This window comes from Xiphophorus couchianus, chromosome 19 (assembly GCF_001444195.1).
Source record: "Xiphophorus couchianus chromosome 19, X_couchianus-1.0, whole genome shotgun sequence".
In the NCBI taxonomy this organism is placed as follows: domain Eukaryota; kingdom Metazoa; phylum Chordata; class Actinopteri; order Cyprinodontiformes; family Poeciliidae; genus Xiphophorus; species Xiphophorus couchianus.
This window is the reverse complement of record NC_040246.1, coordinates 21,793,547-21,937,725: the sequence shown is the minus strand read 5'-3', so window position 1 is coordinate 21,937,725 and position 144,179 is coordinate 21,793,547. Positions and strand designations below refer to the sequence as shown.

The following is a 144,179-nucleotide window of genomic DNA, read 5'->3' as shown; positions in this document are numbered from 1 at the left end:
TCGACAGATGTAAACCTTAGCTGAGCCCAGAGGAAGAACAATGATTTTGTTGGTTAAAACCTTCTGCGGTAGTACAGTTATCCAATGTAATAAAAACTAATTATTTAAATCTGAATCTCCAAATTGAGTTTGAAAAAGAAAAATCCCAATAAGAAGTTAAATGCAGAAAGCTCTGATTGACAAAAATATCTTATTTTTACTATCTCTGTTAGAATAAGACGAGGAATGGCTGACTGGATATGTGTGATTAGTTCAAAGGAGAAACTTCTCTAATGACAGCCCAATTACTGCTAATTGGTTATAAAGATTTTTACAGGAAGCATGTGTTTTCATTTAACCAAGGGTTTTTTCAGAGAAGGTCTTACTTATTTAGGCACAAGAACAATATCATAAGAGTCTCTGACTTAATGTAAACATTTGATCAATTTGATAAATGGCCCTGAACAAAATATGCATTAAAAGCAAATTTCTAGAAAAAATGGAATGATTACAATGTTTGCACACATGCAAATGGAAAACAGTCGTAACGCTTCAGCGTCGTGGAAAATCCAAACATCTTTTCACAATTTTGCTGTTTTGGAACCAAGACTTTGTTTGCAATTATTTAGATGGAAATCTTCTTGTTTTTTTAAGTCAACAGATTGAAATGTGACACAGCTGGGGGGTTTTTTTCCAGTGTATCTCATAGAGATCAACAAGCTCAAGCAGTAATTTTCTGGCTGTTACCAGGATCACACAGCAGATGCCCCGGCCGGAGAGGACCGGTGTAAACTCGGCGGAGCTGTGTTCCCCTCCCGGTTCCTCTTCATCGCCGCTGCAGCAGCACCTCAGCATCTGAGGCCGGCCAGTGCAGAGGAACGGAGCCTTCATGGCTTCCAGAGGCGTGAGCAGCCAGCTGTAGCGCTGTTTGGGATGCTGATTGGAAGTGAGTGTTGAGCGCTCAGGACAATTATGGAATCATTACTGCCGCCACACCGCAGGCATAATATGAACACCGTGCCATTTGTCAAGCAGCCGCAGCTTTCTAATCAAGCTCGCATGTGTTTGCGTGTTACTTTTAGCGTGATGGAGAATACACGCACATGTGCCTGAGCCTGATAGCCTTGGCATGTTGGCAGAGGAGGTGGAATGTTTCTCAGTATGTGTGTGCACATGTTTGTTAGAGGCTGGAGGATGAGTCAAAGCCCTGCCCAGTGTTTTCTGCATGTTTATTTGCCTACATTTGTGATGGCATCCAGAGCACAGCACTTGGATAAGAGTGTGTGTTTGTGTTTGTGTGTGTGTGCATTATTTGAGAGCAAGGAATGCCCTGCCTGTGTGCAACTGTCTAAACATGTCCCTGTCAGCTGTCTCTGTGCTCCCTTCATGGAAAAATAACTGAACATGAGTTATTTGTTATTTTCACCACACCCAGCAGGATCAGCTCATATTGGTGCTGAGGAGGGGGGAAGGCTAGAGGAGGGGGGGCAAGAGGATGACCTCTGTGACCTCTTTCAGCCTGTAAGGTCTACCAGCTAATCCTCCTCTGAGATGATTATAAGAAAGAAGTATGTTGATTGGAGGATAGGGACAAAATGCCACACTTTCCTTGACTTTCTCTTTATCAATATTGAGAACTGATTAGGATCAATACAACCAGTGATGTGAGGCTCACGAACAATCTGCTCCTTTTGAATGGCTCTGTACTCTGGAGCCGTTCTTTGTTTTTTACAACTCCGCTTGCTTCTAATGCTCTGCACACACTGCAGTAGCTCTTATTATTCTATTTAATTAAAAAATACATTTATTTAATTGGCGAATAAATAAAGTAGAAGGAAGGGCTGAATGTTTGAGCACAGAGTGCATTCTCATCGCTCACCGTTTGTTTTTGTCACGCGCCGCGATGCGTTCCCTGATTTCTACGTGTTGTTGCTCTTTGGTTAATGTTTATAGTTTAGTGTTGTTTACTGTTACTGCGTTGCCTTAGCTGTTATATTTAATTGTGCAGAAGAAAATCTTTGTTTCTGCCAAAGCAACTCCAGCAACTCTACTTTTTTCCTCTACAGTTTTACTTTTTCCTTTCATTTTGTGTTTGTGGAAAGGTATATTAGTAATATGACTAATATCTTAGTCATATTGGAAATAAGATATTATTAATACAAACAACACTTGTTGAAAAAACTACATGGGTATTTGACATTTACATATTGAAATAGCATATTTTTTGAAGAATATGAACTTTGTTTTTTTTGTAAGAACATACTGTGGGTATTTACTTAAGATGATGAATCAACATTTTGTGAACTTCGCCCACAAAAACAACTAAAAGAACTATACTACTGTGCAGTTTCAACATTTCTTTATCATTTCCATAGTTTAAGACTAAAGTGGTTAAAGATTAGGGTGATGGCCAGGAGGCTTTCCAGTCTTTAAGATAATAAATCATCAAAATGCAAGAAGAAACATGCCAAAGCTCTAATTGGAAACTCCTTGACTAAATTTTAAATCTAAATCTGTCTGAATTTTCTTGGTTCTACATGGTCAAGAAATGGTTTGTTTATGGGTTCAAAATGGAAGTAGGGTTCAGCGATACAAGCAGGCCATTGTTTCCAGACAGAGGTGTGTTCAGCGCTCCAGTGCAGGTGGTCTGAAACACGTTTATCTGCTTTAGTTTGGTGGTCTGTACATGATAGGACCACCCACTGACCTGACCTGACTCCCGTCACGCAGCAGAGCTACTTTCACGTCTCCTGGTTAAAAATAAACTCCTTGTTTGACGTTGGGATGATTGATCAGTAGATATCAGAGCCCAGTGTGTGAGAGAGTTTTCTCTGCAGTAAGCAGTTTATGTTGATCTGTTTTGAACCTGGTTGTGTCCTCAGGTCAGTGCTTTGTGCAGTGACTCATGTAAATCACAGAAAGTCTCTCTTCATGGGAAACGACCAATCACTACAAGGCAGCAGTGCGCAGGATAATGAAGGTGTAAGGAGACATTGATTTGAGTTTTTGTAGTTCTGGTTGTTTGCCATCAATCATGACCATGAGTTAAAGTGAACCCACTATGAAACAGTTTCATTCCCACTCTGATTGTATTTTGATTGTATCTTGTATTTTTCTATTTTTGTCATTATCCTTTGGTGTTTGGGTTTTCTTTTGTATTTAGATCATTTTCTTCCTGATATTTGATACATCTAAACTTATTCTGCTACTGTCATGTTCTGAGTTTTTCTGTGTATTTATTTATTGTTTTCTGTGTCCTTGAGTCTCTTCGTTGTCCTGTCCTCCCCTTGATTGTTCCCAGGTGTGTCTCGTTTCTGTGATTATTCCCTGTGTATTTAACCCCACCTGTGTTCCTTGTTCCTCGTCGGGTCCTTGTCAGTTCTGCGTTGTTGTCGTCGCACCAGTTTGTCTTTATGTCCCTCGTTTATCCTGTTGCTACCAACGTTGAGCCCAGGCTTCCGCTCAGTCGTGCTGCCAGGTTTTGTGGACTTTGATTTTGGACTGTTACTTTCTGGATTATCACCATTAAACCATCATCTTCTCATTTCAACCCGAGTCTCAAGCGTCTGCCTCACCACCTCATCCACCAATTCTTGACAGTTACGTTTCTGTTACAGTTACGTTCATTATTGTTACAATGTCCTTCATCAACCCATTATTAGTTCATTCCTTCATGCTTAGTTTCTTATTTTAGTTGTTTTTTGTGTTCAGTTCTTTGTACATTTGGATCGATTTTATTTTTTTTCTATTTGTTAGTCTTTTTCCCTTGGTTTGTACTTCCTTTTTGAGTTATAGTTCAGCTATCTCTGTGTTAATTAGTATTTTCCTCAGTTTCCCTGCTTTCCTCCTGCCACAGCTGCACCACATCTGTTCTGTAGTTTATCCATTTCCCACCCCAGCCTCAGCTCTTAAGCTCCTCATTGTCGGTTGCTCCTTGCCAGACTCTTTGCTAATCTTGCGACAGTTTTATGACATCAATGGATATTATCTACTAATAGAAGTGAAACTTTTTGTCATGTTGCATTAGAGGGAACTTTGCCAAACAGGAATGAAAACTAAATTAAATGAAAATCAAATGTAATTAAATGTTTTCAGATGATAACATATAATCAAGTTAAACTATACGAGTGATTTTAATGCTCAATATGATTTCATCACTCAGATTGGATTTAATCCCAGATGTGAATAACCATGCTTATTTCTATCTGAATCATCAAATGCTTGATAACACCAGGTCTCTGTTCTTTCCTTCAGTACTTAAACTCAAAGTTATGCAGAAATGGCACATGCCCTTGAGTAATCCCTGTTTGACATCGCTAACCAAGATCTCTGCAGACAAAAACAAGCCATTACTGTATGTCAAAAGAGTTCAAAGATACATCCCCATTGAAACTGGAGAGGGGACTGCAGGATCTGACAGCCATCTGCACCGATAAGGCAGCAAAAAGCATGAAGCATTCAGAGAAAAGAAGAAGTTTCTTCTTAGTGTCAGCTCTGATGAATATATGTAAGATCCACTTCTCTTGGTGTGTTCAAGAACTATGAAGAAAGTGGGAAAATAATGGAAAGTAGATGGGAGGAGCAAAGGAGAGACTAAAGTAAAAAAAGAGAGATTGTTCTTCAGTGGGAAAAGCTGGCAAGGAGTTCACAGTGGGTAAACATTTTCATCGCAAAGCCTGTGGAGCGATTGATACCCTGGACAAATCAAACTGTTTCACAGTTTGCCTGCATAAAACACAAATACCATCAGCTTCAAAAACCCTGGTCTTCCCTGGAGCATGTGGGCCGGGCTCTGCTCCTCTGGGTTTACAGAATCGGTCTGCGAATCGATCAGAAAAACATCATTTCAAAGGATTCCAAAAACCATGAGGTCTTTCTCTCTCTCAGACATTAAGAAAACAGACTTCAGCGTAGACAGCCCTGCAGACACTTGTGGCTGTGGAGTCCCCAAAGGCTCAGATGGTCTCGTCTTTTTACTATCAAAACTAGCAACAAAAACAGTGCAACAGTCTATTTCTATCAGAAAAAGGCAGAGACTAAAGGAAACAGAGTGAAAATGATGCAGAACTTCATCAGAGAGAGACAATGATTGGACAATAGATGAGAAAGAAAGAAGGTTTTTGACTCTGAATACAGACGATGGATAACATGTGTGCATCGGTTCTGCTGACCAAGCCTGCAGCAGCACACTGCTGCGAAGCTGCAACATGTGTTTAGGCTATCAGAGCCATTAAAGTCCCATTACATAGTGCAACAACAGGGATCATAAGTCTTTCAGAGATTCTTTGAACTATTTATCATGTAAATTTGCTGTGGAAGATGCATTTACATGTGTATAAAGACACACAATGACTTAATCTCTGTTTTTATTGAATGTGCAGTGCAGAACTATTAACAATAACTTCGAAATGCTTCACTTGGAGGGACAAAGTGAATTACCTTTCTCCAAACCACGGATATCTCACATTCTCACGAAAAGAAGGAGGTCATTTGTTGCTCATATCTTTGGCAAACCGGTGAAGTCAGTAGTTCAGCGCTGTATTCCTTACAGTGGAGACAAATGGTGCGCTGACCTGTGGGGAAGGGATGCAAACTCTCAGCACAGCTGCAAACTGAGGCCAAGGGCCTGTGCTGACCGTGGGATCAAAGGTCAGCGAAGATGTGACTCGATCCCACACAATCAATGCACACGAGGTCCTAGCCTTTGGCTCTAAACGGAGCAGAGCGACTGGAAAACATGGTGAAGCGAAAACCTCCAAGAGACAGGAAGCCACGTGAGAATAGAAAATGTGTTTTACAGAATCTAAGCAAGAATGTGTGAATAAAGAAAAAATAAAGAGGAAATAAACAACAGGTTCAATAATTAATTCAACTCTGAATTTTGTTTGAAGGGGCAGTATCATGTAAAATAGACTTTTCAGAGTTTTGCATCATGTGATAATGTTATAATTTTATTCCCTCATGAAAAACAAACCTGGAGTGTTGCTTTGATTCTTTCATGCATGTTTGAGAAATCCTTTAATCTCCATGGCAACCAGTCAGCTGAGCAAAACAGCTGGATGGATCTGGCCCTGTCTAAGGACGGTGCATACTCCTCCACTCAGCTCCTTCAGACTAGCCAGCAGCAATTAGCAAACACCTGGTGGAATTGCACAGCTGCTAAGTTCATTATATGATCTACTTCTCAGAGCAACGCTGGTAAAACGTTGTTAAAGCCTTAATAGAGGAGCCATGTTGGAATGACTTCCTGAAGGTGGAGCTTCAAAAAGAGCAGGGGCTTCTTAAAGAGACAGAGGCCTGATTTCAAAGCATTAAATTACAAAGTTAAATTTCTTTTAAGTCATGCTGGATACATGGCATTTTTATATGAAGGTAATATGGCTATTTGATTATGCTATAAAATGACACAATGTGCTGGGAACATAGAAAATACTGGCCCTTTAAGATGACAGAACCAGGAGCCACGCTTTGACTATCCTTTAGATAGAGGCGAGACAGGAAGACATTTCTTCTGTTGAAGACATAAAATATATACAAAATCAATTAAAATATAGAAGTAAGACAACAATGAAGTAATATAAATACAAAAACGTTTCAAACATAATAAGCCTTATTATAAAAGTAAGTTTTAAGTAATGATTTAAAAGAAGGCAATCTTTAATATAAGAGCAGATTTAGAACAACTGTGATACATTCATGCAAAAATAAGAAACATTCACAAGCACCAAAGTCTAATAATTAAATTACTGCATGCAAAATGGAGCATTTTCTAGGTTTTCCCAGTAATCAGTACTTCCTGTGCTCTTTCCTAGCAGGCATCAGACAAGGCAACTCTCTCCACTGAGGCCAAATGCAGCTAGCTAACTAAACAGATAATGAGCAATTTTTTGGTATGGAACGTGGACTGCAGAGCGATTTAATTACAGCCTCTGGACACAAAGGCCTGTAAATAACCCAGTCATTTCACTAATGTCTTCATTAGATTCCCGTTCCATCAGCTGGATACAAAAACATTTTGGTTCTGCTTCAACTCTGATATAAATTCATCAGACTGAACCAATCACAGGAATACTTTTCGCAGTAAAAATCAAACTGTAAATTTGGACTGCGGCTGTAAATGTTCCACAATGAACGACGGATCAGCAAACACAAAAGCCTTTGCATTGGTCCATTTTAACACCTAATAAAGCGGTGACATATTTCTTCTATGCATTAATACTCGCATGTCCTTCAAAATGGTAAAGACTAAACATGTTGAAATGATTAATTTGCTTGGTCACTTTCCTGCTTCGCTCTGGTTTTTTACTGCAAGTTCCAGAGAGCAGCATTGTTTGGCATCGCTTCAGCCTGATGGTTTTTATCTCACAGCAGGGAATGAACTCAGAATTACCTGTTGCCCATAGCTTCCTTCCTCACAAAACAAACACACACCACTGTAAAGCCTGGCTGTAAACCGCCAGTGAAACAGCATGCTAAATATCCCACCTCTGAAGGGGCAATTTGCTAAAGCTTGTAATTCACTTAAGAAAGAACTTATAAACAACTTTATTTTTTTTCACAAGTTGCAACCTTTTAATGCGGAGGCATTCAAACTTGATCAGAATTAAAATTTGTTCTTTTGGGAGGCATGCAGAGTGGAGGTCAAAAGGTTAAGCTTCAGGTATATGTGAGTCAGGGGTGTATACGGCTCTGCTTCTTATTCCTGTCTGCCTTAATGGAATCTATAGGGGGCTTGTGTTAAACACAGCAGGGTACGTTTAGGAGTGGGAGAATGAGTGCCTGGAGTTCCACTTTAGGCTTCATATAATGACTAACAAGCCCAGCCCCCCCTTCATCTACAGACCCAACATGCCACCTCCTTCATTCCCGCTCCTCTTCTGCAGGCTGCACCCCGAAAACCCCCTCACTCAGGTTCAGTGTATGAGAAACTTCTCTTTCTGCTCTGCAGTTGAGTGCAGCGTTGCCAGATTGGAGGAGTTTCCACCCAACGGTGCGAATTTTTAACACGTTTGGGAGGGGGGGACAGCGTTGGGTGCGGTTTTCACATTTGAGCTGCTTCTCGCAGTTTTCAGGAAAATTCTTCAGTAAAGCTCAAAACTTTTAATAAAACGCTGTGCTATCAAACTTATTTGTTAATTTAGTTTGAAATCTATACAATCTGTTGAACGTGACATCATCAATGTTTAGTCATTGGTTATTTAAAATTGTAAAATACAAATCCCAGGGCAACGCCATAATTTAAAGAGACGTAACGCCACAAAAAACTCAAATCTCGTTGTATTCAGAGCAGGTTGTAATAGTTTTGGGCTTTTCATTATAATTTAGTTTTATTTTGTTGTGACTTTGTCTAATTCAGTTAGTTTTGATTAATCGTGCTAGTTTTTATTAGTTATTATTTGCTAAATATTGTTTAGTTTGAGTTTAGTTACTATTAGTTATAGTAATAGTTTTAGTTTTTTCACACTTTGGTTAATTTTTAGGTGCAGAAATCAAAAATATAAAAGTATTGTGATTATATTTACATCGATTGGGTTATAAATAGGTTACAGAAAATGTCATTTTCAAAAGATTTATTTAATAATTGTTGAACGACCAACTGATTGCTGTTTTCTAACAACTTTTGCTGTTGCCATGTTGTGGACTAACTTAACTCAGCCAGGAGGAAAATGGATAATTCATAATTCATTGACCATAAACAGATTGTGTGGGGAAAGATAAATCCGTTTCACATCAGTTTGACAGACTAAAACCTAGATTTATAAACATGAAAACAACGGATATTATATAAATAATTTGAAATGTTTTAGTTTTATAAACACTATATAGTTTTTCCCCTGTAATTATTTTATTTATCTCAGTTAAAGAAAATTTTTTTCTCAATTTCAGTTTTCATTTCATTAGTTTTATTTAACTGTAATAACTTTGGTTCAAAGAGTCCAGTCCCTTACAGACCCAATGTGATCTGGTTCTGGTCAGAATAAAGGACAACTGAAAACGTTGTTAGTTCTCCTAAGTCTGAATGCAGTCGATGACGTACGGGACACAACATGCACGACTTTATCTGGCGTATCAACATGAATTTCATGAGAGGTTGAGATGTGGGCTGGTTTGTCAGCTGGACGGGTTTTATGTTGTTTTTGGGCTGGAAACTGTCAGTCAAACCTGGCAACCCTGGCTGAGCGCTTCCCTCACTCCGGCTGGGAGAGAAGCGGGTCGTTTTCAGAAGTCCAGCTGATCTCCCGCTGTTTTATGGGAAGTATTGTGATCTCACAGGCTCTCCCAGGGGGACCAGCGTTTACGAGGGGCCGATATCGCTGCTGATCTGATCTTCTTCTCTTTCACGGCCCCTCTCGGGTTTTCATCAAAACTTTTTTTGCCCCTCGCCACATGAAGCCCTGGCAGAAATGTGAGTCTGCGTCCATGAAACGGACATCATACGTGAAGGCCGAGACGTTGATTGGAAAGTGGATAGTTGAGAGAGCTTCTTGTGAACTCAACTACATGAAAGGAGAGAAACTCTTAATCTCCACCAACTCTTACTTCAAACAGCTCAACCAATATTTAAAAGCCATTCCTGTCCAACACACATAGCTATTATGGTTATTTTAGTTAGCAGAATAAATCATAAATGTGCCCTTGGTGAGCTTCAGTCATTTTAAAGGAGAATTATATGATCTAAGGTTTGATTTTATTTCATTTAGCAGCTAAAGAACTACTGATCTCTGTTCACAGAAGCTTTTTATTATCAGAAATAATCAGCATAATGTGAAACTTCCTTCAGAATGTCAAATTTCTATATCAAATATTAATGTAAAGCAGAGTTTATAAGACCATGTGAAGTCTGTGGCTGAAACTTTATGAAGGCAGCAGTCTTTTTTCTGCCACTGACTGATCGTTTTACTGTTATTATCTACATCTCCTCCGAAGTGGGAAGATTTGTTTCATAATTAGACCAACAGAATGCCTGAAAACTGAAATTTCCTGCCCTTTTTGTTTATTACTGAACTAAAATGCTAAATGTCACTGTAGCCATTAAACCGATTCATAGAGTAATAAAATGTCAATAAAGTCTTTACAGTATCTGAGATAAAATCACATACTGTTCATGTCTAAAATAAAAGTTTAACAGAGTCAGCTTAATACGGTGCTCAGGCTTTTTTAAAAAAGCTTTTTTTCTCAGTATAAGATGAGAAATTTGTTATCAGAATAGTTAGCATGTACAATGTTGAGCTCCTGCAAAGCAAGAGGACGTTTAACATCTGATTGGTTGATCTGAAAGCACAAACAATTTAAACCAATCACCTTTAACTTTACCAAACGTCATAATGAATTATTTCTTACTGAAGCATTACATATAAAAGTCAGTGGGGAACCAATCAGATATCAGGGGTGACTTAATAAGCCAAATTAGTCGCGTTTCCATCAACGTTTTTTAAAAAATGCACATTAGAAAGAGTTGATGGAAATGGTAAAACTCAAAATAAATGTCTTCCTTTTTCCAGAAAGGTTTTGCACTTTCCTAAAGTGATTTTTAGCTTCTCCAAAACAGAGTTAATGTGGTAAAAAGGAAACAAAAACACATCTGCTGAATAAGTTCGGATGTGATGAACTTTCCCAGTTCAGCCCTCCGGCTCGGAGCAGAGGACTCATTCTTCTGAGGCTAGTTTGCAATTTCTACTTCCTGTTTATTACAGCCGTCCGTAGCACCAACATTTGACAAATTCATGCTTTGCTGAACGTGGCTGTTTCACCTCAAAGCAGTAAACAGAAACAAGCTTAACTTTTTGTTTCTTTTTGTGCAACATTTTAAATGTTTGCTCAAAATTTGCATGACATTTGCATGGAACCAGTTAGCGACAGTTTCATGTTGGAAGTAACACACAACCTATGAAGTAAAAATAAAAAATATTTAATATAATCATCCTGAATCATATTTGTCTTTGACATTTGGTGAAATACTGTGTAGTATGCTCGACTGCCTTAGCTCTTACTCGACCAGATGAAATTACTTCATGTAATTTTTAATAATAAATTAAGAGAATGAAGATCACATGTGGGGTTCCTCAAGGCTCAATTCTCAGGCCAGTTTTTATTGTTTTTGTTTTTACATCAACATGCTCCCCTTAACTCAGATTGTTGGAAAAACTAGTCAAACCACAGTTGTGGTAGCTTTTATTTATGTGTCACATGACCAGAACAGCCATTTGCTCATGATGCGAGAAATCAGCCTCTACTAGTGTTAACATTATTATTAAATCAACCAACAACCAGTGTGAAAATATGAGCAGAACAAAGTGTTTTCTATCAAAACTTGACAGGAAAAACACCGGTTGCATGATTTTATTTCAATGTAGAAGTTAAACTGTGATTATAGATCTCATTCATATCATGGCTGTCCTTAAATTCATTTGTTTTAATGTGATCTGTCAATTTTACCAGTTCTATGAATGACCTTGCATATAAACAGTGTCTTACAAATGAACGTGTCTCTAATATTTTATTTAATGAACAATTTGTTTAAGATAGTCTCTATGGAATCTGATTTTTTACTTAATTTGCTGTTTGACATCATGAATGAGTGAAACAACACTTGCTTGCTGTGTTGTGTTTCAATATCCTTCTGGATAACAGCAGAATGCACAAGTTATTGTAAACTGATAGGGAGGGCTTAGGTGGGGAAATCCCACTGGCACGGCGAGCATTTACTGGTAAACCAAAACACAATGCCAATAATCTCTGTGTCATTAGGAGTGATTTTCCCCCACTCAACCTAATGTGATGACAGAGATAAAACCATGTTGGTCTAACTGTACATGGGAGACAGAGAGAGGCCATTATCTGGACTAATGATGGGAGCACTGACATGAAGCGACTTACAAAGGTATGTTGGAATGACAACATGGTAGCAGCAGAGTGATTAGCCTTCTAACAGGAAGAGGAGTTCTGCCACCGAATGTCCGCTGAGAACTTTAATGCTTTCCAAAGTTGAATTTTAGAGTCAGTAGCAAAGCTGCCAACAGAGGAACGCTTGACAACACTAAGGTTTCACCCTTGCTTGATTTTCTTGTAGGCTAATTTAATGGCGTCAGATAAATCATCATGAAATCCCAGCACAACGTGCAGAGAAAGAGCTCTTGGACAGCACTTTCACAAAGATAGCTTTTAGCACAGCAATCAGTGCTCAGCGACATGAAGGGGTGCCGTTCGGGTCATGCATTCATTTTAGAAACAAGAGGAAAGTTGTCACATGCACCAGAGAGAGAAGCCTGCTGCTGTAATTACAGATAACCCTGCTATCGGCGGAGAGAGCGAGACTCCTGCTGCTGTTGCAGGAGTTTCTGCAGGAGTGTCTCCAGCCTTTTCTCCAGCCTTGTTAAACATGTTTGTCGAGGTTTTGACAAGTTTCTGTTAAAAACAGACAGACACAGCTGGGAGACTCTGGGGTTTGTTTGGTTTGTTTAAGCAGATTAATAGCTTCCTGCAATATTCACTTTGTTCAGTGGTTTCTATTTGTATTCAACCTCTGAGTCAATATTTTGTAGAGCCATATTTTCCTGCAGCTACAATAGTTTTGGGATAGGAAGTTGTGTCACTACTTTTGAGGTCTTGTGACAGATTCTCAATTGGATTTAGGTCTAGACTTTGACTAGGCCAAGGGTGTCCAAACTTGAAAGAAGAAAAAGAAAAGAACAGAAATCAGGCTAATAAAGTGATCAGATTTTGGGGGGATTTTTTTGTAAAGAAATGTTAATCTTTGTAGATCTAAAACTTTAAAAGGATTTTGCACATTTTGCTGTTAGAAACTCATCTAATTTCACATTTTTTAGGCTCAATTAGACAAATTTATTCTCAGTAATCAGAACAGGATTTGGGTCACTTTCTTTCTAAATGCTTGTTTTATTTAGCCAAGTTTAATAAATTACATAAAAGCAGCAAAGTCGGTTTTTCAGTAAAATTCTCTGGATAAACATTATTCTACATATTCAGGATATATACAGTATATATATATATATATATATATATATATATATATATATATATATATATACCAGTTTGAGTATAAAAGAATGAATCTCAGAAGTGAAGGAGAGTTTGGATAAGAGATGAAACAAGTGAAGAAGTCCAGCTTTACTGAAACACTCATGGCTGTCGTTATCTGGAAGACTGACAGCTTCCCCACAGCATGATGCTGCCACCATCTTGTTTCACTGTGAGGATGGGGAATGTGCAGTGTTAGTTTTCCACTATTTTCAACTAAAAAAAGAGAAAACATGAATTCGACGTGTTTCCATCTACAGGGTTAGAGAAAATCAATCAGGCTAACCAATCATAATTTCATCAGATGTTGATGCAAAGCTTGGCTCTGATAAACAAAATGGAGAGGATGCAAACCAGCATAAACCTCAGGAAACCGAGGAGAGACCTGGAAACCTGGACGGTTCATGCCTCTGGTAAGGCACAGTCAAAACTTATTCAGCAAATATGTTTCCATCTTTCCTTTAGCTCATTAACTCTCTATAAGAAAAGTTCAAAAACTCAAGTCAAAAATAATAATTTAAGAAGTTACTGTCGGGGTGTGGTGTGAATTTAGCTTCTTGCATCACTGCTTTTATTCATGCTATACATCAAAATGTATGAACATGAAAACATGGCCATCACTTTGCTTGCAACCTGAAAACATTTTTGTCAGATCTCAGCAGATCACCTTCTAATGTTTGCTACGTTTCCTACACAGCTTCTGCCAAACTGCAGACCGGACGTCTTATGGTTTCTTCCAACAACGGCTTTTTCTTGTTACTCTCCTATAAAGAGCAGATTTACGCAGTGCTAGCTAATAGGTGTCCTATTCACAGAGTTTTACAGCTGAGCTGTAGATCTCTGCAGCTCCTTTCAGAGTTACAGCTGAACACTTGGCTGCTCCTCTGATTAATGCTCTCCTTGCCCAGCTTGTCAGTTCAGGTGGACGTTCATGTCTGCAGTTGGTCCGTCCTCTCTTCATGTTCAGATGATAGACTGGGCCGAGCTCAACGACTGGGACGTGGTTCCAGAAACTAACCCTGCTTTATAATTCTTCACAGATTTCTCTCCTTGGTCTTCATGGTGCTGATTGTCCTCTAACAAACCGCTGGACCAAAACCAGCTGCACTGTGATGACTTATGCTCCTGTTTTCATGGGGTTTTATTTAGGTTGTATCCCAACAAACAGGGCTGCAGAACTGCTTTTTTCTTCACAGGACCACAGTTTTAATTGTAAAAACCATGAAAACATCTCCTTTTAATATCCAAAATTTTGCAGGTGTAACACGTGAAAAAGACGCAGAGGAGTGACCAGTAACCTCATCATCTGGGAGGAGGTTACTGGTTTCTCAGTCACAAGCTGGAGGCAGTGTGCATTTAAAGTCAACATGTCAGAACAAACATCTGAAGACATGAGGCTTCTGCTCGCTGCATGCCGCTGTTGTGCTGCATGTGAAAGTGTAGCGTAATAAAACCGGAATGAGCCACTGCCACCCCACGGAGCTGCAGTCGCTTAATGTTTCATAAACGTCATTTGGAGGTAATTCAGTAAGCCCCCTCATGAAAAAGAGATGAAATACAGATTGCCACTGGGTATATTAACACCTGTCACATCAAGCCAATATCACATTGCATTGTTGTAGTTATGGGGCTTTCTATTATTTTGTCAACTCCCAAAACGTCACCTCGCCCTCTCAGTCTGTAATTACCTCATCAAATAAGGGATAAAAAACCCAAAAAACTAAAATGGGATTTGTGGAAGAGAATAAAAATTTCAAAAACGGAGAAACCTATCATCACATCAAACATATGTGAGACGTGTGACGGTTAGAAGTTAGGGCAGCGAAGCCTCGGGGGCATACAATCAATATTACATTTTCCATCGCCACCTTCATAGCTATTGTAAATGGCTTGTGTCAAAAATAATAACAGGTTGTATCAGGAACCTTGGGTTTGCAATTTGGCTCTTTGTGCTTGGAGGCCCCATTTCTGCTCTGCACCACTTGGTGTTAATGGCGCCTCAGTGGCAGAAAGTGTTGGCACCACACCTCCCTTCTCTTAGTTTTTCCTCCTAATTTCTTCACACATGACAGTTGCATGAAATGTGCAGAGAATGTGCACATGTAAAAGCAAATTCTTACTGCTAAAGATAATTAGCCCTTTGTGCAGGCTTCAGCTCTCAGCCGGTGGAATGGTATTATTAGCAGGGCGTGAGAGATTAAATCTAGTCTCACTTCTGTTGTCATAGCACTCAAAGCAGCAATAAGCAAGATGATATGCAGTAATATGCAAACTGGAGGGACAAACTCCTCTTCACTGGAATCAGAGCTACTTCTGCTCAGAGAGGGGTACTTAACTAAATTCCTCTTTTTTTTTAAAGATGGCTTGATTGCTTTTTTTTTCCATCCAGCTATTTTCTCGTGTTTTGATCATTCACTTTCAGTCCACACGGACGAACGTCTAGAAAATCTGCTCAAGTCTCAAAAATCCCAAATCGATGTTTTCCTCCTGCAACCAGCAGACGTTTGTGTACGGAAGATTTTCAGATTATTTCTTTTTACTTAATCAAGCTTTAAATTTAGATGGTTTAAAATACAAAAACTATTCCAGCGGTCCTTTTCTATTCACTACTTCAGTAATTACTTACTGAAGTGAAACCTCAAGCTTAACATTGGGATGTTAATGATAGATGTGATTTACCAATTCATTGCTACAGTGATTTAGTCATTTAGACAGTTTAAAATCTGGCTTTTCTGCCCAAAGCCTTTCTGTTGATAATGTGACAAAATCAGCAGCAGAGTTAGCAAAACTCAACAATATGAGTGAAAAGTTTCACAAAGAATCACTTCCTGAAGAGTAAACCGAACAGGAAGGTGTCATGATAATTTGACCTTGTTGTCTGTTTTACATGTTGTTGTAACCCATGTTGTGTCATCGCTATATGGTGAGCATCAACACAGCTAAAGTTAGCCTCTGACATTAGCTTCTGTTGGTGTACCACTTTAGTTAGCACTACGTTAGGTAAGCATCACCGCCACCGACTGAACTGTAAACAAATGCATAAAAATAAATAAATAAAAATACATTTTGATGCTATTATACATCTTCCACTGTTTCAAAAAATCAAATACAGTCTGATATTCTCTGCTTCCTGAGTTTTTCTGCAATAAATCAACAACGTCCAATTTCATTTTCATATTACCAAGGTTCTTAATTAACTAGCTGCTTGTGTTACTTATGAGTAAGGACTCTACCTGTAGGGGAATAATGAAAACACGGACACGATGTCACTGCTTTCGTCTCCAGTGTTGTAATGGTAATATTTCAAAACAGTTTCAGACATTACACTGTCACATACTGAGTAAACATTACACACATTCTGGTTATGCCAACACAGTGAAACAAACCGAGCACACACAGGACGCAGCTAACCAGGAAGCTAAGGTGAGTATAGTAGCTCTTAGACTAGTTATCACAGTCACCACAACGCTTCCTGTTCATTAAACAAACATAATCAATAACTTTAACGTCACACCTTATGAGTAAAAACTCTACCTGTAGGGGAATAATGAAAACACGGACACGATGCGTCGCGTTCACCTACATCCGATCAGACAAAACCAATCGAAACTCGAACAATTAACAAACTCTCAAAACTTAAAATCTAAAAGGTTGAACTTTTCAAGAATTATAAACAAACATAGCCGGAAAAGTAACATTAAAGAAAAATACATTGTTATTAAACTTCATTAAACTTAGGCTACCTTTTACTCTATCTGTCTGTAGCACTGAACTTGAAAGACCAAATTAATCGATCGCAGATTACTAGATCTTGTTTTCCCTTTTAGTTGTCTAAAATAGTTTTATCACCACTACAGTTGCACTTGATTTATTTAGGAGTGTTAGAGTAAAAAGGGCTGATTTTGCTCAGATTATTTTTTATTATTTAAAGCAGTTAGGCACTAACTGATCAAATCCACATAAACACACTGAGGTTTGTTGTGTACAGTAAAATATATATATATAAGAAATCCCAGGATATTAATACTTTTGCAAGCACCACTAGTTTCAGTAAAGATGCCAATATAGTTATATCAACTATAAGCAAAGATCCTGCAACTAATCATCCTAGATCAGCCTGGTGGCTGACTTTTTCTTTTTTTAGCTTCCTGCAGACGCTCTTTCATTCTCGTGTCTCTGTCTGTTCGGGGCTTTAAACCTGATTTCTCTTTATCTGAGGAGGAATCTGCAGGAAGTCAGAGTCCCTGCTTGTCTCAGCTAATTGTGCTTGTGTTTGTGCGTGCTCATGTCTGTGTGTTGTGAAGAAGGAGGCGAGTTGAGCGTGTGCCAGCTGCCGCAGGATGCAGCAGAGCACGTCAGGACAAGAGAGGCAGATACACCAACAAAACCGACAGACACAACAGCAGCATCTCACAGAAACAACCAGAGCGCTCACACAAACTGGCTGCAACACAGAGGGCAGAGGTGACATTTAACCCTGCTGTCATATGTGACAACACTGCGTGTGCTGTAAACATCTTGTCAAACGGGCATGAATAAAATTCTATAACATACAGATGTTAAGGAAACATTTGTGAAGCAATGTCCAGTTTCTCCTTTGGGCTTTTTAATATCAAGCAGAAATGTTCAGACCTGCTCCAGCTGGAGGTTCGCTCCGTCGTTTTGCAATATGAGATACGGCTCCAAAGGTCGGCTGAAGGAGATGACCTTCCCTAAATGAAAGCTGGCCCTTTATTTGCAAGCCTCAGAGAGTGTTGTCTACGGAAGTGAGAGTGGGTGGTCTGCTGCTCGGTTTATACACCTCTCTCTCCACAAACAGCTCAAATTTACATCTTTTTAATGGCCGCTGTGTCCACTGGCTATTGTAAATCAAGAGAGGAGTTTTAACCTCAAGGACTCAGTGGGGGGTTAGCGCTGAGGGCAGTGGCTGCTGCAGCTCAGTCTGTAAAACACCCTGGAGAGCAAAATGCTTCAGATTTCTAAAGGTCACCCATTGAATTTTGAGTCATTTTAGGCTTAGGTTAAGTCTCAGTCTCAGTCTTTAAAATAGAGCGAAGGCAAACAAATAATGTCGGCTTCCATCCATCTTCCATACCTGCTTAATCCCTGTCTGCTCAGAGAGGCTGTTGCTTTCCTCCAGCAGCCAGTGGGTGAAAGGTGGGTTTGCTTTAAAACAGACAGGTAGCCAGTCCATCACTGGACAGGCGACTATCCACATCCACACCTGATTATCCTACAGAGAGCCTGGGCATGCCACAGGAAGAGCATGGAAACTCCACTCTGAAAGACCCTGGTTAGGAATAAAAAGATCTGTTTACCCACAAAGACAATCCTTGTAAATATAAAATTTATAAATCTATTCTTCTCTGCTTTTGGTCAAACTGACACACTGAGACTGTATTGTTTTTCTGCATCTCAGTAGCTGCATCCCTTTACTAATGAGCACAAAATGTTAATATCCTGCTAATATTAAAAAATTGTGCCTTTCCTACTAAATAAGAAAAAAACATTAAAATCACAAAAACATCATCTTCTTCATATTTTCCACCAGCAGTAACATCTGCTTGCTGATCACATGACTCTTGTGTTTCCATCGCAGTTTTGCGAAATACATGAATTTTGATGCAGCTGAAAAACCACCTTCTGCAAAAACGTTTTATGAAAAAATCACAAGTTCTTTTTGAATTTTTGAGTTTCCATTAAGCAAATTTATTTTTGTAATTTCAGTTTGCGCATTTACATGATGAGCAGAAACGCAGCTAGTGCTAATCTGCTATGCTGGTTCTCATCTCACTGGGAAGACTGGGTCCACTGTACAGATGTAATTTGGTAGTTATGAAATTATGACAAAACAAAGATGAGATGTGGAGTAAAGGCTCCTCTCTCTGGTCACAGAAAAATAAACAGCTGACAGCAGAAACATATTCAAGTCGGTTGTAATGATTCTTCTTACATCAATATTGTTGACTTTTAGCCCATTGTTCTATGCAGAATTGCTCTAGTTTAGCCACATCCCAGGGTTTTCAAGTCCAACCTCAAGTGGATTTCAGTATTTACTTTGAGTAGACCAATCCCAAACCTTCCCTTTGCTTTTGTAGCCATTCAGGTCTGGACTTGCTGCTTGCTTTGGATTATTGTTCTGCTTCGTGACCCAAATGTGTTGAGTTTAGAGTCACGAATTGATGGCCTGACATTCTTCTTCAGGAGTTCCTGAGAGCACAAATTCATGGTTTCATTGGTTACAGTAAACACTCTGAGTCCTGAAGCAGCAAGGCAGCCCAGACCATGTTTGACGGTAGATGTGATGCTCTTTTTCTGTTTGCTCTGTGTCAGATTTAAGCTGGATCGTTTCTGATGTGGTGCTGGAGTAATTCGCGGAAGCAGAACACGTCTGCAGTTGTTCACCACTGTTCCATGGATAATGGTTCCCACAGCCTTAGAAACGGCTTTGTAACCTTTCCAGAGTTTCAGGTATTTTGTTTCACATCTGTTCTAGAATTTCTGTAGATTGGGGCATAACTTTGTACTTTTTGACAGCTCATTAAATAAAGTCTCACTGTTGGGTTTCTATATTGTGCATAAAATACTCTCTCCCTACAGGGGGCAAGTGGAACCAGAGGTCACTGAGCCTCCTGTTGATGCCGCCAACGCTGCCGTCATGTTGGGCATTTATACAAAGCAGAATTTATTGACAAAAATAAAAAATCAGCAAAAGAGTAAATTGCTGAGAGAGTTCTTTTGGGTTGTTTACCCTGGATTTTTAGTAGTTTATTCTCATTTGATTGACCGAAATGATCCATTCCTGACCTACTGCTAAATGTATCTGTCAGAAGCAAAGTTTTATTGAATATTTTAAAGGCAAATTTAGATAACATTACAATCTGATGAAAGAGTAAAGGTACAGCAGTAACAGCAAAAATAAAGCTGACTTTACACTGTGAAATGATGGAGGTCGTGATTGAAAACCATTTTTTAAAGCGGCAGTTTTTATCCGTCACTGCTTCATCAGTGTTGATGAGGTTATTTCCAAACCTATTTCCATAGAGTGAGAAACATGGGCTTGACCTTATGCAACCGTATAAAACATTGTTTCCACCCCAGCCTCATAATTCTCCATCCACATGTAATGCGGCTGCAGTGAGGTTATCGATTATGTTCCTGCAAATATGGTGAGGTAAGGTACGGCACTTAGGAACCGCTGCACAAATCCATCCTAAATCACAAAAATGGAGAAGGGCTAGCTATTGGCAGGACTGTCGCTCCTTGGAAGGGTGAGTACTTGTGCATTCACTCAGTGTTTAATCAATGGATAAAACTGTCTATCCATTCAAGTATTGATGTTTCCTATGACAACTGCTTATCCACGTGGAGCAGGGAGACACCAGAGGCCTTTCAATCATCCACCGGCCTGAGGAGGACAGAGGAGAGCCGGTGAGGTGACACTGGATTCTCACTGCATGCTCAGTTATGCCGCTGCCACAATGCGAGGTAAATCAGAGGAGTCAATCACTGTACACACACACACACACACACACACACACACACAGGGTGTGAGAGCACGGCTTGGTCATTCCCTTTTAGTGGCAGTTAATCAATATTGCTCCACTCCTTCTGATCTGCAGCCTCTGACCAACAACAATAACTAACAATGGAATGATTGCAGCCACCATAATGGATCCCATTCTTATGACGCCGGCCAGAGGAGGAGGGCTTGCACTGAGGGCCTCCGCTGTCTGAAACACTCGTCTGCATGTGAACACAAACAGGTACAGTAAGGACTCGATACTCCATCATCATGCAGAATGTCCGCTCACCTTATTAATGTCATGTTTCGACGTGTATCGACTTCGCTGCAGAGCTGATCAATCTGTGGTCGGGAAATACAGTCAGGCAGAGTTGATTTCTAAAGTACATGAGTGAGGAACCAATGTTTACGTCGGCTGAGATAGAGTTTACTACCGAGCTGTACCTGCTGAACCTGTTTGGTAACACCATGTTTAGAGTATTTTTTGAGGTGAAAAAGTAAAACAAAGTAGTGTATAACTGTACATTAGCTGAACATTGATCTAAAAACTTTTCTAACTGCCTATTTTAAAAGTTCAAACACCAAATTTACCTTAATATCCGTTAATATGAACATCTTGCTACGGCCACAGGAGTTAGCATCCATGGCTCATCCTGTTTTCGAGGCTATAGCCAATCAGCAGCAGCAAATCAGAATGGTGTTTCTGGATTGGATGGTTTGCGAATGCCAGCCAATAGACTGTCAAGTAGCATTACGGTAAGTACTTTAGCTTTCCAAACTGCCCTTTTTTCAGAATATTTCAGATATGCTCTATGAAAAAAAAAATCACAGAAAAGGTTCAATTTTTCACAGAAAAGTTCATGAACAGCTGAATCCACAAATACTGAACTGTTAATAATAATCCAGTTTATTTCAGCTGTTTTCAAAAGTCCTCAGTCTGTTACCCCTAAATAAAAACCACAGCTTGTTCTGTAACAGGATTCAAACCCAGGACCTTCTTGCTGCTACCAACTATTTTCTAATTATCTCATGAATATAAATCCTTTATGCTTCTGTCGTTTAGCTGCTAACATGATGATGAAATCCTGTAACCATTCCACCAGCGTCACTTAACATTTTATGAGTAATATTGCTGCTTAATCTCTGTGATGCTGTGAAAGATCTCTGAGAGGATGGCAACATAATGAAGGCACACATCTTCTCACTCAGCATCTCCGATATTAATATTTTCGTCCTGTAATAACTAAAAGCCATTTCATTACTCATTAATCAGCATCTGAAGCTTTTCAGTACACACAGAAATATGATCCTATGATTTCACAGGAGGAGCAACGTCTAATGTGGCAACAGCTGGCAGGGTAATGAAATGCCTCGATCATGTTGTCTGTCAAGGTACCTTTCATGAGCGGCAAAGCAGCAGAATGGGCAAAATGATGAAGTGGCCTAATTCCAAGCTGTGGGATACAGACGTTGCATCAATGCAGTGTGTCTTCCAGGCCTCTGTGACAATCAATACTTAAAACAACAGCAGGAAAATATGTGGAATCAGCACCTTTGGAATAAAATGGCCTCAAAATTGATTTGCAGAAGGTTCATTCAAGCATTCAAAGGGATTTAAATTGTGCACAACGTCGCCAGTCTTATTACTCATCAAATTCATATCAACCTGTGGGGTGGGAGGTTCAGGGTATATTAAAGTGAATAAGTGGTAAATAAGACAAGTCAGCGTAAAACAGAACATTCTGAACTAGTCAAAGCATTTACTCTGATTTATGCCTGTGGTCATCTGTGTGAGAATTTGTTTGTGTTGGTGCATACGTGTTTGCGTTTTCTATGTGTGTTTAAATCAATGGTCATCCCCCTGATGCATGATGGCCTCATAAATCATTGTTTGTTGATCACTTGTCAGGAGGCAGGGGCCTTATGGCGTTCTCCTAATTATTCCAGCTCACAGCCCCGGCGGATGAATAAGGACGGGAATGCCAAAGCAAATCAAAGCAGCGCACTTCGCAGAAATACGGCCGTAAAGGTAGTTCTGGTTTGAACGTGGGAGGCTGGAGGGGGGATGGATGCGAGTTTCAGCCCACTGGAGGAGGAATGGGGCCCGAGTGTTTCTGCTTGGGTTAGGGTGCAGCAAGTTGAATTCTGGGATTCACTGAAGTGAGAAATCCACAGTATAAGATATCAGTCACGCAATTTCAATGTCGTAGGGAACCCTGTCACGGCAGGAACAAACCGCTTCCCTGATTGGCTGAGCAAAGAAGCAAATAAATCTATTCCTGTGACATTTACCCATCTCTTTAAAACTATTATGAACAGTTGTAATAACCCGGTTCTTCTCTCTGCAGCCTCTGTAACCCTGGGCTGTTTTTCCGAGTTAAAAGGAAACATGCCAAGGCATCAGTTTTTAAGCAAGGAAGTGTGCAATGACAAATCCTGTCAAATGGTTGGGCTAAGTGGTCAGAGTGTAGTATTGGCTTTCAGTGTCATTATCTTTCCAGCAGTAAGCACGTTTCTGTCACCACTGACCAAATTGCTTTAAAGGTCCAGCAATTACACGGCTGAGTCTGACGCTTCAAAGCTGAGCAGAGTGTGTCTACAGTAAGTCGTAACAGGATTATTAGAGATGTTATGTGAAGGCAACTTCCATCTTACTCTGATATTTGGAGAGGAATTACTGCATTTTTCTGTGTCAGCCAACTGATCCACAGGTTAATTAGTGGATTACACTTTATAATTACCAAATCTGTAACACAGAGTTGAAACATTCATTTAAGAACAGGTTATTTTCTACTGTGCTATTTTTCTTTAAGATTTTGTGTCTCTGCAGCCATGGAGAGTAAAGCTATGTTAGCTTGAGGCTTTAACAGGGTTTTAGCATGATTGGGTCCAGCTGAGCACTCAGGGTCAATGCAGTCTCTGCTTTTTCATGATGTGTTCAGCATGATGTGTGTTTTGAAAATAAATGAGCAGAAATCTTTTGATCTTATCACTTTGGTGCAGAGTTTGAGCGGACCATCTCTGTTGATGCTCCTGGTGTTGAAAAATCAATTTTTGCCAGCAGTTGGGAGCAAATGTTTACTCATATACTGATTTTATTTTTAACATATGCAGTGCATAAAGTATTCATATACAACATTTCTCTGACATTAAATCTTTGAGTTTCGGTGATGCAAAATATGCTGTGATTACTTTTATTCACACATAGAGCTATATTAACAGCATGAGAGCTTTAATATAGATGCAGAAACATCAATAATATTTTATATAACTAATATTTATATTTATCTTGTATTCCCCCCTCATAGTTTACATACAGAAAAAGGACAAACAGAAAAAGGAGAGGAGGCAATGACAAAACAAGGAGGGCTTGTATAAGGAAAAGACAAAACAAAATATCTACTTTTCTTGACAAAAAGCATGTTTAGGGGAAATGAAAAAGAAAATATACATATTTCTTGACGGAAACTCATGTGTAAGGACAAGGAAAAACTAAATATATATTTATACTTTTATTTCTTATTATGTCAGTTTTGGTCCTCCATACTGCTGCATTTGTTGATACTTAAAAGAAATGTGATCAATAACTGCATGTTATTTACACACATTAATCTTCTCTTTATCATAAACTTCTCAAAATGTTGCCCAGTGGAGAAACTTTCCAGAACTCCCAGTATAAGTGGCTGACACCAGTAAACTAAAACTGGGGGTTTTGACTATTGCTTTAACTTTGGAGTCAGAACTTGGAACCGTGTATGACACCACCTGCAGTTTAAATAAAAAACCCTGTGGGAAATGTTAATTTATATGCTTAGTCACCATGCTAACTACTATTAGCCATACAAGCTAGTTATTAGCTAATTTTAAGCACTTTTGCAACATGTTCCTGTTTGTGATACTTTTAATGAGATGCAAGCCATCAGGACAGCTAATAAACTGGTTTAATTGCAGGTTATCTGAGCTTATGCTGGGAAGCCATGATGAATTTTCCACTTGGTATGAGGTAGAGATCAGAACTTACAACTTGAGAATTTTGAGCTGTGAGTAAAAAACCAACACAAAGCTTCAGGCTTGAGCTAGTTATGCAGGATAAGAAAGAAAGAAAAGGATTAAAAAAAAAACTTTCTGTGTCTTTAGCCTTTGAGTTCTCAGTTTTATGTCACAATAAACTGATAAACAGCAGTTCCTGTTTTACTACTTTTTTGAATGCCCGCTAGTGTTGTGATGCCAGGAACACTCAGTATTTTATCTGGTGATACTTGTTATAAAGGTTTAAATCTAAACCAGTGTGTATCAAAGCAGTATTCATGTGAAGGAATGGCCCAGTCAAAGCCCAGAATCAAATCCAGTTTAGAATCTGTGGAAAGACTGGACAATTAAAATCTGCTTTAAATTACAAGACCTGAAAATGAACATCTGGTTGGTGCATGTAGAGACCAGAGGTGGTCCCAAAAATTATACAAGGTAAGAATAGAACTACTTTATGTTTTTACGTAAATAAAAGTACAAAGTAGCCGTTCAAGACATGACTCGAGTAAGAATAGAAACATATTTGGTAAAAATACAACTCAGGAACTGAGTAACTGATCAAAACATCAATCATTTAATATTTGAAAATGACATCATCATATGGACCAAAATATAAAGTCATGTGGAAACTTGACTCAGTGCCTGCAGAAGCTTTGGGAAGTCTTCGTGCTCGTTGCAGAGCTGCAGCCTCTCCTCAGAGGAGATGTTGATTTTGTTGATCACCTCAGCCTCCAACAGAGATCTGCTGTTCCTGAACACACTGACGGTTCTTCCCAGAAACCAGACGAGGCTCTGTATCCCGTTGTTGCTGCTGTAGCACCACAGCTTCCTGGGTGACCTACATTTCTCTCCAACAACATATTTCTTAATGTCCCTTTGTAAATCATATCACCAGAGAATGTTGATTCATTTTGTCATCCGGCAGACGTAGCCATACTGCTGCAAAGCCAAAGCAATTTCCCAAACTCAGCGTCACAGCAGGGCATGCTCTCCAACGCAGCTGCTGCTACTTTCCATGCATGGTTCTGTATGTAAACATGCAGCAAGATGCTGTCATCCAGCAGTCTAGGTCAGAGGTTTTATGTGACTCCACATGCAGAAAATGTATAAATTAACAATCTGAGTTCCATTTCTGTCATTCTGGAATCGTTCTGACACGTAATAAGCCACCATAACACTACGCACAGCTTTACTCAGACATATTTCACAAAGGTGATCACCAAAATGCTATAGACAATGGATGGATGGATGAAATAGAAATATCTTTTTTGTCCTTCAGAGGGAAATTAAAGATGGATAGATGGTGCTTGTTTCATCTCACCAAGTTGGTGCACAACCTCACACAGACGCACACTCGGCCCCGCCCCTCTTATTCAATCGCTGCAAGAAAGGGGAGGAGCCTAAAAACAAACCCTAAATCACAAACATGACAATTAGAGCGCATCCTTTAACCTGCATCCTTAAAGAAAACATATCTATGAATGTATGGATTAACAGTATGTGAATACATAATCCTTTAAATTGGCATTAAATTCATTCAGTGAGAGCAGCACCTTCAGTTTCGTTTGCAGTTGATTAAAAAAAGACAAACACTAATGTCCCTGTTAAGACATTGGTAGCATGATTTGTAAAGTCCAGCATCATAGAGATCCATTTTGTTCATGAGAAGTTGGCACAAAGCAAACAAAACCACAATAATGGAAAGGCAAAATGAAAATCTCACAATACATTTACATGGATTAAAGCCTGGTTTATGTATATTAATAAAACCAGGGTAAACATATGACATACAGTGCACTGGATGATTAGCATATTTAGAAATATAGCAAATTTGTTCTAGTTATGAACTGCTTATGCACTTTAATGAATGCTGTTGACCAATTTGCCTTCCTGGTGTTTAACAAGAGCAGTGAAAATAATTAGGGTTTGTGGTTGTCGAGGGCTTGCCGAGGTTCTGGAGCGCCGGCCTCTCAGATCCTTACAGTAACACTGAAAGTTGTTTCGGCTCCTCTGATTGGACAGCGCCGGTAAAACCTACATGCAGTTAATGGACTTTTTGGCAGGAGTTGTCATGTTATAGAGGCAATCCTGGGAGAACATTAATGTGTCCGAGTGTCTCCTCTGCTAATCACTGAGGTTAAGCATCCAACTGAAAATTGTTTGATGTTTCCATTTCAGAGCAATATGTATTACTTTACCAGAAAGTCCAAATTATTTCAAAGAATGAAGCTGCAAATGCCATCCATCATGGTCTGGACTAAAAGTTTTCTAAAACTACTGACACAGAAAACACTGCATACAGTTTGGATTCAGGTGGTTGTGCAAGTTGTAATCATGATTTACAACATATGAATCTCAGTTACAGTGAATAATGATTCCTTGTGCCTCTTTGAATAAGTATGACATGAATAACTCAGTAACTGAAACATGGGTTACCTTCTGGAACTGTACAGCTCTAAAAACCCCATCAGTTCAGGACCAAGTTTCATGTTTTCAGAATCTCAGGTCAGGTAAATGTAAAAATCAACATTAGAACATTTTCTTCCTGCTATCCAAGAGGCCTAACTATAATAAAAAGCATAATCTACTAGAACATTTGTGGTGAAGAAACCTGTCAGGAAGAGCTGAGTCGGCAAATATTGACACTCCTCAAAATGGCTGCTGTTGAAGACTGAATCAAATCTGCTTTAAGGGTAAAATAGAAACACGTCTATAAAGCGTTAATAGAATTGTAACATTAAAAAAAGGTAAAGTTTTAAATAACATTTAAACTCTTCTGCAGGTAGAAGGTCTGCCTTTAACCAAGTTCAAAAAGTCACTCTAAAGTTTAGCTTCTCTGCACCAGAGAGAAAACTGACCTTTGACCTGACATTTAGGAAGACCAAACTCTGAACCCTGGTGAGCTTAGTAAGAATGAAACTGCAGATTTCATTTGTAGTTTCATTTCAAGAGGACATATGCATTGTTTTATCTTCTTGTTTCATAAATCTTATTTTAAAAATATATATTAGAAATTTTTTATTATCATAAATGGTAAGAATTTGTAGATTCATAAACAGCAGAATGATGATCAGATCAAGTTGCTGCAGCTTTTCTAGTTTTAATGTTTTTCATTCTTCAGTTGAAAATGTGAATTTTAACAAGGGTGTGTTCATTTTTCTAAAATGAACACACATTTTTCCAGCAGGTCAGTGGTTGAGTCCGTCCTAAAGAGGCTGCATGGAGGAGGCAACGATAGCAATCACTGCAGTCTCAGGCCCAGTAGTAAGCAAGCCATGCTTCCTGTTTGGCTCCCTGGAGGATTCTGTGTGCTAATTATTTACCGAAGCCACAAAAAGGATCAAATGGGACCCAGGATGGAATAAAGAGGGGGCACCCTGATAGGGCACGCTGGGTTACATGGGTTACCAGGCAAGAGGGGGAGGCGAGCAGAACAGGCAGGAAACTTGAGGTGTATAATGGTGGAAGTAAAGTGGAGGAGTGTAGTTCACTGGTGAGTCAGGAAAGGTGGGGCCACTGGAGGACACGGCGGTATTAGATTTCAGATGCATATGAATGACCAACTGCTGGCTTTGCTCTAGCTTTAGGGGGAAATTGCATTGGCTATCCTTCAGCTGCAGTGTAGAATCTGGATGACTGCTTGTCTTAATCCCCGGGTGGGGAGGCAGGGGGTCATGAATGTCTGTTGTTTGTATCATTAAAGTGAAGAGTTCCAGGAGACTGGGCTACCTTTCTTTCTGTCTTTTTTTGTGGGGGTTGGTTTCAAAGCTCCCGGCGTGCGCCATAATTAGAAACATTACCCTCATGTGACTGGCTTCAGATCTGCAAGGAGTTAAAATGATGTTCAGTTTCTTTAAAGTGGATTTGCTTCATTGACCTAAGAACAACTAAAAGGTACATACAGTGGAGGCAGGCCAAACAAAAACACAACTCTGAGCTTGAAATAGGTGGGGGAGGGGCAGGCTGCTGCTTTAAAACTGTGGGTTTGAAATACAAGCAGACTCCAGGGAAAAAAACCACTGAACCGAGACATCCCTCAGTTTTAAGAGCACAAAAACACATGAAAACCAACTAGTAAAGCTGCATGCAGAACCTTATCACAATCCATGGATTTTAATGTGATTCTAACAGGCAGGATGTGCAGCTTCTGGTATTTTGAATGATCAAAAATCCTAAAAGTGTTGAGTGTGTTTGTGTTCAGAGAGAAAACACTTTGTAGGAAATCTCGTTAAAATTGCTGAATTTTTGTCGGATTGAATGAGAGCTTTCCTTTTTATGTCATGCCACTGATTCTCATTTGGACATGGACTAGGCCATTTACCTCTGCAGTCACACTGAGATAGCAGAGTTCCAGTGAACAGAGTTGGAAAAGTCAGGATTTCAACATGGCAACAATGTTCATAATTCCTCTTTCAAACATTGATTTAAGCCTCGACAGTTTGTGACAGACATTGACCTCCAGTGTTACAGGCAGGAAGTAAAGAGGTCTGGTCATGTGACCTTTCACACTACATACATGAAATTGATATTGCTTAGAGTAGACAATCTATTATTTGATTTAAAAACTTCAATTAACTGCTAAAAGTCAAAACTATTCTTTTAGAGCTTCCAGAAGTTAGAAAAAATGTCTGGTAACAATTGTTGCCAGTGGGATTAAACAGGTTAATTTCTGAAAGCAAACAGCACTTTTAATTTGTTCAGTTTCAGTTTAGATTAAATCTTACATGTGTATTTTGTAAACTAAGTTTCCACCACAGATTGTTGATGCAATAAGCGGCCATATTGCAAGTCAGGGGAGTCAGAGTTCGTCCCACTTTCTGAGTGGGAAATGCACCTTTGTGGGCATTTAAGGTGAAGTTCTGACTCCAAATGGAACGCACCACAACAATATGCCTTAACATTGTAGCTCTGGCTGTTTGTTTAGGCTGGTTGCCCTGTGCGAAGGTGAACCTCCAAACTTCTGTCAGGTCTTCTGTAACCTCTAAAAGGTTTTTTTTTTCCAACAGCTCCCAGAGTTCAGCTCCAGTCACTTAGATAAGAAAAATCAAAAATTTCAACAATCAAATCAGAGGAAATCCACAAGGATCAGGAGACATACTGGGGGTAACAATAGGACCTGACTTAACTGAGACATTTGAGCTGCAGAGATGATTACTCAACAAGGAGCAGGTGGTTGGTTAGAAACTGGGTGCAGCTGTGAGGGAAGCAAAGTAAGTGAAGCTGAACTGAGAGAAAGGAGGGAAATTCAGAGAAACAGAAAGCAGATTATAAATCCCAAAACAAAGCAAAACACAAACACCAAGCAATAAAAAATACATTTTTATGGCTTTCTTCAAACAACATTTTTATTTTTGCCACTCTTCCAAAACGGCCTCATGCGGTTGTCTTGCCAACAGATTCCTCCACTTGAGCTGTGGATCGCTGCAGCTCCTCCAGATCTCCATCTTAGAAATGCTCTCCTGGCTCAGGATGATTAACATCTTGGCGAGTTTTTGGTTGGTCTATTTTTGCCCCATGACCAGATGATGGATTGAACAGAGGGCTGTGGGATTTTGAAGCTTTGGCTGTTGTTTTACAACTTAACTCTGCTTTAAACTTCTCCACAGTGTTCACACAGCAGGTAAATGTCATCCAAATTTGACTTTTTCATCGCAGTCTCAACGACCCAATTCCAATCGTTTTCCTCCGATCTGTTCCACTTCCACGTATGGAAGTAATTTGGATGTGTATGTTTCCAGTGTTTCCTGACTGGTCCTGAAGACACACTGCCCTGAATGTTTTCCATGTTTCTCTGCTTCAGCCACACGAGTTCAATTGATGGCTGATTAACAGGCGTTTACTGAAAGGCAGCCATCTGAATCTTAAGTCAGGGAATCATCTCAAACATGCAGGGCAGTGTGCCTGCAGGACCAGGGTTGTATATTCCATAGTTTTCAAACGTCTGCAGTCTGAACAGTTATGTCACATTTTATTGAACTTTTACATCATTGACGTGAAACATGCGTCATAATTCTGCACCAGAAAAAGGCAGATGTGGTAAATCAAGACATTAACAAAGGCTGAATATTATAATTATGAACTTATGAACTGTCTGTGTCATCCTCTCATCTCTGACTGCTCTACTGAAACTGTCAGTCCTACACACACAAAAAATTGGAATTTAGCAAAGAATCAGATTTGAGCATCAGGGCCTGCTGTGTGAACGTAGCCTTCGTCTTCATGATGCTGGTTGTTCTTTAAAGGATCAGACACAGAACAGCTGCATTTACTCTGAGCTTAAATTACACTCAGTCAGCCTCCACATGCTAACTGGTTGCACTGGGTTTTGTTTAAGGACATCCATTTCAAGAGGCTGACTGCAAGTGGAAATCACACTATACTTTTCTTCTGTTTGTTTGTTGAAAATGCGTTAAAATACTTTGAAATTTATGGTTCTAAGCTGAATAAATGTGAAAATGTTCAGTTATTCTGACTTTTTTTTTGCGCTATAATGCAATTTTAGAACCTTGCGGTACTTTTTCAACACACTGTTTGGGAGTTTCATGTGTTTTTTATTTTTATAGTGTACACATTGTGATTTAATTGGGATGTAAGCAGTTTTTGACCCTTCACTTACATAAAATAAGTTCCTGCTGCTGTAAAGCTTTAAGTTAAATATGGAGTTCAGAATCCCAATTAAATCCAAACAAGGTAATGTAAATCCTAAACTGCAATCAGGCAAACCGGCTTATGTGATTCCACTCTAAACAGAGCTTGATGTCCTGACAAGTTGGCTTAAATTACACTGAAAAGGGAAAAGGCCCCTTTCATTTCCTCCCACTCCCGGAGCGGAGCCAGCAGTGGCTCGCAGAGGACACAGCGAAGGCCCCAGCAGCACAACGTCACAAACCCGACTCAGCCTGAAGCAACTCAAACATGCAGAGTTTAGTTCAGAAAGAGAAGCAACCGAGTTTTTGACTTCAGCGCCAGATAAAGTGCATGAGTGATGATCGACCTCCAGCAGCTCCTCACAAAAAAATAAGTGACCTTCTCCCGATGAGATCTTCCCTCGTGTCAGAAGGGATTCTGCTGGGAGTGATTGAACTGTTTGTTTCCGTGTCGACGGGACAATGGCGCTGCCTGCTTCAGCTGCGCCCGGCGACCTGCTGGGTGTCCTTTCAGCTCCTCCAAACTCTTCTCAGCTCCCTGTTGCTGTCTGTGAAAAAATGGAAGAAAGATCTGGAAACAGCAAACCATGCATCACAGCTACAGGCTTCTCATCCATTACCGCAGAACAGAACTCGGGTTTTACACGCGGGGTGCTTCTCTTTGTGTTTATTGCGCTTTTCTCCCCTCTTCATTTGCTCTCAGTCATTACCTTCATGCATGTGTGTGTGTCTGCCGTGGTGCTAAAACACCATGAGGGAATTAGGGCTTTTGCCACCCCCACCTCTCATAAATGTGAAGGGATAGTAAATATCAGGCAGCAGATGGGGCTGATGCTCCCCCCTCCGCTGGAGGAGAGGGCAGAGCAAATGGAGAGCCATCATGAGCAGCAGGAGTCGCCCCGGGCCAAGACGGGGGAGCAGAGGACACGGGGACCGGACTGCTGCTCCGCCAGACAATTTTAGAGACAAATTCTCCCTATCAGCAAGGGAACCGCACCCCATTAGGAAGCAGCGCCCATAAGGTCATTCTATCACAGATTTCATACACAGGCATGCCGGTTATGAACAGTGACTTTTCCGATGTAGATTTACGAGACAATAAATAACAATGATGGTCTGTGTAGTTTTTGTTTGGAAAAAATGCTGGTTTCACACTGGAACTAAAACCACCTGTTATATTTTACTGATTTAAATTGAAACAAAATACATTTTTCTTATTATATTCAGAAAACCTTCATATTATGTCTGACCAAAAAAAAAAGTGTGATGCAGGAATGTGATATAAAGTTTGTATGTTCTGTACAGTATCTGGGCTCCTTGTGCATGAATGCAGCGTGGCCTGGAGATCAGCCTGTGTTTCTGCCTTCAACTCGTCTTCATTGTTGGTTCTGGAATCTCTCATCTTCCTCCTGACAGCAGCCTACAGATTATTTGTGGTACATCAGCCAAACTCAAGGCCCGCGGGCCAAATCTGAGCCACCATAGCTATTTCTGTGGTCCTTTAGAGCTTCAAAATAACAGTTGTGTGCTTAAATATAATTCTTTCTGTCAAATCAAAGCCTTTTTTATTTGTATATTGCAAATATTATTTCACTTTTAGAAAGTTATAATATTTTAACGGTTTCTTTTTAGTACCTTTGGAGACATTGATGATCTCAGTGTGGCCCGGATGGAAAGCGTGTTTCACGCCCCTGCTTTATGACGTTCAGGTCAGGCCAGTTTGCTGGTGTTACCATGGTGACTAAGGCAGGTGGGCCAGTATCAATTTCAGCTTAAAAAAGAAACCAGCATCTTCATGAAGCTTGTAAAAGCATGGAGTGCTCTGAAATGTCCTGGTAGACAGCTGCTCTGCCTTTGGTTGTGATAAAACCCGGTGGACCAGAACCAGCATGACGTGACTCCTCAAATCACCGCCGACTGTGGAAAAGTCACACTGGACCCGAAGAAGCGACTTCTCATTTCTAGAAGAAAAGTTAGTTTTCTGAAAAGAGGATTTTGGACTACTGAGTAGCAGTCCAGTTCTTTTTTCTCTTTAACCGAGGAAAAAGTCTTTGTGTGACATTATCTCCAGTTCAGGAGCGGCCTAATTAAAGGAACGCTTCCCAGATGTTTATGTCGATGTCCTGGATAGATCTGTGTGTGTTGACTCCAGCTGTTTGCTTAAAGTGAACTCTGCTTCTGTTCGAAAGCATGTGAACGCCAGGCAGACCGGAGACTGTTCAAAAGGCAGGAAGTGGGTCACAGCACAAGGCATTCTGGGTACTGCTAAAATCTGAAGCCTCTCCATTTTTGTTTTCATTTCATAAAGAAGGAAGTTGCACTCAGTTTCCTTAAGTGTTTCTTGGTGCAGCGCCCCCACAGGTGAGGAGGGGAACAGGTTGCTCAAATGGTTTGGATAGTTTGTGAAAGAGCTGAAATGTAACAAATGTTGCAAATTTGATCCCCAACTGAACCGAGTCTACCAGACTATCAGAAAACAGAAATAAAGGCTTAAAATGTAATTTGGAGATTAAATTATGTCTTACTTTAATTAAAGTGGTGGGAAAAAAAACAACTTTTAATGATTTAGTTTATTGAGATGCACAGCAAGCTTCTGATAGTCATAACTGATTACATAAATGTTGCTCTCTCATCAATTAACAATCTGTAAACAGGTTTAAATTTATGCAAGCTGCTTCGTTGTTGTTGTTATGAAACCACAAGCATGGAGAATATATGCCAGTATTCCCACAGCAGTATTAGGCTGTCTCCCACTGGGACAGGAGGAACACATGTGGATCAACGATGACACAACACGGGATCTTACTGCGCAGCGGCATGAGCTGAGCGGTGATGTAATGCATCCACGCTGCCTGGATGAGAGGCAGAGAGCACAGGAAATCATAACAGGCCTTATTATTACTGGATTTAGCATCTAGTCTGAGATAAGGCCCAGTCACAGTGGGGGGTGGGAGGGTGCCTCCACAGCCATGCAGAGCGGTTCTTTGTATAGACGTCTCGTCCAACATTTGACTGCAACATCCAAGCTTGTATGAATGATTTAAGCGTTCAAGAGATTGGAAATGACTCTTTTTGTCCTCTGCAGTAACCCCCAGCTGCTGAGTCTCACGGCTTGGTGACTCACTCTCAGACCTCCGACGGATCTGCATTTACATTTATTTTTTTCAGGCGGAAATGGAGGCAAATTTCAACGGGTCACTAATTTCATTTCAATGTGTACCGGTGACATTAGCCCAGAGCCAATATTTCAGAGAAGCACAAAATCAATCCACAGATCCAGCTGGGAATAGTCCTGGAACCCATTAGCAACTTTGACCAATAGGTCAGGTAAAGTAATAGCTAGATAAATGTTTTATTACAGATTTGCAAACTGACTTAATGTGGAGGCTACTACCTGTGCAGCCACGCATGGCCAGCATGTACCATTGGACTGTGTGTCTGCTCTGTGTGAGGCGGGATCCGCTCCTGCTGGCCTCATGAGACCCTGAAGACGTAACCGACGGAAACCATTGGCCCTGCTGCTAATTATATTCTGCATGACATCATAAATGATGGGGATGTCTTATGGATGTTGTTGAGAGAAATCACAGGCATATGAGATCAGCAAAATCTCTTCACTTATGATATAAACAATATGAATCTAATTTGATGATAATGTTTTGCTTCAGTTAAACTTGTAGCATTAATGTTTTTAGTTTCCTCAGAACTACTTCTTTCACTTATTAAGCAGGAATCGATTTGGTGAGGAATAAAAAGAAAACGACTTGAAATTAATTTAAACTTTGAGCAATTTCTTGCTATTTAAATTGACTAAAGACAAGCAAGAGCAGAGAACCATTTCTGACCTCGACCCTACTAAATGAAATTGATCTAGTCAGAAAACCCACATGGATCTTTGAAAAAAATATACTTTATCTAATTTTATAAATACTATTACAGAAAGTTAAATTTTTTATGATTACAAAAGAAACTAATTTTATGTTTTATATCAAAATAGGGTAAACGAACATATTTTCTTGGAAAATGAAGGGAAATGCTAATAGTTTTAGTACTAAAAATTATAAAAGACTGAAGAAAGAAAACAATTCTTCACATCTTTTGATCTATTCTTTAACTATATTTTATGATAACAACAAACGGCTAAATCTAGACTTTTTCATGAGCTTATATTTAAAAACAAAGCAGTTTTTGCTATTTTTATCCAGAATTATTTTTAAAAAGAGTTACTGTGGGAGGACTAAAAAGCAGCAGATTGCAAAACCTTGTCTAAAAAGTGAGCATCACTGACTCAAAATTAAGAATGAGTGGATTTAGATCTCTTAATTTTTTAAGCAATACCTAAACATCCATTATTTTACATTTTAACCGTCAGTAACCAGCTTCCCTTCCCCCTGAGCTGCATTCAGACATTTCCTGGTCTGATGTGCGAGCTGCTGTGTGCTGAGTGCTTTAAGAGTGGAGGGCTGGTTTTCTGAATGAAAGCCAGACAGACTGAGAGCTCCCTCACGCTGAGAGCAGCAGCTCCTGTTTCCAGCTCTGTTTCCAAGGGGACCACCACGGCAACCAATCAGAGCTCTCACCACTTACTAGCGGGTAATTCAAGTTCTTAAAGAAGCCTGGTCTGTTTTTAGGCTAAGTGAAAGAAAGAAAAGAGCAGAGAACACCTCAACACTTCAGTTCAAAACATTTTTTTTTGCTTTTTTCTCCTTTTTATTAAATGTGAATTCACATGTTAGTTTGAGCCCATCCATTTAAGATTTCCGCCTACATACAAAAACAGGCATAATTCTGTCGTCACATCCATTTCAAAACCGCAACAAATAACACATCTGTGTACATATATTCACAAACTGAAAGGACAGTGGATGGTGGTAGGTACTTATTTATTAAAAAGATGAGTCAAAGAGAGATTCACACTTGGAATGTGAAGTAACTTCTGCCCAGAACTTCCAACAAAATGTCTCGGCATATAATTAAGCCATATTCCAAAAAACTCGTAATCAAACAAACTTCATATGTAAGACTCACATAAAAAATAAACAATATCTGCTTTTTTTTAAGTGCAAGAAATAAAAAATACAGGTTTGTGGTTCATGTCTTTAAAAAAAGAAGGCAGTCTTCAGTTTTTAAAATAAAGTTTCATTTCATGAAACAGGACTATGGAATGTTCTTTTTTTGCTTGCTTGGTAAAATAAAGCCAGGCCACCACTGAATCAGACTTTGCCTCCTTTTTTCTGTGGAACTTTTATTTCCCCTAATTTGCAACCAAGTGTGAGTTTTTTTGCTGTCAGTTCTGCCCCATTATGAGATCCGAATAACATTCAAATTGATATATGTGTTTTATTAGCATGCATCACACCACCAGGCCACATTACAGTTGTTTTGTATCAGTTCCAGCTGATTCTGTTTATTTCCCTGCCCAGAGAGGCTTCAGCATCATAACCCAAGATGATGTCGACAGTGCACGAGTCTGTTTTTCCATCACTTGCTACAATTGTTGATGGTCTGTATCTCAAGAGTATATATTGCACAAAAAAATGAGAAAGGGGGGGGAAAAAAACAGTATGTGCCATAAAAAATACCAAAAAGAAATCCAGTTTCACACCTGCGATCGGGACCCATCCACATATCACGAGTATGATATACATAAACTCCTAACTTTACTATATTACAGTACATATACAATCTTGAAACTAGTTCCAGCTCTGAGGTATGTGTTCCCCATGATGCCATTGTATCGTCTACAAATACTCAACAAATCTGCTCTACAACTGTACAAAACCTAGTTTAAAATCACAAGGCATTTTTGATGCAAGTCTTCTGTTTAACTTAATCCTTAAAACCAGGACTCACCTTGCATGCGTAAAAACAAAGGATAAAGGGAAGAAGTGCCTGAAACTCACTGAAAGCACAGTAAGAACATTCCCTTTTCAACTGTACAAAAATATGCCTGAAAATATCTTTTTCTTTTAAAAAGATGAGGTCTGTTATGTATCAAAATGTTTCCTCCGCACCTGCATACTCTGCAGAGGTTTTAGGCTGCTTGATTTTTCCAAACCAGGAGGTAAAAGGAATCAGTTACAAAAAGGAAAAACCGAACCAAAAAATCAAAAAATAATAACAAAACCATTTTTGCGGCATTTAGAAATTACACAAACCGTTGAAAAGTAGCATCCTGAACAATCTTCAGTTCACAGATTTGCTTTGAGACAGTCCACAGTCCGAGTTCAGCTCCCTGCAGTTTGTTTTTGTTTGCCTTGAAGAGGATAAGATGCATAGAAGTTCTTCCCTTTGTGGTCTGGTTAAGCTGAGCAGTAAATGCAGACCTATGAGGGAAAAAAATCCAGAAAACCCTGTCATGCTGTCAGATAAAAAAATGTCTGCAGACCTTGCCGTTTTTTTCTCCTCTCTTTTTTTTCTGCTACCAGCTTCAGAAGCATCTCATTCCTCAAACCTCACCTCTGATCACGGTCCTGCTCTTCCTCCTACTACTCCTCCTCCTCCTCCTCCCTCTCCTAGAAAACCCACAAGAGGCAGGGCTAGGGACAATCTGACCAGGACATATAATTTCATATCTTCCTTCTCTGTTATTACTAGAGGAACAGTTTCTGTGTTTTTCTTCAGTATGTGAAGACTAAGTCGGAAAAGTTCGCCTCCAGCCAGTCCCCTGCGATCATCTCGCTCAGTTCTGGCGTGCAGTAGTCTGGGAATTCAAAGTGGGAGCCCAGGCTGCCCTCACTGAACGAGTCCAGGTCCTTATCCACCAGAGACAGGGACAAGTTTCCTGAACTGGGGTTGCCCAGCTCGGAGCCCGCGGCGCTCGGAGCGAAATTCAAACTAAAGTCAAACAGCAGGTCGTCCGCGTCCTCCCCGGACGAGGAGCCGCTGCTGCTGCTGCTGCTGGAGGAGGAGGAGGTGGACACAGACCTGGAGGATGCTGGTGAGACGGAGGCAGCGTGCAGCGCGCCCTGCTTGGAAATGCTCTTGATGTTGTAAAACAGTCTGTTGTGGCTCCTCACCTCTTCGTACATGCTCGCCCCCTCCGACTCCGCCGAAGAGCTGAGAGTCGGGCTCGCCGGAACTTTGGCGACGCCGTACGGCCTCAGGCGCTCCTCCTCTCCCGCCTTAAAGCCCATCCGGTAGTCCTCTTCATACTCGTCATCGTCGTCCTCATCGGTGAGCTCACTTTTCACAGTCTTTGCAACTTTTATGCTGGGAAACACGCAGTCCTCCGCGTAGCCGTGAGCGGTCTTGGAGCCGCTCTTGGTCTTGATCTTGGAGCACTTCTTGCTGGGGGTCTTGGCGATCTTGCCGCACTTCTCCGGTGACGGCGCCGAGGGTTTGGAGCTGTCCAGCTTTGGTTTTTTCTTGGGTCTGTACTTGTAGTCGGGGTAGTCGGCCATGTGTTTGAGCCGCAGCCGCTCGGCCTCTCTGATGAACGGGATCTTCTCGCTGTCCTTCAGCATCTTCCACCGCTTGCCCAGGCGCTTGGAGATCTCCGCGTTGTGCATGTCCGGGGACTGCTCCATGATCTTCCTCCGCTCGATCTTGGACCAGACCATGAAGGCGTTCATGGGTCTCTTGATGTGCCCGGTGGCCGTCTTGCACCAGTCCGGGTTGATTGCCACGGGGCTGCATGCCATAAACTCGCTCTCCTCCGAGTCGGTGGCCTCCCTGGACATGCTGCCATCCGTCTCGCCGTGGTCCGTGTGCTGCACCATTGTCCACAGTTCGGAGTCACTTTGCAGTCTCTAACAGCTCCTCACCGCCAGGACGGCTCAGCTTTCTCTGGTTCATCCACGTCCTCTGCTTAACGTGTCTCAAGCTCTGCACTCTTTTTCCAGAGTTACAAACTGCCTTCTTAACTAGTTATCAGCTTTTTCATGTCCCCTGCGTCACAGGCCAGTCATCCAATCCCGCTCCTTCCACTCCGCCCAGCAGACTCGAAGACTCCGGTTAACCCCTTCGGCTCCTGCCTCCTCTGCTCTGTGGAGGCAGGAGGCTCTGAGTGGAGGTGGGGATTTGTGCTACATAGTGTCTGGGGCAACACGCCGGGCGAGACAAGCATATTAAACACCCAGTCAACGCCGCGCGCTCCGCACAGCGGCTTTACGCACCGGAGCGCGCACAAGCCTGACTTCTGTTTTTTAATATTTTTCCTCATATAATATCAGGAGGTTGTTTTTATGATGACAAATTATGTTTTCCGCGTGAATTGTGGGAAAATATTGACTTATTGTCCTTTCCCCTCCTCCCTCAGGTTGAAAACTGAAGGTGGCGCTTGGACACTGTACCAGGCGCCTGCTGCGTCGGTGCGTCTGCTTGTCTGCTAACCAGCGTTATATTTTTACAGCTGGAAACAGCTTCATATCGACGCTGTGGTGTCATTACCGCCTCATGCATTTTACTCATGCATTAATGAGCAGCTCCGCATTCTGAATCTTCACAGAAACTGATATAAAAAACTAAAAAGGAGTGGGATTTTTTCAGATTCATTTTAAAATACAAAATGTAAAAGTATTTTCTTATTCAAAATATTAAAAACTTAAAATCACTGACCTTCTCTGACCCCCTCCGCCAACGGCTCCCAGTGACGTCACTTCGTTATGTGCATATTTTCACACTTGGGTCATCAAAATACAGTAAAAAGCCAAATAAAAAACAAACATATATTTATTTTACTTTCTTATTAACATTAAAACCATTCAGTTGGCATACAGGCTGCTTTGAAAAACAACTCATTCATATCCAGAAACATGTAATCTTATCATTTCAGTCATAACGACAGATTTTTAATTAAACTATTTAATTTTACTTTAGTTGCTGAATGTATCAAGTCATTGACTTTGCAGCAATTTCTCCTCCAGAGCAAGCATGTGGTGACAGTGGAAGGGAAAATGAATGAGTTGAACTTTAAATCAGGTTTTTATAGTAACAGAAACATGAATCAAAACGGCAAATCAAAATAAAAATCAATTTTTTTCTCATTCTGACACTACCCACAATTTAATGTCTACTGTAGTGATAAGGCTCCACATATTCATAAACTGATAAAGTCATAAACTCATTGTCTTTCTTTTAATTCTGGGTCAATTTGATCATTTGTACCTTCACATTCCTATTTGATCATTTTCTGCCCACATTTTACCCCTTTAAAGAAAGTATTTCTTCCCCATGCACTTAAACCAACGTATTTTACTGTGGTTGAGTGTTTTCATCAATTATTGAGATATAACATAAGGCATGACCCTGATCAAACCAGGATAACAGAGCAGAGTCCTGCTGCTGTGTGTTATTTACTGGAGTCACAAAGCATCATTTGCCAAAAGCAGAATATGATTAAAATATGGAAAATTACTTTAAGTTGTCATTTGTTAAAAGTGATATGAAATGTCCAGCTTTAGTCAGCTGCGTTACTAATAATAATAAGTTTGGACCAAAATGAGCGAAACGACTAAGCTGGAACATGACGAAATGGAGGAAGAAGCAGAATTCTGGGTTTTTTGATGTAATATAACATTTTTAAAGTCTTTATTACAAACATAATGTCTTGCAGTCACCATGGTTGCAGAGTTAGGTGTTTATTAAAGGACATGAAAAAGGGTCAGATTGTTTTTGCATCTTTGGAGTTGATTCTACGTTTAATGTTTCAAATGCTAATATAGTCAACATAAATGTAGATTTCTACTTATTTTTTATTTCAATTTAATATTTAACAATTGAAAACAAAATCCAAAATATGTTGTTTTTTTGTTTGTTTGTTTTTTTAAGGGTCATTAAATCACCCAAACGTGTGCTAACCATGAGGCCTGGTGGTGCCACATATATTCATTTTTTTATTATCCGGGTTCCTGAGGATTTTCTCCTGTTTGTTTTCATGCCTTCATTTGAATGAAGAAAGTAGGTCAGTAGCACATTCTGCTTACTTCCTGTTTACAGTGAGAGAACACCTGCAGCATCTCCTGGAATAACACGTCTCATAAAACAGATCACCTCATCCAAATGGGTGATTTGTGTGAACTAATTGAGGCAATGGATGAATACCAAAATCACAAGATAAACAAGCTGTTATTTTTTTATTTATTTTCTTTACAATCTGAACGTTTTCTCGTGTGGAACGTAGAGCAGCGGCGCTCATTCAGATGGCAACGTTTGCCTGTGCAGCCGCTATCTGTGCCTGTACTGGCAGGAGGAGATGGAAGGAACCCTGCTGAGTCTGCTGTGTCAAGAGGCAGTGTAGCATCGAGCTGCCGTCTCCTCCATCCCCTCCACACGCCTCCCCCGTGGCTCTGGGTGGGAGCCAGCAGTGCTATTGGAGGCTTGGGCGATAAGGCGTCCTGCTTTTTTCTCTCTGCTTCGTCCCCTAGAGGGCAATCACTTACCCTTTTGAAACCCTCCCCCCACCAAGCCGCCGTATTCTCCCCCAGCTGGGGCTTAAGAAGTGCCTCAACTGATACAGACCAAGCTCAGAAAGCAGAGACAGAATAGCAGGGAGAGAGAGAGGAAGAAAAAAAAAGAAAAGAAACACGGGGCTAAAGGAGGCATGGCTCAGGAAAGTGGTTCAGATTAAGAGAGAGAGACATTTTTGGGTATAAACAGGGGCTTATTCCTCTACATCCCTGGAACATATAGAGACAAACCTCTGACTCACCCACCCAGACAGAGACAGAGCTGAAATGCTTTATCATGGCCACCCTGTGCTGATTAAACTTTATCAGATGTTTGCTCTCAGGAGGTTCCTTCATGCAAATACAAATCACAGTATTTTCTGAGCTGATGGATGCATCAGAGCAGCTGTCCCGTTCCTTCTCCAGATGAACTAATGATCCCGTTTGGACTGGATGCAGTCTGGGTAAAAACACAGCATTTTAGAATAGAATTATTTTATTTTTTTTCTCCCACAGTGGGGAAATTCAGGTGTCACAAGGTAATTGTGATCATGCATATTCATACAAAGGTACAAATTAAGAAGAAACTGTACAGAAGAAGCAAATTTACAACATAGGAAAGAATGAAACTGTGCTGTTATTAAAAGTAGCATACTCATATTAAAAGAAATGTGCAACTGATGAGGATCTTTAAAAAAACAAAAATGTACAATATGTAATATGTAGAAGAAACATCTCACTGTTTACAAGAAGTGAAAAAACAGCAGCAGGAATGTTATCTGAAATGAGAAAAAGTCTAAATAACAGCAGATTAATAAAGATTTGTTGAGTTTGTTTGGGGCAGAAGGTTGTAAAGTCTAACAACAAGGACCTGCAATAATTCTCCTCTGAGCACCGATGAGAGACACTGATCAACAGACACATTGTTTCATCTCTAGGTTATTTTGTTATCCCTATAAAAGGATGTAGCAAAACCCAGATTGAGTTATCAACTATTCTACAGATTATTATTCTATAGATTATTATTCTATAGATTATTCTGATGATTAATCAGATAAAAAAATTGGCACATTTAGCAACTTTTTCACTTATCCTTTAAACATTTTGTGTATAGTATTAGAAATACATAAAATAGGCAAATAAAGGAGTAATACAACTCCTTCTTAAATTAGAACATAAACATTTTATTGCCGGAAATGCAATAACATCATCCCTATAATGAATGCCTGACCATTTGTAGCAAAGGAAGCATCTGCAACAAAATACTTCTAACATCAACATGTGCAAAGCTCAGATCTTACTGATTGATTCATCAATACAGTACAGATCTGATCTATTTGTTATTTTTTGAATTAACCAATTATCCATCCATCCATCCATCCATCTTCTTCCGCTTATCCGAGGTCGGGTCGCGGGGGTAGCAGCTTCAGAAGGGAGGCCCAGACTTCCCTCTCCCCAGCCACTTCTTCCAGCTCCTCCGGGGGAATCCCGAGGCGTTCCCAGGCCAGCCGAGAGACATAGTCCCTCCAGCGTGTCCTGGGTCTTCCCCGGGGCCTCCTCCCGGTGGGACGTGCCCGGAACACCTCACCAGGGAGGCGTCCAGGAGGCATCCTGACCAGATGCCCAAGCCACCTCAACTGGCTCCTCTCGATGTGAAGGAGCAGCGGCTCTACTCTGAGTCCCTCCCGGATGACTGAGCTTCTCACCCTATCTCTAAGGGAGAGCCCAGCCACCCTACGGAGAAAACCCATTTCGGCCGCTTGTATCCGCGATCTCGTTCTTTCGGTCATGACCCAAAGCTCATGACCATAGATGAGGGTGGGAACGTAGATCGACCGGTAAATCGAGAGCTTCGCTTTTTGGCTCAGCTCTCTCTTCACCACGACGGACCGGTACAGCGCCCGCTTGACAGCAGACGCTGCGCCAATCCGCCTGTCGATCTCCCGCTCCCTTCTTCCCCCATTCGTGAACAAGATCCCGAGATACTTAAACTCCTCCACTTGGGGCAGGACACCCCCCCTGACCCGGAGAAGGCACTCTACCCTTTTCCGGCTCAAGACCATGGCCTCGGATTTGGAGGCACTGATCCCCATCCCGGCCGCTTCACACTCGGCTGCGAACCGATCCAGCGAGAGCTGCAGATCACGATCTGATGAAGCCAAAAGGACCACATCGTCTGCGAAAAGCAGAGATGAGATCCTGAGGCCACCAAATCGGATCCCCTCAACACCTTGGCTGCGCCTAGAAATTCTGTCCATGAAAGTGATGAACAGAATCGGTGACAAAGGGCAGCCCTGGCGGAGTCCAACTCTCACCGGAAACGAGCCCGACTTACTGCCGGCAATGCGGACCAGACTCTGACACCGGTCATACAGGGACCTGACAGCCTGTATCAAAGGGCCCGGTACCCCATACTCCCGGAGAACCCCCCACAGGGCTCCCCGAGGGACACGGTCGAACGCCTTCTCCAAGTCCACAAAACACATGTAGACTGGTTGGGCGAACTCCCATGCACCCTCCAGGACCCTGCTGAGGGTGTAGAGCTGGTCCAGTGTTCCACGACCAGGACGAAAACCACACTGCTCTTCCTGAATCCGAGGTTCGACTATCCGACGGACCCTCCTCTCCAGGACCCCTGAATAGACCTTGCCAGGGAGGCTTAAGAGTGTGACCCCTCTATAATTGGAGCACACCCTCCGGTCCCCCTTTTTGAACAGGGGGACCACCACCCCAGTCTGCCAATCCAGGGGAACTGCCCCCGATGTCCATGCGATATTGCAGAGTCGCGTCAACCAACACAACCCTACAACATCCAGAGCCTTAAGGAACTCCGGGCGGATCTCATCCACCCCCGGGGCCTTGCCACCGAGGAGCTTTTTAACCACCTCGGCGACCTCGCCCCCAGAGATTGGAGAGCCCAACCCAGAGTCCCCAGGCTCCGCTTCCTCAGTGGAAGGCATGTTGGTGGGATTGAGGAGGTCTTCGAAGTACTCTGCCCACCGGCCCACAACGTCCCGAGTAGAGGTCAGCAGCACACCATCCTCACTATAAACAGTGTTGGTGCTGCACCGCTTCCCCCCCCTGAGACGCCGGATGGTGGACCAGAATCGCCTCGAAGCCGTGCGGAAGTCTTTCTCCATGGCCTCTCCAAACTCCTCCCACACCCGAGTTTTTGCCTCAGCAACCGCCCGAGCCGCATGCCGCTTCGCCCGCCGGTACCCATCAGCTGCTTCCGGAGTCCCACAGGCCAAAAAGGCTCGATAGGACTCCTTCTTCAGCCTGACGGCATCCCTCACCGAAGGTGTCCACCAACGGGTTCGAGGGTTGCCGCCGCGACAGGCACCGACAACCTTGCGGCCACAGCTCCGATCGGCCGCCTCGACAATGGAGGCACGGAACACGGTCCACTCAGACTCCATGTCCCCCACCTCCCCCGGGACGTGTTCGAAGTTTTGCCGGAGATGGGAGTTAAAGCTCCGTCTCACAGGGGATTCCGCCAGACGTTCCCAGCAGACCCTCACAACACGTTTGGGCCTGCCAGGTCTGACCGGCTTTCGCCCCCGCCACCGGAGCCAACTCACCACCAGGTAGTGGTCAGTGGACAGCTCCGCACCTCTCTTCACCCGAGTGTCCAAGACATACGGCCGCAGATCCGATGAAACGATGACAAAGTCGATCATCGAACTGCGGCCTAGGGTGTCCTGGTGCCAAGTGCACATATGGACACCCTTATGCTTGAACATGGTGTTCGTTATGGACAATCCATGGCGAGCACAGAAGTCCAGCAACAGAACACCGCTCGAGTTCAGGTCGGGTGGGCCGTTCCTCCCAACCACGCCCCTCCAGGTCTCACTGTCGTTGCCCACGTGAGCGTTGAAGTCCCCCAGCAGAACAAGGGAGTCCCCAGGAGGAGCACTCTCCAGTACCCCCTCTAAGGACTCCAAAAAGGGTGGGTAATCTGAACTGTCGTTCGGCCCGTAAGCACAAACGACAGTCAGAACCCGTCCCCCCACCCGTAGGCGGAGGGATCCTACCCTCTCGTTCACCGGGGTAAACCCCAACGTACAGGCGCCGAGATGGGGAGCAACAAGTATGCCCACTCCTGCCCGACGTCTCTCTCCCTGGGCAACTCCAGAGTGGAAGTATGTCCAGCCCCTCTCAAGGAGACTGGTTCCAGAACCAGAGCCATGCTTCGAGGTGAGACCGACTATTTCTAGCCGGAACCTCTCGACCTCACGCACTAGCTCCGGCTCCTTCCCCACCAGAGAGGTGACATTCCACGTCCCAAGAGCCAGTTTCTGCAACCGAGGATCGGACCGCCAGGGTCCCCTCCCTTGGCCGCCACCCATCACACAGTGCACCCGACCCCTTTGGCCCCTCCCACGGGTGGTGGGCCCATGGGAGGGGGGGCCCATGTTTCCTCTTCGGGCTGAGCTCGGCCGGGCTCCATGGGTAAAAGCCCGGCCACCAGACGCTCGCCATCGTGCCCCCCCTCCAGGCCTGGCTCCAGAGTGGGGCCCCGGTGACCCGCGTCCGGGCGAGGGAACACCAAGTCCAAGGTTTTCCTTCATCATTGGGGTCTTCGGGCTGCACTTTGTCTGGTCCCTCACCTAGGACCTGTCTGCCTTGGGTGACCCTACCAGGGGCATGAAGCCCCAGACAGCATAGCTCCTAGGATCATTGGGGCACTCAAACCCCTCCACCACGATAAGGTGGCAGCCCATGGAGGAGAATTAACCAATTAATAACTGTAAAAGGTAAAAAAAAAAAAAGTAGTATTTTTTTGCAGATCTTCAACAAGATGCTGCCAAAACTGCCACTGAAACATATTTACTGACAACTGGTTTTAATCTCAGATAAAAAAATGTATATATTATTTGTACAGTTTTGACTGTATACTGAATTCTCAGTGCATTCTTTCAGCAACTTTCCTTTTTCTGAGTCTGCATACTCCAGTTAACAATGAATCGATTGCTTAGTTAGTTGACAATTATTAATCACAATTAATCGTCTCAGCCCAAGTCGTAGCACAACAAAGTAAGGCTCTGAGTAGAGAGTAGTCCACACTAAGAGTCATGCTGTGTATGGACAGATACAGTAAGGGATGAGCTTGGTGCCACCTGTCCTGACATGAATCACAACGCTGTTTAATGATGAGCGCTGGGGTGGCTGTCCCGCTCATTAGCATGCCTCATTATTGGCTGGGAATGAGGATCTGGTGCGGCTGGTGAGTCATCCAGGGAGGGTCTCACACTGACCCCCCATCCCACCCCACTGTATTTTATCTCAGCCACAGTAACGCTACTTCATTCAGTGCCTGGAAGTGTAGGCGTAGCAATGAATAGAGGATAGTTGAGCAACACTGCAACATGTAGAGTTTTCCTTTTTATTTCCACTCTGGAGACTACAGATGATTAAACAAGAAAATCCAAAGAGCTGCATATCCTTGTGTGATTTCCAATACTCGTTCCAGTTCCCTGAAGGCAGATGTTTTAATGCTTATTTGCTGATTTTAATGTCAGGGGAAAGGACATTTTGTTCTAGAGCGATGGAGTGTTGAATTAAGTGATGGTTTTCATGTGTGCAGGCTGAAAAAAAAGAGGTTTTAGGAGAAACAATTCCCTTTGCATTGCTTATCTAAAAGCCCCCGAAAGCAGCTGCTGCTCTCACAAAGGCCCAGTGAAGCGTTAGATCAATACTAACCCTTGCTAGCGGCTATCTGATGCTCAAAATGCATGCATCCATCTCCTCTGCATAGCCCTTAGACAGGTGTGGACCTCTGGAAGCCACTATCTGATGGCTTCACAATGGGTCGGGCCAAGAGGAGGCGGGGGGCTAAGGGTGAGGAAACGGGGGTGTTTTGGTGGCACATGAAAACGCAAATTAACTTTTCACTTGGCAGACACATCCTCAACTATCCTCTATACTCAGGTTGCAATGTTTACTGCCATTCTGTAAATTGGAGTCCTCTGGCCCATATAGAGGAGTCACTCAATGGTAATCTCGCGCTATACATAGGATTTATGTAACAAGTTCCAGCAGCAGGTAATTTAAGACAAATCCACCCATGTCTGCTTCCCAGAGCAATCTTTGTCCAGGCTTTTTCTGAAGGTGAAATCTTATATCAGCTCCAACTCTGAGGATTTATAGTTTGCACATGTATGCCGGTTACTGAAACCCTTTTTGTTATCTTAACTTGTGAGATGATACCAAAACGAGCCCTGTCAGCTGGTCCAGCATTTGTCTCGCAGGCTGCCTGTAGCTACGCTGTCATTCCTCAAAGATCAGCTCTCCTGCCTCTCCCTCCACAGATAAGAAGAACTTTGACAATAAGGAAGATTTTACAGCCGTTTGGAGGCTGTTGTTTTACCACTTAGGTGTTTGCTGCCTCAAAGGCACTTTTATGCCCTGCTGTTGCTTTACATTCTCAACTCAATGCAAATGTATCTCCGGGGTGTCGGGTTCTTTGTTGACCTCCTTGATGTGGCCTCTGTCTCTCAGGTCCAGTGCTTAGCAGATACTTGAGAGCGGAGGATCTTGTCGTGAATGTAAACAGCTGATGTTTAAGGAACTGTGCTGCTGGAACTGTTTATCTCAAGGATACAAACAAATGGAATCAGAGGCCAAAGTTTATGTCTGCACAGGCAAATCTCGTTTGAAAGGAACAAACTTGAATTTGAGGCCAATGCAAAAGTTGAATATTTCATTCTGCAAAAAGGATGCACCATGTTGGAAGGGAATTGAAGTACTTTGTAAAATTATTCAATTTTTTAACATTTTGACACATTATAATCACAAACCTAATGTATTTTATTGGAATTCTTTATGAGAAACGGACACGCAGTGGTGCATAATTCTGATTCTTGAAAAGAAAATAATAATTTGCAATTGTTTAACAGAAATGTTTTTGTCCAGCAGGAGCAGAGAATCTGGTCAGCATTGATGAGAAAATGGAAGGTAAAACGAGAAAAATCCTGGAAGAAAAAAAGTTAGAAGCAACAAAACATCTGAGCCTGAGGTGGAGATTCACCTTCCAGCAGGAGAAACACCCTGAGCATGCAGCCAGAGATACAGAGGAGGGGCTTAGATCAAAAAATATTCTTGTTAAATGGCCCAGTCAAAGTTCAGACTTGAAGATAGATTTTTACAAATCCTCTGCTCTTAAGCTACTTTGTAGAGAAAAATGGGAAAAATCTTCAGTCTTTATAAAACTCCTATAGACTTAAAGATGTACAGAAGTTTCAACATGATGTGGTTCCTCAAACTGTTGACTCCAGCAGGATGAATGCAAATACAAACATTTAGAAAATAATATAGAGTTAAATTATATGGGATTTTATTACAATCTATCTCAATAAACAACAAATGAAACTAAGCTGACATAGAATCAGTGAGATAAACAAGTACAGAATGGTTTGTTTATGGGAATGAAATGGAAGTAGGAAGGAACTAAATGGTGATAGTGAAGTGTGAAATGGGAGTATGGATTGTTGGTCATCCTAAGATAAAACACAGTTTCAGTTTCACCGTCCTCCTTTACTAACTGACGCTTTGTGACTGCTGCGTTAACGGCATTTCTCCCTGTTTTCCATCAGACTCTGACATCGGTTTCCCACTCTTAACTTTCAGCTTGAAAGTGGGAAACCGTTTTTTCAACATTTGTTTCATGTCACTGTGCAGCAACTCAGGCTTTGACTAGGCCCAGGACTTTTCATTTTGTATGTCTCAGTCAGTCCTCAATGGATTTACAGAAGATTTGCTGAGGTTTTGACCACATGTCTTCACGGCATGTTGGCATTTATTTTGAAAAAATGTTTCAAGGTTGACTATTTTCTATGCAGATTTTTAATGCCTCCTTAACTTCCTTTAGAGCAAATGTCAAACTCAAGGCATAGGGGCCAAATCCAGTCCATCAGAATTTTTTTTGTGGCCCTCTTGACTCTAGACGGAGACACACATCCTTCAAGACAATAATTGTGTGTCTAAATATTATTTTAGCAATCAAATCTAAGTTGATATTATTTGTATTTTGCCAAATTATAATAATATGAAAAGAAGTTCAGTATGATTTAACTTTAAGGAGTACTAATCAAATGCAGACACTTATTTATTCATATTTTAACATTTGAATTTATAGTTTTATCAGTATATTTAGCCACAAATGGCCCTTGTGTTCATTCTTGATATTGATGTGGCCAAAAATAAAACTGAGTATGATCCTCCTGCTTTAAAGAATCAGATGCTGTTAAGTTATCCTTTCTGAAGGTCCCAGGCAGTTCTGTGGCGTTCACTCCATCTTTACCAGTTAGTAGCAAAAAAAGTAAATGTGTGAGTTTTAAATTGGAGAAGGCTTGAAAATTGCTGAGTAATTATGTCTTCATTATATGATTTCAGTCATTTAATTTCATTTCAGTCATTTTTAATGGGAATAAATGTTGGGGTTATATTCTACAACACAGAATGTTGCGGAATATCCTATTTTTTCTCATCATTGTATGTGATTGTGTCATTTATTGTTTTCTACCATGGAGTATTTTTCAACTAAATAAATGTGCTGAAATTAAAGGGTATATTTTTCTACATTTTTAACATCATATGAGATTACGCTGTGAAAAAAACCCAACAATTTTCTGGTCTTTTACTCGTCTTTATAAGGCTTGCCAATAATTGGAGAGGATGCTGGTTCTTGATTTATTCCTGCCTTTCACTCTCCTCACACCACAGACGTGGATCCACAGCGGCCTGAAGAAGATGACATCATGCTGGAGCAACTCTTCTATACACGGTACAGCATGTTCCACAGTAATCATATTGCCATGTCATTCCCAATAAGCTCAGGCCATTTAAATCCTTTAATTATATACCAGAAGCACTGAAGTGATGTTTACTGTAAAAGTCCAGCGTACCCAGGTTTCGTATTGTATTTTGTGTCTTGTGTTAATAAACTTGTGTAGAAGAAGAGCCCTCTGGGCACTCGCAGCCACTGTAATGAGAGTGTGTTTAGTCTGGGGACTGTGTAGGACTAATGCTGATGGATTGTATGGCTGCAGGTCAGGTCTTGCTCTCTCACACATTGCTGGAAATAACAGAGAAACCAAGGAAAACTTTGCATACTTTGGAAATGCAATGCTTCACGTGCCAAGATGAAATAATTTTTTTTACCTTGTTAAACCAAACGAGATGAAAACCATATTTTTTCTGGCACAATAATGAATAGGAACCATGTTTGTAGTTGTTTTCTGCTTGGTGCCCCAAAGATAAATTAATGAATTAGTTGAGCTGCTGTGTTCAAACAAGCAGCTTTAGAAAAAAAAAAAAAAACTCCTGATAAAGTTGCAGTCAAGGACTTGATTCCTAAGAAGTGCAGAGCTGTTCCCACTGAAGCCACCCCAGCCAGCCCAGACTTGCCTCCTCTTAAGATAAGATTATTGACTGCTAGCCAGTGTGTGCAGAGACTCGTGTGGGGCCGCCACTGCATATAGTCACCCTCATCTGTATCCTGTGCTCTGAGGTTTTACTGGTTTATGGGGTTAGCGCTACCATTTGAATGGTGACGGTTCAAAGCAGCATGACAAATTGAGAATCCATGCCCTGTGGACACATCTCAGGCGCAATATGGTTAGGTCCAGTAAAACTGGTTGGATAACCCAGAATCAAAGTCACCAGTTGGAAGTTGCACATTGATCTTATTTATTTATCTTTTTATCATTTAACCCTATCATTTCAAATATTTTACATTTGATACAATAATTGTTGGGAGACTTCTCCCTTTGTATATTTAACACATGCAAAATGTTTAAGTGTGCCATTTGTTATATTGCAAACAAAATCTATTTTACAGGTCATGATAATTACAAAAAATACCAATAACAATACAGAAACATGCATAAAATCCAGGCCATAGTAAAAAAGTATTTTCTGTGAAAAGCATAAAATAAACATTTCAATTATTAGTTTCTAATTATTATTTTTTGTGTCAGCTTTAAAGGGTTAAGTGTGCAACAAATTTTGCTACTGAAAAACTATTGTGCCAATAAAAACTCTGACATACTTTAGCTTCCATAAGCAGCAACATTACGGATATCAGTAATAAATTAAAGCTACAGTTTTAAGATTTTCAAAATGAAATTAAAAAAGATATATTTTAATAAAAACAACAACAAAACATGAAGTTTGATAGCACAACGCCTCATAATTAATACTCTGCATTTATTGATGTCACGTGAACCGGAAGTGAACGGTAGACCGGAAGTGAGAAGCTGTGACATTGCAAGATGAAGGCCTTAGATTTATTTGTGCTTTTATCTCGGAGTGCTTCCTGTTACAGCCAGGATAACTACAGATGACTACATCTGGTGGAGTAAGGACAGCTTTCATAATTAACCTGGTATGATAGAGAATACATTAATTTTGGTATCTTGTATGTATAAGATTTTTATTTTGAAGTAAAGAAGGAAGTGTTCCTGTCGCTGCCAGTCGTGTGGGGTTAGCTAAAAACAACGTCTCGATCAGCTAGCTTAGCAACACCCGGCTACATCTAAAAACCGAAACGGCTTCCACAGCTTTTATTTGATGTTCATGTTTAATGGAAAAAAAACAACTTTGATAAAGAGATACAAATGTTAGAAGCGCTATGACTGACACCGAGACCAGCTAACGGTTAGCTGCTAACGATGCTAACCTTGGCTTGCACATATGAGCTTCCTATCAACAATTAAGGACCGCTTCAAAGTATTTGTTTGTGAAAATCCCCCCCAAAAAACAACAAAAAAACAACACAATTTTGCTAACGCACAAGAGACGATTACTTCCACCTGAGCCAGTCAGAAAGTTACTGCATTGAGCTCAGTGTTTCCTCTTTTTAATAGCTGTCTCATCTAAATACCTCCTAGCAGTTGTAACAACAATGAGTCCTGCTAATACTTTTTAATGTTTCATGCGTATTATTTTTACAATATGTGAATCAAGAGTTTTTATTTTATTTTATGGTTTGTCACATGCTCCAACAATAGTAGAAAAATAGCCTTGCCCAATCAATCAGGTTTTGACCTTGAAAACAAAAACAGGAAGAAACGGACACATGCAGAGACAAACACCTGAAGCAAATCCGAGCATTCACTCTTGTTTGAACAGAAACCAGATAAGATAGCTCAAAGTTATCAGCACGAGATGGATCCCTGCTAGTGCTTCCCCCAGGAGGGGTTTCATCAATGTAGTAGGAGGGAGAAAATCAATCCCTCCAATCACATACTGTGACAAATAACCTCCTAAAACTGAAGCAAAATTAGTTGAACCCCCAACAGTTTTACTCTGCTAGAAACCAGTGAATTGAGAAACAATGCAAGTGAAGTCTTGTCATTCCTGAATAATTAAACAGGACAAATAAAAACTTTGAGATCATAATATACAGTGACGTAAGTAAAAAAAATAAAATATATAAATATATATATTTTTTATGTGACAGAAATGCACTTCTGACAGAAATGTCCAGATTAACGCAGGATATTCATTGGATTTGTGTTCCTGTTTACACTTATTATATACACAAAACTGAATGTGTTTAAATTCCCTGGTGAAAATATGTGGTGTAGTTATAGTAAAATTACTAAATGTAATGAAATGGAGGCCAGCTTTGCACATGCATTTCAATGCTGTGGTCCAAATCCAAGTCTGGGCTTTTTCTGCATGGAGTTTGCACTTTCTGCCTGTGCATGCACAGGTTCTCTCTGGGTACTCTGGCTTCCTCCCAAAGTCCAGACATGCATGTTGGATTAATTGATTTGTCTAAATCCCCTTTAGGAGTGAGTGTGTGCATATGTGGTAATTTGTCCATTTTGTTTAACCTGCGATAGACTGTTGACCTGCCCAGGGTGTCTCTTACCCAATGCTGCAGATAATTTACCCCTTCCTCTCTGTCATTAACTTCCTTTTTTATTAGAAAATTACAAATAGACAGATGTAGAAACACTATTAAAAATGTCACTGATGTTGTGGTTTCTGGCAGAGAAAGCCAGATTGAGGCTCCAGGTGATTTCAATTAGTATTTTCTGGATATTTAAACCAGTGTTTACACCATAAACAAATATTTTAAATGTTTTCACTCTAGAAACCCTTTCTGAAAATCCTCTGCTACTGATGGTGTGTAGCTGTTTGGTGCAAGGAGAAAAATATTTGCTTTTCAAAATATGCAGAGTAGTGAGTCATCACCATTTTATCAGACAGTTTCTTTGTCTAAACTCTTTACATTTTACTCTCTAATTTTGTCTCCATTGCATGTGTACACAGTCCTCAGCTGCTCCATGAAGGTTTGAAAGTTTGAACCACGACTTTGCTTTAGTCGTGGTTCATTTGGGCCAGACGTTAGCTTTAGCATCTGGGGAACACATCTGGGGAAGACACAAAGAGAGTTTATTTACAGGAGATAGGACATTAACTGCTTCTAAAATTTTAACCTCACCTTGGACTTTGAGAACTATTTCCTGAACAATTGTTCAGTATCAGCTTTTATAAACTACCTGAATCACAAGTTAATGTTTCCAGCTGTGTATTTATGTTATCAGTGGAAGTCTTGAGACCCATAGTGCCACAGAAAGTTTTTTTTATTTTTATGGACTCCTGTGACTTCCTTTTTACTTTGCATTACATATGCACATATAGACTGGTATTTTTCCCAGCATTTCATCCATATTAGATTCTCAGTATGTTCCTTCCATATACCAACTCCCTGTCCTTTCCTTTATGTCTTCTAAGGATTTCTAAGAAAGGCTTCAGGATAGATTTTCATAAATGTCCTCTTTTACAAATCCTCCACATCCCTCAGTGTGCTTTGAGAGCTTTCTTTATCTTAACAGTAAAGGTCACTGGAGGAGACTTAGGGATGTGGAAAGGCTAAGCTGTGTGCATGGGAGCCTCGCTCTCACTAAGATCCATTTATCTATCTATCTAAAAATCAATAACAGAAGGTTTGGTAATGAATGTGTCAAATCACAGCCCCAGATCCAGTCAGGTAGAGCAAAGCTTGATCACACTTTGGTCTCCTGGCACCTTTATGAGGTGAGCAAGTTAACGATGTGACTTTTAGAAACTCTCGTCAATAACAGTCACATGTGAAGTTAAGTGTCAGAATGTCAGTAGTCACAGCCTCTCACCCTGCAGCTCCATGATTAGATTCTGATTATGCTAATAGGTTTGTGTGATTTTCTTTACTGATTATGTTAATCTGCCAAAGCAGAGGGCTTTATCCCTTTGTGTAAATTATTATTACAAGTCTGATATCAACACAAAATCTCTGATTGTTATTAATTCCAGTCCTTTTTTGCTTGTTTTTGAGTTCAGGATTACAAGACGAGAGCTGTAAAACAATTCAGATAATCAGTAAGAAGGCAAAGTTTTGCAAAAACCATGTAGAGAAAAAATTTAGTCATAAAGCTGTGAGCGGATTAGCGCTTCTCTTATTTCCAACATTTCCTCTTTGATACGTAGCTACACTAATCTCATTATAAGCGTCTGTCAAGCATACATGACAATTCATTTTAACAAGGTAGAATTTCCTGCCCTCTTTAAATTCAAAGAGTTTCTGCACAAATGAAAACACATGAGGGGGCTCCTCGGAGCTGGCTCCGACTAACAAGCAAAAAAAGAGGAAAGTTCAGAGTTTCTGATTAGCTCGAGTCAAATCCAACAAAAATCATTAAAATGAAGGAGCTTGACTTGAAAATAAGTTCACTGCAGCCATTACATGGGTTAGTGTTCAGGAGGACGGAAAAGTAAAAGTATTAAAATAAGTTGTTTTTTTTCCCCATTTCTTGTCAGGTTACTGTCAAATAATAGGCCGATAGTGCCACAAAGTCTTTAAGTGAATAGTCAAACTGCTGATAGGGCCCACAAAGCTGAGCCACCTTGGGTAGTTAGGCAAATGAAAAACCACTAATTCTTACTTTTCAGACTTTTATCTTAAGATGTGCTGCAGATTAAGATTTTCTCTGCCTTATTATTCATGGACCTATTATAATTAACATAAAAATATATATATCAGGGTAATTTTGCAACTTTGGCATGAGAGTATTGGAAAAAAACAATAAATAGTAATAAACATTGTCCTCCAGATAAAGCCGTAGAAGAAATAGCAGTTAGTTATTGTCTTGTTAATTACTGAGAACTATTAAAGCGTGTTTAGTGCGATTATAAACGAAACTGTTTGCCAGCGTAAAATGATGACTTTCATTAGAAAAGACTGTTTTTATAAATAAATTTAAAAACATAACCCAAAGTATTACACTGACTGCTTAAATATTACTTTTGTTCTCCGTCTGCAGTTTGTTACACCCAGTTATGCCTACTGATGCAGCTTTAAAATCTTTCCCTTGTCATCAGACTGGCTGCCTAGAAATATTGCAACCCTTGCGATCTTTATCGGTCGATCACTCAGTAATCTGACCATTGTGAATAAATACTCTGAGCTGTTGAAGCACCAGGAAGAGCAGGATCTTAATCATGTCTAATCCCTGTTAGCTAGACGTGTGTTGTTGCGCAACACCCCCCCCCTCCTTTCTGTCTCTACTCTCTCACTCTCGTACTTCCTCTTCTGAGAGGGGAGATGTGCTACCAGCTCTCCGTCTAACGGGTCCGTTGAGTTTCCTAAATCTGCTGGGATTTACCCTGTCCAGAACTGAAGTAAACTCTGTTTAAGCTGGTTTCGAGAAACGATTCGCCTGGTTATCTGACGGCCTACATCCAGGTGTCCCACCCTTCTTCCCCCTGTGAATTAGCCAGACTGAGCAGCCTACAGCCAACTAGTTTCACAGAGCACACCTGTTAACGGTCGCTCGTTCTCTATTTTGCAACTTGCATTTGTTATTGAACCAGGTAGGTTTTAGTGACTCGGTCGAGTCCCAAGGATGAGGTTTTAAATATGGGCTACCAGCAACCTAAAAACATTTTCCACCTCTTCCTCTCCAGAATCAAACATCACAGCTATTTTACAACCATCAAAGAACTTTAAGGTGACTCATTAACTGAATGTCCACAACATCTTTAGATTTTCTTTATGCTAAATATTTTATTAGTAAGGCATTTTTGCAAGGGTCAGTACAGCTTAATTCAGTAGCAGAAATAATCAAATAAGTAAAATCAATCATCTAGTCTATCTTTCCCTACTGCTGACACTGAGAACTAAAAAAGGAACCTTAGAGCGAGACGGACGGAGTTTGGCGCCTCGAACCCCAGACCTGGCACGACGACGAAGAAGGTGCGGCAGCAGGAGGAGGAAGTTGATCGACGAAGGCAGGGATCTCTGTAGGTCCGATGAACTTCTTCTCCGCATGGATGGTGAGGTCACACAGGACTTGGTGCTGGCAGGAAAAAAGGCACCAGTTCTTCTTCCTTGTCTTTGGGGTCAGAACCCAGCCGATGAGAGAAGTGCGATTCGAAGCCACAGATTGTGGGCCAGACGGGTTGGTCTCCATGTGCAGGACAGTCGTCGGCTCCGTGGCCCCGGCTCTTCTTCAGCTGCAGAGTTCTTTGTCCATCTCGATCTTGGCTCGAAGCTGCCCGGAGGATCCAACGAAAGGTTCCTCTTTTGCACCCACCTTATATAGGGTTCATCTGTCTGCTTAGACAGATGATCTCATATCCGTCACTGTCTTAAGAGACATCATGTCATGATGTCTGTGCCAATGTCTCAGGGCTGCTCAACCTCCTGTTTCCATATAAGGTGCTGATCATCTCTGCTCTCCTGTTAGTTCCCCTTTTTCCCTTCCTGTCACCTTTCACCTACCATCTACCTCCAACATATCAGTGATGTTTAATTGCAGTTTTACAACCTTTTACACCATTTCAAGTTCAATGTCAAAATCACATTTATATCACATTTATTTTCTTTAGCTTCTCTGATTTAGCATTCATTTATAATTTTATAACCATAACTTATATCACATTTATTTTCTTCAGCTTCTCTGATCTATCATTCATTTATGATTTTAATGTGAGTTATTACAGATGTTTTTCTGAAAAGAAACCAAGAATAATACATGATTCTAATTATTTACTACTAAAGTTACAGTTACTTGTTTTTCTTGTAGGTGTTCTCACAAATATAAGTGTAAGTATTATTACAAGTAAACCAATATTAATATAAGTATTTTACTTTGAATCTTATCAAATTACTCAAAATGTTTAGATTTAATTTTTTAAAACTTTCATGCTTTAAAATAGTCTCAGCTATTTTTATAAATCTGCAGGCTGGAAACTTCCTCTTTTTCCAGGAAACCTGCTTTTCCTGTTTCATGAATCTCTCTGACTGACTATGATTTCTTATGATTAGATAGAAAAAAGTAGAATTAAAGCAAAGTTTGCATGAGACAAAAACAACACACACAACTAGATTTATTTTATTGACACTTAAGTCTACTGTTGGGCCTTGATATCACTTGAGTGATTCATTTTAAAGATAACTTTATTTATTATTACTGTTAAACTAACTTTATTGACACTTAAGTCTACTGCTGGGCCTTGATGTCACTTGAGTGATTCATTTTAAAGATAACTTTATTTATTATTACTGTTAAACTAAAATCTCCAGCATGGGGAATTGGGATGAGCTCGGATTTTCTTGACAGTGTCTTAAGGGGACATGGGACTGTACACATCACCCCAATTAGCAACAGCTATAGCTTTAAAAACCGTCATTAGGAAAACATAACCTTCCTGTCACTCAGCGTAGCGGCTGCCTCTGCTTAGCGCCCCGTTTAAGTTTCCACAACAGCAATGTGGATGTGAGCACATGGCAGGAAAAACACCTTCTGGCTCATACATGTGATAGAAACGCATGCACATGTAGAGTACTGACAACAAAGCAAAAACAGAAGAAATCTGTATGGGGGCAAATACTTGTTCATAGCAAAATAAAGGAAATCAATGCAGATTCAGTATTTTAAGTGAGGTAAATTAGACCCACAGACTATACTGCTTGAGGGCATATAAACATGACATGCTGATTTATGTTTGATGTTCCTCCAAGTTTGACTGGAAATACACAAGGAATATATAAATGTTTGATTTCTATATATCCTGACAAATTAAAGTGATGCATGTATATTCGCTGCTTTTCTTTTGGCTGATTAATGACAGAAGAACATATAGAGATACATATACATGTCAGTGTTGCATGCAAATAATGTCCCTGGTGTTTTATTCTAACATAGTCTTCTGCTTCAAGACAGTGAAGCATTAACTGTTATCTCAGCAGAAGCACTACCATTAAGCCTGCAACAATAAGACCAGGGTCAAGGATGAAGTTGAATGACAGCTCTGGATGAATATATTTTCCGGCGAACTGATAAAAGGGTCTTGTACTCGCACTAAAAAGCAGAATAATATTTTTTTTCACCAGCTTGTCCATTCTTCCACATTTTAATACTTTGCTGGGTTTTTGATTGAAGAGGTCAGATATGAGAGGACAATGACCAAGAGAGTGAGATTGATGGCGAAGCCGAGCAGCTCCAAACTAAATCAAAGCCATTCACTGTTAATGAAAATAAGAGAGAGACCGCACTGTAAATCATCTTATGGGCTAATGTATTAGTGATAATGAATTCACGCTGCCACGTTTAACCTTAGTTTTGCAATTCATTATATTTGAGATTAACAAGGGAGGGAACTTAAGTGAACTGTCTGTGGGGAATTACAGCCAGGGCCTCATTGTCAATCAAGGATTGTGTTTCGATGTCTTTCATTAGGGCTGAAGGAATTAAATAAGGCTTTTCTTTTAATGGTGAACAGCTCTGCCATTTAACGCTCCTCTTGCTCTCCCAAGATGGTTAACTCTTCATTACCCAAATTAAAGGCATCCATCTCTCTTGGCTCCTGCCACATTGCCGTGACCTCTACCTGTCAAAACTTTCATGTAAGCTGGTGAGTGATGGATGACACCCCCCCGAACTCTATTGTCAAAATTATCCTGTGACTGTCCGACCCTCTCTGATCCATTCAATCCATCTCCCCAGGCCACACGCCACCAGCCACGATTCAACAATGAAGCCCAGCTACTAATTTACTTCTCATAGAAATTAGACACTACCTTTTAATTATATGCCTGGGAGTGTTCTAAGAGTTCACAAGGATCACTTGGAAAGCTTTTAACTTCACTTTGTGGGGGCTGATCATCTATATTCTTTCAGCGCATTATTTCAGGGGTCTTTCAGCATGCTTTGGTCCGGTGGGAATGAAACCAACCAGTTAAAGAAGAGAAGGAAAGTGTTGAAATCCATGTTAACATTTGAAGGTCATTGCTGCTGTTAAATCTGTGATAAGATGATAAACTTCAATTAACCAGAAAAACTAAATGTTTCAGTAACTGTCCTCATCATATCTGAAAGAAAAGAAATCAGTAGGTTATAATGAAGTGGTTAATAGTTTCCAGAATGTTAATATGTGCCTGCTTAAGGCGGATCAATAGATTGGAAAGTTGCCAGACTTGCAGGTTGAGCTACGACATTGCAACACACTGTTTACCCAGAGACTTTGTTGACAAAGGAAGTAGAGTTCTCTGAACTTCTTCCCCTTGTTTTCCTCACTATTTGCATCACCTTCAGACACATGTAAATATTCAAACACATGCCACATGTCATACATAAAACATGATATAAGTGGTCCCCTACTTGTCTGACCTCTTATCCTCCTGCTTCTCACCCGGAGAGATGTAGATAACGCTCCAGACACACCTCACTTCCTGAGAGGAGAGTTATGGCTTCCTGGGAGAGGCACGGCCGTCCCCGGAGCCCCCAGCAGTTCGACAGCTACCTATGGAGAGGGCACAACTCTGACTTGTAGACCTGCTCCGAGGCTTCTCCTCTCTCTTTGAGATCCTCCGTGTACCTGTCAAGGGGTCAAAAGGGTACACTCGCTGGAGACAACAGAGCTGTGTTTGTGCTTCTGAGTGGCTGTGTGTGTGTGTGTGTGTGTGTGTGTGTGTGTTACTCCCTCCTGCTGTGACAGATGCCAGGCTGTTTCTGGGTGAGATGTGGGAAGTGTTGTGTGGGCAGGAAGGTTGACATGCACGTGCATGTAAGAGGAAGTGTGTGTTTGTGTGTGTGCGTGCAGCACCTGTGTGAATTTGAGAGACTGTATCTTGTCAGAATGAGCATAAATGCATGAGGATGCATTTGCATACACTGGCATATGTATATGCATGTCTCTTTCTTGCACATGGAGGATCTGACTGCAAATGGACTTAAATAGGTGCTCATTTTCAGGTTATGTAAACAACATTTGAAAAATATGTCAAGCTTGAAGCAGTCTAAATTACGATGGGGAAAATATGTATTGGACACATCAATGTTTCTCTCAGTAATTAGTTTTCCAATGGGGCTTTTATGAATCTCACACCAGATGTTGGCAACAAACCAAGTAATCCAAACAACAGAGACACATTTGTTGGTATCCTATATGGAGAAACTAGTCTTAGGCACTTCTCAAGTTTAATTTCACATAAATTGTCTTCAAATCTCGAAGGTTCTGGGTTCCTTAGTTTGTACTCTGATCTGCAGTTCATTTCTTTTCAATTGATTTTTGTTGGGCCATCCTAGCAGCTTTATTTTCTTTCTCTGAAGCCATCTGAGATTTTCCTTTCCTGTGTGCTTGGGATTGTTTCCTTCCTGAAAAATCCACCCTCTAGAATATCTCGGGAAGGTTCCCGGTTCATTATCGCTTCAGCTTTCTGAAGTCTGCCAGTACTACATGCTGAGAAACTGCCCACATCACGATGCTCTGACCTCCTAACTGATAGGATGGCTTTCTCTAAACATTAGCAGCAAATGCAAGACACATCAATATTTTTCTTCAGAAGTGGAGTTTTGCGTGGTGATCTCTGCATGGAGGCTCTTCATTCATCCAGATTGGTTTGCTTAATTAAAACATACCAATTTTGAAAAAAACAACACAAAATGCATTGTTCGATTAAAATGTTTTTGTGCTTTAATGAGATGGTTTTTCAGTTGTATCAATTTCTGTATTTTGCAAAGCTGCAAAGGTAACTGTTATTTTGCTTCATGCCAGTTTGCATACAGCAGCAATGCTTTTGTTTGTGGTCACTGGTCTCTTTGGACGATGCACATCTGGCTCCACCAGCATCACACAGCTCATCAAAAGTTAAGTTTATCAATAGAAACATGTCTCCTCTGATGGTGAGTGCTAGTACTGTGGCAGAAATATGAATATATCTCCTGTAAGTGTCATGTGTGATTTCTATTTCTTATTTAATGAAATCACCATGATTTCAAAGTTGTGTTTTTTCAACATTAGCAGAACATGAATAAAAAGGAAGCAGGCTACAGATACATAGGACAAACGTTCTTACACAGTCATAGGGAAAGTTTGAGAGTGGACTGAGAGAGGGTGCAGGGGTACAGAGAGAGAATCCTCATATGCCCAGGCCTTGATTTGACCCTGGACTTTTTGCAGCTAGGCAACAGTGCTACCAACTTCATGACTGTGCAGCTGTGCTTAGAAGCCATGGCATTTATGGTTCTTGGCTCTTACAGCACTCTTCCAATTATCCTGTTGAGTCGTCTGTCAGAAACCTTGGTTTGAGCACCTGGTTGTGTCTGGTTCACGGTGAAATGGTGTTCTTTCCACTTCTGCATAATTCAGAAGTGAAACAATGCTCACTGGAGCAACCAATGCCATCAGTATGTATCCCAACAATAAGGTTGTAAATGTCTTGAGAGAGTTCTTTACTTAACCCATCATGAAATTGTTCCTGTGTGTTACCTTGTTAATGAGAAACCTTTTTATAGTCCATCAATTAGGACTAAAGCAGCCAATGTTAATTGGAACCAGATTAAGAAAGTAGGAATTCTTTTTGAATGCTAACAGGTTTCAGATGGTTTCTACGCTTCTAATGCCTTTTGTGCTTGTTTTTTTATTCTTCACGCTTTCAGTACTGGTGTGCCATTCCACTTTCTTACGCATAACTTGATTTATTAATGTATTTGTTTTGATTACTTTTTCCGTGTGGATTATTTGGGTTGTCACCAACAGCTGGTGGTGGGAATTTTATGTGAACGGATTCATTAGAAGGATGTTACTGGACAAAACCATCAACATGTTCAATGATTATTTTCCCTAATGCATGGGGTGCAGACTGTTGTACTTGCATTCATGCAAGCGATGAGCTATTTGCAGAGAAGGAGGTGACCACACAGCTTATTTAGGATTATGACTCAATCATGGGAGATTATGGCTCTTAGGTAATTATATAATCAAAGAGTGGACATGCCAGTAGAATTTGATAAATGATTAATTGTAATTTGGGTCTGACTTAAATAAGTTGTCTTACTGGTCTTCTGTCACAAAAGTGGCATGAAGCAGACATGACAGGATCATTTGGAAGGTGAGTGACAGCTCTGTTGGAGCAGGAATAATTACAGTGGCATATTTAACACAATCTGACTCTTAGCATGCACATAGATCAATACGGTGCTATCCTTGATTAAACTGCCTAATTAGCAATTATAAAGTCAGATATGAAGATAAGGAAGGGGAATCTGTTATATCAACCGGTGTCCTGGCAGCAGTTGCTCTGAATCTGCAACAGCTTTTTCCTCCAACTCACTTTTTATATTATATGACTGCAAACCCATACAAGCATGTTTGCATGGGGGAAGGTGTGTAAGTGCTCAGACCTCTCTGACAGTCGTAGGACAGGCAGCAGGCGAGGAGAAGGTGTGTGAGTCACCAAGCCTATCTTTAGTGACCTGTCATTATTTATAGCAGCTTGTAGGAGGAAAAAGGGCAAAGCAGAGTTTTCTCTTTGTGATCTGCCTCCAGCTTTCAACTAATAATTGTCATTTCTTAATGTATAGGAGCTTTTATGTTAGAGGGAGTGGCTTCAAAGATTGCATTAGTCTTAAAATAGGCTGCTCTCAAATTATTCTTTCACTTCAGACTGATGAATTGACAGGGGAACTATTGAATTTAAAACCAGCTCCTGGTTTCTCTGGCTTGTATGTGTAATTATTTAAAGATGGGTAATTGTTTGTAGGACTGAGCAGTCAATGCCTCCAATGTGATGGAGTAATGAAGGCTACATATAGGTCTATATAGAGCCTTGTAAAAATAGTCACACCCACAAACATGTTCAAATTTAGTCACTATTTCATTTCAAATCAGCAGTTTAGTATTTGCAGATATTTCTGTGGAATGTGCTGTAACCCCACATTATTCTTGGGGAAAATCTGCCTGTTTGTGCATTTTTCTCTTGGAGCATTTTTTTAAATATCCAAAAGAAAATGGATAGCTGAAATACTTAGGCACAATGCTGGGATTGTAAAGCAGCCAATCCAGGAACGCCATTTATTTTCATTGGTGCTGATTGGTTCAAAGAGTGGAGATAAGAAAGACTGCTAGTTTCAGCGGTAGTCTTAAGACGATTTGCACTGTGTATTAATGTATATTTAGGTATATTTGGTGATCAAGCTATTAAAATAGGCAGTTAAGTGTTTCTAGAGGGTCTGAAGTATTCTGTGGTCCCTAACAGCCGAATATCAGCGGTCCACTGTATTTAGTTAATATACTGAAATATATCACCCATTCAATCCAATTCCAAATAATTGTGTCTGAACCAGGTGTAATTTCTAGAGAAACAATGTGCTATGTCTTTGCTGAGAGATGGAAACTGCTTGTGAGCCTGTGATATTACAGTTGGCCATCTTTTTCATGGAAAAGGCCAATAATGGAGTTTTTTCTGCTACTAAGTGTAACCAACCAAAACAAAACCCCAAAAAACAAGTATTTGTTTTTTCTTTCCAGTGGAAGGTATTGCTGTCCTACTGTCTCTTCTTTTAGTTGTGTTTTTCCTGAATGTAGCTGTTGATGGAACTTTTGCTGCCTTTAATTTAGTGTTTTCACTCAAAGGGTACTCATGGACCAATGCTTCTGTGTTTTTTGTGTCTGCTTTCAGTTCTCTCAACCCCAAAAAGTCCCTGGCAGATGTGCAGAGATACTGAGCTTGGTTCTGCTGGAGGTTAAAGGTGAGTCTTTCCTCCCCACTGTCACTAAATGATGTGTTGCTGTACAGTCAACGACTTGGTGAAACCAGCTGGGCTTCTTTGAATTATGTGCTACCAAGTGGTATTAGAAACCTAATTTGAGTGTATTATGCTAATTAGAAAGAAACTAACCTGTTAACTAAATTGGATTGATTTAAATGTGGATTCTGTATGAAGTGACTATGAATTGGATGTAATTTGTTCTGAACTGTTTCTACATACGTACATTAACTGAAATGAATAAATGGTGATATGAGATCTATTCTTTTCCACCCGGTTGACTACACTGACCAACAAAGTAACCTAACATCTGGCATTGACATGTCAGTGCTGCAGACAGGGAGCTGGGCTGACGTCCCAGCTGGTCGGCCCATCGGACAGATGCACCTACTGCTGTGTCACTGCGTAAACAGACACAGTTTGAGGGTAGCTGTTCTTTGGAGAAACTGAACTTGATTCTTCGAACAAATGCCAACCACAGTTTGCTTTTTGTGGCTTGCATCCATTTGATGCTCTGAATGTGTTAAGTCTACTCTTTCTGGGCTGGCTTACAGTAACTCACCTCCCACATGATTTCAGCACGGACTTTTATTTTTCATTGGGCATTTATTGGATCTCATATCATAACAACAATCCGACTTTTTAGGGGCGTATGAGTGTGTTGATCCGCACCGGAAATACTAGAACTTGTACTTGTTTGACATAAAATCCTAACATACGTGGGTTCAGTTAAATAAATAACTTTAGAAATAAACATGTTCAATCTCGAGTAAGTCATCTAAACATTTCAGTCCTCTCACCAGTCTTTGTTCACAAGAGAGGATTCGTGCTCTGTGGATTGTGGAGCATGCCGAGTTGTGGGATTCCCCTCCCTGTGTTTTACTGAGTCCTGCTGTTTTGTTTGGCTGATGGAGAACAGGATGTGAGATTTACACCAGCAGAGACGAACAGGAGCAAGTTCAGACACAAGGATGGACTTGGCGGTTAACTCCCTGATTGTGTCACCAGAGGACAGAGATAAATGGTGCAAAGAAAACAAACGAGGGGAAGCTAACTCTTTTTCCTGAAGCTGAACGGAAGTTTCTAATTATATCAACTCTGAAGCCTGCAACTTCTTGTTCTGAGACACTCAGCCACCCACCAATTCACCAGCACACACACACAGATGGACACAACCTGTATCTAGAGCTTCGGCTTGGAATATCCAAGTGGTATCCAGTGGTAGAGAAAAATAATGTTACACATCTGGAGTGGCCTTCTCGGTCATCAGATTTGAATCTAACAGAGAGTCTTTAAAGAAGGTAGTAGCAGCCAGAAGTTATGAAGCAACACTGAGCTAAATGCTTTTGCACATGAAGAGTGGGTAATTCTGATGCTCAAACTGAGCCTCAGCCAGCCGTTTTCCCCGTGTCTACAGGTCTAAATGCTGCTGCTGCATTTCAGGTGACTGGGGTAAGTTAATTTGCTCTTTGTGTCAAGAAGCTTTGAACTGGTTTGTGATTGTTTGCATAAGAAATATTTTATGCTGTTTCATGAATTTCTTTGTAATTTATCCTTTCTTGACGTGACTACAAAGTCTTTGAGGTGTTGGGATTGCATACTTCTGATTGCAGCTGCAGCCTTTACTGGCCTTTTAGCGCCTCCTAAATAAGCACCAAATTAGAGAGAGAGAGACATTGTCCTTCCTCTTTGCTGCGGTTAAAAACCTCTAATCTCTCACTTCAACTGACATTAAAGAGAGACATGATTCACTCTGACATACTTCTATCAGTAAAAAGGGAAGAGAAGAAAAGAGAAGCAGAGGTGTGTGTGTTGGTGTGTGTGTGTGAGGTTGATTGAGGGCAGGACTGTCATGCCTACTAATATGGAGGCTAAGCCACAGAGCCCCCTCCAGCCCCAGGCGGGCAGATGGAGGGGTAGGCAGCACAGGGCTGAGGGTCTGCTATCTCCAATTCTCAGCTGCACTTGTAAGATATGTGCTATGTATGAAATGTGTTGGCACAGATCCATGTCCTTCAACTCCCTGTGCACCCGAACAGCTCCACCCAAGCCAGCTGTGTCAGTGTGAGCTCACTGGGCCCTGACAGCAGGGATCAAAACAACTGTGACACAGACCGCCAACAAAACAAGAGAGCACCTACGATAAGCCTCCCGTAGCTACATCACACGGGCCGAGGTGTGTTCTGAGCGGCGCCGGGGAAACTCTGTGTGTGTGCGTTTCTGCCTCCATCAAACACGGCGATGGCTAATGCATTAGTCAGTCATTGTGTCACCCTGTGATGTTGCCGAACACAATTAGCTCCTTAAGCTGAGCTGGAAGCCAAACGTGAACTAACATGAACCTCAAAGCTTCGTATCCAGATCAAGAGAAAGCTCAAACGCATGAGAAAACTGTGTTACCGTTCAGCGCGAAAGTGAGTACACAAACTTCACAGAGACGCTGGGGAGTAAGAGTCAAACTAAACGACTCAGCGCCAGAGTCTGTGAATGTTACTTTTCAGTCCATATGGACCAAAGACAGGAAATGTGTGCCTTCCTGTTTGATTTTATTGGAATAGACTCAGCCCAAAGATAGACGTGAGCGAGTCAAAATAATATACAGCTCTGCTTATTTGAACTGAGCAGGTGTTTTCAGTGAGGAACCGCAGTGATTTAAATCTCCATGAGAGTAAAAATTGGAATAAAAGGGGAAAAGAAATGAGTAAAACATCAAAGCTCTGACACATGGAGTCTGAATTCATAAAGTGTCTTTCATGTGCGAGACCAACACAAAGTAGCAGATAATTGTGAACTCGAAGGAGAAAGGACACATGGTATCCCAATTTTTCTGTACAAATAAAATCTGAGGAGTGCTTTGCATTTGTGTTCAGCCCCCTGAGGGGAGTGTTTTATAAAACCACCTTCATTGCAGCTACAGCTGTCTTATGAAGTGTGTCTCTACCAGCTTTGGAGATTTAGGTTCAGACATTTTTTTAAAAGAGCCCAAGCTCAGTCAGATCAAATGAAGACTGTCTTTAACCATCACTTTTCACATCACCAAAGATTCTCACTTAGATTTAGCTCTGGGCTATTTTAACTAATGAATGTATTTTGATCTAAACCATTAGATCAAAATACCTTATAGCTCTGATTGTAAGTCTAGGATGGCTGTCCTGTTGGAAGGTGAACCTCAAGCCTTTACAGCTTCTCGTGTTTTCTGACAGAATTGTCTTGTTTATGTTCTGGCCAGCGGGTTCACACCATGCTGAGGAAGACTTTTGAGACTCGTGCGCTCTGTCACTGTCCGGGTACGTTTGAGATGTGTGCCACTTCCTGCATTTCACATACTTTCTACCATTGGGTTGAAGGAGAGCCCTGGATAATAGCAAGTTCAATGATCTACTTGGTCAACCAGTACCATTTCTTTGCCATCAGCACCCATTGCACATCTTGTCAGTTTGGTGGAGTTAAATGGTGGTTGGCAAACAGCTATTTGATGTGCATTACCACTGGTAACTGGTGAGGAGTGTGGGTCAGCATGGTAATATTTTTCAAATATTATTAAAAATGTTGAAATTATTGAATTAGTTTTCAGAAGAAAAAGAGAAAACTTTAGATTTACATACAGTACTCCATATCGAGCTCCAGTATTATTGTGCTCCTGATTTATTTTCAGATATTTTACAAATTGATCTTTGTTTTTTAAGTTAGGCTTTTGCTATTGGTTCTGTCAAAGAGCAGAAAAAGCCTTAAAAAATTAATTGAAGCATCGGTAATGCTGCTCCTATCTAACTCTGTTTACCGGTTGCCTACCAAGATGGCGTGTTACCAGGGTAACCAACTTCTGGTCTGATCTTTTGGGAACTGTCGATACAAATTCTTGCCACTCTTTTCTAACTTTTATGTGCTACTTCTAGCACTAATGTGACGTTTTAAAGGTGAATGCGTATGAACACCTTTGCAATGCCTCGGTATTCTACCACAGCGTCTGAGGAGACCGGATACATCTCTGGTCTCCCTTTGCCACAGCTGAACCGTGTTGCTCTGTCAGCAGTGTATTTGTGGGTGACTGGAACAGATAATCAGCTGTTTGGTCGTCCTGTTCCTCCCACAGGAAGGAGCTGACAGCTTTGGGCCATCTTTCAGGTCGCGGATGAGAGGCCCCCGGTGTCCACACACTCACACCGACATGCCGAGGTCGGTGTGAGTTCTGTGTGGCACACACAGCAGATGGAGACCTGAATGGCCCGTCCTGGCAGGAGAAGGTTACATCATGTAAATAATGTGATGCTCTGCCAGACTTTAATGACATCAGAATTTAATTCAGCCTCCATGTTTAATGCACACCTCGCTCAGCTTAGTGCTGATCTGTGCATGCATCTGTAAGCCTCAGCTGGCACTGAAATCTCATTTATGTTAATTATAAACCTGATTATGATGTTTTAATTCAATGTATTCTTAGGTTTAATATACTTACTTGCTAACTGAAGTATTTTGGCAATATTGTCCACTTTACAGTGCAGCCCTGCTAACCATATGCTGTTTAAAACCGATTATCATATTTGATTAATGTGAATTATACAGAATTACTACAGTATAATTGAACACAGTGGTCGTTTCTGGCTCTGCTCCCCGACAGTGGACATGTGCTGACATGACTAACCGAGCTAAAAAAGGCCAAGCAGCTGCTGAGGCAGACGTGACTTCTGCTTGAGCCAAACGGGGGAAAAAGTTGACTTTTGGAAGAACATGTCACTGTATTGTTTACTTAGAAGCTCGCAGATGTTGCAAACATGTGGAGGTTTTATGTGGTAGTTAACAGCAGGCCACGCTTAGCGTGCCACTCCCTCAGAAACAATTAACTGTAAACAGCTTAATGTCCTTTCCGCTGAGTATTAAGTTCATGCCGCTTCCATGCAGTGAAAATCTGCCCTCTGTCCAGGGAAGGGGGTCAGATTTCCTTTCAAGTTTTTACAGTTTCTCCTCAGAGCTGTAGCTGTATAAATAAGACGCTTCATTTGACCAGCAGAGCGGAGATGTTGCAGCGACGGAAAAGTGATCACGATGCTGAACTCTGTGACTCGGCGCCTGCTGCTCTGGCTGTTTGTCGCTGCGCGGAGACGCCCAATCAGAAACGGAGCAGTAGTTTGTTTCGAGAGGGGCTTGCTCTGACATGATTCGAGTAAATATAGCTGTTGTCTGGTGGCGCCTGATCTGATCAGTGTGTCATGAAAGAATCCATTGAGCGCAGGAATCTGGTTTGTGTAACATGCCTAATTATAACTATAAATGGATGAGTGGATCTCCTTTAAAGGCAGATGGAGAATTCATGACACTGAGCAATTTAGCTACTGTTTGTACTTTCCTGGTTCACTCTATATATTAAAGGTTATACATACAGGTGCAGCTCAATAAACTAAAACAGTGTTGAAAAGTTGATTTTATGTCAGTAACTTAATTCAAAGCTAAAACTCATATGATGTAGATTCATTATAAGCAGATAGATATATTTCCATCCTGTATTTCCATCAATTCAAATAATTCTGAGAACATCAAAATAAGAAAAAAACAAAAACATTTTAATGCTCAATTATGTAATCATTTGTTGAACTTTGAGTTTTCCACTTTGTGCTTCATTTTATTCAGTGTTTTAGATCACTAGTGTTGCTTTTCCCTCACTTCCTCTGTTTCCTGCCCCTGCATGTGCACCCGTTTTCTTGGTTGGGGCTCCTTTTGCATGAATTACTGCATCAATGCCTGGAGAAATCGACCTCTGGGTTCAGGGAGCCCTGGTTGCTTTAAAAGTAACCTTCAGGGTGTGACAATGGTGCAGGGGCAAAGCGAGCGACCAATGCACTCGGTCGTAACAGGTTCGAGTCTCGACCTGTTGACCTTTTGAATGTCTTCCCTCTCTCTCACAACCAACTGTCCTGTCCCCCACACCCATAAAGGCCACTAGAGCCACGGAAATTCTTAAAAGACATGACCTTCAGCTCACCTGGATTGTGTGTTTGCTGTCTCTCATCTTCCTCTTGATAAAACCCCTGATCCAAATCTTTCTATGGGGGTTTTGTCAGGCTGGTTTGCTAGCCCATCAAGAGCAGGTTTTGGTACTTTTGGCAGGAAGGCATCAGTCTTGCTGGAAATGAAACCAGCATCTCTATAAAGCTTGTCAGCAGAGAAGCATGAAGTTCTCATAAATGTTTCTTGGTAGTGAACTGCTCTGGCTTTGGACTTGATAAAACACAATGGCCCAAAACCAGCAGATGACGTTGCTCCCCACAGCATCACTGCCTTTTCAAATGTCTTAATATTTTCTCAGGTAACATGGATTTTGTGCCTCTCTTCCTCCAAACTCTGGGACTTTGATTAAAAAAAACCCACAAAGTTTACTTGCATCTCAAAAGAGGACATTGAACTACTGACAAACCGTCCAACTCTTTATCTTCACAGCTCAGATAAAAGTTGCTAAGGTTTTCTGTATGGGTCTGAAGTGGCCTAACAACAGTAAAGTATCTGGGACAGTTGTGGACCACATCCTGGATTCATCTGTGTGTGGTGGCTCTAAAAGAATCAAACTACAGACGATGGCTTGCAAAACTCTGCCAAACTCACAAATAACTTTCGCTTTGTTGCTTGAGCACGTTTTTTCTTGCACACTTTTTCCTTTCATTCAACTTCCCATGAATTTTCTTGGATACAGCACCCTGTGAACAGCCAGCTTCCTAATCAGTGACTTTCTGTGGCTTACCCTAGTCATTGAGGGTGTCTGTGTTTGTCTGTTGGACAACTGTGAAGTAAGCAGCCTCCTACATGGTCGTGTAGGCCATAACATCACATATCTGCTATAAAAAAAATTATCATTCTGATATAATATTCTAATTTTCTGATAAAGTTCAGGTTTTCATTAGCTGCAACCCAGTATCTCTACAAACAGAAGGAAACACGCTGAACTCCTAATACAACAAAACCTTTTCTAATTTAAATTGAAACTGTAAAAAAATCCATCAGAAAAAGTCCAACAAGTGGAAGTACGTTTGCAGGTTTGTTTATAACTCGGCTGCTGGTGTTCTCAGTTTCATCTTTGCAGATGGCTTATCCCTTCCTCTGGATCCTCAGTCAGAGGTGAAAGGTCATCCAGCCATCACAGGAAACCATCACTGAGTAACTGACCCCTCCTGTGGCCCCCACCTTTCATCTGTCTCTCCAATTCGTTTGCCCAAGTGACAGGTAGCAACTTAAAATGAAATACCCTACAGTCACACTCCTGGGAGAGTGAAGAGAAGATATATATACACACACATTCTTGCTGCTTTGCTAGTGAGTGCACATTCAATTACAAGAACAGGGTGGGCCTTTAGATGTTCACTTCTCAGAGATCTGCTGGGTCTCTTGACTTCTGGAGAGTAAATCCATCCATTTGCCTTCAGCGGCATATCAGGTGTCCTCCAGCTTGTCTCTTATGTGTGATTAGTGTGCACCTATCCTGCAGCAACAGATGGGGCTCTGCTTGATGTGGTGGCATCCAATGCTCCTTCAATCTACAGATTATGTAACGGACAGCTAGTTGCAGTTTGAACTAAAACCCAAAAGGAGAAAAGTCTGATTATGGCTCCTGACAAGAAGAAGGAAGAAAAAAAACCCTATATTGGCTCGACTTAAAAAACCACAGGTAAAAGTTTACACTTTTAAAGTTGTTACTTTTTAAAGTTAAGTTATTATTTTAAATTTCAGTAAAAACAAGATCCTGTTTTTAGGATCACAGGGAAAAAAAATTACAACTAAAGATTTGACTATGCTAACCGTCCAAATATTTGAGATCCTCTCTCAAAACGCCTATAACTGCCTATTTTAATAGCTCAAACACAGTAGAAATCATCTTGGCACAAGCTAATATCTATAGTCTTCCATATTTCCTAGATTTGGGGAAGCAGCCAATCACGCCAAAGAAAATACTTGGCGCCAGCCAATATAGTGTCATGTAGAATTACGCCTAGTTGTTTTAGCTTCCCCAACCTGCCTTTTCTTTCTAATATTTTTGCATAAACTTTCCAAGAATTCTGTAAATAAGAATTTACTACAGAAAAATCTACAAATACTGAATCATGAATAGGCGGAAGTATTTCATAGAAATTACTTTTACCTTTTGCTTAAATTCTAATCAGAAAATGCGTCATATAAAGACAATGACAGTGATATGTGAAGTCAAAATACCTTCCTATGCCTTGTGCTTGCTTTATTATTTTGTTATTAAAATGTTTGCAGACATTAACACTGGTAAAAATGTCTGACCCAAAGCCACTTTTGGTTTCATAAGGCAGTTCTGTAGGAACGGTTCTCAGAGCTGCAGCCGGTAGAATGTGACTCAGCGAGGAGAGGTTAGCTGTCCGTGTCCATGCTCCTGCTGACCACACCGGGGCATTTCAGAGGCAGCTGGCACACCAACCAGGGCTGTACCAGTTGACCCTGGGCCGAGCCAGGTACTTCCCATACTACGCAGCTCAGCATACCCACATGAGCTGCGTGAAAGTGCAATTTGCAGCACACATTTTGCTATGAAATCACCATCTTGGGACAAATGGGGAGCAATACAACTACTCATTGCTGCTTGATGAGTCTCAGTTTTTACATGGAGGTATGCATGTTTTTGTTTTTGTGCTCAATTCCACATCAATTAGTATGTGCAGAGGAAGTGTTCTTAGATCCATGTGTGCACACAGTTACTCATATGGATGTGTTCGCACATTTTTGTTACTTGTTTCAGTAGGAAATCCATACTAGTGTTTGTCCACGAGGCCCAAGGTTTTCCTTTTCTCGGGTTTATAGGAGCTCTCATTAAATTTAAAAAAACTTCATATTTCCACTTGTCAAGTGAAAACAAAACTTGAGTATGTTTTTGGACTAACATCAACTCTAAAAACAAGTGTTCATACACTTGTGGATTGGTGGCCTTTCCCACCACTCCAGTAAATCTTTTTTGAAAGTGTATCGCTGATGTGCTTTCCATGTTGTTCTTGCTATTACATTTTTCGATCCATAAGCTGAATATGCATCCCATGTATCACTTCATCGTAATATTCTGTAGTCCTGAGTAGAATAACAGAAAAGAAAATGAAGTGCAGCATCGACTGAAGGCTCTCTTTGGACAACAGGTACTATTGTAAGAGCTGATTTCAAGATTCCACCTCGGCCTCCACTTAGTGAAGTGTAGGCTGCGTCTTGATGCAGTCATTAGAGGGTGATTTGGTTGATATACAAGTAGACCTATTGCTCATCAGAAAGCTATCCGCCATGCTGATTGAGTCATATGTAGAGCTGCTGGGATAATTTGTCACAGGGCTGGCGGGTCAATGGTCTTTGATTGGAACACGGTATGAACTGCAGGATTTCCACTGAGTTGAGTACTCTCATACCATCACACTCTGGCTAGTGATCTCTCCTCTCCTCTAATAACTGATTATTGAGCTTAAACTTCCACCTCATTTCTTTATTTAAGAAAAAAAAAACTCACTTTCATCTTTGGTTTCTGTGCCTCCCAAAGCTTTTTCTCCCTTCATTTTCCTGGCCTTTGCCTGGAGGGCTGCTCTGCTTGCTGAAAGGTAACAGAATCTTCTGGAATGACCCACTGAAATCACTGGGTTGATTCACTGATGTTTTCTGAGTGAAGCACAAAGTCCGGGACTGTATTTCACCCACATATCTGGGGGTGTCCATTACAGCTGGGATCTGTGTATAAACGAAAAAAAAAAGGGACACTCTGATCCCGAATGACCTGTTTTAATGCGACAGGGAAGAGGAGGTCGCCGCATACATGAGCACATAAGAGAAACCTTGTTTTAAACACCTGTTCATTTTGCTGTTTGAAACTTTAAAACTTGTGGCTTAACGAGGCTCTGTAATGCTGCCAGATGCATGAATATACAAGTTCAGCTGTGCTCTGTAACTTTTAACACATCAGAGTGGAAATCACAGCCTTGGCACTCTAAAGCCGAGCAACTCAGTTCCCCATCATTACCTCGTGAAGGGAAAAAATGAAAAGAGAAAAAGGAGGAAAGACAGCAAAGCTTGAAAGGAAAGAAGAAAGCATGAGAAGTTCCAAAGAAATATGGCAAAATACCTGCAGTGACTTTCAAAAACTACTAGATCTTTCATCTGACTGTTTTGGCATTACCAGGTGGGAGCTTCAGCACTGACCATAACACAGGTATGCCTAATCCTCTTTCATCTACAATATCACACAATGGGAGTGCCTGTCCGAGTGAAGCAGGAGATTCATGCAGACATAAAAGGCCGTGTGCATGTCTGCACCAACATTGTCCTGGTCCTTATTATTCTTTTCACATAGCTGTAAGTCTAAACAAGACCCACTTCCTGAGGAGGACTGCTGTGCACTCGCTGCACCCACGCTGGCCCTGGTGTTGTTCTGCTCCAGCGTTTGTGTGTGCAAGGCTGCTGCGCCTGAGATGACCCTGCTTTCCTTCTATAGGGGCTTTCACTCTGCAAGAGCTCAGCCCCTGTTAGAAGGGAGCCCGTGCTGGTACCTCTCTCTGCCTGTCGTTCTTGTGCAGACATCTCCCCTCTTTTCATTCTCTCGTTCCTCTCACCGCAGCAGCAGCTTGAGTACTTCCAGCTGCTGACACAAAATACAAACTCCCATCCCACATGCACAGTCTGAAATGAGATTTACAAAAAGGTGGTATGGCTGCCCTCTGTAAACATGCATCTATGTGCACGTACCAGCCACTTTATTAGACACACCTGTTCAAATGCTGGAATAGCATTGTAGCAAATTCAAACTGAGCATCAGAATGGGAAAGGAAGGGGGTTTAGGTTACTTTGGTGACCTAAACCACCAAATGGTCTGAAAATGGTCTGAATGGTCTGAAAAAGGTGCAATGTCAAGTGTGTGAATGAATAAGCATTACTGGTGTCAGAGGTCACAGGAGAATGGGCATGGTAAGGCTCAATTAACTACCAGTTACAGCCGAAGTAAGGCAAATACAATCTCTGAAGCAAGAGAAACAGATGGGCTGAAGAAGCAGAGAACCACGTCTGCTAATGCCTGGTTCACACCGTAAGCTTTTAAAATTGTTGGCTGATTGTGATTTGAGAGACCACATATGACTAAAAACATCTTCAGTATAAAAGTGTGGTGTCGAGCTATACAACAGGAGAAATACACCAAACTCAAACCAATTTCACTCGCCAACATTCAGATGGACTTCAGACAGGAAGTCTTGCCAAACCTCTTGAGACCAAAAGTGAGTTCAGAGTAAACAAACATGACTGACTGGGACGAACCAACGGCAATAATTTGTGGACAATTTGTAACGGAGAACAAACAATACAAAGACAACAACCTCCACTGGATTATCTGGTGCGTCATGGCAGTTGTTTTGTCCTGTGTGTATTTTCGATTCTCCTCAGTTTTCCTGACCTCGTCACATTCAACAGATTATGTTTTCATTTGTCCTCCAAGAACACCCCACTGTGACATCAACCCAGGACAATCTAACATGTTGAATATTCCTGATTTTAAATTGGAGCCATCCCAACGTCCTTTCGCACATGGCAGGAATAACCCTTATGGTCATCCCAATAATCTGGACATCCTTAAGAGTGTTGGAAGGGGAAAATCTTTGCAAAAATTGGCATATAAATCTTGCCATGTGCCATAAAGAATTCTGCCTTGAAGAAGAAACGTACGTTAGACTTCATACAGACTGATCAGCACTTCACAATAGACTGGAAAAACATTGCCTGGTTCAGTGAGCAATGTTGTTGCTCTCAGCAACAACATTTGAGAACAAATAGCCAGGCGAGAAGTTGCCATAAATATCCTGAAGGCATAGTGTCAGGAGTTAGGCTCGTAGGAGGTTTCTTGGTACACATGGTATCATCATACAGCATGTCCAACTTCTGTTGGCTAGTTCCAGCAGGATAATGCACCATGTCACAAAGCTCAAATCATCTCACTTTATGGCTTCACTGGACTCCAGTTTCCAGGAGTCACTAAATCTCAAACCAACAGAGCACCTTTGGGATGAGGTGGAACAGGATATCCTCTTAATGGACATGAATCCAAAACAAATTCCTGAGAGTAAAATCTCTGGACAAAATCAAAATTGGTACTAGAGAAGTGTTCATAATTAAGTGGTCATTCACTTAATAAAATGCCTACAGTCATTTGTTTTAAAATCTTCTATATTTTTGCTTGTTTGGCCTAAACATGCAGCCTAATCTACATAGTCCACTTTCTGCTCTTTTCCTTTAGCCGATAATTGTTTAGATCCATAATAGCTGCTTCATCACAGAGGTTCTGTGGAATCAAATCATGTTGCAATGTGTGGTTCTTCAATCAAGCCAAAGAAAACCCTCTGCAGTGCAAAAGAAAACAAACACAAATAACAGATAACTTGAAGCCAAATCTGTCAAAGCACGACTGTGCCAGTCTGAAAGCAGCCCGTCTGAGACAGTGAACTGAACACAGATCCGCTGCACTTGTGCTTCTTCTTCAGTAGCAGCACTGTCTGTCAGTTCTTTCAATGTGTAATAAAACAAGACGAGAACACCAGAGGAACCTGTTGCTGGGTTATAAGACCAAAGAAGCCCAGGGAAAAAAATGGTAATGCAAGTGAACGCAGTAGCAAGGACCTACCGGGGTGTAACCATAGCTGCTAAACTTGCATTCAGGCCTTTTTCCAAGCTGGGCTCAGGGTATGCAGACAACCTAGGGGCGAGATACTTAGGGAGGACTTTAAGCCTCTTTGTCAAGCTCCTTGGAGTTCATTCGACTGCTGCAAAGAGACTGAGGCATGCAGCTGTCTAGCAACAAGAACCCCCTCATACCACAGCCCTTTGGTTAAGAAGGGTGAGTATGAAAGTACATGTGGTTCATACTGTGGTACTAAACATGTGGGTATAAATTTGTGAAGATGGGACACTCAGTATCATAACAGGTGAGTCAAATTTTAAAGGCCCAGAGGCAAATTCTTGAATAAAACTTTAGAAATACTGTAAATTAACATGACATGTTAGTCCAAACACATCTGAAGTGATAGATGGACCCATCAAAAATAACTTAGGAAGCACATCAAATTACAATGCAGCCATTGTCTTCCCCTTATCTGAGATCGGGTCGCGGGGTAACCGGTCCAGGAGGGAACCCCAGACATCCCTCTCTCCAGTGGCATCCTCCAGCTCATTCTGGGGCATCCCAAGGCTTTCCTAGGCCAGATGGGATATATAATCCCTCCAGCAAGTTCTGGGTTTTCCTTGGGGTCTCTTCCTAGTGGGACTTGCCCAGAAAACCTCCCAATTGAAGCAGCCAGGGGGCATCCTGGCCAGATGCCCAAACCGCTTGAGCCGACTCCTTTTGATGCAGAGAGGCTTACAACGTAGATGGACCAGTGAATCAAGAGCTTTGTGTTTTGACTCCGCTCTCTTTGCCACATAAGATTGGAGCAACATTCACATTAGTGCAGACGAAGCCCCAATCCATTTGTCCATATCCTCTTCCATCCGGCTATCTCTTGTGAACAAGGCACCGAGATACTTAAAGTCCTCCGCTTTAGGCAAAGACTGACTTCCAACCCAGCGGGGGTAGTCCACCTTTTTCCAGTCGAGAACCATAGTTTCTACTTAACTTGTAGCCCAGTGTCCTTTTCTTAAGCCTCTCAATCCTGTTTGAAAGTATCAACTTCTGGATCTCTGGAGCTCCACATCCTCTGCTGAAATGTTCTTTGGCAGTTTATAAGGTCTGAATTCAACCCAAAATTTAAGTATCAATATTTCTTGTTTTCATTGAAATTCATAACCTTAGAAATCTATCCCCTTATGTGCAAAGGTAATCCTTTGGACAGAAGTGGTAAAAAAAAACAACTAAAACAACACAGCAAGATGTTCCAGTTTGCTATCTGCCTTTTTGGTTCCCTTAGAAGGCAACAGTCTGAAATTTGTGAAAGTGCTGACTTGTTTTACTTTTTAACAATAGATAATCCACAGAACTACATGTGTGTTACTTCATTCTGTTAATGTTATGTCTGGTTGAATGAAATTAAAGTTAGGTTCATTAATACAAATTGAAAGAAAATGTAATGTTACATTCTTTAATTCTAAGTTCTTCTTACCCTCAACAAAAGCATGCAAAGTTAAAGAACTTAATGTTACTCTCCTGCTTGGGGACGATGAAGGTAAGCTAATGCCAAGTCCTTCTCATTAGTTGCCCAACAGCAGTGTTACAGAGCCTTAGTTTCCCCTGAAAGTTTAGTCTTTTGTACAATGTGAAAAATCTTACACATATAATAACACGTCGGTTAAACGCTGGTTGTAAATGCTAATAAGTAACATTGAGAAATCACACAACCAAATTGTTGCATCCATGATAAATTTTCCTACCAAAAACCATAATTTGCTCATTCAAAACAGATTAAATGACCCCGCATTATTCCTGAATACATTATTTCAATCATAAACCTTTTTTATGGTCACCAGAACCAGAAGAATATTACATCCATCATTAGATTTTTCAGCGTACATTTAGCATGACAGCTGTGTTGTAAGTTTCACGTTTAAAAAAATCTACAGTTGAAATAATTACTGTTTCTCTTTGATGAGATGAGGTTTATAATAAGTCCTAAAAATTGGAACCTATTTCATGGAACCAGGAGTAACCTGCATGTCTGAGGGACATTCATTGCAAAAGCACCTTAGCGCACTTCTTGTTTCCTTCCTGGGCCTTGTGACATGCGCCGCGAACAGAGTCTGAGACAACAGACGACACAGTAAAAGCTATGTGCTGTCTTTCCATGAGACTATTATCAGTGAAACTAACACCTTCTTTGGAATGCCACAAACCTGCCTGGAGACATGGAGCAGCTAGTTTTATGAGGCCAGTCTCTGCGCTGCTCCAAATGAGGCATGGTGAATTCTTCACTGCCAGTCAATCCCTGGGGAGGCAGTCAAGAAAACCCTATTATATTTGGGGGCAGGCAGCGCTCAAACTGACAGCAACTGCTGCGACAGCAAAGCTCATAGAGAGAGGCAGAGAGGTGTGCTCCCCATTTCTACATGACAACAGAGTAAATTGCACACGACTTGGTCTCATTTGGTTTGAATGTTGGTTCTGAACAAAGAACAATGCACTTAAAATGCAGTTAAAATGAACGGACTGCCTCATTATACTAACAACTCAAGATCTGAATGACTTTGCCTTGTAAATAATAAAACATAAGCCATAAACATAAACCAGCTGCTTCATTTAACTTCAACAGTGCGGAGTTAACTTTTTACATAAACCTACATTCATAAAGCAACACTTATCCAGATGTTAAATCCATCTGGATTCCAATTACATAAGTTTGCAAATTGTAATTAGTTATAGAGCATATAGTCAAAATTGAAACTTGTAATAAGAGCTTTAGATTTTTAAGCTAAGCATTTTCCAATAGAGTTTTACAACATGGATTCTCTCAATTCCAGGATCTGTGCATTTATAATTCAACGAGAAAAATGTAATATGACCAGAGCGGAAAACATAGGAGGACATGAGTAAAGCAGTGTTGGTTTCAGTATCGGGGATAACATGGAAAAGGTCAAGCCTGAGTCGGCAGATCTCACATAATCACCTCTAACACAATGCCGCTACCCTGTTCTGCAGAAGCCTCCTGATGAGAGGGGGAGATAGAAAGATTGTGACAGAGAGAAAAGAAAGGAGGATGGAAGATGAGGAAGGGAAGAAGGGCAGGAATAAGAGGACAATGTGGCATTATCATTCCAAGCATCAACCCTGTGGCAGATGGGCTGCTTGTCTTAAGCTGTGAAGGAGTGGCGTATGACCCAGCTAACCCTGAGCCTAATGAAAGATTGACTGACTCACCTTGGTATGCCAACGTGTGTTCATGCTGCACAAAATACCAGTGGATTTAAGCCTTGGATATGATCTGGTTGTCATATAATTGAAATGATACTTTTAACAGCCCTGTGCGAATGCAGAACCATGAAGTGAACTAATCTGAAGAGCGCTGGAGATTTGTTTACCTCAAGATTCAACAATGTAGACATGTCGGTAGATGCAGTGTTTGAAGTTATTATAAAGCAGGATGTTATAAATAAACACAAAGTCAGGCATAATTCTGAAGTGGGATTTAAAGGATCATTGGTTTCAATTTGTTTTTACAGTATGAAGCCCAAAATCTGCACCATTCCTTGACAACAATAGAAGCTGTAAGTCTATTGAGTTTCGACTTTCAGAGACATTACTTCAGAAATTTTTCTTAGCAATAATGGACAAAAAAGGATTGGATAGAAATGTGAAATTCAATTTGCAAGTCCTACAGATTCTTAGTTAGATTTAGATCCTTACTTTGTCTAGGCCATTCTCTGCTCAGATTTAAACCTTTCCATTGTATCTCTGGCTGTAGGTTTATGGTTGTTCTACTGGAAGGTGAACCTCACCTCAGTCTCAAGTCTTCTGCAGCCTCTTACATGTTTCTTGCATGTCTGACCTGTGTTTACCGCCACATATCTTCCCATCATCTTTACATAGCTTTTCTGTCCCCAGTTTTGCGTCTCATCTGTCCAGAGCACCATCTTCCATATGTTTGTTGTGTCCCTCTCTTTTCCCAGCCTGTCACTTTGGGTGGATGTCCACGTCTTGGTAGGTCTTCAGTTGGTCCATCCTCTCCTCTCCCGTGACATTACATGTATAATTCTGACGAAAATATACTCTGGGTCTATCATGTTTGGACAGTTGGAGACAATCGCAGGGATTTGCTAGTGCTCTGTGAGATCCCAAAAAATTTAACACATTAATTCTGACTAATTTGCCAGAATTAAAAAAATTCTGACAAATTCTTACATGTTCTTAACAGTGATGTTTAGAACTGTAAGTTATCACAGACTCTTGTTGCGACTAAGTATTGTACAAGCAATTAGCTTAGGGGAGCATTTTTCCCCCATCAAGCCAGTGTTGTAATAAATTTACAACACTTGAAAAATAATTTCAAAAGTGCATTCTGTATTTTCTCTGGGTGTATTCGTCTGGTGATATTTGTTCAATGATCCGAAAGTGACAAGAAGTAAAAGTAGTAGAAATCTTTGAGGGTGAAAATATTTTTTTGCAGCACTGCTTTATATTTTAGAAAACTCAGGCTATATGAATGTATTTCTCTCCTAAAAAACATCAGCTGTTTAGGTTTAAAACCAACCTTACTAAATAAATTAGGTTCTAAAAACAGGAAATGGAAAACTTGAATTATTTTGTGTCAAAAATAATGATAAAGTTTTTCAGACATGAAGACGAGTGACTCTTTCTTCCGTAACCAATTAGTTCTTCAGTGCCATATGGGTGCCTTTACAGTGTCAATCAGCAGGCAGTAAACATTGTCTTTCAGCAGTAGTCTATCTCGGGGGGACTGTCTTTAAACAACAAAGTCAGCTCTTTGATACCGCCCCTCCTCACCTTTCAGCACAGACATACCCAGACGGAAAAGCGCACCTTCCCATAAAACACAACCACAAAACACTAATACAGCCTCTTTTTCCATTTTATGGCCTCTCTTCACACAATTATCCCTGATCACACAATCAACGTTTGCTTTTAAGACTGGAGCTGTGTGTATGTATATGAGAGTTGCATGCATGCAGGGATATAGACAAGAGAAAGGAGAGCAGCAGGGGTGGTGTGATTGTCTATGTTCTTACAAATACAACGTGTTTTTATGTAGACGGTCAGGCTCACAGACTGGAGAGCTGAGGAGACAGATGAACCCAAAAACAAACATCTTCCCCTGCCTGCTGTCTCTGCAGCATTTCTCTCCTTGCCCTTAGCCGTTTCGCAGATTCCAGATGACATCCTGACAGGAGGGCTGAGTGACTGGAGGTGAGGCTGTGTGATGACAGACCAGGGCCTTTATCAGTGACCAGCACACTGCCAGCTTGCTGTTTGAAGATTAACTGGCAGATTGAAACCCAAAACTGCTGCCATTCCTGCTTGACTCACAGCCTCTTTACATATGTTTTTTCCTCTTTCCCCTTTAACCCTTCACTCTCTGGCTGCAAGAGCTCGCTGGGTTTAATGTAATTGGCCTATTTCCTGCATATGAAGTTCCACGTTTGTCGTAATTGACTAGGTCTTTTATTGGCTGTGAGACAGGTTAAATGGCAACCAAATGGAGAGGCAACACAGGAAGCCCGGCCCCACTCTATCTGGTGCTCGTCAAATCAGCCAACCTGGGCGTAGCACAGCAAAGTGCTGTGAATGTAGCTGCAGTGATTAGCAGCTGCATAAGGTTTACCAGTATGCGATTGGCATATATGAGTCCATGTTGGCAGTGCGAGGATTTTGGTCAGCTTCGAAATCTGGCATTTATTTGAGAGGAAAGCATCCTGAGCTCTGAGGAGTCCGGATAAGTTAGAACCTCTCCAGTGTCGTAGAAATCCCTCAGTGATTTCTTCTGCTTGTTTTAGATCATCAAATAAATGTCCAAATCAGACAAATGTAACCCGAGGACATGAAAGAAAAAATCAATTAACAAATAAGGATTTCATTTAATAATTTAATTTAACCTCTCTGTCATACCTGAAGAAAATAATTGCCAATTTACAATCTACATCACTGAAGAATTTTGGTCTAATCATTTCAGAGTTGTTCTAATTTAGCCACAATGGATGACGTTGGACCATGAACAAGCTGTTTAAAGTTATACCACCTCATGTCAGTCAGATTTATGTCTTAACTTTAACTAGGCCATGCCAATCCAAAATGTCACAAACTGATAGCCTGACATCATCTTGCAAATCAGTCCCAGATCATCACATTGCCACTACTGTGTTTGACTGTTGAGAGGATGTTCTTTTTTTTTGCCAGATGTAGTGAAACATGCACTTTCCAATAAGTTTCACTTCAGTCATATTGCAAAATATTTTCCTAAAAGTCTTTTGGATCATAAATGGTAAATTAACTGAATTTATACCGCACATTTTCAGTAATATTGACCACTTAAGGCTCTATACACTAGAGTCACATTAACTCATGCAAAAACACACACACATTCATACAAGGGCACATCGACACATGGATGTTGAACCTACACCCTTTCGATCGCAAGACAACTACCTACTGATCCACAGTTGCCACTTAAGACTTGTGGGTCCATCCGACGCCCACAGATGCCATTTTATCCAGCCTCTCTAAATCAGGGCATAATGTTTTGCTTCTTGTGATTTGTCGACTGCTATTTTGCCCTCAATAATTGAGAACTGCTTTCTACTCGGATCATTTTCGTTTGATATAAACATTGTTTGATGATCTGAAACATGAAAAAAAAATCAAAAACCAAAGAAATCAGTAAGGATTTACAGCCTCCTTTAGACTTATTTGGTTTAATTGGTTTGTAGCTCCAAACCTTTGTAATTTCTCCACAGCTACCTCTTAGTGCAGACCAGGCCTGTAGATAACCTCATTCACTTTGTTTCATCAAAACATCTCATGCCAAAGTAAATGACATTCAACAAAGCTGCTATTCTGCTCTTTGATGTTTGCCAGAGTAAATGGACTATCAATGCAGGGCATAAACACTCCTGTATGCTAATGTTCCTCTGGGGGTCTTTGATGGCACCAGTAGTATATGTGAAGTGTGTTTTGAAAAATTGCATAGACAAGCCATCCAAGCAGCGAGAATGAGCGAATATTCACTCATTGTGTCTCTTCAGCAGGAGGAGGGTGTGAGGCGGGAATCAGAATTGGCAAACGTTGATCCAAAGTTGAGGAAATTGAAGCATAATTGAGGTGTGTTTGAAGTGACTTACAGCAGACAGGACAAGAAACCCAACCAAGCCACGGCTGGTGGGGGTCCAGTTCACTGCCAGGTGACATCAGTTGGCGTTGTTTCACCACTCCATTTATTTTATTGTGCTCATTGTCCTGCAACATTCACTCAATCAAGTGGGTGTTTTTTTGTTCAGGCAGTCCAGGTGCAGCGTGCTACTGGAGGCTTCCTGTCTCCCCACAATTCTTTTTAATGTCTCTCCTGCCGCGGGTATTGTCATATCCCACAGCGCGCTTGAAAAGAGGCAGCAGCCCTGCGCAAATGTCAGAGAGGTGACTTGTTTTTAACTCTTAGCAGGCACCGAGTGTGCTGTCTGGGTGTGTGTGCGTGTGTGTGTGTGTGTGGTAGGGGTTGAGCTGTTCTGAGTGTGTGTCTGCAACAGCATAAATACAAAGCCGCCTTGGAAAGAATCTTCTTGCTTTCCTGTTCTGTAAAGTAGGATTTACAGCATGGCGCCACCTGTTGATAGGTTGCTTCCCTTTTTGATATAGTGCTGAGATTGTGATTTGGTCTGCTGGTTTAGTTTTCACCATTTCAGAACCAAAAACTGTTCCATCAGAAAGTTCTGGTGGTTTAAAGTCTTTGGAAGTTGCAGAGGAAAGTGGCAGAGAACCTGAGGTTTTCTCTGGCATAAAGTAGCAATGCTGCACATTGACAGTTAGCTGGTAGGAACTTTTCCTCTGATTTCCTTACCAGAAAGACAGATTCGGCTATTTGTAAACAGTTAGGTGCTGACAGTTTCGAAGTGCCACTCTTATGAAGATCAATGTTTTGAATGGCCGACAGTAAGCTCTACCCGAGCAGATAGTCAGATTAATTAAGCGTGGTATGGGAACAAGCCTCAAATATGGATCTATTTTGCAATTGTTCCATTTTGTCCTTATTAGAGATCCAAGCCCACAGAGGCAAGACAGCAAAACCCTGAAGCTAAGTAGGCATTGCTTGAAAATGCAAGAACATAAAACAAGATCAAGAGACAATCAAAGTGGGGAAAGGATTGAAAACGGCCTTTTAACTCAAACCTGAAAAATAATTAGACAATAGCTCTAAAAAGTCTAAATGTGCAGCTACTCACCACTGACAAAAAGTCACAGACTGAGCAGAAAGTTCAACATATCCTCCGTTTCTCCATTGTTATGTTGTTTAAGTGCAATACAGATCACATCACCCTACTTTTCAGACCCAGGGGCCGTACACCTTATGACGAAAACCATCCGAACTGCAGAGAGTAGAGTAGAGACGAGTGGAGCTGCGCTGCTGGGTGCTGCTGGAAACTGGCCAATAGTTTCCTACCCACACTGAGCAGTTAGAGAATAATCCCAGGGCAGGTCACATGTGAAACAGCCAGGCTAATGTGATAATACCATGGTCCCTGAGTTATCATTTCTGAGTGGCAGGGATAGTTTCTAAACAAGAGGCAACCTGGGACCAAAATGGATTCCAACTGCGGCATTAAGTCGGCTTTCAGTGTATTTGTGGAGATTTCACACCTTCCAGCGTCTCTTCTCACTTTTCAGCTCAAAGACAATTTATGTTTGATCATAGAAGTACCACTGTATCATTCACAATGAAAGCCTTATTAAGTGTTTGCTTTCTTTATCAGCGCAGCAGGACAATGAAACAAAGCAATGACTATAACATGAGTGAGAAAACAGAGACCAGGCCAAACGGGAAGCCCCAGCAGTAAAGCCACGTCAAGCTCAGTTAGAGCATCTGAGCAGTTTAATGGACAGAACTGACAAAGTCCAATTTCTGCGACATATTTCATCCCACCTTTCCCACATGTGCTCACTGCTGATGGCTTTCAGCGCCGTGTTTACACACACATTCAAACTTTCCCACACGAACCTCAGAGGGGAAGGTGTTCTGCTCTTTTATATGTGGGTTAAATTTATCTCTCAAAGCATCAGCCAACTTTCCTGCACATGTAAGTTAATTCTCCCTCTGCACCCCAGCTGACAATGCATCTGAGCATGGAAAGAGAAGGAAAAGAATTACACCGCCGTCCTGCATGATTTTTCCTTTCTCCCGTCTCTGTCTTGCCTTCACCCACAGAATGTATTGCTGTTGGACACAGGGAGAAACACACAGAGCTGTACCCTGTGGTGAACGTCTCACATTTGCCATCCCGTTAGCGGGGTATTTTTGTCTGTGTGAGTGGGCAGCGGTGTCACTCAGCAGAGGGAGAGCTGTGAAAGCCAGTCACTAACAAGCAGAGATTCCCTCCCTGCATCCCACAGCCAGATGGCTAATCTCAGCAGAATCACAAGCATACTTTATAATCATATCTGAAAATAAATAATTTAATAAATAAATGCGGCGGCACCATAACAATTTAAATGTCTTGTGGTCGCAGGCTCCCTGGAATGAGGTGACAACGTCATAAACTAAAGTCTTCTCTTGTCAAAACGGGCTCATAATTAGACGCAGCGGTGTGACCTCGGTTGGCTTGCAAAACAGACAACATTGCTCCGGGCTGGCCCTGCAAATTGGAATCATTTGTGTTTTCAGGGCTGGTGTTGGGTCAGGGTGCAGTCGATGATGGCGAGAGGAAAAGCAACACATTCTTATTTATTTATTATTTGTCTTCTTGTAGGAATAGGGAAGTATCTATGCCTCCTTCCAGCCCCTGAGAAAAAAAAGAGAGCTACACCAAGAACTAAACAGTCTCCTTATGGCTAGCTGTGCCTGTGGCCGGGATGATGACAGGCTTGATTCCTGCTGGTGCTGTGCCAGTGAATTGCCCGAGGATGCCCGCGGGTGTCTGAGGCTGCATATCCATTAGCTACCTGTGTAGACTGCTCCTCTGAGATATGCACAGACTGATGTTTGCTTTCCTTCTTTTGCAAAGATTCCTCAGACCCTCAGCCTCCCCCCCACCCCCCACCCCACACACACACACACCTGAAACCAACCATCTGGCCGAGAGTGGAAACTCGTGCTGCTGCCGATCGCTTCCTGTCACTCAGCCTCATCAGCCGATGCTGTCAGCACAACTGGCATTCCCGTGTTCCTCTCCTTCTGTGGGAAGAACAAACTGGTGCATGTTGTTACTCTCTTGGCTTTATAGACACACAGTGACTAGAAAAAGAAAGGCATCTGTATCCTGTAATAAATGTCCGGGTGAGAATCAGCACTGCAGAAATTTATGACGATCTGTTTGTTTTGTGCTGGAATAAATTACGCAACAGCGCTGAAAAATGATCTCATGACAGAGTTCATTATTTGTGCTGCTTTTAATCATATCAGACACAGAATTACATATAACATACATTTGATGGATGCACATGAGGGGCAATAAAACCTAATGCAATCCTGTTTGTTGCTATTAAATTACACTTTTGACAACAATGAAGCTGATGTTGTATACAGTGCCTTGTATATTTTCAGATTTCTTCCATGTATTCTACTGGGATTGTATCTGACGGAGCAACACAAATCCAAATTTAATTGTATAGCAGATAAAAATGATACTTATTTTTTTCTTTCACAATTATAATTAGTACAGTGTGCATTTGTATCCAGTTCCCTTTACTCTGATGCCCAGAAATGGAGTGGTGTACAACACCGACTCTAAACATGCAACCAGAGCTATAATGAAATGGTTCACATGTTAGAATGGCCCAGTCAAAGTCCAGACCCAGAGGCAAGACTTGCTCTCCATCTGGTCTGACTGAGCTTAAGCTGATTGAGACACAACCAGAGCTGTTAGCTTTACTAACTACTAACTTAGGTGCCTGGAGTAAAAACCACATAATTGTCATTCCACTTCATAATTTCTGTTGATATATTGTATAAAATTCCTCAAAATATATTAAAAATTGTAATAGTAACATGAAAAATGTAGAAATATTTAAAGGGTATGAATATTTCTGCCCCATCTGGGTTCTTGGTAACTGGCAACGACCAACACACAAATACAGAGGAGGAGCAAACAATCTCGTTTCATTTAAACCATGCAGAGCTCAGTTCTCAATATTTACACTGAGCATAAAATCAGCCATCAGATTTTCCGAGCATCCGGGAAGAGGAACATCTGTTTGATCCACAGAAACTAATGATGTCATGCCCAGAATGTTCAGCAGGAAGCGCAGCGCTTTGAGTGCTGTCACTCAGCCACAGAGCGCGGACAGCAGCACGGCGTCTGTTCAGAAAAGACACTTGCCAATCATTTCGCAGGCTAGCGAGGAAGCAGGTGGGCTGGCCAATGAGAGCAGGTCCCAGAGCAGCAAGCCCCAGGAACAGGAAGTGAAACACCATCTGGAGTGACGATGAGCCATGAGTGGGCAAGTGAAACAAAGTGATGACATTCTGGAAAGAAGCTGGTGGAGTGTGCTGCTGGATATAACAAGGGCACTTGGACCCGTTCTGCCTGTCACAGCGCGTTGTTGATTCTGCTAGCTTATTAAGGCTGCATGGGAAGCCAGTCTTCTCAAACCGCCATGGAGGAGCGCAGGATAATAGTCAACCAGTAATACCATTATTAGGGAGCACATGACATGGTTACCCACTACTCAAACTGATCAGTGTAGACGAATCTATGGCACAGACACAAGCTGCATATTTATCCCTCTGGGGTTATCTATTCTTAATTTTACTGTGTCACTTTGACTGTCTTTAATTACAAACTCACATAAAAATAAAAATGTTAAATTAAATCTAGCATGAACTGAGAAACTGGAATTAAATCTGAAGAAATGATCTTTGCTCTTTTTACTTGATAGTGATTTTCTGATAACAGATATACATAGTCAAATTTTATATGCAAGGGTTTAAAAGCATAACCATAATTTGATTCTGTAACAGTCCATGTGCAGTTATCTTCTCCATGTTTCCAAAAAGTCACTTCAAGCTAAGTCTACACTAGGAGGGAAGCGAAGGTCAAGTCAAAGGCACCCTCCTGCATTTGGCTCAAACACAGAGAAAAAGCACAGAATCACAGGCAAAGCTATTTATTACTGCTAAACATTTAGGAAAAGAAGGTCTTCCGTTATTTGATAAACTTTATGCTCACAAACATCACCTGTAATCACTTTGTTGTTGTTGTCTCGGTTATTCCTTCCGGTAAATTCAAGGTTTTGACTGTTTCAGAATCCTGGGGCAAGTGACGGTTCTTGGCTGAAAAGAAATCCACTTTGCTGTCTTCCTTAACACAGCTTAGCCATTCTCCATCCATCCATCCATTTTCCGTGCACCCTTGTCCCTAATGGGGTCGGGAGGGTTGCTGGTGCCTATCTCCAGCTACGTTCCAGGCGGGAGGCGGGGTACACCCTGGACAGGTCGCCAGTCTGTCGCAGGCTTAGCCATTCTTTCACAAATAATGTAGAAAAAATATTTAACAAAGATTACAGAATCTCAGTAACACTTTCCAATTCAGATTTCTTTACTCTGTTTTACATGACATTTTCAAAAGATGTTTTACATTGCATATCTGTAAAACATTTTTTTTTTACAACAGGATTGGAAATTATGTAGTATGCATGCCACGCCTGCAGGAGGCGCTGGACCTACAAATCCAGAAATGTGTTTTTATGGCTCTATGCCTGAACAGAGCTGAACATGTGATCTATGTATCTTTGCTGATGGCATGTTCCACAATGAGCAAAATCTGCTTAAATACACCAAGTAATCTTCATCGGTTGAGCAGCGCAGGCAGAATACGGCGGTCTGTTGCTGCTGTACGCAGGAGAAAACCAGGCCTGACTTCATTATTTCCAAATGTTTTCAGTTTGCGTACACGACTGGCATTGCATTTCTAGAATGTTTCACAGTGGAGCCTGTTGTCAAACCTTTGCGTTTTTTTCCCCAGTCAAAATGTTGTTACGGTGTAAACAAGAAGCTGAAATTCAACAAAGCATTTGGATTTTACTGCAGTTAACAGGACGAAACTCTTCAACACGAAAAGACCTGATGGCCTAAAAAACATTAAAATATTGCTTTAGTTGAGATCCCAAGCTGTGAATCAGTACATCTATATTTTCTTACAATTGACTAAACATTTCCACAAAAAATAAAAATATTTGTTTGAGGTACAAGTGACTTTTTAATTGTCTATGCCACCCTGAGCTGTGAGCCATACAGACTGTTATAAAAGCTGCCACTGCCTGGGGCAACAGTGGCTCCAACACAAGAAAGTGTTTTTGGGTGGTTGAGGAGAATCTATTGATTGTGATAGTTTATTAAAGCCGTGGGTTGGGAACTGGATTTCCTCATGCAGGGTGGAGCAGCGCAGCGTGACACAGTAACCCAGAGATCCAGCTGCAGCAGGACGTCTCTCTCTCACACACACTGCACAATCATCATCTGAGTTCATCTATTTTTAGCTGCGCTGCATCATTCTGACAGTTATCAATTTTAAACTCATAAAGATGAAAATATGAAAACTAATGCAGCAATAAAACCTGACAAATTAAATATTATGCAAAGTGTTTAATTTGAGGGGGAAAAGATGAGAGAAAATCTATTACAGCAATTCTGCAAGAAAATGATCTCTTTCTGTCGCTCTTTTGTGTTTTTATGTAACAATGATCTTTAATTCTTCTGATAACAGGCAGATATGCAGATAGATAGGTCAGAGGAAATGAAATCAAACCCATTTGTTTTATTTTTTTTTTAGATACTTTGACTGAATCATCAGGCTGATTAATAGCAGTTAACACCTCATAAAAATAGAGATGCAATTATGGTGGAAAATCGGGGGCCAGCGTTACCATCATGCTAATCAGGACTGACTATAATTACATTTATTGCAGCATTGTCCCAGAGATTGATAAATTCACTCCCAATCTCGTTAATCTCTCAATAAGATCCAGAAAGGAATTTTACTATTTTTCTCTCCTTGCAGTGAGAGGGGAAAAAACATTTGGAAAGAGAAATAGAAATAGAAAAAAAAGGTAAACGATTACTAGAAAAGTGAGTTGGGAAAATGGAGTGAGCGATTGAGAGAGAAAAAGAAAGAAAGGAGATATGCTCCTGTCCATCTTGAGTACTTTTCATCCTATTCCCAGCAGAGGGGATATAACAGATAATTACCAACTCTAAAAACTGTGTCTTTGTGTGCTGCTCTGAAAGGAGAAACTCTCCAGCACTGAAGAGATAAAGCTGAAAACAAAAGCAGCCTGAATTGGACCAGGATTAGCTTTAATGGTGGTAATTACCAGAGGGGATAACAGCTCAGTCCTCTCTGCCCATCAGTGAGGCCCAGAGCAGAGGACAGTGGGGGGTTTGGAGGGTTTGGGGGGGCAGACCTGAATCAGGGCCGTTCGCTGGCTGCCTGTGAGGCTGCATGGTGGCAGTGCTTTAGCACATTCAATTGTAAAACACTTGGACGGCCCATCTACGTCTGGCATCTCCTGTGCTAAAAGCCACTACTGCATCTCACTGCCCCAATAATGGCTGTGCTAAAAAAAAAGACCTGGCCCTCCACACTGTTGCTTCTTGAATTACAATCTGAGCTGATGGGATGGATAACAGTGCCCCTAAATTATAGCAACGGGGGCACAGAGGCCTCTTCTTCTTTTTTTTTTTTTTCCTTTCTCTGTTTCTGTCTTTATTGCAGAGCAAAAGCGAGCTGCAGTGTGTGTGCCAATAAAAGGTTTTTATTTGGGATTTTGACATTGATGGAGTCTGCTGCCCTAAAACAAGAAAAATTAAAATGCAGCTTTGTGCCACCTTGCTGCCGCTAAAGGAGAGGGGGGCTCAGCCATCAGAACAGAAAGGAGTTGAAGAGCCATGTGGAGGCCTTTGAGCTGTTTACACGCCTTTAATTTATCTCATTTTAAATCTCTTCTTGCAAACCCTCATTTGAATGTCAGCCCTTTTGGCCTGAGAGCGTCGTGTTCTGCATCCAAATCAAATATGCTGCCTGAATGTGCAGCTGATTGCCCCCATTCTCACTTCTAGCACCTGGATACAATATTACATTCATAGTTTCTCTGTGGTTGTCTGACCTGCAGTGTATTTGTTTCCTAAAGCTAGGATCAATATGAAACTACCAGGCAGAAGATTAATCTACAGCTGGATCTATAAATCTTCTTAAATATCTACAATATCTTCTGGCCAGCTGAGCCAGACTGCTGCACACAACCACAGTAACAAATTTCACACTTTCTTGATCTGTATAAATGCTCTCTCTGTGGTAGTTATCTTCCTACTGATCATACCAAATGTGCAAAGTGTATGAAATGTTTCTTGGTATGAAAAAAACAAATGCTACTTTGCTGTAATAGTCAGCTCTGGCTACCAGCATCATTAATGGGAAAGCATTTACTGGCTGCATAACGGATCAATATGTGAGCTGCGTATTGGGCCACAGACCTGATCTCTGCCTGTGACTCTCTAAATCTTTGAATCTTAATGTCCTCTTAACAGCAAAATGTCGGAGTCAAAGGTTTGAGTTCTGTCCGACTAGCCAGAGGTCACCGGTCCAATTCGGTCATTTTATCCTCAGCAGCGGTTCTTCCCCCAGAGCTCCATCATATTCTCTTCTTAATTTAGACTGCTGCAACAGAGGCGGATTTAAAAAGGGGGGAAAAAACACCAAAAAATGGAAATCCAGCATTCAGCATTTATTTGATTGCCTGAAAGATGTCGGTTCCGGTTATTTTAAATCTTAATGGCAGCGAAACTATTATTTACACGTTTTCTGATCTAGGTATGGATGTTGACTCTTTATAAGGAACTAAGCCAATTTTGTGTAATGTTGATTCCTGTCACGTCTTTGGAGTATCACTACTGATGAGCTCTACTTCCTGATAGAGCATGGATATTGGGATCATGAAGTTTTGCTGTTTTATTACGCAGCAACTTCCAGATTCACACTGGCGTCATTCCTCTCTTTATGATTATTGTTAGGCTGCTTTCATTGATACGTCAGCACTTTGGTGAACTTCAGCAGGTTTACAGTTGCTCTATAAATAGATTTGTAATAGTGGGCTCAGCTCAATATTTTAGTTTTTCACAGATATTTTACTTTGTGCCTTTAAAACGATTCAGTTTTTACGTATTCATAGATTTTCTGTGGAACATAACCCCAGGCACAGGAAGTGGAGTGTTTTAGTAGTAAGCTGCATGTTTCCAAATAGCATTTCATATCTATTTACAGAACTACATAAAGTCACTGGCCACTTCATCATGTGTAGCCACTCAATTACTTATTAGTACAAATAGAAAGCAGCTTTCAAACCCAACCGTGTCTCAGGTTAGGAGAGAATGTTCTGAAAAAGAGGAAATATCCTGTAACAGTTGTGTAAATAAAAATGTGTTATTAATGTCAGATGAGAATGGATAGACAGATTTCAGTTGACAGAACAGCAACTATATAGCTTAATTAACTACTCAATACAGCCAAGGTACAGTGAGCATCTCTGAACACATGGAACCTGGGAACAGATGGGGTGTAGCAGCAGAGCAGGTGTCAGTCCTGTAAGCCAAGAAAATGAGGCTAAAATTCACACCGGCTGACCAGAACTGGACAATAACAGATTGGGAAAACATTCGGTGGTGTGACGAGTCTCCATTTCAGCTGCGACATTCAGATGGTAGGGTCAGAGCGGCACGAAAGCATCTCTGTCTGATATTTGAATATTTAATTATCTTTTATCAAGCACAAAGAAAAAAGGGAAACAAGAAAAAACATGCAATTAATCTATTAATTAAAATATATATATGTAAAAATACTTTTCATTTTCCAATTTTTGGCTCCACTAAGAGATTTCTCTATCCGGCCACCTGTAAAGACCCACACCATGCAGGCAGGTTTATGTCTTAAATTTAATGATTTATTCTGGGCTTTACCAAAAGAACAAGATCTAACATGAAAGAAAAGAGCTGCCATTCAAAGCTCCACCTGTCACAACAACACTCCACCGGAGGCCAGCCTGTCAGCGCTGCAGCTCTTCTCAGGGATGGATCCAGATGAATCATCACAATTGTCGGCGTCTTAAAGCTCCTCGTCGACTCCTTGTGTGAAGATTTCTCTTTCTAATCGTTCCTCAACAGCCCACAGAAGAGTTCCTTCCTGTTCACTTGATATTTAATATGGATTTTTCAGGATAGATCCCTCAGCGGCGTTGCATATGTTTTACTGAATTCCAATAATGATGTCAGTGAGTGGATCATGCCAAGACGTTAATGCAAGATAACTCAGCATAGCTGACTTGCAGTACAGTCAGCATATGAGCCATTTGTGCAAACAAATTCCTTGAGGCTGACATCAAACGTCCGACCACATGTCTGCCTGCCCTTGTGAGGAAGTCAGAATGGAAATCCCCCTCCTTCCTTCATCCCTCCTAAATACGTTTGCGGTTAGCGTCTTTTTCTTGCCCTCATTTTTAATCCAAGAGAAATTCAGCAGATGAAAGCAAAGTGATGGTGCTAATGTGTGTGATAGTTGCAGCCGCAAAACCCCTCAACGATAAATTAAAGACCACAGGCGTTCAGCTTGGCCTCATGTGACCAAACCCCCCAGATACAAACAAACAGTCACACATTGTCCTCCAACGTCCTCCAAACCAGAAACAGCCAGCAGGCAGACAGGCGCCCACATTCCCCTCTGCAGACCTATCTGGCTGCGGAGATAAAACCATACTGTAAACACAACATTTGAGTCATCTCTGTGACACGACTAAATGATGAGAAAAATCTGGCAGCTTTTCTTCACCCAACAGAATGCTCTGATTGACCTGAGGGCAACCAGGTTTGAATAACTCACCTTTTAAAAGTTAACCTGTCCTTCCGTATGAGTAAACATGCATGGTTATGAATTATTTGTATGTTTTATGGATTTGTGACCATCTGAATTCTGCACACTTTCCATCTTGCACATTTTACGGTACAGTTGCAATCATAAACATTTCACATTTATTAATTTATCCATTGATGTAGCCAGATTCTGCTTTTGGTTGGCAATCACTCAGGTTTAGAGAGTTCAGTGACACATCAATTCATCAACCACTTCTAGCAATTAGCATAATGGGACTTTGAGACTTGTAAGTGATCGTTTGTTTGCTTCAGCTGCAATGCATTTATTCATTTCATCCATTCGAGGACTTTCTCTTTTGCTTTTGTGAGAAAAGCAAGTGAGGCTCTATAAAAGTAGAGACATGGGAATGTTTTATCACACCTGAAGGGCCTTGGATACAAAATAGACAAAAATAAAATCGACATCCCTCCCGGATGTCGATTCATTCTGGGGAGACTCAGAGTAGAGCCGCTGCTCCTTCAAGTCGAGAGGAGCCCGTTGAGGTGGCTCGGGCATCTGGTCAGGATGCCTCCTGGACGGATCTCTGGTGAGGTGTTCGAGGCACGTCCCACCGGGAGGAGGCCCCGGCGAAGACCCAGGACACGCTGGAGGGACTATGTTTCTCGGCTGGCCTGGAAAGGCAGATGGACAAAGATGTGAAGATGCATTCACATCTTCCCGGTTCGGGTGAGAAGATGTGAATGCACCTTCACATCTTAAAAGAGAACTCTGCTCTGCCTAAAAACCTCAGAGAGGTTCTAATTTGTGAACGTCGGGCAGGAAGCTGACTACAAAGCAGGGCATTCTGGGTAAATGCAACCAAAACAAACATGCTAGTCTAGCGCTAGTGGGAGAAAAGGCTCATGGTCTAACAGAGAAATACTATAATTGTTAAAATCTGATACGACTCTACTTTTGTTTCCATTTGGTGAAGAAGGGAGTGTCACTGAGTGTCTTCTTCAGAGGTTTTCTTGTCATTTACTTCAGTGTTTCTTGTTGCAGCGCCCCCACAGGTAATGGGAGGGAGAACAGGTTGCTCAAAGGGTTTGGATCATTTGACAGAGTATTGAGAAAGAGAACTACAGCTGCATGTAATATAATTGATTCTCAAAATTACCAGTCCATTTTAAGTGAAATATGATACCTTCTCTTTAAAAATAAAACCATGCTGATCACTGGACTTTCAAAGCTTGGTTGAGAACAAGATCCTGGACTTGTCTTCTCAGACACGAGGTTTAAATCTGATTAAGACCTCTAGTGGGATTTAAAGATGGCAGCTGCAGCATGGGAGTTATCAAACATCACTGATCAAAAAGGCAGAGGAAGCTTGTCAGCACCTATATCAAAGTGTTTGTTAGGAGCTCCAACATCTGCAGGACGTCCAAAAAGTGCCAAACAAAGTACTGCACATGCATACAGGTGGAATTTTTTTATGTAAACTCAACAAATCAGCTCAAACATGCATCAATAAATACAATCTGTTGTTTTATCATAATTTTAGAGCATTATTGTAATAATCTGTTCTCTACATCAATGCAGCCTCATTTGAGTTGAGCAGTTCTGATTGCAACTATATATAGAAATATAACCCAAGACACTTGCACTGACAGACAATTTATCCGGCCACCTCTGTCACACACACACAGCCCCCATAAAAACTGCCTGTTTTTCCACTCCATCTTTTGTGAGAGCTTATTGTCCTGGTTATTACCTCAGGTATTGTCACAGAGAATTGGTATGCTTATCAAGGCCTGGTAGTCTAAAGCTGATACGACAGTGGCCTGGCAGCTTCATTAAGATTGATATCCTGCCACAGTAACACCCAGATGAGCTGATCTGGGACACGCAGCCAATGGTGTTAGAGAAAGAAACGCTGTGAGAGAGGGGAGAAGAAAGAGACGGCAGGTTCACCTCCCAAGTAGATCCACTGCTATCTGTCGGGCCACTTGAGCTCAGGAGAGGCCAGACATGCATACCTTTCTTTTGAGGAGACGTCCCCCTTCCTTGTAACCTCACCCTGCCAGTCATAAATTACCTCCTCTTCACAGTGGATGCACAGAGGCCCCTATAGCCTCTCTATGAGCAATTAAGGCCTCAATGGGACGGTATCAAGCCTCTCTGACCTCTTCTAACCTCTCCTGTCATTGTCACCTCCTGAAAGGTCCACTCTGCTTTGTCCCCAGAGTGCCACAGCTCTGTGTGCACCATACACTGGCCATAGTTGTACAATATATTGAGGGTCAGAGGTCAGCTGGACTGGAGGGTTTCTTATGTATGGAGCAGAGCAGTGTTTACAGCTGCTCTCTCGCAGTGCTCCTGGCTCTACTTTTGGCTTTACATGAGACGACCACTGTCTCATTTAGCAGATTATGTTCATTCCAGCTGACGGCCTCTCCAGCCTCTCCATCATCTGAGCTGCATTCACTCTGGGCAGCCAAGTGGAAGGAAACTTGTTCTTCATGAGAAAACTCAAGTGCCAAATCCAGCTTGTTCAGGTCAGGGAAGATTGCAGTGTGTGCATTAACCTGGCACACTGGTGTGTCTAATTTGCTGCACTGGACCAAACAAAGGCTCTCATTGATATCTCCTTATCAGGTCCAGCATGGATTCAGTGGAGGGTCCTGCTTTCTTCAGACCAGACCTAATGATTTATTGCACCACTGGCTTGCCTCCATCATATCTGATTGGAAACACTGAGCTCCATTAAGAGGCATATACTTTTTTAATCACTGTTTACAACATCAAAACCTCATTTCAATCCATTTTACATGTGATGTGCCTGTGTGAAGCAAATGCTGTCACTTTAAAAGAAATAAATAAATAGATGTTGATTTCTTCTTCCAAAATATGCTAACGTTGCACATTTCACCTGTTGTGAAGCTTTCATTTCAGCTCTGTAAAGCTTTGTTAGGAAAAGTTACGAAATATGAATCTGTTTGAATAAATCAGTATGCAAAACATGCTTGTGCAAAAAATATGTATGCAAAATAAAATTAATTGTTTGTTTTTACAAATGTCTTGTCAAGAGGCTTTACAAAACAAACAGATCCGGTGTATGTACAGGAATATGTATAATCAAATCAATTTAATCATATAGACGGATTATAATTCTATTTTATAGATTAGTAATCAAATCTATTTATAATACAGTGCAATGAAATTAACTGTGATTAGAAAAAAATTCAATCTAAGTAAAACAGGAAGAAACCTCCAGCAGAAGCAGGCGCAGTATGAAGTGAAATATTTTTACATTTGACCGTCTCTCCCAGCACAAATACATGTGGATAAATTAGCAGAGTAGAAAATAATTATCACTAAAATTCCAGACTTTATGAATCCTTGAAGACCTTTGTAAAGATTTAGGAAAGTCTGAAAATCTGTGACTGAAATATGAATAGATCTCCTGTCACTGCTTACATACATGATTTTCTATGACTTATTGCATGAACATTTTCATTCAAGTGTGATTTTAATTGCATTTCTTATTTAATGAAAGCATCGCTTTTGCAAAATTGTGTTTTTTTGACATCAGAATATCAGAAAAGTTTTCCTCCCATTTATAATGGAAACACAGCTACTGTTCATGTCGCATTTTGTCAAAGCATTGACTCATAAGTGACCAAGCTCGAGCCAAACCGAAGGGTTTCCAAATCCTTCTGCTGTGTGTTGGTGAATATGACGCATTTTTGTTGTGATCTGACACAAATTCTTTATCTCCTGAGAATGTGGTGCCACCCTTTCACCAGGAGGTTTATTGAAACTGATGTTTCCCACAATCAGCACAGTCACCAAAGATGGGGCCATGGGGAGTCCTGGTCATCGACAGCCAGATATAAACGACAAAATGTACAGTTCACAGACCTGGCAGTCGCGCAGACGGTAGACCCTGGCTGGGAGGAATAAAGTTGCTCTTATGCTGCAATCATATTGTCACAACACTGCTATTAAAGCAGAGAATGGGATGATATGACCGCACGCTTTATACATGTGCATTTGGTGAAATGTCGAGCTCTGTCAAGCCCGCTGGCCAAAGCGGTGCACACAGAGCAGTATTATGGGAGTGGGGGCAGTTGCAGCAGGCCCGTCTGATGGCCTATAGAGTGCTCTCTATACGCACACAGAGTCATTGGACAGATGTGACCTCGCCAGCACACAGAGGCTCTTTGTGTCCGAGGGATTTAGAGTCCCCCGGGCCTCCTGACTCTAAACATTAACAGACCTACTGCAGAAGGAGAGAAAGAGACCCTCATTCTGCTGACATGCAACATTAACAGGGGCCAACTCCCCTCATACTTAAAATATCAGGAAAGTAAGTGTGGATGCATGAAGAAACCTTTGCAGCAGCTTGATGTTGAGGCAACTGCACCAACTTTAGCAGACATAACAACTAGAGGCAGACGACTCAGAGAAACTCTGCTGCTGTGGAAACATCGTGACCCCTCACAGATTTAGACTCTTCTCCTGTTTTGTCACATTGAAATGTTTCAGATCAAACAAATTTTCAATCATACAAAGATAACCTAAATACATATAAGATAAGTGATTTGTAGCTGGTGTGTCACACTTTGTAACAGAAACTGACAACTGTTGCAGTTCCTGACAGTAAGACTTTGACCTCACCATGGAGGAGTATAATCTGACTCTTCTTTCAAGAATTGTTTCAATTCAGCCACATTGGCAGGTTTTCAAACATGCAACAGCATCTCAATTAGGCTGAAGTCCGGTCTTTGACTAGGCCGCTCACAAACTGATGTGCTGACATTTCCCTTCAGGATGGTCTTGTAGCAGTCCCAGATCATCATACTACCACCAAAATGTCGGGATGAAATGTTTTTTTCTAAAATGCAGCAGGTTTAACAGGAAGGATATCTTCCAAAACGTTCCACTTGTCTTAAGACCAAAGAATATTTTACTAAAAGACTAGAAGGTCATAACGATACTTTTATGGAAAGTGAGACGGGCCTTCGGACTGTTGTTGGTCTACAGTGGCTTTGGTCTCGGCTCTCTGCTTTGCAGGCCATTTTTTCCCAGTCTCCCTTTCTTATTGTTGAATTATAAACTTTGACCTTAACTGAGGTAAGTGAGACCTGCAGTGCCTCAGATGTTTTGAATTCTTCTGTGACCTCCTGGATAAATCAAAGATGTTCTTCTGTTGTAATTTTTGTTTGACAATGTTCTGCACTATTCCATGTTTTCTCAATTCTCTGAGTCCCAAAATCTTAGAAATGGATCTTTAACCCTTTCCAGACTTCTTTTCTCATCTGTTCTTGATATATTCTTTTTGATCTGACTGTGATGTGTTGCTTATTAAGATCCTTTTTGCTACGTTTTGTTGTTAGACAGGTTCTATTTAAGTGATTTCTTGTCTCTGTGATTCTGGCAGTAGTCAGACTTGGCTGTAGTTAAAGAAATTAAACTCAGCCTTCTAAAAACGTGGCTAATCATGTAACATTCATTATTTAAAAAGAGGAGCTATTATTATTTCATACAGATTCAGGTCAGTTAAGGTAGCTTTTATTCCACTCAATGAATAAAATAATCTAAAGACAGCATTTATCGTTTTACCTATGTTGTCTTTCTATGATACATTTATTTGATGATCTCAATTTTTTAAGTGTGAAAAAAAGAATAAATATGAGTATTTGTGACTTATATGGCATGTTTTTACTATTTTGTCTATTATTATTATTGTGCAGAGAAAGCAGAGGTCAGTATCCATGTAAGGTTTCAACTCGTCTGACTGTGTGCTGAAGACGTTAAAGGTTTTCAGGTTTTCAGTAGATGTTTGGTGTTTACTGTCGGGTTTTGCTGCCAAGACTCTAAACATGAACTTATCTGAATTCTTCAAACATTCTTTCCTCTCTGTAACAGTGTGATTATTCACTGCTCTAGTTAAAGCTGCTTTTTGATTCATTGATACTCTCATCATTTTTACTAATAATAATGATACTTCATTTGCATAAAGGAAATGAAACAGGTTACATTTGCATACATTAAACATTTAAATGTATGCATATAATATGTTTGCTCATCTCAGAAAACCAGGCGAGATAATAGTAAAGCTAAGACAGGAAATAGAAGCAGCAGCACAGATCCACAGTAAATATTGGCCTTCTTTATCTGCCGTCCCCTCAGACAGGAGGCAGTATCATTTTTCAGCAAAGAGCCCCCTGTTCTTGAGGACTAGGCCAGGCCTTGCTTTATTAAATTATCTCCCTTGCTCCGCAAATACAATTTCCTGCATAAATCACTCAAATGATCCTGTAGACTGTCAGGTCCAAGACAACGTTTTCTATCCGCTCTTCCTCGGACCAGGATATGCAAATCCTCACCACTCTGCGTTGGATTACTGTTGACTTGCTTCCACTGCGTACATTTGGCCTTAAATCCTTTGCTTGCCCCTATATTATCCTCCATACCTCCATAAACATGACATTTAACATAAAGCCAAAACCAAGTTGATAATCCATTGCCTAACAAAGAGCATGACAATATAACTAAGGTAGAATCACTGACCCTATGACCTTGACCTCGTAAACATTACAACAGTTTGAACACTGGAGATCTTCTCAGCGTAGAACCAGGAAGAGGTAGCATCGCTCTCCAAGCTTTGACTCAATTCAATCACACTTGAGATGGGTTGAGCAGAGAAATCTAGACAAAGGGTCAGCTTAGTGTAAGACCCCAATACCGAAATACAGAACGGAGGAAGTCGGCATTATCATTCTGCCTGCAGCTCACTAGCAGGAAGCGTAATTGTGAAGGATAAACATCTGTAATGCATTGGCTGAAATGAGAGCCAGCTTAGCTTGACTTCAGGTTGATCCCAGACAGCTGTTTGTGGAGCAGCTCTGTCCTGACCGCGCTGGGGGTCTGGGTGGATGCCCTGAAAGGGGGACCTCCAAAAATCCAAAGGGACAAAGGAATCTGCTGAACAATGTTGTTGCCGATACAATGGCCGAGCACAGGCAGGAAGGGGCAAAAGAGCACTGCCTATTCTTGAGCGTGAATGACCAGTGCATTCCTCTGCAGTCGCCAAGCAGTGAGCACAGTGACCAGGAGTGACAGGCCTTCACTCTGTTTTGTTGCTATGCTGTGGGCTTGACCAATACATTCCTCCATTCTCTCCTTTCTCGCTTTCTGCTTCCTTCCTCCTTTAGCTGAAAAAATGCAGCTGCCTTTCTGCTTTACTTTTTCTCTGCATGTCAGCCTCACTTCTCACCTATGACTCAGTTCTTCTACTCAGAGCTACAATCACTTTTAAAACTATCTACACTCTGCAGCCTTTTCCTCATTTAGTCACATTCCAACCACAAACTTAATGCATTTTACTAGATTGATCCACATAAAACAGTGCATATTTTGGAAATGGAAATGGTTTTAATTTTTTTTATATACAAATAAAAATCTTAAACTTGTATCTCTACCAAATCTATGCATCTGGACAGATTTCTGACGATTCTTTGCAAAATATCTCAAAGTCAGAGTTGAGGAAGATCTGAAAATCTAATTTATGTCAGGACTTTAAGTGGGCCGTTCTATCGCATTAATATGTGTAGATCTCAACCAAGGGCAACAGTTCCAGAGCCACAAGCGTCTCTTTGGACCATCCACTTTGGTCTTTAATAACTTTGGTCTTTAAAATGATCAAATAAACTGGAGAATATTATAATAAAAGGCTTGCTTTAGCAGTCTTTCCACAAGTGCCCAAACGGTGAAAGTAGCATTTCTATTTTTATATAGAACTAATTTTCTTGTCAATATGGTGCAGAGCATCTGCTTTTTAATGTAGTTTTCTATGTAAATCTAGTGTTAAAAATGTTTTTCTTTCATTTAAAAATCTGAACAAATTTCTGGTAGTGGATATTGTAAAAATAATCTGTTTTGTCCTAAAAGGTCGCGGAGGTTTTGTGACTCTAATCGAGCTTTGAACTGTGGGAAAAAAGTCTCTTTTCCCGCAGCCTTGTAGTGTCTCCTACGTGGCTTTTAACGGCTTTTCAGCTGGCATGGATTTGTGGCATCCACAACCAATAGCTGCTATTCTGCCAGCACCTATTGACATTGTTTAATCACCTAACCCTGCTTTAAACGTCTTCACAACTTTTTTGCTGACCTGCTGCTGCATCTTCGAAGGCCTCCAGAGAGCAGCTGCATTTCCACCCAGCCGGGTCTTTATGAAAACAAATCTGTTGTTTGAAAAAAATAATATCATACACATGAAATAGTTTTTATCCACTTGAACCTATTAAGTGTTGTTGTACACAGGGGGAAGTGTAGCTCAAAGCTAAAACCTATCAGCCAATCAGAATCCTTCAAAACAACCATGACTTCCTGTTGGGAATTAAGCATGGTGATGGAGCTGCACTGGACGAAATGAATGAGTCGTTCCCTCGCATTATTAGGTCGCTCCCACAAATTAAGCAAGTTGTGACCAGGAGTTATTAATTTTTTCTCCCATGCCACCAGACGGACTCGGTTATAGGTTGAACTACGTTTAAAAAGTGCTGCAATATTGAATGGGAATCGTGTCAAAGCAAGTATGTGTATATATTGGCACATTATTTGTTGCAAACTGCAAATGTGTGGGACATTAAATCTCAGTTTTTCCATGAACACATGAAAAAATATATAGTTTTCTCTAATCTCCCCCGGGGTCAGAGGTTTCATAAAGAATCATTTTTGGTGATGAATTGAGGTTTTGTGTAGATAAAGGGTCTACAGTCCTCGAGAGCTACCGACCTGCAACTTTTAGATGCATCTTTACTCCAACAGACCAGGATCAGCGCAGAACAGACCTGCTAACGAGCCTTTCGTTTGATTCAGGTGTATTGGAGCAGGGAAGCATCTGAAAGTTGCAGGATAATAGCTCTGGAGGACTGGACTTGAGCTTCCCTGGTGTAGATGAAAGGCCCAAACACCCCAGATATCCACACAGACGGAGTCTAGTTACTTTTTATGCAACCTCAGAAGGAAACTAATCAGAGTGGATTTTATTTTGGGGTATCAGAGTAAAGGCGATTCAATGCAAATCCTACTAACTGTGATGATCATTCAGATAAAATCATTAATTACGTTGAGACTTGTGCTTTACAGACTTCAATCTCCTTCTTGCTAAATTTGCAAGAGTTAAAGGGGTGTGAATATTTTCTGCAGGATAGGAAAAGGACAGAATGGTGCGTGTAGGAACCAGGCCACCGAGTGGCGTCACTGACACCCAGTTCATTCTCCACGCCGGCTACACTTCAGCCATTTGACATGGGAAATGGGCGAATGTAACAGATGGGACACTTTCCAGGGTTCATGTTGAGGACAGGGAGTTATGAGCTTCTTTCTCCGCTCGCTGCTTCTGCTTCTCATTCACAAACACAGCAGGCATGCTGATCAGATCAAATACTCGCAGCATTCTAAAAATATTAGGCAGAAATACCCATCTGTGATAACCTTTCCACAGCTGCACAGAAGAGAAGAATTCATTTAGAGAATCAGAAAACATGTGAAGTCAGGGTGGGAGGACGTCTGGAAACGGACTGAGTTGTGTTTCTGGGTTGCAGCTTGGCTGTTTTCTCATTTGCATGCAGCTGCTTTTGTGGGAAAAGAAAGACGATGACAGAAAAAAACCAGACAGTTCTGGAGCTCGGTCTGTGTGAGTAGCTTATAGTCCCTAATTGACGAGGTAAAGTCTGTGATAAAGCCCAGTGAGCTTCAGCTTCAGCACATCCACACCTGTGACAGCAGTGCAGGAGTGGCAGGGCTCATTAAAAACCTGACTCAGATCTTCAGCGGGAACCCTGTTGAGTCGCTTTACAGAAACGTGCTCACTGGAAAAATAGCTGGCAAATACAGTAGAGGGAGAAAATTGGACTTGAAAAGGAATATCTCTCTTCATTTTTTAAACCCTTCCTCTTAATAATCTGCTTTCCTTTGTACTCCCAGACAAAATGGCTTCTAGTTGTACACGGTCCCTTTGAAGGTGAGCTGTGATAGGCGCCCACAGATGTCTTCTTCCTAATTTGATGCCTGCCGAATTTCCCTCATGTGTTTGTTGCCTCCTTTTGAAGCGAGGAGACTTTCATTTGAGCTAAAGTAAACTCCATACATTTTTCATGTTCTTGTCCAAAAGACAAGGACTGCACTTTCCTTCGTCAGACGGATAATTCGAAGCGTACCGTGAACTGAATTCTGCAGCTGATATTTTAACTCCGTCTCAAGGCGGTTTGAGGCAGTCACAAAACATGATTTATTGATTTGTATTCTTGGATAAAACTTTCTTTTCCCTTTTCACACAACCTTTAAACATTTTTGCAAAACAGTTATGGCAGGAGAGTTTAGCAGGCATGAGCACTATGCTTGTGAAAATATAGATGCTACATATACAGCGATAGGTTTATTTATAGACTTAACTATAAATCACTAAATAAAACTGATCTTTTAATGGATTTTATTAGAAATTGTGACGTTTCCCACTATTTTACAAACAGTACACTTAAAATAAGTGCAGTTGTGAAGCAGGAGGCTTCTTGACTTACATTCTCAAGAAAACACAACTAAACTTTCACTCTGAGGGAGAAGTACTTCCTTCTTTTGGAACACCAGCAAACTTAAGATATGAAGGAACTCTGTGTTTATGAAAAATAACTTTATTTTCTTCTTTAGAGTCCATTCAGACAACTTATAGATGCTGCAGATGAAAGGGATTCAAGATTGGAAGTATTTTCAGTTTCCCTCAGGGGAAATCACCTACAACTGACAGCAATACATAAACACAGAAAACACATCCAATACACTTTTAACTCTTAAAAAGTATCAGTTGGAATAAATATATGTGTGCATCAAGGAAATGATCTGGTTTGACACACACCCAAACAAAGATGGAACCAAGAAAAATATTTTATTTATTTGTTGTATGAACAAAAATTTTAAGTAGTGATTTGAAGCAGAGAGCTACTCACCCATATGAATATTTTTTTTGTTTTTTTTAAGATAACTTTGAGATAATGTTCAGTTCTTTCATGATAATTAGATGTTTCTCAGGTGAAAAGGCTTCATTTTTTGGCTTAAAATATAATTATGGTTTAAAATAAGTGGCTCTTTACTTCCATTCTGTTTAATCCTTCAGTATTTCCGTGTTTCAGGTCACTTAATCCTTGTTTTTGTCCTCAGACATGCAGACTGGCTGGTGCAGGCCAGGTTTTTCCCTCAAATTAGAAAACTTCAGCTCTACTGAACATCAGTTTGATGAAATGATGAGATCTCACAATTTTAACATTAACGTTTACTGTTAATGTGTCAAAATGATTTAAAATCAAAATCCAGCATTGTGTCATAAAAACTAAGCAAATCAGGGAGGAAATCAAAAAAATCTTGTGTTTTATTTGAATGCATTAATATGAGTAGTTATTTCCATATGTCCTATTTTTGTCTTCACATGGATGGAAATCTGAATATGATCCACACAGTATCGAAAAGGCAAATGTTGCCTCCTACAGATGGAAACCAAAGGCAACTTAAAGTTTACATGGGGCCTAAATTGAAGCTTTGTGAAACTCCACTTGTTAGCAGTGGTGGATATTATATCTTTGTTAGTATCCTGTCTTTTTTTGGGGAAGGTAATGTGCAGCAGTTTCTGCTCTTTTTGTAAGACAATGTTGTGGCAAAACTATAGGTTCAATGCAACTTTTTGAAAAACGGTAATTTTACCAATAAACAACAGCCACATCCTGGAAGAACTGCTAAATATAATGTTTGATAACTTGAATCAATCGGAACTAAAATCGCTTCTTTGAAAAAAGTCCCTTGAGATGAAATTTGTTGTGAATTAATGATATATAAATAAATAAAATTGAAATGTAAAAAGCCCCAGTGATTCCCTTCTGGATAAAAGAAACACATTGATGTCCTGGCTATGAAAAAATGATGGTTTCATGACCTTTGCTGTGACCTTTGATCCCGTGTGGACCAACCCTCTGTTCCAGTGGAAACGAGGCTGTTGGTGCAGAAGCAGACATCTTCAGGTTCTTCAGCCTAATAAAGTGACAGAGCAGCAAAGCTTGGTGGCAGGAGTGACTCAGTCTGAGCTGCTCTGACTGCTGTTTGAAGGCTGCTGCCTTCATCTCTGCTGTCTGCCTCAGCCATGTCACTGCTGGTACTGCCGCAGGCGTCCTCACCGCTCTGCTGGCAGAGGAGGCTGCAGCTCCAAAAACGCTCATATTCCTGAAACGCTTTGATGCACCTGTTCTGACGGGCATTTTTATTCCTTAGATTTGGTCATAACGCTCTCTCTATCGCTGTTTAACCACCTGTGTTTAATCCTAATATATGTTGTTTGACTAACAGAAACACAGATGAGGCAGGGAAGCTCCTGATTGGCTGACCACAGTAGAAAAAGTCCGATGCGATCTCACCTCCAGGGCATGAGGGAGAGGTTTTTTTTGACAAGTTTTCTTCTCCCAGTGACAGCCTTTGGTTGTATCTGCCCCTGCTGGCCGTGTTTTCCTCCTCTCCAGAAAGTTGTGGGCGGAGCCTGGGCCCAGTCAGAGCAGCAGCTCACCTGGGCCCAGTCAGAGCAGCAGCTCACCTGGGCCCAGTCAGAGCAGCAGCTCACCTGGGCCGGCTGCGCTCAGCAGGTTTAAATTAGACCAGCAGGATGCTGTCTCGCTCTGTCTTCTCTCGCTGCCAGGTCTTAGACCTGACATCCATTTAGTCAACACGCTGTGCATGCATACTAGTAAACACACATACTGGGATATTTGATCATTTTCTTTTGATTAAAATCGTTAAATCTGATTATAATCTAAATGTTTTTGAGCTTATGTTGATCTATGACTTGGCTTTTAGATTTTTCCTACTACCTGACCTTTTATCACCTTCAATGACTTTCAAAGTTTCAATTAAGCTATGGATAAATATGATGTGGGATAAAAGTTATAAATTCTTTCTGAATATTCTTTGAGAAGAAAACATCTGAAAAGTGCACCTTTAATTTGTAGCTTCTGAATTGATACTTTGTTCAACCACTTGTCCCAACTCAATCCTAAACTATTTAGTTTATGTTCTTCTGTTGACATTTAATAAAATGTCATTTATGATTGGAATATTACATCAGACCAATAGCAAAACCTTTTATTAATACAGAACTGCGAGGTTAATATAAATAAATGCTAACAGGATACATTGATGTTTTTCACTCAGTTTTTGATAGAAAATAATTTGTTTTTATTTACATTTTACTGTAATTGTATATTGAGTTATTTATACAGAGAACATTCTTTATTGTTATTACAGTAAACCTTCTTATGACTTAAAGTTTTTCTTGTTTCTGTGGTATTGTACAGTGAAGGTTGGAAAGCCTCCTTCCCATCACCCTAATCTTTAGATGAGATTCAGGACTTTGACTGGACTGCTCCAAAACATTTACATTACTTTCACTCAGAAGAAACTTCTCAGAACAATTAAAATGTTACGTTAGGCTGAAATCTTCCAGGGATTTGAATTATATTGGGCTTAATATGAAACTAAATATGAGAAACTGAAACTGCTGCGATTGGCTGTTATGCAGAAGTGTCTAAATGATGATGTGCTACATCCAGTTCACCTTATGGATCCTGTGATGAGAAATGTTCAGGTAGATTATGACAAAAACATAATTCATGTGATAAAAAGAGGAAAGTACTGCATATATAGGGCAGATTATTGGACTGAAGGCACATACCTTCAGGCCATGAATATTTGAACTACCCTGTGTAAGAGATAATAAGCACCAACTTAATGGTTTATGAATCTCATCTGATTTATGGTTATTAACCGTGAGAGAATTATGGTGCTGCTGTGCTGATGGACAGGGCTGTTTCAGGGAGCGGCTCCTGTGATTGAAATGGTTTTACCTGCAACCTTATTCCGACAAGAGAAGAAGAATGGTTCACTAAATTCTAAGATAACCAGCAGAAAAAGTACATTTGTGTTGTTTTTATGTCTCACCATCCTTTTATTCATTAAAAAAAAAACTCTCTGCAGCTTAGAAGTAGCTTCAAGCCACTCATCCGTTCCTAGATATTTTTTGTTATGGATGCTGGAAATATAAAAGGCGAGAGGGAGGAAAAAAAGGGTGGGTTTTATCCGAGGGGGGCGACACCATACCCATCCTGCACACGCCTCCGAGCAACCACATCCCCTAGCCACCCCCACCCCACCGCCTCCACCCTTAAAGAAGAAGAAGCATCAATAAAGGAACTGTGGTGCAGACCAGAGACGGCATGAGCAGATTTTCAACGGGATTTCAGGAGAAGGCATAAAGGAGGCAGAAATCTTTTCTTTTGTCTGCCGTTCAGATGGGTCTGATGAGCCTCCAGCTGCGGCCTGCGCTTGTCATAGAGGTCCTGATCTCTTGTGAGAATTGATTTCCATCATTTCAGGGGAGCTGTAAAAGACACAAAATATAGCTGCCTGGGAGACAAAGATAAGGGCCAAATGAACTCAGACCAACTTACCGGCTGCAGAGAGAAAAAAAAAAATAATGCAATAAAATGAGATAAAATAAAACAACAAAAATGGCCAGGAGGGGCTTTTAGGGGTGATAAAAGAAAGCAAACAATGTTAAAAAAAAAAGAAGCTGGAGTTGTCTTGTTCATTCTTAAATCTCTGATTAGTTTCCAGAGAGTAGTAAGCCACGTCCTGTTGTGACGTCTTCTCTCTGCCAGGCATTTCATCTGATTATGAGTACTTTGCAATCTGCGACAGCATGATTGATGCTCCACTTTCATGAGGGGAATTTTAACAGCACCTCTTCAGCGCTCAATGCGCACCCAATTATGCGTCTGAGCTGGTAACCTTGAATTTATGTCACCATGGCAACAAAACCCCCGGTCATGCATTATGGATTATCATTGAAATTCTACACCCCTACCTAACATAATGAGAGCCCAGGACTTAATCAAATCAGCCCATTCTGTGTGACACAAAGTGAAGAAGGAGCGCTCATTGTATTGGAGCTGAGGCTGAGAGAAGGCAGCCAGGCAGGCGAGCGGGCGGGCGGGCGGCGGGCGGGTGGCAGGCTGGGCTGTGATGGCCCCAGCAGCTGCAGGGCTCGCAGCCTGATAGATGGCTCCCATATACATCAGTGAGCATATAGACAGATGGCCCTCAATGCCTGGAATTTCCAACCCAGGAAGCAGCTGTTCAGCCTAACCTCTGCTGTCCGTCTCACCTTGTTGTCATGGAACATTGAGCAGGGAAGGAGAATGTGGACGGTGTCGTGGAGCGTGCTGGAGCCACGCGGGGCGGCGGGGCTGGAGGAGGAGAAAGGCGCTCAGTCTGGTCTGGAGGAGGGTTTACTGAATTTACATTAGGTGGCACTATCTGAGCCGGAGTCCCCGCTCACTAATTCATTCCCTTCGCAGCTTCTGGACGGCGCTCCAGTCTTGTCTTCTGGCATAAACAAAGGGGAAAACCTTGAATTATTTAGCTCCTCTCCGACTCTTCCTCTGTTTATCAAACAGATGACATAATTGTTGTAAATCACTGCACAAGATTAATGCAATCTATTTTTCACCTCCACCGTTGCTTCTCCCCCCGTTCAGGGCTGCAATCCCAGCCTGAGCTTGTTGTATAAAATATTGATTGCTCTTGTATTTTTCTCTCAATGTATGTAAGCATTTTTATTAGTTAACAGGCACACTACCACTAACAGAGTACCTTTCCCTTTTCATTTTCTAAAAAAACTTTTAATAGCTCAGCAGAATTTGCTCTGCCCTCATCTGTTTTCTTGCATCATCCCAGTGGAGAACTGGGAAGCCCTTAAGACTTCAGCTTGGGAATAGTGGAGCTGGAGAACAGAAAATAAGGAAATACTCTTTTTTTTAATCTAATGATTTAAAAAAAACATTTGAAATAGAGCAGTCAAGCATGTAAAAAACATCTAGTTCTTAGTACAAAGTCATCTTTTCAACTGTTTGTAGCTCATTTTACTTTATTCATTTCCACTTCCAAAGCACATCATCAAACCAGTTTGTCCACTAAATGTTATATTCATGAGCCTGCAGTAGTTGTGTAAAATGTTGCACACTCGAACAAAAATGGTATCGAGACATGCGGTTGTGGTAAATTTTCTTTACTCCTTTTTTTTTTCGAACACGAACAATATCAATAGTCCAACGTGCGTCACACTCAGGCTGCTCTCTACTACTCGGCTTCTTCTACACAACAAACACTTACGACCCCAGGCTGCCCTACGCGCCTGTTCAAAAGTCCTGCTTTTCTAAACTCCTCACTCTCAGCCAGAATAGTTATCCACATATGTATGAATGTACAGCTTCACATGGACAATCAATCACAGTGCTTTTTAAATAACAAAACAAAGCAAAATATTCATAGGAACAAGAATAAAATCATTTTAATGGGAGGGGGGGTCCTTGATCTAAAGTCCCCAGCAACTGGTCCCCCACAAAAACATAACAGCAGTTATTGAAGAAACTGAAATTCCAGCTTTTCTCCACACAATCAGGTTGCTGTTATTCTAGAAACACCGTCTGGAATGACTTTTAGGCACTAAATGTTTTCTCAAAATCTTTAGCATCAAAAGTCACTTCATTTGGCTCAGACACAGAGGAATATGAATCAGGGTGTAGCTAGTGATCTTTGTTCTTATTGATATATTTCACATAAATGTAAAAACTACAGCAAGACTAAATAATATTGTAAGAAGCGATGAGTGGGGAGAAGTTTGTTATTTTCAGGATTAAATCAGTGAAAAGAAAAATAATTACAAGTACTTCTTTTGAAATGTTTTTGCTAATGTGACAGTAACATTTAACCAAATTTGGTCATTTCTAAAATTTGCCACATCAAATTAAACTGATGGAAATTTTGGGCATGGTGAACTTTTTAAAATAATGAGGATATGAAGTTCATAAAACTATATTTTAAGCACAAGAGTGAAAAATGTCCATCTATAAACATTAGAAAGCCAACATTCAACATCCTGTGAAAGGAATAAAATATAATTTCAAGGAACAGAAATAAAAATCTGAACTTCATTCACCAGCAAGGTTCACTGCAGCAGACTAATGTATCTGTGTATTTTCAATAAACATAACAAGGTAATAAATGTCATTTTCCCAGAGTGCATCACAAGTCAAGGTGTCATCCAGAATGTATTTGTGATGTGGCTGATGAAGCCTGCTCATCCCCTGTAATGACACCTCAGCCTCTCTCATGTGTTATGCATCACATCTTGTTACCATCTTCGTCTGAGCGCGGCTGTCATCATGTGTCTTCCCAGGTTCCTCCGGAAGCGTTGCATCGGCTAAGGGATACATGACAGAGTGGGAGGGGGGCCGGCGTTATTGGATACCTCTTCAGCTACTCAAACTCCACAAGATGTCATTCTCATCTATATTTGCTGAGGCCACCTTTTCCCTCTTCGCCACACTATCTCATTACAAAGCAGAAAGGTGACAGAGGAATCACTGAAGGACTCTAGGTGTGAGCGCAGCGTTTTATGAGAATATATTCTTGATGCTATATTATTTTAAGATGGAATCACCTGGGTTATGTCTGTAAAGGTTCACATAAAGAACCTCTGTGTTATTGTTTTACCAAATATAGTATGCATCAAAATGTGCTGACCTTGACTTAGACCTGACATACAAGTATGTGAAGCATATAGAAGTATTTTCACTGACTGTAGCACTAGATCTTGCTATCAGTTCTAAGTTTTTTATAATTAACTTTATTTATTCCCACTGTAAACCAAAACTTGGGATTGTGTCACATCATTTTAAATCCTGATCCTTTGTCACCACATTATTTATCTGCTTTTCATTCCAGTGATGCAGGCAGACATGATGCCGGGGTAAAATACTGCTCTGGCATCTCCTTATTATGCATTCGACACTGCAGGATGTACAATTTTATCTCCACATAAACCAGGCTGTCACGGATTGTTTGGACATGTTGAGCGAGTGCTGGCTCTCTCACACACATACTTCACATGTGCACCACAGCTAGGGAACCAATGCAACTGTGACCCAAATAACACAACAATACCCAAGTAATAAGGTTATTTTATCTTTTGTTACGCTGCGCTGCCTGCGCTGATGAAGACTCTCCCTGTAGCTTAAAGTGAAAGTGAAGCCTGACCTACTTTTGGATTAACTTGGTTAATAATTATCTTCCCACTTGATGCACTTACAGAACATTGGTACCTAATTACCGGTTGCAAAACGACCCGGCCTGACGCAGCAGAACTCCGTCAATTCCTCGCCCTTGATCCAGATAAACATGCCGTGTTCAGAATAAGAACACACAGTAAGTTCACCCCAACAAGGTAATGTTGACGGGAACAGAACAAATTTCAAGGATAATATTTACTAGAATCCCAGGACTTTTATTAAGTAAACAACTTTTAAACATTTTTACAAGAGCATACTATATAGCTGAACCAAAGATGGACAAAGTATTATTTCTGGTTTATATGATTTAAACATTTGGAAATGCTCTCAACTCTGTATGTCAAAATAAAATGTGAAGTGGAGGTTGGAGTGGACAACATGGGACATCAGTGGAACTGGAATAGCTCACGGATTTGGAGGGAATTTGGTTGGAAAAGCATAAATAGATATTTTATGACACTTACCAAAAATCATGCTGAGGGAATTCACTGGAGATTGTGTGGAAATGCACTGAAAAATACACAAAACGATTTTTGGAAAGTAAATTTTCTTTTTTTGGAGTCGAGCCTTAAGGATGAGCAAAGAGACAGACAGAGTTCTGTTTATTATTTACTTGGTGACACAAACAAAAATGTATCTGAGGAGAGAGGAGAGACTTTACAGGACGGACAGCCGGTGCCACTTAGAAAATCAACCTGTTTGAATTCTACGTTCCTATCTGAACTTTTACTCACTTACAAAAGTCACTATTTCTTTTCACTCATGCTCTGTTTTATTCTAAAAAATAAAACAGAAAGATATCAGACAGGCTGATTCTTACAAACTTTACAAAACACTAAAATTAATCGCAACAAGTTTTTCTGTTTAACTGTAAAACATCTAGATATTAATCATATAAAACTAAAGTTAAATGATGCAAAACATAAAATTCAGAAAAATGAAAACCAAAGTTTAACCTTCGGATCCGAATCTATCTTATCTGGATAGAAAAGGGTAAATAATAAATAATCCAATTTGAGTGAAAATTAGTGTTAATTTGTAATCTGATTAGATTAATACTAGATTTAGAATTAGAGCAATATATGGCCACAAGCAAATGATCATAGACATAACGTACATTTGTTTTGTTGTTTTTTTTTTTTGTTGCTAAATGAATAAAAATGATTTGTGCAGCTGTTAGTCCAGCCTTTTGACCGTATCTGGAAATCAGATTTGATCCTTTGATTCTGAACCTCAGCTGAGTTTCATACGGATTTTATAAAATCCAGACAGACTGCAAGAGAACTGAAGTCTGTCTCTAGAAACAACACAGCAGGCGAGACATTATGATGCCAGGTAGATATTAGAAATCATACAGAAGAAATGTTTCCAACAGTCGGTTGTTTTCAGATCTACAGAGTAAAGTTGGACTAAACATCCAAACAAGAAAAGCTTCATTTCCCCCCAGCGTGACCCGGCCCACCAGGTTAGGTTTTGTAATAACCGCTTCACTATTTGATGCAGCAAAGTGTGACGAGGAATCCGCTATGAAAACCCATAACAAAGATTTTATTAATGCATATTTGTCCTGCTGCCAAATATTAAAAGTTTACATCGACTCGGCGTTCCAATTGTATTCTTCCATTTGTAAACTGACAAAAGCCTCATGTATCTTATTGTGTAGCTGCGTTTTGAATGCATGGGCATGATCCAGAAACAGAAACACACACAACGCATCACAATGCTGAAAAATGACCTTTTGCACAACAGCTTAATTAATCATTGACACTGAAACTGTATGGAGACAAACTAACGACTGTGCTTCTCTTCTAACCTTCCTCTGACAGCCACACCATTGGGTTACGTGGAAAGTTACACTAGTGCAGTCCCCACTGTCTCATTTGCATAGAATTAATGATGCATGCATATGCAAATGAGCATTTTAAACAATGTTGATTAGTGCCTATGCATTCATAGGCCAGCAGTCACACATGTCTGACATGCCACTTCTGCACATAATTTGCATGGCAGCAGAGGGCAGGCGGCGGCGGCGGCGTCTCTAATGTTGGCTCATAATGGCTGAAGGCTCAAAGCGGTGATAAGTGCTTATTTTGCTGCTCGCCTGTTTTACGGGGGATCTGTAAATCTTTCCGGTGAGTTGCAGCCGTGCATCTTCTAACGTCAGCATAATTAGTTCAGCAAAATGCATGATTTGTTTTCATTCTTAAGATTTAAAACAAAATATCAGGATCTGAGGTGTCACAAGTTTTTGATAAAAAAACTCTTCATCTTTGCTCATTGGTCTCCGTCCTGTATGTAAGACATAAATCTCTCCGTCTGAATTAAAGGAAGACGAGTAAGAAGAGGGTCTATCATGAGAATGAAGATGATCTCAGCAGCGACTGAGACCCATCACAGCCGGCTTTGATCGTGCTTCTGGGCTGCTGAGTCCTACTGAGGCCTTTCAGAGCGCCGCTCCTATTTGGTTAAGGGCTCTTCAGTTATCGGCCTGTAGAGCCTCGGCAGATCAATGTCTCCCTCTCGTCTTTTCTCTCCCCTGACCCTCAAGTGTCAGCCTCAAGCTTACACTGCTGCGTTTCTGTTCAATATCATTTGGCTTTTCACTGCCTTAAGAGTGAGAATAAAGAAAAACAACCTTTAAAGGAAAATAAATGAGATTTATTTTAGCATAATCCTCCTGCAGAAAGGCTGGTGGAAAATGGGATAAACTAATGGATTATCAAAAATACAGTAAATAATAAGCAAAGTCTTTGATATGACAGAGCAGGATTATGCTTTTAAAAATAAGATTTTAGTCTTTTTATTATTGGCTTGTGAGCAACTATGCATTGCTTTAAATACTTTAAATAGGACCTGGTGTGGGACAATACAGCAGGGAGCTGTGCTAAACATTTACCTTTACCTGGAAGTTGGAGCTGGGTATGACATCACGCCTGAGGTAACGGCGTTCCAGTTACAGAGAAGTCAGCATTTCAACATGGCGGCGCCAGCAGCCATTGTTCACAGTGCTTCCTACAAACATCGTTTTCAGATAAATTTTCTATAAGCAAACATTGTTTCTAATTTGTTCAGTAAGAGTTGTTGGTGCTACATGTAACATTGATTTTAGACACACCTTCACATGTGTCTTGTATAATAAACTTTCTGCTCTTGATACAAGGAGAGGCCATGTTGAACCTTAAATTCATATTTTACACATTTTTGTACTTCCATTCGGGTCTCTGCTGATTCTAAAAGCAGATCAAGAACTAAAAACAACAACAACCCATCCATGTGTTTCTTGGCAATAAGTAAATGCTTTTTAGTGTCTTTAAAATGAGCCGTTTCAACTTTGGGTAACGTTCTTGTTGATTTTTTGGACTGGGAAGTCAGAATTTCGAGTTGCGGCTACAAAATTAACCCACCATAAACCGTCATTATTTCCCAAAAATGTTTGATCACATTTTCCTGCGTTACCTTTTCCAGCCTGCATTATGCAGTCACACATTTTTGGACCAACTTTGCTCATGTATGTTTGCTGTTAATATGAATCCATTTATTCCAGAGGGGTTGTAAAGTAGATCTCAGGGTTTTTATGGAACCTCTTTTTTTTGCATGTCCTGGCATATATAAGAAACTGTATCAGAATCAATATCCTCATGCATTTTTTCTTCTATGTTTTATTTGATGTCTGTAGCCCGACATAAAATTGTAGTGAATGCTCAGGGGATGTTTACCCCATTTAGATTTCATAGAGCTTGGTGTCTCCATTGATTAATGTGTGTCTGACCTACGTTTTCATTAAAGGAGGTGGAGCTGGTGTGTGTGGGTGTGCGTGTGTGTGCTGGTGACAGAACAGCGGCTGGTTGGAGGTGATGTTTTAGGGTGGTGTGATTGAAACCTCCATACCTGCATGTGGAGGTAATGACCCTGAAGACAAGCAGTGGCAAGCTGGAAATGTCATGCATTGAGAGAATCAGGGCATGCATGCAGCTGGCTCGGCCGTTTTTATCATTAATCTTTACGTTTATGGCAGCAAATATGTTATAGGAAGGTGTGCCCTGACTATTTCACTTTGATTGGTCTGTCTTCGCTGACATATTGATTAGATAAGTTGGACAAGTAGAAGGCAAGAGGCCAAAGTGACCAGAACCTCGTCTCTGGACGCTCTGAAGATTAACATAAAGAGCTCATTTATCTGAGCTTTTATGCAACTTATATCCAAACATTTATGGTCCGTTTGCCAGTTTCTAGTCATTGCATGCTTCTGTGGATTATGTAGTTGAACACATGACTGCTGATGTCTCTCACATAATTCCTAAACTGACATTGAAATAGCTTCAATAGACAGAATGATGTTTCAGGCTTTAATTTTCTGTTCCTTTTCATCGTTATTGTTTGCAGCACATGGAAACACAAAAGTCATATATAAATAAGTGTTAACTTACTAAAAACTGTGTCAATTAGCAAATCTTTGATGCAATAATTCATACAAAAGGAGCCACAACCAGTTATTGAGTTCAGGATCTGTCACTGGAAAAATGCAAAAAATGTCCCATGTTTGTCTTCCACACAGCATTGAAAAGGAAAACCAAACTCAACGTAAAATGAACGGAAGCTTTTTGGGACTCCAGTTGCCAGCAGTGGTGCAGTTGAGGAATATTAGCCAATGTTTACCGAGGAACTGCAGCTGGAAAATGGATGTAAGCAACAGCAGGACATTGTCTTTAGATACCGCTAAGGTTGTGACAAATGGAAAAACGTCCATTTCAGCACCAGCTGTTTTTAGTTTTCCTGAACAGAAAATATAGACTAAACTATATGAAGTTCTTTAAAAGTTCTTCTCAAATCCTCAGTCAGTTGTCGCAGATGGCTGCTGTTACTGATGCTGGTTCTGGTTCTGCTGGACGTTTCTTCCTGTTAAAGTGAAGTTTTTCTCCTCTACTGTCGCTACCTGCATGCTCAGTATGAGGGATTGCTGTAAAGTCAACGACACAATGCAAGTAATTACCTACTATCAGTGACTGGATGCAATCTGCTGGGTTTCCTTAGACAGAGATTTTTTTTTAAATGATTTTGAGAGTCTTGATTCAAAGTAAACAATCTTTAAAGTATCAAGGTCACAATCATATCTGCTGTCAAATTAACACAATAGAAATTAGAAGGCTAAATATTTGCTATTTGCTGTTTAAAGTTTCAAATTCCCTGATAAAATCAACTATGACCTCTAACACGCAAAAAGAAAAATGGCAGTCTGAGTTTATTAATGCACAAGTGAGGCGGTGGCCCCACTCGCACCATATCCGTCTTTGTAACTCAGAAAACATGTCATTAGTCACACGAATATTCAGGGCTGGGAAATTTCCAATTCATGAAACAGGTTCAATATATTTACATGGATCTGTACTTTTAAGGGCAATGATGTGGAACCCACTGATCAGAGTCTGGTGGAGGTGACATTTTTCTCTGTCTGCAGTTAGACTAATGTAAACGGGAAATTAATGTGGCAAACTGCACAAGAATGTGTTTGTGAAGGTTTGGGGATTTATGAAGATAGACTGTTACAGCAGAAAATGCACGAGCTTGACAAAATTTCTCTAAACTTTTTGTTACATAAATCTGGGATTTTTGAGATCTGCTGCTTGAATGTGTGAAGTAGATTTATGTTTAACTTTGACTCCTAATAATGGAGTCAAAGTTAAGGTTTTTAGAGTTTGATGTTGGATGATTTTTGTTGTAGGAAACAACATATATGGCTTCCTATGGAAGTGAATTTCTGCCCATTTTTCCCATTTTATAAGTTAAGATTTAGTGTTTTTGCAGTTTCTTCCTTATCTCCACTCTTCAATCAATCAGTGCCAAGGAAAATCGTCTGCTTTGCTAACATCAGCTAACAAAATGTTACTCAAGTAGCATTGCACCTTGATAAGAAGATGCATCTTCTTTTGAATATTTTAGAAATGCTACAATAAAAAATCTGTGAACAGGTGAATTTTCCGCAAATGATTTGGAGTCACATGCCACAGAAAAACCTGCTAATAGTTGGGGCTCCACAGTAACACTATTTTAAATGTATAAACTGCCATGTGAGAATGTCAGTGTCTTTAATGGAAAGACCAACATTACATTTATGGAAATGAAAGTGAAGCACTTTGTAAACCACAGTTTCTGCTAATGGCTTTTATGCACCTTTATGGCATCCAGTGAATGGAGATCAGGTGAAAACATGCAGGTCAACATGGACTGGACTCCCAACCTTCCTCTCTCCTCAGCCACTCGTCTGCTGCACCCGGCTGTAAATTAGAAGGACGAGTTTTGTGCGACAGTCACTGTTTATTGCTCTGTTTAAATTCAGGCGCTATTTAAAATGGAAGCACCTTTAAAAAAAAAAAAAAGGCATTTAATATAAATGATCTGGCGTTGATTGTGATGGATATACTGTGTAGAGACACCTTGCCTTCAAGGGCATCAACGGATAAGCTATCATTTTCCTCCTCTTACGCATGAAGGGAAGAATGACAGAGGGTCCAATGTCATTTACAATAACACAGCCACTCACCACCTGAAAGGCAATAGTAGGCTCTACCAGCAGCGTCTTTATGTTCTTCAGTATTTCTACGGATAAAAGCTGAAGAATCTTAAAATTAGCAAACACAACGTGACGTGTTTCTGTGTAACAGAAGACTAAAGGATACTTGTAGTTGTAGGAGACTATGACCTTCTTTTGCATATTTTAGAAAAGCAATTGCAGGTTTTAGTCCCAGTAGTGTTGCACCTCGTCTAACCTTTGCTTATATTTCAGTAAAAGGAGCCAAAGTGACCCAGCTTTATAAACCTCCACTCAGCATAATAAGCCTTATGTTACGATTAATGAGATACCCAGGGCATTATTTGTTATCTTACATATCTTATTGATTGCATTGTCTTTCATCTTTGCAGAGCCTCTGCCTCTCGGACCTCCTCCGCCGACTCATTCCCACCCTCTAGCTGTCTGCTTTTCTCTCTCTTTCTGCGTCTCGTTGTTTCATTCTCTCCCTGGGGCCCTCTGGTCTCAGTCATGCAGGAGCTGGTGAAGGTTGAGTAGTCATGGTATGCAAAGTGCAAGCTTGTATAACTACGCTGCAGCATGTGTGCGCTAAGATGTCATCTTAAATCAGTGACCTGTGCGTATGAAGCTTCTTAGAGCAGACATCCAGGATCACTGGCCATGCAGGTTCCCTTAACCAGCCCATTTATGAAAGACCTCAGAGGTTCTGCTGATGGCCGTTGGAAAGGTAAAATCCAACATACTGCAGAAACACAATCTGTCACACGTGACAATAGATTTAAACCAAATTAATGTTTGAAGTGTTGACCGACCTTGTCTGAGTGCCGGGATGTGACCGTGATGTCTGCAAGAACCTGGAAGTTCTGCGTTTCCCCCAATCACATCCAGCAGATTCCAGAACCTCATTTACTGAAGGAAAGCTCGTCTGTTCAAAAAGAAAGCAGAGAGGATTGAAAGTGACACGGCATAAACAGAAACCGTCAAACAATTAAAGAGTGTAAACAGCAGAGATGAGCCGGGCTGTCGGGAAGCATTTGCTGGGCTCAGTCAAGTTGTTTGAAAGGTGCTCTGTCCTTTTCTCCATCAAGGAATGGTGCACTACTTCACAATAGTTCTCATTTTATCAATGAGATAAAATTGAGAACAAAAAAATTGCTACAAACAAAACAAAATATTATGTTGTATAGTTAAAAAACCTGAAAAGTGTGAAACCAAAAAGGATCACAGTTTTCAGTGAGTTTTCAAAGGAAAGTTCTAAAATATATGGATGATGAAATGGTGTCCATGACAACACCATCTTCAATCATGTCACCGTTTCCATCACAGATGTGCTCAAATCTTTGTTGATATTCAACTAATGTAAAAAAAAAAAAATCACTATTTTGCAATCGCAGAAACGAAATTCAAACCATTCGTCATTAGAAATCATGGCGGTGATGAAGTGTCCTAGTAAAAGTACTGATGTGAATTTGATTTAGATACTGTGGCTGAATTACAACAATTCTGCAAAGATGTTAAGTGATGTGACAGATGGTTGCCTCGGATAACTTTTTGACAGCTACATCACATTGGTAGAGTTTTTTTTTTTTATCCAACCTGCCTTAACAAGACCAATTCTCTGGATTTCTTCCTCCTCACAGAATAAATAATCATATAAAAGTTAGGTTAATGAATGTAAATTCAAACTACTAGGATTAGTATATTTTGCATTGGTGCCAAAGTTCTTCATCCATAAAGAATGACATCTATCTTCAGAAGTTTTTGCTGCCTTCTGATTTTTTGTTTCTTCAACACATTTTTTAATATTTCTCAAGCATCTGAACTCAGTGGAAAATAAAAAGTTGTGAAAATGATGAGACGTTCCTTTAAATAACATGTAGAGCAGTCTTTTAGCCTTAAATGGCTCCAGGACTCGCATATTGAATTTTTAACAGCTGTATATTTGCACAGATGCTCCAATCAGAGGAGTGAATGTTCTTCATGGCTGGTAGGGCCTGGGAATCTGAGAACATGCTATGTAAGCGCTATTACCAAGGCTATTAACCTTGACACTAGTATGCAAAGAAGTGAAAAATGAGACCGACTTAAAAAACACACACTTCTCATAAAAACATACACAAAATGCCTGCAGCAAGCGATAGTCATTTGAGTAAAAACAGCGATGTTAATGGAAATGGATTCAAATGTGTTTTTTATTGTGGATGCCTGGATCAGCGGTGTGTGTTTCTAATAAATGCTCCTCCAGTCTGTCAGAGTCTCCTGACCGACAAACAGCCTGATAACGTTTGCTAATGCGTGTGGTCATGAGGTCTTTGACATTCTGCTGCAAACAACACCTTGAGCCTGCAGGGCTGCTGTTCAATTGAACTGTACAAACATATTCATAGTTTTGAAATATATGACTGTCCACAGAAAAAAAACCATGAACGAGTCTCTTTGGGGGAGTTTTAAATTGAAATTGTGGATTTTAAGCTTTCCAATAATGTTGGCGCTCAGGAAACCAGGTATAGATCCAGCAGATGCTTAAATAGTTTTAGATCTTTTGCATGATTCAGTGCAAATGGTCTAGAACAATACATAGAGAGATAGTATTGAAAATGCATGTAAAACCTTTACAACCCTGCATCCGTGCTAATGATTGAACTTCTCTTCCAATCCTGCAGCTCTTACCCTTACACAACTGAGAGGCCATTTTAATCTCAGGTCAAAGAGAAGATCCTCTGTGTGCAGGAGAAAGGTAAGACTGCCAAAATTACTGAATTTATGGACGATCAGTGGGTCACAAACCATCGGACAGCATTGCTACCTATCCACCTACAGAGTTCCCAGTAAGACGGAAACGAATATTTGAGAGAAAATGTGAACATCTGGTTTAGAAATAGAGTAACTATGTCATGTTTGCAGGCAGAATTTTTAAGTGTGAATTCAGCTTGAGGCGCTTTGAGCAGGAGAAGGGAGGTTCGCACATTGTACATTAGCAGAGACGAACATCTTCCTGCTCCTCCCCTGAAGGATGCAGCAATGCACTTACAGTGTATGATGGAGCACTAATTCAATAATTAATGGTGATAACCATCATCAGCAGCCCAAATCGATTCTTATCTTTGCCTGTGTTGAGCAATGCTACATTTTTAATGTTCTTGTCATTTTGATTAAAATCAGGTCATTGGCTTTGTTCTCACTCATGAGTCAGAGTTCCAACAAAGGTCACGATTTTCACCACACTTCTCCAGCTGAAGGTGCTGATTCTCTAAATGATGCAAATTAGTCCGGAGATACTCTGGACTATGTATAAATGCATGCAGGAAAATTATTAATGAATTATGTTTTTCTACTCTGCATCACATGCAAAATATTTACATAACAAAATCCACTACAAAAAGAAAAGGATGGATCATCTCACATCTGCTGACTGCTCACAGTTTACCCCAAAGGTTTTAATGCCCCCAGCATCTGGTGTTCTGCAAACTTTGCTCTGCATTTCCTGTGTAAGAACATTAACTGGGATGTTTGGCTGACAGGACGACACCAAAAATTCATGTTCCACAAATGCAACTTTTTAACAGCTAAGTGTCAAAAAACAGTTGAATTTTAAAGTTCAAATAAGTTCTTTGCATAGCACCAATTTACATCAAAGATCTCATACAAGAAAATTAATTCAGTTTATTTATAAAGCGCCAACTCACAATTTTACAAAAAAGTCATTTCAGTTCAGTCACAAAACATTCCAACTGATTCTAATTATCAAACTGTGCATTATTATTCAAATTAGTTTAAAGGTTTTCTGTCTTTTTAATGGTGGAACCCATTACAGAGGTGACAGTGGAGAGGAAAAACTCCCCTTTAACAGAAATCCTCACATAATGCTGTCTGGATTTGAACTCTTACGTCGAGCCTTTGATGCAGCGTTCACTCCCCCTGGACGTAGAAACAGTAGAGAATTGCTTGTGTTGTCTTTGACTTTACAGCAATTCCTCATACTGAACATGTATGTAGTGACAGTGGAGAGGAAAACATAAAGTTAACGGATGAAATAACAGAAAATAATGCAAATTGGAGAATAGGAGAAGAAATAAAAGGGTTGGAGAGTGAGAAAAAATTGTCTAAGCTCATAGCAGCATAACTGCAAAGGTCGCTCAGCAAAATGCAACGTTAAAAAATAAATAAGCAAATAACAATGAACATGCAGGTCACTGATATAAAGAGTGAAGGTAGATGGTGAGAATAATTGTAAACAATGAAGTTGGATACAAAGAAGTGAAATTGATCCTTATTTATTGGTTTTAGTAAATGTTACCGAGCCGTGATCTGATCAGAGGCCGTCTCTCCATCAAGTTTTTCTGAAACGGGTTCAGTCGGTCGATCGCCTGCAATCCAGAAACCACTAGAATCTCCTGTAATTTTTATCATCACAAACGGTAAAACCTATGATTTCCTTTCTTTAAAAATGCTGTCTGGGCCACCGTCCAGCTGCTGCAGCATCTGCTTTTACATCCCATTCATATTCAAACATGAATTTCTCCACAAGCAGCCAAGTTAAATGATGCTGTGCCGACTCCTGAATTGTATTCTGTGTCTGGATTTTAACCCTGTTTCATATTCATAAACTCTCCACATGACATTTTCACACTCTTGTGTGAGATTGTGTGACCACGCTGCACTCCTGTTTAGAGTGCCTTTTCATCCAGGCTCTAATTCCACACCTGAAATGATGGTTGAGTTAAATGTTCTGTTCCTAATGCACTGAAATAATGCTAAAGTACAGATGGCTGCTTTTATTTGTGTGAGTAAATTTCTGAGCTTAATGGTTTGTAAAACATGTTTTTTGTGAATATTTTACAAACAGGGAGGGTTGCTTAAATATGTGTAAATTGCTAAATGTATTCACTAATAATTTAGGCAGCACTTAAAGCAAGAGCAGTTGTGAAAACTGGATATTTTACCTGTGAGTTGGGAAATAATCCGGTTATCAGAGACAAGTGAAGCTTTTTCAGATCTCAGTGTGGCTCCGACTCAGACCATGAACTGAAACGTAAACTATGATCCAGCTGCAGCCAAATACATCAATAAATACATATTCCCTATTTAGGATCATGACAGTAAATGTGCTTTATGTCTGATAGCTGTGCCTGAACTTATATCTAGTCATAACAGATGGTAAAACCTACAATTAGCCTGCACATGGTTGAGATCTGTCCATGTCTGGAGAGTAAAGCTGACATATTTTCCTGCTATCTGCCAGAATCTGACATTAATCTGGCAGAGGAAGAAAGCGTTTGGCCCGGCCCGGCCCGGCCCGGCCCGGTGGGGCCAGCTTCCGGTCTTTTCAGAAGGAAGTCCATCAGGAACATCTTTGATTCTAAACAGATTCTGAGCTGATTTTGATGTAAACATGAAAAGTGTTATGAATCTAACATCTTTTAACAGCTCTATGGGTGTGTTACATTACTACGTTTTGTGAATATACATAGATATAAAAATGTTTCTAATGTAAAAAGCCACATGGATGATTTAAAAACTCTTTTATGTGAAACTTCCTTTATGGAAGTTATAAATTCATACTTTGTTTTTGAATTTAAATCCAGCATTCAGCCTCCTTGTTTCACAAATAAAACATGAACTAAAAAAACTGTAGACAAAGTTCAGCAGGCAGAGTTTGATTTCTATTGTTTAGCTAAAGCAGTGTTAGCTAAGAGGTTACAAAGATATTAGTCTGAAGAAAAGTAAAATATCCATAATGTTTAATACATATACTGTGAAGACATCAAGTCTTCAATATTTATAAAAATAGTTTGAAATAAACGGAGGCGTTCAGCAGAAATGGTAAAAAGACGGAACTGAAACTGGTCAGAAGATTCTGGTTGTCACTGGTTGAGCTCTTTGTGTGACAGCGGCGTCCTGTGTTCTCCAGACAGGTCAAAGTAAGAACAAAAAAGTAAGATAAGATTGTTGATGAGTGAAATGTTGCTGGGGAAAAAACAGCAACAGTTTAATGGTGGTGGCAGTTCATGCTGTGGGGAGTTTCTGCACGCGGATCTAGACTTGCTGAAGATGAAGAATTCATTTAGTTGATTTTCCTCATTCCCTTTCAGATCCATTGAGGTGTTTAGACCTTTAGAGCCTGGAATCAGCCGACACGTCCGAGGCAGGATGGATCCCTGCTTTCATATGTTTTACTTTAAGTTTTGATCTTCATGTCAGAGTGTTGCTGCTGGGCAGTTTTGGTCGGTCTGTGTGATTTGTAGCATCAGTTTCTTGTTCTTACCTGACAGGAGTGACACTCGCTGTGGTTTTCTGCTGCTGTAGCCCGTCTACTTCAACGTTCTACCCTGAAAATGTGGTTACTTAAACTACTGCTGCCTTTCTGTAATCCTGAAACCATCTGACTGTTCTCTGACCCCTGACATCAACTAGCAGTTTTCTTCAGACAGTTGAATATTTGATCTTTTTTCAGACCGTTCTCTGGCACCAGCAACCATAAATCACTTATATTTTTCTTCTCCAGTTTGATAATCAGTTTGAACTTCAGCAAATCCAAATGTAACATGTCTAAATGTCTAACAGCCGAGTAACTGATGGATTAGCTATTTGCATCATCATACAATTAAACAGATTTATCTAAATAAACTGGTAGTTTGGAGCATTCAGACAATTTTTTTAAGGGTGACATTAAATGAGGTAATAAACGCACTTCTTAGAAGAGGTTACTATGACGACACCAATACTCCATCAGATTATTTTAAAGGGACTTCTGACATAAGCAGTTAAAATAGGTGAAAGGTCAAATCTGATGTTCTTGTGGGCGTTACAGCAGCTGTTTAGTAAGAGTTCTCCACTTTGTGTTTTTCTCATAAGCCTCATGCTGGAGCTGTCAATTTACATGAATTTACATGAAGAACGATGGGAGCATTATCTTCCAGCACCGGGCCGCCTGACATGCCAAATGTGCAAAGTTCTGAACGGTAATAGTTCAGGAGACGGGGACGGCTTCATGAAGATTGAGCACAGCAATAATCAAACACCATCGGACACAACACCTGCTAACAGATCTCAGTTGTTCCTGCACCACATCGTCGGCTCCACGGAGCCACGACACGCCGCACCGAACATCCTGAACAACACGGCGAAAAAAAAGGAAAGGGGCGGATTCTGACGACCAAGAGGAGTCTTTTATTTTTAGTTAATGATTGAGCAAACAATCGTCGCCCCAGAGCGGTGCCCTCTGGTGGGTGTAGCCTTCCCTGAGGTCACGGAGCTGCTGTCTAATAAGCAACCCATCACAAAAAACCCAATATTTACAGAGGAGCCGCTGGGTATAGAACGCTATGACAACGCGCTTTTCCACAGAATAGGGCTGCATGTGTGGCAGACTGATGGAAAAGCAAGGGGGACTGAAGGGGAGGGCTTAGCCAGAGAAAAGGAGGAAGGGGATGGAGTAGTGGTGAGTGCTGATGGTTGGGCAGGGGGCCTTTTCTGCTACATATAGCACTATGAGGAACAGATGGGGCCTGATAAATCCTGAAAGGGAAGCATTACCTGCCCAAGTCACCAAGCAGCCACAATTATCACAGGGCTCTGGGTTCATTGTCAATTAGAGTGGCAGTTAAAGCCAGGCAGCAGCTGTGGCAGATGGCCGGGATCCAGAGAGGCTGGGGGAGCCGGGACAGAGGCCAGCCCCCAGGCTCTCTCCTTAGCCCCGCCCACTTCACTGCCCCATCTTGATTATATCTCTCTGAAAACAGCTCAGTGTGCTGGAGAGCTGCAGGAGCTTTGCTTTTACAGAAAAAGGAAATGGAAGAGAACGAGAAAGATAATGTTTCTCTGGAATTTTTATGTTGCACCCTGTAATCCACACTACCGGGATGTTTCACTTTTTCCCCCTAACGCCTCAAAAGCTCAACGTATTTATGAAACCAAAACAAAATACATAATGCATCGTTATATTGGTCATTTCGACAGTAAATGTTTCAAATTGAAACCTTTTTGTAATCTGAAGATTTGAGTTATAGCTCATTCTGAAGCTCAGTCATGTTGTATGGAAAATATCTCAGCATCAGTTTTCAATTCTTGCCCCAAGTTCTCCATTTTAAGTCTTTGGACTTTGACTACACCATTCTAACACATGAATGTTTGCATGTTAATGTGGACGTACATGTCTTGGTGAGTTTGCTCTACTGCCTGCTTTTCAGATTTTTTGTAAATCAGGTTTATAAGATTTTCAAGAAATGTATAATTTTCTTTCCTATTCAGAGTTATGTGCTGCTTGGTGTTGATCTGTTGGATAAAAACACCCCAAAAGTTTGAGATTTTTACTAAAAGGTTTAAGATGTGTCAATACTTTTTCCAGCCATTGTGTCTCTTTTACACACAACCATCAGGACTCTGTGTGCTTTTCAATATTTGAAGAAGCAATTAGTGAAATCCCCTTTAATGGTTTTCACTGCAGCCTTGGCTGATGATGTGTAATAAGCAGTTTGAGGTGGGATGACTGATCAATAAATAATGAAGAAGCTTGTCTCACTTGATAAAACATAACATCAGGGATGCTGCAGAGAAATACTGCACATGCAGTCATAAAGTAAATGCTGTTTTCAACGAGGTGCAAGTGTTGCAAACATTTGTCAGATTTCCTCACTCAAAAGTTTATTTCAGTGGATGTGGTGTGTGTGAGCAGTTTCTACACACTCCAAAGATTGGTGATGTTTGGTGAAAAAAGTCAGGCCAGCCTGTACCCACCAATGCATGACATCACTGTTGGTGTTGCATTGGTGGGTGGAGGACAGGTTGGTGCACCAGAAGGAAAAAGGTTAATTCAAACTGAGAATAACACAAACAGTCATAATGAATATGGAGGTCAGTTGTTATTAAGGTGAATTTCATCCAGGTTAGATTTAGCAGAGTTGTAAAACATACAAATAAACTGATTTTTACTATTCAAAGGGGGAAATAGATTTAATGTGAGTTTCACCATATGATTAATTGCACAATTTTTTATTTTGGAAATAAACTTTCTTAATGGAATCATGCCAATTTGACTCATTTGTCAATGAAAGGTTTTAGTGCTGGGATGAGGTGGTTTTTTTGGCCATGTCAAAATTTATTTATCTTTCAAAACTGCACCGGAGACACTGTTTGTGCTTCACATGAATCCTGTGATCAGCAACCAGATGTTGACACTGGCACAAACCACAAAGACGACGACGGCAGGAAGTGTTTGGAGGATGGTGGCACGGCATGTTGTAATGACTTATTATGTGAACAAACTTATTTATTTGTGATTTTAACTGCGTTTCTTATTTACTGGAAGCACTGCAATTGGAAAATTGTGTTTTTCTGATATTAGTGGAGTATTGACAAAGTAATGGAAATGCAGCTACTGGTATAAAAACACCTGGCCTGCAGGGTGAAGCGTCTCTCCCTGTGATTCTCGGCTCTGCTGATGTGCCGGCAGTCGGCCTGAAGTCTGTGAGCGACTGAAGGACAGCCTTCGCTGAGTTTGTCCCCAGGATCCTCCAGGCAGTCTCTCTCTGCCAAGGCTCACCAGCAGGCTTCACTTTCACCAAGTACCCCCATTCATCACCACACAGGGGTGCCGGGGCAGGATGCGGGGGGTGGGCAGTGTGGCCCCTCATCCCCTCCTTGTTTTCTCTGAGAATCCAGGCCTCTGCCACAGACAGCAGCCACACTCCTGCTTTACAACCTTTACAATGCAGACTAAAATTTATTCAGGGGAGGACAGACCTGCTCCCTTCTATTGCTCCTCTGCTCCATCACCCTTGTCTCTTGCCCCCCCTGCTATTCTGCTGTTTTTGTCTCTGACGGCCTTTTCCCCTGACTCCACTCCCTCTCCCTCCGACTCGGTCTTTCTGCTCCCTCTCACCCTTTTTGCTCCCCTTTGGAGCGCCATTCCTCCTACTTTGTTCCGCCAGTCCTGGACCCAGAGTCTGGGCTGTCCTGATAGCGGAGAAGAAGTAGCAGCCATCCATCTGCCTGCCCCGAGCCTGCCAATGAAGAATCAGGAGCAGAGGTCCTCATTCATAACAATAGCCATTAACAATGCTAACAGCACTGCTGCTGCCGCGGACGCTGCAGATCGAGGGGCAGCAGGGGCCAGTCTGGGAGCCGGAGTTAGAACGGGGGCCTGAGAGGGCCTGTCGCCAGGCAGAGTTTCAGATCCCTGAGATCCAATAGGTTCAGAAGACAGACAGCAGAGAAGCATGTTGTTAGGCCTCACAGTCTCCCAGCCCTGGGAAGAAATATTGATTTGTGCTTTTTTTCTGCCAGTGGTCAGAAGTCCTGTCCATATGAAGCCAGACACTCTCTCACATTACTTCATGGCTTCATGCCCAGTTACTTAGCAGTCTGCACTTCAGCAGTCCTTATTTCACCTGCTGTTGTTTGTGGAAAATATTTTGAAAAGTAAATAATATCACATTCAGTCTGGGAAGATAAAGATGTGACTTTCTGAAAATAGAAGCCTATTTGGATGACAATCTTTATCCTTTGATTCTCCACATTTCTGTCCAAATGAGTTGGTGACAGGAAACCTTTACATTATAGTTTTATTTGTTTTAGATTTATTTTATTTTCATAAAGGGGAAAATACACATTAATCAACATGAATACATCACATAAATATGCCAGATTTAACCATAGCTGTTAATTTTCATCTGTAGTTTAATAGCAAGTTTGTAGAAAGGATATAAAAAAAATACAATTAATATGCATGACAACACATATGACCTATGATTTATGATAGATTTTAATGTATAGCTAAAATGAGTGAAATTGATGGAAAACATTTAGAATTTCCTTTTGGTGTGTCCTGAACTCACATTCATTTAACATCTTTCCTTTTGATCTTTTTTGTCAGGACAAAGTTTGTTTTATGATAAATTTCCAGACTTTTCCTTTGCAAACTTTACATCAACATCTGTATATTATGTAAATTATGGTTTCAAATGAATGCCCCAAATACTCTGTTTCAGAAAGTGTTTTTTTTTAAGACAATTTTGTTTTCAAACCAACAGAAAAATCTACAGATATTTTTAGTGTCCTTTAAAGAATCTCTTTAATTTAAAGTAAAGTTACATTTTGTAACTGGTGTTATGGGATTCTCTTCCAGGAGTTGTTGTGGACGTGGATGGCTGCTGTAGCAGCCAGCACTGCAGCAGCTCTAAATAAATCTCTGACTGAGGACTCTGTATGCTCAGGGTCGTACATAATAAATATCCTTTATTGTATGAAGAATCCCTCTTGATACAGTCATCTGTACATCAGTCACCTGAACAAATATTCAAACAGCACATAAATAGAAATCTGAGTATAAAACAGTACGGACTAATAAGTTTGAAAACTTACAAGAACCCTGCACCCAAAATGTGTCCCCCAACGATCCAATAGAAACTAATTAACTAAATAAAGACTAAATGAGTTAAAATCCTGTCTGTTTGCTTACTGACAGTTGCATAAAAGCTACAATGATGCCCAAGTAGGCCAAATTTACCTCCAGTTCTCCCTCAGCTTCCCTCCGGAGTTTTGACACATTTCCACATTTATCAGGGATGCCTATCTGTCTCCAGTAACAACAAAAGGCCCCCCCTCCAGGAACCACACGGCATGGCGTCTCCTGTGAAAATGGTTACAGTAGGCCCTCCCTCACCGCGCTTCTCATCTCTCCAATCAAACTGTCAAAAAAGCACAGCGCCTTTTGTATTGAGAGTTTTAATTAGATTTGGATGGATTTCAAATCTTCTCTTGTTTCCTGGAATGAATCCGAGTGAAAGAAGAAAGCCTACAACAAGATTAAGCACTAATCTACCCTTTTGTCACAGCTACTGAAATCTGTCCATCTGGCCACACATTTAAACACGCAGTAGATCTGTTTTAAGATATTTAAACTTTCTCATAATCTTTTTTTTTTTTTTATACACGGACATAAATCTTGAAGCAAAACCATGGTCTAGGTTTATTTTAACACATTTGGATGCAAAAGTGTATTTTTCAGTAACTCACTTCAAAATGTGACACAAGCTTTTATTTTTTGTGTGTACAGCGCGTTAATTGTAATAATCAATGTGCATCTGAGTTTTGTCTGTTCTAAACTTTTAAAGCTTAAAAGAAAATATACAAAAAAGTGAAACTCTTCCTACAAATATTGATTACACACAGAGAATGATGATTAAAGTGTGTATTCCTGTTCCTCTTGTTATTCCTGCATTTCCTTCCATTTCTCACATTAATCATGATGCAAAAATGACTGTTCTGGCTGGAGGGAGCTAGCGCTTTAGTGCCTAGCATACGTCATCTACCCAGAATGCAGTGCAGCGTAGACAAAACGATTACATCCATGTGACAATATTTTATTTCAATTTATAAAACTATATAACCTACAGTATCTTTACTGGTTTTACATATGAAATCAATATTTCTTAAAACCTTTCAAGCCTTTAAATCTTTTTTGAGTGTGAAGAATTAAAATATCTCTAAATGAAACACGGGGTATTCAGAAAATGAACTTACTGAAAACAAAACCTAACCACTGTTTTTATGGCATTCTATGTTTTCTAAGAAACGTTTTGAAGAAAAGTTGGTCCTGAGCCGTCATCAGTTTCCAATCAGTGTAGATCATGTTTCTGTAACTTTACTAGAACATTTACCTCTGTAACGCTGCGTCCTGTATGTGTGTACCGGTGCACACGCAGGCCTTTCAACTCGCTTCTTTCAGGGGAATTGAATTTGTCCACAGGGCGGTGAAGCATTGGACTCCATCAATGATTCTGATCAATACGGCCCTGTTATAGCAACTTATTCCAGGTGACATAATCTATACCACACATTTTGAGCCATGCTCTTTCACAAACTCACAGTCTTCGATATCCAGTGAACTTTAGCTATTTCTAGCTAAGACCTTTAGGAAATGAGCAATATAGTGTTTGAGTTCATGAAAAACTATAAACTGATCTCTGTAATGCACCAAACGACCAATAAAGATTTTTCTTCTCACAGTGTGTTGTAACTGGTAAACAACTTAATGGCTCATGAGGAAATTGCCTGGAAACATGATGCAGACTACGCATAATTTGCTTACAAAATTGTCAGTGAGTTAATCATCATGCAAAATCTGGCAGAGATCCGCAGCTTTTCAATTCGTCTGTAATGTGTTTGTTGCTATTGGCAGGAACTGATCTGTGTTCCTCTTGGTGACAACAAAGACTGCACACAAATGCAGAAATTCTTTCTCAGATGGGTATTTTCCCCTTTAATCTATGGAAGAAGTTAACATATGAAGCAGGACTCCAGCATGGGGAGATATTCAGACTGAATGAAGCTGGGACAGGCTGTTAATGCACCTCTGAGACAATGAAACACTATCCAGGAAGTTTAGCTGGAGCAACCAATTAACATGTTTAAAGGCTTATTAGGAGCCCAAACTATGCACAGCTTACTAACAGTAAAACTGAGTTTTTTACCACTTAGCTTTTAAAATAAAATCTCATGACCACAAAAGCTCCCTTAAGTAAATAAAAAAGTTTCCATCTGTGTGATACTGAACTTCAAACCCCATTAGTTTTACATGGTGTGTAATACACAAGTGGCTTGTTTTTTCCTGCACCTGACTGCTTATCCACAGCTCATATTCTCAAAGGGAATTTGTGGGATTTAATATTCAAATACTCAGAAGCTAATTATTTTCGTATTTTTTTCCGTAGCTAAAAGCATCATTTTAACTTGCTCCAAATCAGAGGTAAACAAGACCTTGGCCGTTTCTGCAGGGGAGGTACAGTTTTCAGGATGAGCTGCAGCTGCACCATGGCCGCTCACTTTACAGCAGGCCAAGGATTAACTACAGACAGTCTGGAGCCAGAAAATACAAAAAGTTGGCACAGACAACTGGAGAATTGGCAGCAGATATTGGCTGAACATTAGAATCAGTCTTTGCTCAAAGTATTTCCATTTTTATTTCTGCCTGAAATCATCTAGCAAGCCTTTTACTGTCGGTTACAAAAAGAAAAAATTATGTATGTTCAATATTTGTTATTATTAAAGGGGGACAAAGTGTATTTTCCAGGTAGATGGAGCATTTTTATAGCAAGTAGACATGTTACCTTAAAATGCTGTCAAAAATAACTTAAAAGAAATTTGACTTTGCAATTTGACACCTTGAATTGGTGTCTGTCTCTTTAAGGAACAGATACTCTTTCCAATGCTCCTCCTTCTTGTTATCACAGTAATACTCCTCCATTATGCTGTTTTTAACTGTTTTAGGAGTTTTCATGTGATCATTTATGAGTTAAATAGGCGGCGCATTATATGAGCAAACGCTTAGGCATCCCCAACTGGTTGCCATGGAGATCCAAGGATTTCAAACATGCATTAAAGAATCAAAGCAACATTCCAGGTATGTTTTTGATTAGGGAATAACATTATAACATGATATGAAGCTCAAAATAGTCGTTTCACATAACAACCCCCTTTAAGTGACATTTCAAATGCGAAAGCTGAAAAATGTTTTAGTTTTTAAAGCAACGATTTGCTCTGAATTTTATGTCAGCAGGGAACCTTTAAGAAGTTTGGAAAAGGGCAAAAAGATTCTTGTAAAGGTTTGGGAAACTAAAAATACCTGATTAGGTTTACTGTGAAAAGGTCAGCATCATGAATCCTGCAGAAGTAAAGATAGAGATCAGTTTATACCTCAAAAATACTGTGTGAACAGAATCAGCAGATTCTGTGTTCACACAGTACCTGACAGCGTTCCTGTTGAACCAAACTGTTCTGGTGTGACAATCAGTGGAAAACCTTTCTAAGAAATCCATAATAATCAATTAATTACTGTAATTAATTACTAATTAATGTATAGCTAACATTTTACAGACATTTTATACACAAGATCCAGATTCATTAGAGTAATGATGCATTCACATTTTGTTAACATAAAGGCATAAACATTTTTATATTTTCTAGATATTTTATATGCTAGACTAAAATAAAGCAATTGGATGAGACATTTTGTAAAAGCACCTTTCCCCGCGGTCAAGCCTGCGGATCTCTGGGATGTCTTTACTGGATTCGCACAACCAGAAATTGAAAATTATCCCAATTTTTCTTTGCAAAACAACTCACGTTTGATAAGATCGGGTGAAATATGTCTGTGAAAATCCAATTTTATTTTTAAAATGTTCAAAACAATTTTATGGTGCCATATCTTCAGGATATTCAGACACTCACAGTTCCAGAAAACGACCTGTGGCAGCCTAAATTACATCTGATCAAACACATTAAACTAGATTAGTCCTTCTGCCGGCGCTCTGAGCCAGCTGTTGTCCAAAGGTGACTTATTTCATGCAAATTCACACAACACACAGGTGCACAGAGAATGTGCATGAACATTTTCTAAAAAGGTCACAAATTCCTGTTTATCCTTCCCTTTGATAATGTTTTCGTCCTTCCAGCATGCATAATTTAATTCACTCCCCACTTCATAGAATAAAAAGTGTAAAAAGTTCAGCATTTCTTTGTGCAGCTATAAAATATTTGGCCTCTTTTTGTCAGCTGGCATCAAATGCTTGTGCAGAACCCTCCAAGCAAACAATCAACGTGCTTCAAGTGTAGAAAAGTAAAAATAAATGTGAAAATCTGTCATTTTTCAGCCAAATCAATCCCTGTATTGGATTTTGCACAACAGCTGACGATACTCAATAGCTTTAAGCTCTTGAAACATGTCATAAAGCATGAACTCTGCCTGCTGATAATGAAGCAGGTGACTGCTGGATGGCTCCAGAATGGCCTCAAATGCACACTTTAATGAGTGTGTGTGTGCCTGCGTGTGTGTTGGTGTCATCCATGTGTGGCTCCTTCACAAGGCTCCTGTCAGGTCTGTAATTGACAGTCTAAGTGGGGCAGCAGAGAGGCCAGGCCCTGTTAATTTATTTTCTCAGACTCTCTATCCATATTTATGAGCTCCTGCTGTTTTGTCTATCACCGCCGATCAAACTTTCTGACGTAATTGTAGTCGCCAAAGCAAGAGAACCGCGAGCAGAGCGGTCACTTTTCCTGAAACGTTGACATTAGTGACGATTATCTTCCCCCCAGACCAGAAGGGTGAGGTGGGAAGGAGTGAGAGGGATCAGGAAAGATGCCGTTGGTGAGCATGATTAGAATAAGCTGCCAGAATCGGGTCATTATGCCAGCAGCCTCTGATCTGGCTCAAACTAATTGCTGTGGCTCCTGTGGGTGTGGGTTCCATCTCCTTTTAGTCCTAATAGCCGTGTCCATCACGGTGTGGCACAAACTCATTAATCATAAACCATCATTAGCGCAGTGATAGTCTACATATAACAAACCTTAGCTTCAGGAAACATATAATCACCTGCCTTGTTAAGACTAACAGCATCCTAAGGTTACAAGTGTTTAGAATAATTGTAGATTATTTAATAGTAAAAATCAGAATCACCTCTATGTTTCCATACAGAAAAAAGAAATGCACAATCTAGTCTAAATTAAATGAAGGAAAATGAATAAAATTATTTCTCACCCAACAGAAAGTGAAGGAAAATTAGAATATTTATGTTTATTAAGATCTCCATTAGCATCCGCAGCATCAGCTGTTCCTCCTGGGGTCAGTTTGCATAAAAAGGACACAATCATGTTACTGATGAAGTATTCAAATAATACCATTCTATTTTCCATTACATTTAAAGAAAGGCAGGCTTAAGTTGAAGATAGAAAAATACAAAAACACGCACATACTGTTCATCTGTTGGAGTGAATTATTTTTCTTGCATGTTTTCAGTTGTTTCTTAAATCTGTAAGCAGAATGAAGCTGTTCAGAAACCAAAGTGTCTGCATTCTAAAATATACTGTACGAACTGATCAATTCTGAAAATATATCAACGGATGATTATCTATAAAGCGTCGTTTTTGAGGACAGTGAGGCATGGAGTCTAAAGATACAGTACAGCCACCTGCAAATACTTAAAATCCACAAATACTTCAGGATTCCTCTAAAGATGATTATTAGTGCCAACTTTTAACAGTACAGAAACCAAATACTCCTCATTTGTCCAGGCAGTGGCGGGCCAAGTAGGCTGACGCTTTCTGCAAATAATTTGGAGTTTGTTCCACAGAAAAATCTGCGACTAAACAAGGGTCTGCTGAACTTTCCGTTTTTTGGTTGTGAACCGTAATCGGGATGTTTCACGTCGTCAGATTGGACAGTGGAGTCCATCACATTTAGATTTTACTCAGCCTTTCAGACAGGAATGCATGGACAATATTTACTGAGTGACTTCCCAGGCAGAAACATCCCATCAGTCTGGTGTGTAAAGTTGGACTGCTATGCCTTTGAACACAATTGCACATGATGTGTTGCTGTTTGCCTCCACTCACCCCCCTTTAATGAATTTAATTTGTTTACAAGTCAACCTGGAGGAGCTATTTGCTGGTGGGACCCCGGTGTTTGTGGTGTTTGTGGTGTTTGCGGTGTTTGTGGTGTTAGACGCTGGCTTACCTGGATCATCTGGGGTAGAAGAGTAATTATGTGCTATTTTGATCCCACAAACATCCACTCATTTCCATTCATTAAGACTTGTTAGGCTTTCATCAAAACAACATGGCAGCCTGATGTAAGCATGCATAATGGAGATTACTGTAAGTGGCCCTGTGCCAGTCGGCTCCGGTTTCTGCTTCTGCTGACTTCAAGAAAACTTTGTGGGATTAGGTTATGCCTTCCAGATTCTCCTTGGATCAATCACATCTTGTGGGAAAAAGCCTCGTTATTAAAATAAGGGAGGATTTGTGATAGCTTCAGCAATTCAACAAACAATCCTTAAAAAAAAGCAGCACTTAATAAGCTCCGGATGAATAATTTAAATTGTTCATTTACTTGTGCTAAAAGCTTTAATTTGCATGTTGTTTCATATTTTCTTTCCTCTATCTTTCTAATTCTCTGACTGAGTGAAGTTACTAATGGCTGCATTGTGACTTATAAACTACAAATGAATTCTCTTCAGTCTAAAAGAAAACTCATTCTAATAGAGTCTCCCAGCATGCGCTGATGATTATAGAAACCCTCTCAGTAAAATTGCCTTTGTAATTGTCTCACTGCTCATACTAAGTCAGCTACTCCTCTAATAAACCACGCTGAGCTGAAACAGAAGGTATTAGATTACCTCTCAGAAAACAATAGCTTTGTTTTATACAGGGATGTCCTGATCCAGACGTTCTGCTGCCAGTACCGATCCGAGTCATTTAAGATCAGGCATTTTCTGTTACCGAGTCCTAATCTGATACATCATCACATCATTGCAATTGACATGGTTGAAAAGTCTAAGGTTTAAAGTAAATAGCCCAATTAATTTCTATTAGGTGTGTAAACATAACAGAAAGTTTGAACTCACTCTTCAACGACGTTCTAGACGCAGCAGAATCGGTTATTCTTCATATTTTGACCCAACCAGAGTTTGTTCAGACGCTGCTCTGCAGAACCAGTGCATGCATATTGGGATCTGGTATGTGGAAATCACTGTGAGCTGTTGTGTCAGCAAAGGATTCATTGCTTTTGCCTAAGATGACTGTCTTATTTTTACTTTTTTAATTTAAGGTTATTTTTCTTTTATTTAAGGACCAACTGACTTTGTGGGAACAGAATTTGAACTTCATGCAAACCGACTGAAACAAAAGGTAGACAGCAGCGGTGTGTTATCCACCTGAAGGAAGAGGAAAGGAAAATACATTTACTGCAGATTTTCCAATATGGTTTTTGCAAGCTGTGGTTGTTAAAAATCAGATGCACAAAATCTGTATCAAAAGATAAAAATGCTGAAAAAGTACAAATTTTTCAGTGAATCTGATGCTGATTATTTAAAAATGCCTTGATCAGGATCTTCCAGTACAATCCCAGGTTTGGACTGGGACATCCCTAGTTTTACAGGTGGTTGAGTTTACGGACGTTTTTATTTGCAATTTACCATCATGCTTTTAAGGCAGCACTGGTCATAAAATGTGTTAATTTAAGATATTGTTTACGAATCATAGACTTTCATGTTTTATAAAATGTACAGATCTCAAGTTGTGAAGCTTTTAATGAAGGTAAAAGTAAATGTTTGAAAACATGGGACATGAAGTGCAGATGTTTCTGCTCTACTTGGAAATGTTTTTTCATAGTATTTCAGAAAAATTAAATCAAAGAAAGAACTAAACATGAACATATTTAAGAATGCACACAGCCAAAAGTGAAACTAAAGATTTGAGCTGAAAACACTGACATGTTCTGAGGACACACTCCAACATGTCTGTGTCCGGCTCACACTGTACGCCCTGTGACATTCAAAAAGAAAATGAAATACGCCGCATTCCCAAATTATCTGCTGCATAATGAAGTCTTAAGATTTTTATCAACTACTTCAGTAAAAGAGGGGATGAGATGGAGATTGAGGGAGGATATAAAGGAATTAATTAAGGAGAGGAAGCAGCTTCCGACTCCTGGAATGTGTCCCAGGTGGAAACGTGTCATTGAACTGACTCCTCTGCGAACAGAGGTTGAGCCTGCATGCCTTGATTAATCAATGCGCCGTGTTTTCTCCCCACTTGAACCCAAGGCCGAGCCATATTTCACAGGAGCAAACCGTGCAGGGTACTGACACGGGTCTGACCATAAAACCGAAGGTAATTAGGAGCCACTGGAAGACGCCCAGTAAAAGCCGGCAGGTCAGATGGATTCAGTGTACCCTGAACACAAGCTGAACACAGACTAAAAGGCTCCTAGAAAGAACAAGCTGAACCACTTGGAGATATCAGGAATTTACGGCGTTGGACGTGTGCAGAATTTGACAAATATTACTTTCATATTGCTGCAGTAATTGGATTTCCTATAAGATAATCTACACAAATTGACAGAGGAATTGAGCGAGCCGCACACTGATGGTAAATCTTCCTGGCACCACGTTGGCAGCCGGGTGTCTTCACCGTGTCACCGTGGAGTGAATCCATCACCTCAGGCCCGGTGACACGGCTGTCTGCTCAGATGAGAGTCTTCCCTGTTTTTTCTCTTCTGTCTCCAGATATTCTTTTTATGAGCACAGCATTCAACAGTGTGCAGAACAATGATGAGCAAGGAGAAAAAAGGCAGTAAAAAATCTGTAGTTGCCACAAAATGAAGCATGAGTTGCAAGAGAGAAGAAGAGAAGCCAAGAGAGGAAGAGGCTTATTAGTTTAGTCATTTTGGCTAAGTGCCTTGGTTGCAGTCCACCGCTGGTTAGAGGTCCCTTCTTTATAATACTACTGTTATGAAATCTGCCAAAGAGCATCTCTTCTGGCTCTGTGCTTAATGTAGCTCGAACAGCAAATGGCCAGGCATTTATTCTCCTGTGCTCTGCTCATTACCGACAGAGACAGAGGCAGATAGAGACGGAGCTTTCATTTCAACTCTTCGGATGTTTATATGCAGAGTGTGGGAGGGAAGACGGAAGAGCTGCAGATTGCACTGTAAGCATTTCAGGCCTCTGTTATTAAAGCTTTATTTAGATGTATGTATATAGCAGCCCAGCCTCTGTTGCGTGGGACCGGCGTGAAATATTAATGTTTGGTGATTTGATCAACTCCAGATTTGGAGCATTTGAGCATGTGAACATCAGAGGACTATAGCAATGAGGAGTTTTAGGACAGGCTGATCAAAAAATGGTTTGTCTCTTTAAAAATCACATCATTATGTATGTTGGTTCTCTGCAAAAACACAAAATGTTACCAAGTATCTTTTGTCTAGATTCTAGTGCAAATATGTTAAGACATTTGAAATAAGACAAAAATTAATTCACACGTGACTTTTCAGCACAACGTTGTTTTAATAATACCGTACAGCTGCAGTTTTTAACTTTTATTTGAAATTTTTTTTTCTACATATTTGTTAAAACTGACATCATGTTGTCAGTATAAGATAAATCTGAGAACATATTGATTTCCTCCTCATCCGTGAGCTACTATTGCTGTCTGAAGAAATGCACAAAAACTACCAATCAGAGCCAGGAGGCGGGGCTTAGTGCTGTCAGTCAACCTCATGAACATGCTGCTAAGTGTGCTAATGACAGAGAAACAATTCATTGTTCCAGGAAAACCATTTATCTGTCCTCTAACTGGCCTTAGCATTCACACCGTCTCTGCTGACGGGGAGAAGATGTAACGTAACAGAGGGAGAGGGTGCCAGCAGAACTACAACTTTTTCATCAATATTAAGGAATTATTTACTTAAAATAACTCCTATGTCTGCTGAGAAGTTACTTGTAAGTTAGTTTTGTCTTATTTTAAGTGTACAAAGATATTTGCACTAGAAATTAGAGAAAAATACTTGGTAAGATTCTGTGCTTTTGCAGTGTTATAACCTCAGTTCACTGTTCTCCAGTCACAGAATTACTGGCTTCTATTTATTGTAAACCTTCTTCTATAAATGCAGATAAAAAATGATCAAAACTGAATTGAACCCAGAAAATCCTGCTTCTGCATGCAAAGATCTCCACCTGTATCAGTTCTCCTTTAACGTATTCTGAACAAACAAACTGATGTCAGACAGGAATGGAGGTTTTAATGAAACCCACAGCAGACAGGAGGGAAAATGAAACACTGCTTGCCCATACAAATCGTTGTAATAACCATTTCTACATTAAAGCCTCTGTAATAACTTATATGTTGGCTTATTAAGAGTGAGAGAAGAAAATAAATGCCTATGTGTAGCATTGCTGAATTAATTTCTCATTTTGGTTGTGCATCATCATTTTTTGGGTCTCATTTCCAAAAGGCAGGGGATTACACACTAATTACATATCGCATGGTGGGGAACGTCTCCGCCGCTGATGAATAAAAGTCCAGCTGCTCACAGGGAACCGTTCCTGTTTCATTAAGGGTGAATACTCTCTCTAATACTAAATCACGTTGGTTTCACAGTAGAGAGAATAATGACTTTGAGTAACACCTCTTCGGCTTGTTTATTTGCCTCCATCGTCTGAAGCGATCGTCTCTGGTTGGTCTGTAAGGAAAAAATAATTAATACCAGACGTTTTCTCATCCTGACATACAGAATATTATCACTTCATTCATTTTAATTACAATTTGCCCAAATCTTCTCCCTGGGTTCATTAAAATGTTTCTCCATGAGGTCCCCAGTTCTTACGTGTTTGAAGATTTTTATCTGCCCCTTTCTGCTCATATTTAAAGTACAACTCTATAAAAATAAAATCCTCCATCGCATCCTTCTGCTGATTAAATTGCCTTCTTTTAGAAGCGATTCCTAACGTGTGCATGCATGCATGTGTGTGCGCCCAGGAGGTAGGCAGGCAGCGGATAGCCTGAGGCTGCGCTCCTCGCTACGTATCAGATCCGGGCGTAATGAAGCCGAAAGCCTGGCAGTGGCCGGGCGCATCTGCACATCCAGAGAGTGATGGGCGTCTCGTTCTGCTGCGGTTACCGGAGGAAGCTCACACATCTGAGGACCCTGCCTGTTGTTTGCTCGGCGCCCGCAGCACCCACGCTGCAGAAGGTCAGGCTGCCAATGCCATCTGGAAGGGCTGCCTGTCTGCACCATCAGCTGCAAATGCTGTCCAGGATGGATGATGTAACACGCTGTCATCGTACATTACACCTGCAGGTTTCTTTTTCTCTCTTTTGGTTTGATACGTTTTCCTCCAAATTTTATCCTCTTCTATAGTCAGTGTTAGATTTCATATTAAAGGTGACTTATGATGCTTCCTTAAACAGGTTAGGATAGGTCTATGGGATATATAAAACATGTTCATTACATTTTTTTGCACAAAATCATTCTTAGATAAGATTTCAGTCTGTTCATTTATTTTTCATCTGTTTTAGGGTGTCCTGTCACTTTAAATCCTTGTAAGCTGCTGCTGGCCACGCCCCCCAACTCAGAAATGGCTGCAATCAGTTGTGAAATTATACAACCATACATCTTTGAAAAGCAGAAGTGGAGCCTCCTGCACAACCAATAAGAATGCAGCAACAAAACACTTGTGTTTTCCAACAGCCATTGTACAGCGCATACAGCGGTAAAACCAGCTGACCAACAGACTGACGCTCCGTTTGGGTTGCTAGGTGACAAGCTGGGCTTGTCTGGGGTTGCTAGGTAACGAACCAATGCCTGTCGAATGTGTCTTAAACAAATGGGAGGTTTCTGAAACGGCTTATTTCACTGACCAAGTGAAATCTGTAAATCGCTGAACACTGAAACACAATTTTAAAATTTTGCCGTCTGAACTGGACATTACTTGAGGTCAGAGTTCATGATGCCACGAAAATCTTGAAGGAAAATATCTGAACATCTGAGTTCTGCAGAAGCGAAGCGATCCAAAGCAAACAATCAAGTCCGCCTCAAAGTGGCTAAACAAGCAAACAAACCAAACAGAATCAAAGAAAGCTGATGGAGTGACCTAATCAAAGTCTTAAATTAAACTGAGATGCTTTAGCAAGACCACAAACAAAGAAGAGGCCAGACCTCCACAATGATGTAAAGACTAGTTACCACAAATACATCATAGCAGTTGTTTCCACCAAGGTTTGAAAAAATACTTATTATTTATTTATTTATTTTATTTTATGAAGCGCCAGGTTAGTTGGGATAAACTTTTTCACCTTTCTGCATGTTTTATGTGCCTCCAAACATTCCTCCATTATGTAAATTGTGTTTTAGTTTTCCTTTTCGGACCCCGGCGTCTACTTCATGCATCACAGATTAAATATTTTAATTAGACAGGATCCACATCAAAGCGGTCCGACTCTTGCCTGAAAGGGTTCAAGCGGAGATAAATGAGGAGTGAGAGCAGAGAGCAGAGGAGAATTGTCAAAATGTGATTAATATGAAGAATTGTATTTGACTAATTGTGTTTAAAAATCTGTCCAATCGATCAAAAGGCCGGCAACAATCTGTCTTAGTTTGAAACATCATCAGGAATTCTGTTTGACACTCATCGCTTTGAATTTGAAACTTAATATTTAACGGTGTGGCCTAAAGCGCAGCGGTCCCAGCATCAAACCGTTAGCTAAAAACGTCCCATTATTCCCATCATGCATGGAGCTGCCAAATTAATTCAGCTTTTTATAGAAATAAGACATCTTCAGCAACAAATTAAATTCTATACCGTCAATAGAAAACAATTTTGTGACCAGCAGAGATCCACATCGCGCATTAGAGGAAAACCAGCGATTTTGGCGCCGTATCAGGTGTGTAATTACGCATGTGTGTTATTGTGTGAGTGTGGCTGGGGGTATTAGAGGCTGGCTATTAGAGAGGAGG

The 144,179-nt window shown here is 40.7% G+C and overlaps 1 protein-coding gene and 1 long non-coding RNA gene across 2 annotated transcripts; one reads left to right on the top strand and one right to left on the bottom strand.

The window, feature by feature from the left end:
- Positions 1-35,890: 35,890 nt before the first annotated feature.
- sox11a (SRY-box transcription factor 11a) lies at positions 35,891-39,089 on the bottom strand. The gene has a single exon (XM_028001265.1). It carries the CDS (start codon positions 38,937-38,939, stop codon positions 37,839-37,841), a length of 1,101 nt encoding a protein of 366 aa, XP_027857066.1. The 5' UTR covers positions 38,940-39,089; the 3' UTR covers positions 35,891-37,838.
- Positions 39,090-51,863: 12,774 nt separating this feature from the next.
- LOC114134463 (uncharacterized) lies at positions 51,864-113,715 on the top strand. The gene is made up of 3 exons (XR_003593388.1): positions 51,864-51,966; positions 64,564-64,633; positions 112,473-113,715. It is a non-coding gene; the product is annotated as an uncharacterized LOC114134463 (long non-coding RNA).
- The last annotated feature ends 30,464 nt before the right edge of the window (positions 113,716-144,179 follow it).

Coding starts and splice junctions, on each gene's coding strand:
- sox11a (XM_028001265.1), bottom strand. CDS start 38,939: ATGGTGCAGCACACGGACCACGGCGAGACGGATGGCAGCATGTCCAGG.